The sequence below is a fragment of the Oenanthe melanoleuca genome, chromosome 26 (assembly GCF_029582105.1).
Source record: "Oenanthe melanoleuca isolate GR-GAL-2019-014 chromosome 26, OMel1.0, whole genome shotgun sequence".
Taxonomy (NCBI): Eukaryota; Metazoa; Chordata; class Aves; order Passeriformes; family Muscicapidae; genus Oenanthe; species Oenanthe melanoleuca.
In genome coordinates, this window is record NC_079359.1 from 2538689 (window position 1) to 2680093 (window position 141405).

General features: G+C 53.9%; 2 protein-coding genes across 4 annotated transcripts; both read right to left on the reverse strand.

Moving 5' to 3' along the window:
• Nucleotides 1-3388: 3388 nt before the first annotated feature.
• On the reverse strand, nucleotides 3389-24456 carry MDFI (MyoD family inhibitor). Of its 2 annotated transcripts, XR_008842363.1 has the most exons (5): nucleotides 24188-24456; nucleotides 9307-9471; nucleotides 5214-5456; nucleotides 3490-4665; nucleotides 3389-3457 (listed from the first exon to the last, which is right to left on the reverse strand). XR_008842363.1 is itself a non-coding variant. In XM_056511314.1 (4 exons), the coding sequence occupies exons 1-4, from the start codon at nucleotides 24255-24257 to the stop codon at nucleotides 4409-4411; spliced, it is 735 nt and encodes a 244-aa protein (XP_056367289.1). In that variant the 5' UTR covers nucleotides 24258-24456; the 3' UTR covers nucleotides 3467-4408. The 2 variants fall into 2 exon arrangements, 1 of the variants encoding a protein (XP_056367289.1); XM_056511314.1 differs by lacking the exon at nucleotides 3389-3457 and having other exon boundaries at nucleotides 3467-4665.
• A 12686-nt stretch (nucleotides 24457-37142) lies between these two features.
• FOXP4 (forkhead box P4) lies at nucleotides 37143-108112 on the reverse strand. 2 transcript variants are annotated; one of them, XM_056511603.1, is made up of 17 exons: nucleotides 107891-108112; nucleotides 88953-89142; nucleotides 79112-79201; nucleotides 67492-67614; nucleotides 65709-65795; nucleotides 58869-59016; nucleotides 56501-56705; nucleotides 56196-56300; nucleotides 52884-52971; nucleotides 51047-51130; nucleotides 48562-48763; nucleotides 47588-47664; nucleotides 47379-47480; nucleotides 40749-40870; nucleotides 40581-40647; nucleotides 40101-40267; nucleotides 37143-38698 (listed from the first exon to the last, which is right to left on the reverse strand). In XM_056511603.1, exons 2-17 carry the CDS (start codon nucleotides 89124-89126, stop codon nucleotides 38554-38556), a joined length of 1986 nt encoding a protein of 661 aa, XP_056367578.1. In that variant the 5' UTR covers nucleotides 89127-89142; nucleotides 107891-108112; the 3' UTR covers nucleotides 37143-38553. The 2 variants fall into 2 exon arrangements, with proteins under 2 accessions (XP_056367578.1, XP_056367577.1); XM_056511602.1 differs by having other exon boundaries at nucleotides 51041-51130.
• Between the last annotated feature and the right edge of the window lie 33293 nt (nucleotides 108113-141405).

Here is a 141405-nt window from a genome sequence, read left to right on the forward strand (position 1 = left end):
CCTTTCCTGAGTGTTTTTCCCAGTTTTTGGGGGTGACCCCACAATCAGGGAATGGAGTGGATGGGCTCACCCCAAAGTGAACAAACAAAACAAACAAGCCCTTCCCTGCCCCTTTCCTGGGTGTTTTTCCCAGTTTTTGGGGATGAGTCCCACGATCAAGCAATGGGATGGATGGGCTCACCCCAAAGTGAACAAACAAACCGTTCCCTGCCCCTTTCCTGCCCTCCCTGGCTGTTTTTCCCATTTTTTTTTTGGACAAGCCCCACAATCAGGGAATGGAGTGGATGGGCTCACCCCAAAGTGAACAAACCAACCCTTCCCTGCCCCTTTCCTGCCCTCCCTGGATGTTTTCCCCTCCCTTGCTGTCACCACAGCTCGGTCCCAGCCAGACCCAGACCCAGGCTGGTGCCAGCACAGGCGCTGGAATTTTCATTCAGGGGATGCTCACGTTTCTGGCAGGTTTGGGATGAAAGGAATCGGCTCCAGGGACACCAGGGAGTGGGAAAAAGTGACGCTGCCGAGCCTCAGGCGGGGTTTTGGGGAAGGCTGAAAGCGAGGAGAGGAGCTGGTGGACCTGAAATGTTAATTCCTTCCAGCTGTTGTCAGTCTGGCAGGTTCTCAAAGGAAGTTTAATAGACTGCAGTCGTCTCCCCTCAGCCCCCATGCTGCCAGAACCTGGGATTACATGAGCTGCTCTGCCTTCCAAAAACCCGGGTTTATTTTATATTATTTTAATTTTTTTTTTCCCCTCTTGGCTCTGGGAGTGTTTTCTTTTATGTGTGAGTGTGTGCGAGGCCCCTCGGATTGCAGGAATTGCAGGGAATTGCAGGAATTGCAGGAATTGCAGGGAATTTCGGGGTGGCACAGAGCAGGAGGGGGGGTTGTGTTGGCATGAGGAGGAGGAGGGTGAAGAGGAAGAGGAGGAAAAAGCTCCGTGGGCCTCCTTGCTGGAGCTCTCCCCAGTCCCAGCCGTGTGAACTGGGAGGAAACAGGATGGAGAAAGTATTTGGAGTGGAAAATAAAAATCCTCTCCTGCTTTATTGATCGTGATTGAGGACAGAAATAGCCTGGGCTGCTGACAGCCCTCCCCACTGAAGGAGCAGCCAAATGTGGGGCTCACCCTGAGCTGCTCCATCCGTGGAAAAATGGGGTGTCCAGAGAGCCCAGGGCAGCCAGGGCTGGATCCAGGGATGCCTTTTGAGAATTTTCCCTCTTGCTCTGCTCTGGCTGCACCCAGGACAGGCTCAGCAGCCCCTGGAACCCACCAGCAATTAAATAATGAGCTCCCATCATTAAGACCCCCAATGTCCCAGGAATAATCAATCCCCAGCAGGGATTGTAGGAGAAGGAAACCCCCGTGGCCAGCTGGGATCAGGCACTGCCCACCCCAGGGAGCACTGGGGGGACCCTGCACCAAAATACCCAACAATGCATGAAGGTGGATGGAGTTTTAATGGGTTTTAGCCAATTTCATGAATTGTTTCACTTAAAACATCAAATTCAGGCTGGGGAAGCCCAGGGTGTCCAGGAAAATCCAGCAGGGTCAACATCGACGTGGGCATGGTGCTACAACTCTCAGAAAACCATAAAACCAAGTGCTGGCAGGAGAGTAATTAGTTAAAAGCGAGCACATCTGTTGTTAATTAATTCCCAGGCAGGAGGGTTTAACCCTTGCCTTGCCCAGCGTTTCACAGCCTGGATGGTCAGTGCCAGCCTGCACCCAGAGCAAGGGTTCAAGTCGGCTTTTCAAGCGACTTTTTGCTCTGGTTCATCATTCCCTGCTCTGATCCATCGATCCCACCTCCCAGAACCACCCCTGGGATTTTCAGCATCTCCTGGGGCGTGAGCAGCACTGCTCAGGGTGCTGAATGCGCCTCAAGCTCAGGGCTGGGACTGAAATAATTCTCTTTACTCCTTCCAACCACGAGCCCTGAGGAGCCACTGGCAAAGGTGGGAACAACTCTCTGAGTAGCCCTGCACTCTTTAATTTGCATTTTCTCAAAGGCAGCTGCCACTGAAGTCCATTCACGAGCGTGAACACCACATCCACGGAGGAAAACACGCGAGGATCCCATCCCTGCTCCCCAGCTCCTGCTCTGGATGGAGGTGCGTTAAAAGGGCTGGAGGAATGAGGAGCAGGAGCGGGGCTTGGGGTGTGTGTGTGACCCCCACCCCACCCCGCAGGGGAATCTGTTCCCCATTAAGTGACAGCCCTGGCAGCTCCAGCCTCCCTAATTAGCAGCAGAAGCGAGGCCAGGCAGGGGGAGGCCGGCGCCTCCGTGCCAAGGATGCGAAGGGTTTGGAGCGGAGCCTGTGGAAAAGCTCCGAGCGACCCCGCGGGCGCCGGGCGGGGCCCCGACCCCGACCGTGCTGCGGTGGGCAGGATGTGCATCCCCTCAGCTTCAGAGAGGGGGAAACCCCCAAATCCAGCACCCCCAGCCCTCCCTGCGGTGTGGGGTGGGGGAAGGCTGCCCACACCACCCTCTGTGCACTTGCACCGGGCCGGGCTGTTGCTCGCCACTAAAAATAGGATTGTGGGCTGAGCGGGAGGGCAGCGAGCCCAGATCCCGCAGCCGCCCTGTCGCCGTGACCAACTGACCCATTTGGCCTCGGGTTTGAAGAGTTTTTCCCTCCTCGTTCAGCCTCAGCCCGGGCAGCAGCTGAGCAGCTTTACCCCGGGGTGGGGTGGTGGTCCCCGAGCCTGGGGGTCCCACCCCGGGCTGGGGGTGGCAGCAGAGTGGCCAAAGCCACCCCAATTCCAAGGGCTGCGACACCACCACCCTAAATTCACCATTTATTTTCTCCTGTGGGGGATTCGTGTCCTGGGGTTGGTGACATCGCAGGGACAGCAGAGCCAGGGCTTGTCCCAGGGACACTCCAGGACCTCAACCTGTTCCCTGCAGCCGAGGACACAGAGTCCTCTTGCGTTTTCCTTCCCAGCACATGGAGCCAACAGGAGCACCCTGGGGCTTTGACTGACCTGTCCCATGTCCCCAAAGCCAGCTGGGAGCAGGACAGGCTGCAGGGACAGGGGACACGGAGCTGTGTCCCCAGGGAGTGCCCTGCACAGCACGTGCTGGGCCAGCTGCCAGCCAGAAATGAAGAGAGACCTTTATTTACAGTAAAAAGGAACAACAACAACAAAATATAAAATACTGTGACACTTCCCGTCTCCCCAGCCCCTCAGCGGGGTGTCTGCCACCCCCACCCAGCCACCACCCCTGTCCCCAGGATGGTGGCACGGGGACAACAACTGCCGGGGGTCATTTGGCACCAACCGAGCCACCGAGCCCCGCCACGCTGGGACACAGAGAGACACACTGGGGACACACAGGAACACACTGGGGACACACAGGGACACACTGGGGACACACGGGGGACACACGGGGGACACACGGGGGACACAGAGAGACACACAGGGACACACAGGAACACACTGGGGACACACAGGGACACACTGGGGACACACAGGGACACCCTGGGACACACGGGGGACACACGGTGACAGATCAGGAAACGTTTCTCCCCGGGTATTTATTGCACTTGGCTGAGCACCGAGGGCAGGGGGGCTGGCAGGACACGACCCCCCGCACGGGGGGAGGCTCCAGCATCGCCCGGGGGTCACCCAGCCTTGGAGGTGTCCTTGGTGATGTCCCCGGAGGGGGGATGCTCTGGGCCACCCCCTGTAACCTCCCCGGAGTGCTGTCCTGGGGGGTGGCAGCGGGATGGGCTGTCCCAAATGACCTCAGTGCCAGGAGCCGGGGTGGATCTGCGGGACGGGCTGTCCCCAGTGTCCCCAACGCCAGGTTCTGAGGTGGCTCTGCAGGACGGGCTGTCCCCAACGCCAGGAGCCGGGGTGGCTCTGCAGGACGGGCTGTCCCCAATGTCCCCAAGACCAGGTTCTGAGGTGGCTCTGCGGTATGGGGCTGTCCCCAGTGTCCCCAGTGCCAGGATCCGGGATTGCTCTGCAGGACGGGCTGTCCCCAATGTCCCCAATACCAGGTTCTGAGGTGGCTCTGCAGGACGGGCTGTCCCCAGTGTCCCCAGTGCCAGGATCCAGGGTTGCTCTGCAGGACGGGCTGTCCCCAGTGTCCCCAACGCCAGGCTCTGGGGTGGTGGCTCTGCAGGACACTCCTGCTCTCGGCTCAGGTGGCAGGCGGCTCTGTCCCCCTGTGCTGGCAGAGGTAGAGCAGGACAGGACACTGCCAGAGTCAGAGCCCCTCTGGCTTCACTCCCCGGGCAGGCTCCTCTCCGAGGATGACAATTCCAGCGAGGGATTCTCTCGTGACAATTCCAGCGGGGGATTCTCTCGTGACAATTCCAGCGGGGGATTCTCTCCTCCGCCAGCTCCAAGGCACCGGCCGGAGCCTGGGGGTCCCAGCGCGGCCCCCCCGCCCAGAGCGGCCCCTCAGGAGGAGAAGCAGAGCCCGCAGCACTCCATGCAGATCTCCAGGCAGTCGGCGGACTCGCAGCAGGCGTCGATGATGCCGCAGTCCATGTCGCAGGGCAGGTCGCAGTCCGCGCACTCGCCCGAGTTGCAGCAGCAGCAGCAGATGCAGGAGTCCTCGGAGGTGCAGGAGCCGCAGGTGGCGCAGTCCAGCACGATGTTGCAGAGGGTCAGGAACTCGCAGAAGAGGCAGGAGAGGATGCAGTGGACGCAGCAGTCTGGGGAGGAACGCGCGGGTGAGACACGGGGTGGGGGGAAGCTGGGGGAGCACAAGGGTGGGAATCCTCCCTCGGGAATTCAGGGAAGGGAGGGGGAAAAGGGGTCGGGAGGCAGCCGCTGCTCCAGGGATGTCCCTCAACACCCAGCCCTCAAGGGAGACCAATTTTGGAGGAGAGGAGATGGCCCCGCTCAGCACCCACCCCACAGAGGCTGCCAGGAGGGTCCAGGGGGGTCAGGAGATGCCCAAAGAGATCCCAAGGGATGAGGGGCCTGAGGATGCCACCCAAGAGATCCCAAGGGATGAGAACCCCGAGGATGCCACCCAAGGGGTACCAGGGATGAGGGTCCCAAGGATACCACCCAAAAGATCCCAGAGGATGAGAGTCCCGAGGATTCCACCCAAAAGATCCCAGGGATGAGGGTCCCGAGGATTCCACCCAAGACATCCCAAGGAATGAGGGACCTGAGGATGCCACCCAAGAGATCCCAAGGGATGGGGACCCCGAGGAGAAGGGCTGTACAGAGACCCCCAGGGCACAGCCAGTACCTTCCTGCGCCTCAATGGGGATGTGTGAAGAGGGCGACTTGGAGCTGCCCTTGCCCTTCTTGCTGCCCTGGCTGTGGATGGAGTGGTGCGGCTGCAGCTTTCGGGGCGGTTTCTGCGCTCGGCAGCTCCCGTTCCCCGCCTCCCCGTGGGCACCGCCCGGCTCCGGCCCCCGCCCGGCGCCGTTGGGCAGCAGCAGGGTGCAGGGCCCGGGGGGCTGCGGGGGTGGCCGCACCTGGGGCTGGCCTGGGGGGAGAGCAGAGTGTGTTAACCCCCCTGCCCTCTCTGCCGGGAGAAATGGGTGCCCAGACCCCGGAGAGAAACGGAATCTGGTCCCCAGCTGGGTGTGGGTGATGCTGAGGGTCCAAGAGGATGGAGATGGAGTGGGAAGGTGGCTGGAGGGAAGGAGGAGAAGGCTCCAGAGAGAGGAAGCTGTGTTGGGTTGCTGCGGCCAGAAATGTGGATTCTGTCCCCACCTGCTGCAGCCGGGTGGGGCAGAGCCCCTGATCTCCTGGCACACATTATCTGCTCATGGGCCATCTTTAAACCAGCTGGGCAATCATCTTTATCTTCCCACAGCCCATCCTCCCTCTGTAGAGGCAGAGCAGCACTGCAGAGCCAGCCTGCTCCTCTCCCCAGCCCTGCAGCCACTTCCTTAAGGTCTCCCCAACCTCTGGCTGAACTTCTCTGCAGGAGGAGGAAAATAACTCTGAGCTGTGTCTGTGCCTCCCTCCAGCCTCTCGTGTCCTGCCAGAGCCACCGGGGGGCTCAGCCCCTTGTTCCTGCCCTGTCCCCACCCGTGGTGCTCTGGGACAGGGCTGGGAACCAGCACAGGGAACGGGGAACCAGCCCCCATCATCCTCCTCAGCCATGCCACAAATAAAATCAAATCCCTGGTCTGGTGGTGCTTCAGCCAAACTTTGCTTTTCCTCTCGCAGGGCAGTAAACAAGGGATGATTCAGGGCAGAGGCTCGAGGGCAAAGGCACCTCTTGGCACCAGGGAACAGGAGCTGCTTTCTGTGCAGGGACACGGGTGGGGCGGGCACAGGCGGCCCCTGCCCTGCATCCACCAAAACAGAGCAGATGGAAGGTGAAAATAAAGCGGGTGGAAGGTGGAAATAAAATAGGTGGAAGGTGAAAGACGCAAGTGGATGGTCCCAGTGCTTGGTTTTACCAGGCTGGGCTGGGTTAAACTGGGAGCTTGGTCTTTGACACCCGCTGGGAAGGGAGCTTAAAATAAGCAGAGCAGAGCGGGAAGAGTGGGCTGAAAGCAGGAGAGGTGGCATGCTGGGGAGACAGAAAACAGGTCTTGGACAAAACAGGAATTGTCTCCCCTCCCTAAAAACCTCCTGGAGCGAGGTTCACTCCTGTGTACCCTTGTGTGTGCACTGGGATGGCACCGAGGTGACCACAGAGCCCAGGGCTGTGACAGGAAGGGGCTGAGCCCGCGGGGAGCCAAGTCCAGAGTGACCCAGCAGCAGCTCAGCAGCCCCAGACAGCAGCTGGATTCTCTGGGATTGCAGCAGGATGCACTTGGCACTCCCCATTTCGCTGCATTCCTCAGATTAAATTGTTTGTAAATCAAAATCACGCTCTGGCTCCGGCGAGGGGCAGCCAAGGGCAGCCAGGAATCCCCCCCCTCAAAGTTAGGGAAAATAGCTTCCATTTTTTTAGGACAGACTTTAAGACGTGAGGCCAAAGCTCTTCTAAAGAGGCACCTCCAGCTCCCCAGTGTGTGGGAGTCTGGGCAGGAGTGGGGCCTGGAAAAGCAGGATTTCGGGGAAAACTGCCTCTTCAATAACCAAAAACCTCCTGGATGGTTTTCCAACGAGGTGATGTTCCTGGATCCCCTCAGGCAGCATCACCAGGTCACCCTGCTGGGACTGTCCCCAAGCCACTGCCAGGGCTTGGAATATTGTGCCCACCTGAAACTCAACACCCAGAACCCCAAATCCACAATCCCAATGTTCCAAAACGCTGGAAAACTGGACTCGAGCAGCAGTGCTGATCCTCGAGGGGCCAATCCTGGCACCCAATGTCCTGCACCCCACAGCCCCCTCTGCCCGGTCCCTCCTGAGCCTGCACGGGCACAGGAATTCCCACGGGAGAGCATAAATGTGGTCCCCAGGTCCTGCCAAAAGGGGAATAACCCCAAAAAATCCAAGGTGACCTCCCCAGGAGCAGCGCAGTGAGGAGTGGGGGACACCAGAGGTGACGCTGCTCATTCCGCGGCGAGGAGGGAGGAAGGTCCCTTCACCCAGGAGGAGGAGGAGGAGGAGGAGGAGGAAGATGCCGAAGTCCCCGCAGCCCCGGGGCCCGTGGGGGCGGCCGGGGGGCCGGGCTGGGCTGGGCAGGGGCCGTGCCGAGGCTGCGGTGTGACTCAGGCGTGCAGAATGTCTGTGGGCAGCCGGCCCAGCTCCCAGATGCTGCCGCAGGAAACGTGCGCTCTCCCCGCCTGCGCTCCCGCATTTCTCCATCCTCTCCCCTCCCCTGGCCGCTCTCTGGAGGGACAGCCCCGCTCCCACCCGCCCCTCATCCCGCTGGGAAGCTTCCATCCACTTTACACCCCTTGGAATGGGAAGCAAAAAGGGAATGGCAGCCTGGGAGAGAATCGCTGGGATGCGGGCTGGCGGCCAGGGGAGGATGGACGGGACGGCTCCAGGAGAGCCTCCCACATCTGCCAGCTCTGCTCTCGCAGCCCTGCACCGGGGAACGGAGCTGGGGCACCCCTGTGCCAGCCCAGCCCGGCCCAGCCCGGCCCAGCCCAGCCCGGCCCTTCTCACGGAACACATTTGGGGCGGTGCTGCCCGGCCCCGCCACCGCCTGCAGCAAAAGCCGCTCCGTGCGGACAGCCCGGCTCAGCCAGGCTCGGCACCAGCCTCACCCTTGCCAAGGCAGGAGCTGGCCCGGCAGGATGGGACGAGTCTCCTTTCGCTCCTGCAAGCGGCTGCTGAGCTCCTGTCGCGGGGCTGTGCCACGGAATTACCCCGGGGCTGTGCCACGGAAATATCCCGGGCTGTGCCACAGGGATATCCTGGGGCTGTGCCACTGAAATACCCCAGACCTGTGCGACTGAAATACCCAGGGCTGTGCCATGGGGACATCCTGGGGCTGTGCCCACAGAAATACCCCAGAGCTGTGCCATGGAAATACCCCAGAGCTGTGCCACAGAAATACCCAGGGCTGTGCCACAGGGATATCCTGGGGCTGTGCCACTGAAATACCCCAGAACTGTGCCACAGAAATACCCCAGAACTGTGCCACTGAAATACCCAGGGCTGTGCCACAGAAATATCCCAGAGCTGTGCTACAAAAATACCCCGGGGCTGTGCCCATGGAAATGCCCCAGGACTGTGGCACAGAAATACCCCAGAGCTGTGCCGTGGGGACATCCTGGGACTGTGCCACTGAAATACCCCGGGCTGTGCCACAGGGATATCCTGGGGCTGTGCCACAGAAATACCCCAGAGCTGTGCCATGGGGACATCCTGGAGCTGTGCCATGGAAATATCCCAGTTCTGTGCCATGGAGACATGGTGGGGCTGTGCCACAGAAATACCCCAGAGCTGTGCCACAGAAATACTCCAGAGCTGTGCCACAGAAATACCCCAGGGCTGTGCCATGGGGACATTCCAGGGCTGTGCCATGGGGACATCCTGGGGCTGTGCCACAGAAATACCCCAGAGCTGTGCCACAGAAATACTCCAGGGCTGTGCCACGGAAATACCCCACTGCTGTGCCCACTGGGCCATCCCCGGGCTGTGCCTACAAAAACGTCCTTTGTGGGTCTCCAGTCGCCCCCTGGGATTTTGGGGGAGCTCCTATCCCGGGCGGGCTCATCCCTCACCCCAGAGGACCCCAACCCTTCCCAAGGCAGCTCCAGCTGCCCCCGCTCCCCCTCCGAGCGCAGCGGGAGCCGCCCTGGATGCCGCCGCCCTTCACTTTCGCCTCTCCAGGTGACTCAGGCTCGCTTCCAGCTTTGATGTGGGGAGGAACAAAGCGAGGAGGAGCCGGTTCCCACCTCTGCCCGGCTTTTTGCTGAGGTGGCAGCAGCCCAGGGCTCGGGTCCCGGCGGTGCCACCGAGGGGACACTCACATGTCACAGCTTCGGGAGCGCCGCAGAGCTCGGCCCGGGGGGCTTTGGTCAGCGCCGCTGGGGATTTCTCATCTTCCAGGGGTTTCTCCTTCTTGGGCACCGCGGGGCGGGCGAGTGGCAGCGCTGGGATCTGCCTCGGGGGAGGCAGCGAGGGCTCAGCCACCTCTGCAAGAGAAACGGGGTTAGAGCCGAGCCCCCCGACTCACCCAGACCCCCAGACACCGCCCCGGGCTGCGGCCAGGGCTCTGATTCCCGAGGTGATTCCCGAGGTGATTCCCGAGCTCATCCCTGGGGTACACTGGGCACCGCGGGGGATTCGGGCTGCATCACTCCGCAGCTGCTCACCCCGCTGCAGCTCCATCCCAAAAACCCTCCGAGCTCTCACATTCCTTCTCCAAAAAGCCAAGGGATCTGGTTACACTCAGCAGCTCAAGCTGGGTTTTTCATCCCCCTTCCCATGAAAGGGCCACTGTCTTCCCAGCGGGAGCTGGCTGCCACCTTCCCTCTCCATCCCACAGGGAATGTGGGGTCCCTGCTCCATCCCATAGCGAATGTGGGATCCGTGCTCCATCCCATAGGGAATGTGGGGTGCCTGCTCCATCCCATGGGGAATGTGGGGTGCCTGCTCCATCCTATAAGGAATGTGGGGTGCCTGCTGCATCCCACGGGGAATGTGGGGTGCCTGCTCCATCCCATGGGGAATGTGGGGTGCCTGCTCCATCCCATAGCGAATGTGGGGTGCCTGCTCCATCCTATAAGGAATGTGGGGTGCCTGCTGCATCCCACGGGGAATGTGGGGTCCCTGCTCCATCCCATGGGAATGTGGGGTGCCTGCTCCATCCTATAAGGAATGTGGGGTGCCTGCTCCATCCCATAGGGAATGTGGGATCCGTGCTCCATCCCACAGGGAATGTGGGATCCGTGCTCCATCCCACAGGGAATGTGGGGTCCCTGCTCCATCCCACTAGGGAATGTGGAGTCCCTGCTCCATCCCATAAGGAATTTGGGGTGCCCAGGGGGGCCCGGTGTGGTGCCACACTCCCCCAGCCCCTCCCTCTGCCCATCCCCCAGAACAGCAATGTCTTGCACAACAGGGGCTGGAGAGCACTTTATATAAAACTAAATTACAGGCTGGGCAGAGGGAGGGAGAGCAGAGCCGTAATTGGCCTGGCTGCAACAGGAGTCCTGCCAGGGAGGGGAGGGGAGCTGGGAAAGGGACCTGGGACACTTCATTACCCTCGAGAAAACCAGGATCCCACACACCAGAGCCGAGGAGCAAGGAGGGCAATTAGGGATAATTAAAAGGAGTATAATCAAGGAGGTTGGGGGTTTCCAGCTGCACCCCGGGATCAGCAGGAGCCTGGAAATGCTGCAGAGGGGCTGCAGCCGGTCTGGGGTGATCCACAACACCCCCAAAGTCTCAGCGTGCCTCAGTTTCCCCTCTGTGCCCTCCCCAGGCTGCTGCAGCTCCTCAGACAGGGAGGGAAACTCATCCCAGCAGAGAGCCCTGCTCACAGTGAGGCGATTTTAGGCACAACCAAGGGAAATCCAGCAGCTCCAGCTGAATTTTGCACAAGAGCTTTGGCTCCAAATCCCGGTGCAGCGTGAGCACGTGGGCCCCAGACAGAGAAAAGCCATTCCCGTGGAGAGCCCGGGGCAAAACGGAGAGGTGAGGAGAGCAGGCTGTCATCTCCTCGTGGGTGTAGAGGTGTGGGGGTGAATAACAATCCACACACCGCTGAATCCACAGCCTCTGTCATGTCCCAACCTGGAATGGCCCAAGCCAGCCCTGATGCAGAGCCAGACGTGAAATGCTGAGGGGTGAGGAGCTCTGAGTGGAGCCAGAGGTGTCCCTGGGAAGGAATCAGAGCTCTGGTTCCTGCTGTGAGATCCCAGAGTGTGTTCAGGGCTTCAAACACCCCAGAAGAGCCACAACACCCCCAGATCCCCTTCCTGCAGGTCAGTGCTTGGGAAAAGGAGCTGGAAAATCAGGTGCAGCAGCAGGAGAAGGGCTGGCACAGCAGATCCCTGTCCCAGTCCCTGTCCCTGTCCCTGTCCCAGTCCCTGTCCCAGTCCCTGTCCCAGTCCCTGTCCCTGTCCCTCTGTGCTGCCTCCAGAGCATCCCTCGGTCCCTCTGTGCCCATTCCTGGGGACAAGGACGGGCTGGAGCTCTGTGGGACCTGGCTGGGACATCCAGGGAGCTGCTCTGACTGGGATGGAGCCCAGCCCGTCTCTGTCGCGACTGGGATTGAGCCCAGCCCGTCCCTGTCGCGACTGGGATGGAGCCCAGCCCGTCCCTGCAGTGCCCACTTCACACCTGTAATTACCCTGCCCAAGGGCTCACACACAACCACAGCCACGCAGAAAGGAAGGTGGTAATTAAATTAACTCCCCCGGGAACAAGCTGGCCAGGAGAGGGACAGAAATAGAGAGGAATGAAGTTTGGGGGGAGCTGGTCCTTCCCTGCCTCGTGGGGAACGTGGGGATGGTGCTGACCCCCAGATCCACCTGGAATGGGGTGGGAAAGGCTCTGGCTGCCCTGGGGGGTCACAGCTCCACCCCAGGGAAGGAAATGCAGAGGGAATGCTCACGGAAATGTCCAGGGAATGTTCTGGGAAATGCAGAGGGAATGCACAGGGAAAGGCAAAGGGAATGATGAGGGAATGTCCAGGGAATTTCCAGGGAAAGGAAGAGGGAATGATCAGGGCAGTGCAGAGGGAATGTTCTGGGAAATGCACAGGGAATATTCTGAGAAATGCAGAAGGAATGTCCAGGGAAATGCAGAGGGAATGATCAGGGAAGTGCAGAGGGAATGTTCTGGGAAATGCAGAGGCAATATCCAGGGAAATGCAGAAGGAATGTCCAGGGAAATGCAGAGGGAATGTCCAAGGAAATGTCCAGGGAATGTCCAGGGAAATGCAGAAGAAATGTCCAGGGAAATGCAGAGGCAATATCCAGGGAAGTGCAGAGGGAATGCCCCAGGAAACGCTCCAGCAGCAGCTCCCAAAAGCCCCAGGAAGAGGCAGCAGCTCTGCTGGCACAGGAAAGGTGAACAGCCCCTTCCATCACTGGCACAGGCTCATCCCACAGCTCCCAGCTCCCTGAAACCCCCCAGCCCTGCTCCAGGGGTGCCCTGCCAAGCTGAGCCCCCCCGGATCCTCTCTCCCAGAGGTGAGCCAGCTCTTGGGATGGGACATTTCTCACTTTTCCCCAGAACTCCTGCACCCCCAGACCCTTCCTGGCCAGGGCAAATCCTCCTCAGAGCCTGGGGTGAGTGCAAGGCTCTGCTCCCCAAGGAGCAGCACAAGGGAGATGTGGAGGTGCCAGAGGGCAGCTCAGAATTCTGGATTTTGGGAACAAAGGTAACAAGGCATTCAAAAATAATTATTTCTGCTTCAACAAAGCACAGCACTGCCCTGAGGAACCAGAGATCAGGAAAGTGATAGATGTGGAGTTACTTTCTTCTGCCAAGCCCAGCACATGCACATGGAGCAGGTTTTCTGATTATTCTCCCCAATCCCAGAGTCCAAATCCATCTGTCATGGATGGATCAGGGAGCTCCAAAGTCCATCAGGGGTAGGAAAATAGGAGAGGAGAGAGGAAAGATGCAAAGAAGCTGGAAGGTTTTATGGATCCCGAAAAATTCCTCTGGGAACGCAGGAGCTCCTGGGGCCACCCCTGATCAGTGCTGGGGGTGGGAAGCACGTGGAATTCCTGATGAGCTGAGCTCAGCGTTCCCAAAGAGCTGCACAAACAACAGGCAGGAGCACAGACAGGAGCCACAGCTCCCAAAATCCTGCGGGTTCCCTTCCCCCAGACCCAGCCAGGGCACCCCACGGCCCCTGCTCAGCTCTCCCGGGCTGGGGCTGATGATCCCCACAGATCCCGGTCTCATCTCTCTGTCCCTCTCCCTCCCGGGCTCCTCTGGATCTGGGGCTGATGATCCCCACAGATCCCGGTCTCATCTCTCTGTCCCTCTCCCTCCCGGGCTCCTCTGGATCTGGGGCTGATGATCCCCACAGATCCCGGTCTCATCTCTCTGTCCCTCTCCCTCCCGGGCTCCTCTGGATCTGGGGGATGGAATCTGGTGGCAGGAGAGGGATGGGCACATCCAGCAGCACCGCGGCTCTGCTCGGGCTGGGAGCTCTCGAATCCCTTTTTCAGGCAGATGAAACGAGCCTGAGATCTCTCCTGGTTCTCCTGAGCCAACCAAGTGCCTGCCTGGGTTATTGCAGGGATATTCCAGAGATATTCCAGGGATATTCCAGAGATATTCCAGGGATATTCCTGAGATATTCCAGGGATATTCCAGGGATACTCCAGAGATATTCCAGGGATATTCCAGAAATATTCCAGGGATATTCCAGAGATATTCCAGGGATATTCCAGAGATATTCCAGAGATATTCCAGGGATATTCCTGAGATATTCCAGGGATATTCCTGAGATATTCCAGAGATATTCCAGGGATATTCCTGAGATATTCCTGAGATATTCCAGAAATATTCCAGGGATATTCCAGAGATATTCCAGGGATATTCCAGAGATATTCCAGGGATATTCCTGAGATATTCTAGGGATATTCCTGAGATATTCCTGAGATATTCCAGGGATATTCCATGGATACTCCAGAGATATTCCAGGGATATTCCAGAGATATTCCAGGGATATTCCTGAGATATTCCAGAAATATTCCAGAGATATTCCAGGGATATTCCAGGGATATTCCAGAGATATTCCAGAGATATTCCAGGGATATTCCAGAGATATTCCAGAAATATTCCAGAGATATTCCAGGGATATTCCTGAGATATTCCAGGGATATTCCAGAGATACTCTAGGGATATTCCTGAGATATTCCAGGGATATTCCAGAGATATTCCAGGGATATTCCAGAGATATTCCAGAGATATTCCTGAGATATTCCTGAGATATTCCAGGGATATTCCAGAGATATTCCAGGGATATTCCTGAGATATTCCAGGGATACTCCAGAGATATTCCAGGGATATTCCTGGGATATTCCAGAGATATTCCAGGGATATTCCTGAGATATTCCAGGGATATTCCTGAGATATTCTAGGAATATTCCTGAGATATTCTAGGGATATTCCTGAGATATTCCAGGGATATTCCAGGGATATTCCAGAGATATTCCTGAGATATTCCTGAGATATTCTAGGGATATTCCAGAGATATTCCAGGGATATTCCAGAGATATTCCAGAGATATTCCTGAGATATTCCTGAGATATTCCAGGGATATTCCAGAGATATTCCAGGGATATTCCTGAGATATTCCAGGGATATTCCTGAGATATTCCAGGGATATTCCTGAGATATTCCTGGGATATTCCAGGAATGTTCTAGAGATATTCCAGAGATATTCTAGGGATATTCCTGAGATATTCCAGGGCTATTCCAGGGCTACTCCAGAGATATTCCAGGGATATTCCAGAAATATTCCAAAAATATTCCATTGATATTCCAGAAATATTCCAGGAATATTCCATTGATATTCCAGGGCTACTCCAAGGATATTCCAGGCCTATTTCAGGGCTATTCCAGGTCTCCAGTGCAGAAGAGACAACACTGGAGCAAATCCTTCCCATTCCCTGAGCCAGGTGGGAGCAGAGGGAAGCAAAATCCTGGTTTGAAAGTTTGAAAAATCCCAATGGTTTATTTCCAGTCAGTCTGAAATGAGTGCACCAAGGCTGCCTTGGATTCTGGGACAGGCAGGGAAAGGGAAAGAAGGGTGGGAAGGGAAGGGGAGATGCCCAAAGCATGGCCAGGACACATCCAGTTTTGCTTCCCACCTGGAAAACCTTTGGGTTCTCTGCTCACCTGGGCAAAGCTTTGGATAAACAATTCTGGGACAGTGAGGAATCCAGTAAAAAAAAATAAAAAATAAAATAAAAAAGTGGTTTCTATGAGAAGTGACTTCCTAAATGCACAAAAAGCAAAACAAAGCAAAAAGAAAACCCACAAAAACCCCAAATAGCTGAGCAGGCTGGGAGCTGTTGTTATTTGTTATTTATAGAATTTGGGTGGGAAGGGAGGGAGGAATTTTGGGGCCAGACAGGCCAGGAGCAGCGTCCATCCAGTCCATCCCTGCTGGGGTTTGACCTTGGTGACAAAACCCCACAAATCCCATCCCTCCCACCAGCTCCTGCCAAACCAAATTCATGCAGGAATTGCTCCTACAAGGGGTTTCAGGGAAGAGAAAACATAAATTCCCTGCAAGAAGCACCCCTGGCATTGCAGCAGTTTGGGAGGAATTATTCCTTAAGCAGCAAAAATGGGTTTAATGTAAATATATTTATATTTTTTGTGGGTGTTGAGGCACCATTTCAATGTGGGGAAAGGGATTTTTAAACCTGGACTGGAAAACAGGGACAACAAAACTTCTCAGGACACAAAGCTGGTTCCTTTCCTCATCTCCCAGCACCAGGACTCATCCCAAAACCAACATCAAAAATCCCAAAAATGCTGTGGGGATGGAGAATGGGGGAAAACAATGGGACAACAAGAGGGAAAAAACCCAGAAAAACTCCCCAAAAGATGGAAAATCTGGGAAATGAGGGGAGGAAGGACACAGGGGGAAATCCTGAGTGTCCTTAAGGAAAAGCAATTATCCCTGGAGGCTGGGATATCAGATCCAAGGAGATTCTGGGAATTACAGAGCTGGGAGAAAATTATGGAGGGAGTAATTAAAGCCCAAGCCAGGCTGGTAATTGGGTAACCTTGGGGGTTAAACCAGCACAGGTCCTGCCAGGGAAAATTTGTGTCTTTCCCACCTAAATCCTTAAAAAAAAAAAAAGTTAATTGAGGAGCAGATCACTGGGAGCTGTTATTAACCAGGAGAATAATTTGAATTTCTCCAGCTCCTTTCATCCCAGATTGAATCCACCTTCCCTGAGCTCCAGGGATTTTCCTAAAAAAAAAAAAAAAAAAAAAAAAATAATAAAAAAAAAAATCTGCCTGAATTCAAGGGAAACTGAGGCAGAAAAATGGGATTTTCCCAAACAAACTCCAGTGGAAACAGCACAAAATTCTCAGTGTGCTGCTCACACTCTGTGTAGGTCGGGGCTTCTCTCTCAATCCCAAATCCCAAATTTTGGGAGGTGGGAAGGGATTTTGGGGCCGTGCTGGGGGTGCTGGTGCCCATCCCACAGGCATGGAAAATTCCGGAAAATTCCAGCAAATCCCCCGAGGAGGGTTTGGGTTTCTGCAGACCCAGCAGCGCTTTCCAAGGAAATTCAATCAGGGGCAACACAGCCCCAGGGCCTGCCTTTGTTTTGTTCAAACCCAAAAACTTTGAAAAAAGTCAGAATTCTCCTTTTTTTAATTTTTTTTTTCCTTGGTTTTCTTTTCTTTCCCTTCATAAGCCAAGCGTTTTCAGGAGCTGACAAGAAAAACTCGGAAAGAAAAACAGAAATGCTGCAGAAAAATCTTGCTGTGGGGTAAAAAAAAAAAAAAAAAATACAATTTTGTTTCTTTCAGGTTTTTTTTTTTTTTTTTTTTTTTCTGGGAGGGGTTCTTTGCACTTTGCAATTTTGCATTTAAATCTGTGCTGAGACAAGAAAAAATCGGTTTATTTTGATTTTTGGTGGGGTTTTTTCTTTGTTCTTACCCCTATCCCAGAGCAGGACAGTCCCAGTAAAGAATTCCTGAGTGAGAATTCCCAGCCCCCAGGGGATATTTTGGGTTTGAATGTTTCGTGTTTGGAGCTGAGCATAAAACAGATTTTTCCTCCTCCTCCTCTTACACCTCGAGGCAAAATCCTTGAGAACAGGCAGAAAGAATTAAGGAAAAATGTGTGTCCCAAACTCGGAGCTGCCAAACTGGGACACAGGCAAGGACTGAGGGGTGTTAAAATCTTGGATTTTGGGAGTATTGAACTTTCTGTGCTGCGTGTCAAAATTTAGAATTTAAGGTTTTAAAATATAGAAATATATTTAAAGCAAAATAAAAATTTTAAAGCAAAAGTTTTGTTTTTTTCACCTTCTTCTTCATGAGCCTAAGTAATTTCATATGATTAAATAAAAATTCAGCACTGCAAATCACAAGTAATCAGTTATTAAATTAAAAGCAAAAATAATTGAAGCAACATTTCTCAGTTGAAACATTTAGCCCGAAAAATAATATAAAAAGAAAAACACGACTCCATTTTTTTTGCTTTTTAACTAAAATGCTGTAACAAAAATAAAAATTAATAAACATCTAAAGCAAAACCAAAAATTCTCTCTTGTATATTAATCCCAACCCTGGCAAAGAAGAAAAAGAAAATTAAAAAAGTCAAAGAAGAAAAAGAAAATAAAAAAGTCAAAGAAGAAAAAGAAGATAAAAAAAGTGGTAGAGGGTGGGAAATGTCCTGCTGGGAAGGGAAAAGGGAGGTGGGAAAGGGCAGAGCCAACCCCAGGGAGGTTTTGAGATGGATTTCATCTTCATCATCTTCACTTGGAGGAAGAAGAGGGATGGGAGGAGGAAAAATCCTCTCAGTGAGAGAAAAAAACTCTTGTTTTTCTCCTCCTGTTTTCTGCTAATTCCTCTGAAAAAGAATTGCCAGGGCAGGCAGAGGGTTGTTCCCTCTGCAAATACCTGTGGCTATTTCAGGAGCTTGTGCTGGGTGGGAGGAGCTGTGGTGGCACCAGGGAACAAAACTCCAGGAAAAAAAAAACTCCCTGAAACAGCAGCAAACCCCCCCTGAGCTGGGCCAACCCCCCCCAGCACCTCAAATTCCCGGATTGTTCCCATCCCAACGAGCCCCAAACCCCCCCTGGCACCTCAAATTCCCGGATTGTTCCCATCCCAACGAGCCCCAAACCCCCCTGGCACCCCAAATTCCCGGATTGTTCCCATCCCAACGAGCCCCAAACCCCCCCTGGCACCTCAAATTCCCGGATTGTTCCCATCCCAACGAGCCCCAAACCCCCCCTGGCACCTCAAATTCCCGGATTGTTCCCATCCCAACGAGTCAGTCTGGTCTGTGGAAGTGGGGAAGGGGATGGAGAGAGAATTCCCAGCTCAGTGTGTGACCCAAGATCTGCACCCAAATGTCCCAGGGACGCTCAGGGAGGGGCCTGGCTGCTCATCCCTCCCCAAAATCGCCCAGAGAGGTGGCAGAGAGGATTTGGGGTGGGATTGGGAGAGCCCCTGGTCCTCCCCACGCTGCAGAGGAGGATGAGGGAGGAAGATTTGGTGCAGCTCTGCTCTGTTCACACCGTGGGTGCCACTCTGGGGGGGCTGAGGAAGAGGAGGGGGGGTAGGGATGGTTTGGGATGGTTTGGGATGGAGGGGAGGTCTCTTCAGTGTGGGAAAATAGGAGTGGGCACTGATGGGAACACCAAACTGGGAACTCATGGGTGTCCCTCCAACAGGGAACAGGGACAGCAGGGACATTTCAAACTGGGCACTGATCAATGTCCCTCAAACATGGAAACACCAAACTGGGAATTCATGGGTGTTCCTCAAACATGGAAACACCAAACTGGGCATTGGTCAGTGTCCCTCCATGATGGGAACACCAAACTGGGAATTCATGGATGATGTCCTTCAAACATGGAAACACTGAACTGGTCAGCTCTAACCTGGGAACACCAAACTGGGCACTGCTGGATGCCCCTCCAAGATGGAAACACCAAACTGGGCATTGATCAATGTCCCTCAAACATGGGAACACCAAACTGGGCACTGATCAATGTCCCTCAGACATGGAAACACCAAACTGGGCACTGATCAATGCCCCTCCATGATGGGAACACCAAACTGGGAATCCATGGGTGTCCCTCAAACATGGAAACACTGAACTGAGCACTGATCAGCTCTAATCTGGGAACACCAAACTGGGCACTGATGGATGTCCCTGCAAGTTGGGAAAATTGAACTGGGAACCAATGGGTGTCCCTCCAACAGGGAATGGGGACAGCAGGGACATTTCAAACTGGGCATTGATGGATGTCCCTCAAACATGGAAACACCAAACTGGGCACTCATGGATGTCCTTAAACATGGGAACAGGGACAAGAGGAGGTGCCCAAACTGGGCACTGATGGACGTCCCTCAAACATGGAAACACCAAACTGGGAATTCATGGATGATGTCCTTCAAACATGGAAACACTGAACTGGTCAGCTCTAACCTGGGAACACCAAACTGGGCACTGCTGGATGCCCCTCCAAGATGGAAATACCAAACTGGGAACTCATGGAAATCCCTCAAATACGGGAGCACCAAACTGGGCACTCACAGATGCCCCTCGAATGTGGAAACACTGAACTGGGCACTGATCAATGCCTCCCTAACATGAGAACACCAAACTGGGCACTGCTGGATGTCCCTTAAATATGGGGACATCAAACTGGGCACTCAGGGGTGCCCCTCCAACAGGGAACAGGGACAGCAGGTCCCCAAAATGGACACACCAAACTGGGCACTCCCAGATTCCTCTCTAAGATGGGAAAACTGAACTGGGCACTCACAGATACCCCTTAAACATGGAAACACCAAACTGGGCACTAATGGATGTCCCTCCAAGATGAGAATACAAAATTTGGACCTCAGGGATATCCCTCAAACATGGGAACACCAAACTGGGCACTCAGGGGTGCCCCTCCAAGATGGGAACAGGGACAGCAGGTCCCCAACAGGAACAGACCAAACTGGGCACTCATAGATGTCCCTCCAAGGTGGGAACACCAAGCTGGGCACTCATGGATGTCCCTTAAATATGGGAACATGGAATTGGACACTCAGATGTCCAATGGGAACATGGAACTGGGCACTCAGGGGTGCCCATCCAAGATGGGAACTGGGACAACAGGTCCCCAGCAGGGACACACCAAACTGGGCACTCACAGATGCCCCTCAAGATGGGAAAACTGAACTGGGCACTCATGGATGTCCCTTAAACATGGAAACACAGAACTGGGCACTGGTGGGTGTCCCTCCAACAGGGAACAGGGACAGCAGGTCCCCAAACAGGGACACACCAAACTGGGCACTGATCAATGTCTCTCAAACATGGAAACACCAAACTGGGAATTCATGGGTGTTCCTCAAACATGGAAACACCAAACTGGGCACTGATCAATGTCTCTCCAAGATGGGAACACCAAACTGGGAATTCATGGATGGATGTCCTTCAAATATGGAAACACTGAACTGGGCACTGATCAATGTCCCTCAAACATGGGAACACCAAACTGGGCACTCATGGGTGTCCCTTAAACATGGGAATACTGAACTGGGCACTCATGGGTGCCCCTCCAAGGTGGGAACACCAAACTGGGCACTCATGGATGTCCCTTAAACAAGGGAACACCAAATTTGGAACTCCTGGATGTCCCTCCAGCAGGGAGCAGGGAGCAGGGACAGCAGGTCCCCAACAGGGACACACCAAACTCAGCACTCCCAGATGTCCCCAAGCACCTCAGCCAGGTCCCAGTGCTCCCTCTCAGGCCACCAGCACCCCTGGGAGCTGAACAGGGGAAGGTGCAAAAGCTCCAGAACCATTTCCCCAAAGCATTTTAAAGCTGCTTTTTTAAAACCCCCACCAGCTGCGGGTACAGGAGCAAACAAGGGGCTGGGGACAAACCCCTCGCAAAAAAATCTCTTTGCGTTTCCAGCTCAGCATTTCCCACCTGGAAAAGGAAGGAAATGCAGGGAAGGCAGCCCCCTGCAGCTGCCTGGGCCCCGGGGCTGCTCGGGGCTGGGTTTGGAGCAGAGGGAAGCGGAGCCCGCAGCATCCAGCTGGAAGAGCAGGGGGAAGAGAACAGGAGGATGTATTCTGCAAAGCCCCGAGCCCCGGCCAAAGGCAACACGGGGCCGCTCCAGCTGTGCCGGGGCCCGAGCGCCGCCGTGCCCGCCGGCGGATTTTGGGGGATTTTGGGAGCTGATCCCGCCGTGCATTTGGCCCCTTTTGTGTCAGCGCGGTGTGTGCCTCCGGCCTCCTGCTCTGCAGGATTTGGGGCTCTCATTTATTCCATTTTCAATTTTTTAATTCAGTTTATTCAATTTTTTAAATGTCAGTTTGGCGGGGATAGCACTGGGGCCACCGACCCCGAGGGGCTCCGGGGGGCTCGGCGCTGCCCCGTGGAAAAAGTGAGGATTCCCCAAACTTTTCCATCCCTGTAACCCACCCAGAGCTGCCGAGCTCACCCCATCCCTCGGGGGTTGAACTCGCACCCCCGGCTGCTCCCTGTGCTTGGCCCCGGGACAGGAACTGCTGGAGAGTTCGGGATGAGAAATCCCGGCGGGCTGCCGGCAGCTGCTGAGCTCACACACAAACACAGGCACAGGAAACACTGCTGGGGCAGCAGAGCACGCTTGGAGATTCACAGTCACACAAAAACACACCCAAACACACAACCAAACACTGCTGGGGCACCAGCACACGCTCGGGTATTCACAGTCACACACACACTCAGAGTTCAAAATTATGCACAAACATACACAAACACTGCCAGGGCCACCAACACATGCTCAGAGTTCACAATCCTGCACCAGCACACACTCAGATATTCACAAACACACCCAAACACTGCTGGGGCACGAACACACACTCAGATATTCACAATCACACAAAAGCACACCCGAACACACAACCAAACACTGCTGGGGCAGCAGTGCACGCTTGGAGATTCACAGTCACACACAAACACTGACAGGGGCATGAACACACACTCAGATATTCACAATCACACCCAAACTCTGCCAGGGGCACCAACACATGCTCAGAGTTCACAATCCTGCACCAGCACACTCAGATATTCAAAATCCTGCACAAACACACACTCAGATATTCACAAACACACTCAAACACTGCTGGGGCACCAACACACACTCAGATGTTCACAAACACACCCAAACACACACTCAGAGTTCACAACTCTGCACAAACACACCCAAACTCTGCCAGGGGCACCAAGACACTCTCAGATGTTCACAACTCTGCATAAAACACACACCCAGATGTTCACAGCCCTGCACAAACACCCAAACATACTCAAATACTGACAGGAGCACCAACACACACTCAGATATTCACAGTCACACACAAACTCTGCCAGGGGCACCAACACATGCTCAGAGTTTGCAATCCTGCACTAACACACACTCAGATGTTCAAAATCCTGCACAAACACACACTCAGAGTTCATAACTCTACACAAACTCTGCCAGGGGCACCAACACATGCTCAGAGTTTACAATCCTGCACTAACACACACTCAGATGTTCACAATCACAGCCAAACACAGGCCCAGATGTTCACACACACCCAGATGTTCACAGCCCTGCACAAACACACTCAGATATTCACAATCACACACACACCCAGATGTTCACACACACCCAGATGTTCACAGCCCTGTACTAACACACACTCAGATATTCACAATCACACACACAGAGATGTTCACACACACCCAGATGTTCACAGCCCTGCACAAACACGCTCAGATATTCACAATCACACACACACACAGATGTTCACACACCCCAGATGTTGTTCACAGCCCTGCACAAACACACACTCGGATATTCACAATCACACACACACAGATGTTCACACACACCCCAGATGTTGTTCACAGCCCTGCACAAACACACACTCGGATATTCACAATCACACACACACCCAGATGTTCACACACCCCAGATGTTCACACACACCCAGATGTTCACAGCCCTGCACAAACACACACTCGGATATTCACAATCACACACACAGAGATGTTCACACACACCCAGATGTTCACAGCCCTGCACAAACACACACTCGGATATTCACAATCACACACACCCAGATGTTCACACACCCCAGATGTTGTTCACAGCCCCGCACGAACACTCAGCCGTACATTTTCTCCCCCCCAAACCTGCTCACACCCCCTCCCCACCCCCTCCCCACCCCCAGCCGTGCTCTCATCTCCCCCTCCCCCGTTCCGAGCCCAGCAACGATCCCCGACCCCCCCAAAGTTGGAGCCCATCCCCCAGCAACGCGTTGAATACATCGATTTATTCATCCCTCGGTGCCCGGAGCTCTGCACACACCCCCCGCTCGTGCACACACCCTGCCGGGATCCCAAAACCTTCCCCGGGATCACAAAACCTTTCCCATGATCCTAAAACCTTCCCCGGGATCCTAAAACCGTCCTCATGATCCCAAACCCTTCCCCGGGATCCCAAACCCTTCCCCGGGATCCCAAAACTTTCCCTGGGGTCCCAAACCCTCCCCCGGGATCCTAAAACCTTCCCCGTGATGCCACAGCCTTCCCTGGGATCCCAAAACTTTCCCCAGGATCCTACAGCCGTCCCTGGATTCCCAAAACCTTCCCCGGGATCACAAAACCTTTCCCATGATCCTAAAACCTTCCCCGGGATCCTAAAACCGTCCCCGGGATCCCGCGGACTTCTCCAGGATCCTAAAACTTTCCCCGGGATCCCAAAACTTTCCCCAGGATCCTAAAACCTTCTCCGGGATCCCAAAGCCTTCCCTGGAATCCCAAAACCTTCTCCATGATCCCAAAACTTTCCTCGGGATCCCACAGCCTTCCCTGGGATCCCAAAATCTTCCCTGCGATCTCACAGCCTTCCCCATGATCCCAAAACCTTCCTTGGGATCCCACAGCGTTCCCTGAGATCCCAAAAGGTTCCCCATGATCCCAAAACCTTCCCTGGATTCCCAAAACCTTCCCCAGGATCCCAAAACTTTCCCGGTGAGCGCACAGCAGCCCCTACTCGTGCACACACACACACTCACCCCCCTCCAGCCGCGTCCCCCCCGTGTCCCGCCGTGTCCCCCCGTGTCCCCCCGTGTCCCCCCGTGTCCCACCCCGCTCCCCTTTGTCCCCTCCGTGTCCCCCCCGTGTCCCCCCGTACCTGGCGGCGGCACCGGCTCTGCTCGGGGCTGCTCCGGGGGGCTCGGCCGGGGGCTGCCGGGCCGGGACATGGGTGCGGGGGGCTCGGGGGGCTCGGGGGGCTCGGGGGGCGCGGGAGCTGCGGGCTCGGTGCGGGACCCGTCCCGTCCCGCTCACCTGGGGCCCCGCCGGGCTCCGCGCCCGCCCCCGCGCCCGCCCCGCATCCCCCGGGCCCCGGCGATGGGGTTGGGCTTCGGGGCTTTTTTTTTTTTTTTTCTCAATTCCTTCCAAAAATAAAAGACGAAAAATCGAATGAAGCAAAACGAAACGAAACGAAAAAAAAAAAAAAAAAAAAAAAAAAAAAAAAAAAAAAAAAAAAAGCCGGAGGTTGGGAGCGCAAACACGCGGCCAAACCCGCGCCCGCAGCGCTCCGGGAGCTTCTGCCGGAGGCTGGAGCGGCGCCGGGAGCGGGGAGAGGCGCGGGGCAGGCGGAGGTGGCTCCGGGGCCGGCCCCGCTTTTGGGATTTCACAGCCGCCGCTGCGCTCCCCGCGCTGGGCTGGGGAAAACTGCGGGGGGAGCAGCGGGGCTGAGCTGTGCTGGGACCCCCGTGGGTGTTGGAGCTCTGCGTGGGTGTTTGAACCCCCCTGGGGGGGTGTTGGAGCCCTTTGGGATGGTGTGTGGAGCCCCTTGGGTGGGTGTTGGACTCTCGGGTGGGTGTTGGACCCCTCAAGTGGGTGTTTGAGTCCCTCGGGTGGGTGTTGGACCCTCGGGTGGGTGTTGGACCCTCCAGGTGGGTGTTGGACCCTCAGGTGGGTGTTGGACCCTCAGGTGGGTGTTTGAGTCCCTCGTGTAGGTGTTTGAGCCTTTGGGGTGGTGTTTGGAACCCCGCGGGTGGGTGTTTGAACCCCCCTGGGGGGGCGTTTGGGTCCTTTGGGATGGTGTGTGGAACCCCTCGGGTGGGTGTTGGACTCTCGGGTGGGTGTTTGAGTCCCTCGGGTGGGTTTTGGAACCCTCAGGTGGGTGTTGGACCCTCCAGGTGGGTGTTGGACCCTCGGGTGGGTGTTGGACCCTTCAAGTAGATGTTTGAGTCTCTCGGGTGGGTGTTGGACCCTCCAGGTGGGTGTTGGACCCCTCGGTGGGTATTTGAGCCCCCTGAGTGGGTGTTTGGGTCCCCCGGGTGGGTGTTGGACCCTCAGGTGGGTGTTTGAGCCCCCTGAGTGGGTGTTTGGGTCCCCCGGGTGGGTGTTGGACCCCTCAAGTGGGTGTTTGAACCTCCCTGGGGGTGTTTCAGCCTTTGGGATGGTGTGTGGAACCCCTCGGGTGGGCGTTTGAGCCCCCCGGGTGCCTGCTGCAGCGTCTCCACTTTCTCCCACGCAGAAAAGCCACGAGACAACTTTATAAAGTCCCCGACTCCTGGCGTGGCCTCTGCCGGCCCCGCCCCTCCCTGCCTCAGTTTCCCCGACTGGAAAATGAGGTTCAGTGCCTGGGGCGGTGCCTGGGGTTGCTGGGCTGGGAGGTGACGGTGTCACCGTGTCACCGCGTCACCGTGTCACCGCGTCACCGTGTCACCGTGTCACCGCCACCAGAGCAGCCCTGACAGTGCAGAGAAATCCGGGTTGGAGCAGCAGCAGCAGCAGCAGCAGCAGCAGCAGCAGCAGCAGCAGCAGCAGCACACCCAGCCCGGAGTTCAGGCTTTGCCGTGTCCCCGCAGGGCCCCACGGGGATTTGTCACCGTGTCACGAGGAGCCGGTGGGATGTTTGCGGGGTTGTTTTCAATCCCACTGCGGCGTTTTCCTGTGTTTAAGAGCCCAGCGTGCAAAGCACCCCTGGGAGAGCTGGAGCCGGCCCAGCAGCAGCAGCAGCAGCGGGACAGAGTGACAGTGTGACAGTGGCACTGTCGCTTTGTCCCACTGCCCACTGTCACCCTGTCCCACTGTCACTCTGTCTCACTGCCACTCTGTCTCTTTGTCACCATGCCCTCCCCGCTGAGCGGGTCTGGGGTCAGCTCCCCCCGCTGGATTTTGCAATTTTGGAATTGCACTGGATTTTATTTGGGAATTTCGGCTCCGTGCTCGCAGAGCGGGGCTGGCGCCAGGGGATGCCACAGCCCTGCTGCCACCGCTGTCCCCAGCGCGGCCCGGCAGGGACAAGGGACAGGCTCTGAGGTCGCACGGGAAGGAAGCGCTCGGGAGGTGGGAATGAGGAGTCACGAAGCCGCCTGACCCTCGGGATTTCCCGGGAGCTCCATCCCCGAGGCAGGGCTGTCCCGGCGGCTCCGCGATGTCCCTCCTTGGGAAATCCGCCCCACCGGCAGATTTTGGGAGATTTTGAGAGCTGATCCCGGCCTGGATTTGGCCCCTTTTGTGTCAGCACGGTCCCTTTTTCTTTTTTTCCTTCTTCTCTATTTTCCCTTTTTCTCCTTCTTTCCCTTTCCCCCATTTTCCTCTATTCTACTTTTCCCCTCTTTCCTTTTTATTTTTTCCGTTTCCTTTTATCCTTTTTTCTTTTCCCCCCATTTTTTCCCCCCTTTCCTTTCCCACTTTTCCCCTCACTCTTATTTAACTCATTTTTGGAACAAGTTTACAGCTGCCAAGGGGCTTTTATCACCCATTGCTATTTGGCCCCTTTTGTGTCCCTCCAGCCTCCTGCTCTGGTGGATTTTGGGTTCTCAGGGGGATTTTTAATGCAGGGACAGCACAGACCGGGGGGCTCAGCTCTGCTGATGGATGGATGGATGGATGGATGGATGGATGGATGGATGGATGGATGGATGGATGGATGAGAAAAGGGAGCCCAGGAGGGCTGGAATTGCCTGGAGATGGTGGGAGCCATCTGGGGACTATGGAGAGTAAATCTGGGAGTATTTGGGGAGCAGATCTGGGAGTTTTGGGGTGCAGATCTGGAGATTTTGGGGTGCAGATCCAGGGGTTATGGAGTGCAGATCTGGCTCTGCCAGGGGAGAACAGAGCCAGGAGTTTGGGTGCTGGTGCTCGGCTCAGGGATGGGTGGAGATGAGCATCTCTCTTCCCCTGAAATGACAGCTTGGCTTAATAACCTAAAAAAAAAAAAAAAAAAAAAAAAAAAAAAAAAAAATCAAAGAGTAATGGGGAAGCTGAATGACAGTTTTGGGGGGTCCAGGATATGTGCAGCCCTGGGTTTGGGGCTCCCCAAGCTGGCAGCCCCCAGCACGGTGGGAGCCATCAGGGAAGTGTTTTACAGGGATTTTGGGCCTGGAGAGCAGCTCAGGTGCCACCTGTGCCACGGGCATTGGGACAGCCAGGAAAAAAAAAAAAAAAAAAATCCGTGCTGGTGCTTGGCATCAGCAGTGATGGAGCAGCAACCACTGCCCGCCCTCGCTGGGGCTGGGTGGGCTGGGTGGAAATCCGGCCCCATCCTGGCTCTGGAAAACTCCAGGGATGGAGGGGAGCAGGAAAACCCTCGCTGCGTCCAGGGGGTCACGGCTTGCTCAGCACACTGAAAAGAGTCCGCTGAAATTAAGGATTTTTTTTTCTCTCCAAAATGTAACTGTGAAGAAAGGACGATGGAAAGGAGCAGCCTGAGCAGGGGCTCAGTCCGAGTGAACCCCGCGATCCCACCCAGCCTCATCCTGCGCTGCTCCGGGGAAGGCAGCGGGATCTGGCCGGATTTGGGAAAACAAGGCGGTTCCTGTAGGTGTGGGACTGCTCTGACCCACATTCACAAACTCTGGCACCCGGCTCCGCTCCCGGCGCCGCCGCCGCCAAAGTAAACGCGGCCCGGCGCTCGCAGCTCCCGGCTCGGGGGGAGCAGGGGCTGGGCGCCAGCTGCCCTGGATCTGCACCCCAAAACTTCGGGATCTGCACCCCAAAACTCCCGGATCTGCACCCCAAAACTCCCAGATCTGCACCCCAAAACCCTCGGATCTGCACCCCAAAACTCCCGGATCTGCACCCCAAAACTCCAGGAACTGCACCCCAAAACTCCCGGATCTGCAATCCCAAAACTCCCAGATCTGCACCCCAAAACTTCCGGATCTGCACCCCAAAACTCCCAGATCTGCACCCCAAACCCTCGGATCTGCACCCCAAAACTCCCGGATCTGCACCCAAAACTCCAGGAACTGCACCCCAAAACTCCCGGATCTGCACCCTAAAACTCCCAGATCTGCACCCCAAAACTTCCGGATCTGCACCCCAAAACTCCCGGATCTGCACCCCAAACCCTCGGATCTGCACCCCAAAACTCCCGGATCTGCACCCCAAAACTCCCAGATATGCACCCAAAACCCTCGGATCTGCACCCCAAAACCCTCGGATCTGCACCCCAAACCCTCGGATCTGCACCCCAAAACTCCCGGATCTGCACCCCAAACCCTCGGATCTGCACCCCAAAATTCCCAGATTTGCACCCCAAAACTTCCAGATTTGCACCCCAAACCCTCGGATCTGCACCCCAAACCCTCGGATCTGCACCCCAAAGTTCCCAGATCTGCACCCTAAAATCCCCTGGATCTGCACCTCAAACCCCCCGGGCCTGCCTGCACCCCATCACCTCCAGATCTGCACCCCAAAACTCCCGGATCTGCACTCCATAACCCCTCGATCTGCACTCTAAACCTTCCAGATCTGCACCCCAAACCCCTCTGGATCTGCACCCCAAAAATCCCAGATCTGCACCCCAAAACTCTCAGATCTACCCCCCAAACCCCACAGATCTACACCCCAAAACCCCACAGATCTACACCCCAAAACCCCACAGACCTACACCCCAAACCCCACAGATCTACACCCCAAAACCCCACAGACCTACACCCCAAAACCCCACAGGTCTACACCCCAAAACCCTCAGGGTCTACACCCCAAAACCCCACAGACCTACACCCCAAACCCCACAGACCTACACCCCAAAACCCCACAGACCTACACCCCAAACCCCACAGACCTACACCCCAAAACCCCACAGGACCTACACCACAAACTCCACAGATCTACACCCCAAAACCCTCAGGGTCTACACCCCCAAATCCCACAGATCTACACCCAAAACCCCACAGATGTACACCCAAAACCCCACAGATGTACACCCCCAAACCCCACAGATCTACACCCCAAAACCGTCAGGGTCTACACCCAAACCCCCACAGACCTACACCCCAAAACCCACAGATCTACACCCCAAACCCCCACAGACCTACACCCCAAAACCCCACAGATCTACACCCCAAAACCCTCAGGGTCTACACCCAAATCCCACAGATCTACACCCAAAACCCCACAGATGTACACCCAAAACCCCACAGACCTACACCCCAAACCCCACAGATCTACACCCCAAAACCGTCAGGGTCTACACCCAAACCCCCACAGACCTACACCCAAAACCCCACAGACCTACACCCCAAACCCCACAGACCTACACCCCAAAACCCACAGATCTACACCCCAAACCCCCACAGACCTACACCCCAAAACCCCACAGACCTACACCCCAAAACCCCACAGGTCTACACCCCAAAACCCTCAGGGTCTACACCCCAAACCCCACAGACCTACACCCCAAAACCCCACCCATCTACACCCCAAACCCCACAGACCTACACCCCAAACCCCACAGACCTACTCCCCAAAACCCCACAGACCTACACCCCAAACCCCACAGATCTACACCCCAAACCCCACAGACCTACACGCCAAAACCCTCAGGATCTACACCCCAAAACCCACAGATCTACACCCCAAATCCCCACAGATCTACACCCCAAACCCCACAGATCTGCACCTCAAAACCCTCAGGGTCTACACCCCAAACCCCACAGACCTACACCCCAAAACCCCACAGACCTACACCCCAAACCCCCACAGATCTACACCCCAAAACCCGCAGACCTACACCCCAAAACCCGTGGTTCCCCCACATCTCCCCATCCCCCAGACTGGATCTGCTGGAAATCGAAACCTCTTTGACCTTCCCGTCTCCGGCGAGGATTTAGCGCTAAATCCCCGACTTTGGGTTCAAAGAGGGTTTTGCAACATTCCCGGCATCCATCCCTCCGCAGAAAAAAAAAGAAATAAATAAAAGAAAACTGGTGTGATCCTGGAAAACAAGGAATGAAACAGCCCCGGAGTGAGGTGGGGCCGTGCCGTGGTTTTTTTTGGGGTCTGAGCCATCACCCCATGATTTGTGGAGAATTCCCCAGTCCCAGCTCACACACAAAGTCTCTAAACAAAATAAAATAAAATAACCTCCTCTGGTGGGGGAAGGAGGCTCTGCCTGCCTGGCCGGGTCTGCAGTGAATGACCCCACTGTGCTGCTGAAAGATTTTGATGAGTCACGAGCTATTTTTGTAAATAATTTAGAAAAAAAAAAAAAAAAGGCAAAAAAAAGGCAAAAAAAAAAAAAAAAAAAGGAAATGGACGCTTAATATTAAGAAAAAGCAAAAGGAAAAGAAGGAAATGGACGTTTAATATTAAAAAAAAAGCAAAAGGAAAAGAAGGAAATGGACGTTTAATATTAAAAAAAAGCAAAAGGAAAAGAAGGAAATGGACGTTTAATATTAAAAAAAAAAGGCAAAAGAAAAAGAAGGAAATGGACGTTTAATATTAAAAAAAAAAAGATAAAGTAGGAAATGGACATTTAATATTAAAAAAAAAGGCAAAAGATAAAGAAGGAAATGCACATTTAATATAAAAAAAAATAAAAGGGGACCCTGTGAACAATCATCTTTGGAAGATTGAAAAATTAAAGACTTCCCCAAAATTTCCTGTGTTCCCTCCACTCTGTACTTTGTCCTGGGGGGCTGAGCAGAAATTCAATGGATTTGGGCGTGAAAAAAATTCCATGGATTTGGGTGTGAAAAAAAATTCCATGGATTTGGGTGTGAAAAAAATTCCATGGATTTGGGGCAAAGCTTTGGGATGTGCAAAAATTCTGTGGATTTGGGTGGGAAAAAATTCCATGGATTTAGGGCAAAGCATCAGGGTGAGCAAAATCCCCATGGATTTAGGGAAAAACATCAGGGTGTGCAAAAATTCTGTGGATTCGGGGCAAAAAATCAGGGTGTGAAAAAATCCATGGATTTGGGTGGGAAAAAATTCCATGGATTTGGGTGTGAAAAAAAATTCCATGGATTTGGGGCAAAGCTTTGGGATGTGCAAAAATTCTGTGGATTTGGGTGGGAAAAAATTCCATGGATTTGGATCAGGGTGAGCAAAATCCCCACGGATTTGGGAAAAGCATCGGCCCAGCTGGAGAGAAGGGAGGGACCCGTGTGGCTCTGGAGCACCCTGAGGGAAGAGCAGTTTTTTGGGGTGCAGGAAGTTGTGCACCAGGCTGGGGTGAGCGTTCCCAGTGTCCCCTCCGATCCACAGACTGGTTTTGCAATCAAACTGGGAGAGCTCTCACGTCCGTGCCAAGAAAAAACAGCAACAACAACAAAAAAAAGGGATAAAAAAGTTTCGAGTTGAGAAGTTAAAATATCCGAGTGTTAAATCCATCAGAGGCTGGGATGGTCCCAGGCACGAGCTGAGGGAGCTGCGGGACTGGGGGGGATGGGGACACGGGGAGGGGACAGACAGGGGACACTGGGAGGGGACAGACAGGGGACACTGGAGGGGATGGGGACACCTGGAGAATAGGAGATCCTTTTGCAGGGGCTGCTGTTGCCCCATCCCATCCCATCCCATCCCATCCCATCCCATCCCATCCCATCCCATCCCATCCCATCCCATCCCATCCCATCCCATCCCATCCCATCCCATCCCATCCCATCCCATCCCATCCCCACCAATCCTCCCAGTAAACATTTAGGGGCTGGGAAGAGCTGGGGAGGGGGAACTGGAACCCCAACACTGATGGAGCCACTTTTTTCCCCCCTTCTCCTTCCCAGGCTGGTCACTGCTCCTGGATGGATTTTCTGGGAGAATTTCCTCACTGAAAAAGGGTCAGGAATTGGGAAGGAGCTGCCCAGGGAGGTGATGGAGTTTCCAGCCCTGGAGATTTTCCAGCTGGGGGTCACAGACAGATGTGTTGGGTTGATGTGGCCAGAAATGTGGATTCTGTCCCAGTGCCCCTGATCTCCTGGCACACATTATCTGCTCATGGGCCATCTTTAAACCAGCTGGGCAATCATCTTTATCTTCCCACAGCCCATCCTCCCTCCAGGAGATATCTCCTGTTCATGGCCACTGAGTCCCAGGGCATGGCTGATAAAATTCCATCATCCCACTGGGAGATGCTCCAGCCAGGGGAGGAGCCAAGCCTTTCCTACCCAGAGAAAAACTGACATTTGGAACACCAGAGCAGCCTTTGCCACTGGATCCCAGAGGAAAGCCAGACCTTTGCACATCATCCCTGGAGCTTCAGAGGAAACTGCACCTTCTCCAGGAGCACTGCTCCAGCTGAACCACATCTGCCCCTGCAGGAGGATGCAGCCACCATTGAATGGGACTGTGCCAACACCCTGACTGACTGACGGGTGTCAGCTTGGATTCTGACTCTGGCAGGGTTTGGGATTGTTCTGTGTAATACTGCATTTCTATTTGAATTTTCCTAGTAAAGAACTGTTATTCCTAATTCCCATATCTTTGCCTGAGAGCCCCTTAATTTCCAAATGATAATAATTTGGAGGGAGGGGTTTACATTCTCCATTTCTTCTGCCTTTCTTGGCAGACACCTGCCCTTCACACCAGGACAACAGATCTCAGAGCCCAGTAATTCCATAAATTCTATAAAAACTCTTTCGAATTTTTTCCCCCCAAAAACCTTAAGCAAAGCAGGCCAGCAGCACGATAGGTAATTTCATTTATTGCATTTTATAATGCCATTGTCCATACAGATTACATGCAGCTAGACCTACTGTACAAGGGTTTACCGTCTGCCCACGCAGACACACGGAGCTCGGAGTACAAATACACAGCCAGGCGATTTCCTTTATACAGCACGAGGAGGGAGGCAGGGAGGGAGGGAAGGAGTCACTTTTTACACACCCGCCCTCCCCTCCGCCCCCTCGGACCTCACCCCACCTCGCCAGCATCACCCTCCCACCCAGCGCCGCCGGGGATGGGGATAAAACGGGGAAAAATCCCAAAAAAAACCCCCCCAAATCAAACAGGAAAAGGTGGTGGCAGCGCTGGGGATGCCCCCAATCTGTCGTGGCTCCATCCCCTGGCTCTGGATTTCCAGGACAAAAACCAAGATCCAGGGAGATGCTGCGGGGTGTGAGGTTGGCCAGGGGTGTAAACAAAGCAAAAAAAACCCTTTGGTTTGATGCAGGTTCAGCTGCTGCTCTCCCATCCCCTCTGCCCAGCAGCTCCTCCCTCCCAGCATTGGGTTCTGACCCCCTTTCCCCAGGTTTGGGGAAAAGAAATCATTGAGGAATTAAAATAACAGAACAAACAAACATGGGAAAGTGATTCCTTCAGTGGGAGATACCAGAAAAATGCCTTTAGGTCCTCACAGAAATGCCCCAAGGGTGGAGAGAAATAAGAAATAAACCACAAAAATACAGAATAACCCTCCCCCCAAAAAAAAGAACAATTTGTATGGGTAGGTTGAAAGCCAGAAAATCTCTATCTCAATATATACAGACACACAATTCTGCCACGTGTTTGGTCCTTGATCCTCCCTCCCGCAGCATTTGAGGTAAAACTCGCAGAATTCCGGAAAATTCCAACCAAAAATGAACCAGAGTGGGGTGGGGAGGGAGGAGGCAGCGAGGCAGGAGGGGACAGGCAGTACCTGGGGGTAAGAGGAATTAAATTTAAATTTAAATTTACCCCTGAGTATCAAACTGGGCACGTTTCCCTTTTTGGAATCGTGGAATTCCCGGGGGGAAAGGCATCACCTGGAGCCACTGGGATTTTCCAAACCTGTGCATTGTGTTTTAAGGGAAAAAAAACAACCCCTCCTTTATATTTATATAATTATTTATATATATATAATATATAGGGAGTGCTCTTGGGAGTTGGGATGGGGCCAAGGAATTGGGAATTCTCAGAACTGGGGGATGCTCAGGGTGGTGATGAGGATTTTGGCTGAATCCATGAGGATCATGGAATGGATTTTGGGAGTGTTTGTACCTCTGGAAAAGCTTAAAAAAAAAAAAAATAATCACACCCCGAGGAGGTGGAAAAAAAAAAAAAAAAAGAGAGAGAGAAGGAAGGTGAAGCAAAAAGGGCAGGAATGGGAAAAAAGGGGAGCAGCCACTGAACCCCCCCAAAAAATCAATGAGGGGTTGGCAAAAAGGGAAAATAATTCCCAAAATCCCAAAAGCCTGGATGGAGGCAGAGATTCCCTGTGGAGGGTGAGGGGTGGATGAGCATCCCAAAATTCCCTCCCTTCCTGCTCCTTGCTGGGAATAAAGCAGCAATAGGTGATAAAACCCGCATGGCAGCTGTAAACTTGTCCCAAAAATGAGTTAAATTAAAGAGTGAGGGGGAAAAGGGGAAAAAAATGGGGGAAAAAGAAAAATGGGTAAAATAAAGAGGAAAAAAGAAAAAGGCAAAAAGGATAGAAAAGAGGGGGAAAGTGGAATAAAGGAAAATGGGGGAAAGGGGAAAGAAGGAAAAAATAGCGGGGGGGGGGGGGAAGAAAAAAGAATGAAAAAAATAAGCAAAAAAGAAAAAAAGATTAAAAAAAAAAAGGGAAGGGAGAAAAGTGGAATAAGGAAAAATAGGGCAAAAAGAAAAAAGGAAAATAAGGGAAATAAAGCAAAAATAAAAAAGGAAGAGAGGAAAAAGGGGGCATAAGGGGAGTAAAGAAAAAGGAAGAAAAAAGAAGAGGAAAAAGGAACAAAACGGGGAAAAGGGAAAGAAAAAAATAGAAAAAAAAAAAAGAAAAAAGAAAAAAAAAAAAAAAGAAAAATAGGAAAAAATAAATCAGATGGGGAAAATCCACGGTGCCTCGCAGCTCCTTGGGCAGCACAAGGGGGGCTCGGTTGGTGCCCCCCAAGCCGGGCAGGGTCCTTGGTGCCCGGGAAGGATCCGGGAATGGGGAATGAACCGGGAAGGAGCCGGGAAGGAGCTGGGAAGGAGCCGGGAATGTGCTGGGAACGGGGAATGAAACAGGAATGAACCGGGAATGGGGAATGATCCGATAATGATCCGGGAATGAGCCAGGAATGAACCGGGAATGAACCGGGAAGGAGCCGGGAATGTGCTGGGAACGGGGAATGAAACAGGAATGAACCGGGAATGGGGAATGATCTGAGAATGATCCGGGAATGAACCGGGAATGAACCGGGAATGGGGAATGATCCGATAATGATCCGGGAATGAACCGGGAATGAACCGGGAATGATCCGATAATGATCCGGGAATGAACCGGGAATGAACCGGGAATGATCCGATAATGATCCGGGAATGGGGAATGATCCGGGAATGATCCGGGAATGATCCGGGAATGATCCGGGAAGGAGCCGGGAATGTGCCGGGAACGGGGAATGAAACAGGAAAGAACCGGGAATGGGGAATGACCCGATAATGATCCGGGAATGAACCGGGAATGATCCGGGAATGAACCGGGAAGGAGCCGGGAATGATCCGGGAATGAACCGGGAAGAAGCCGGGAATAATCCGGGAATGAGCCGGGAATGATCCGGGAATGATCCGGGAATGAACCGGGAATGATCCGGGAATGATCCGGGAATGATCCGATAATGATCCGGGAATGAACCGGGAATGAACCGGGAATGATCCGGGGATGAACCGGGAATGATCCTGGAATGATCCGATAATGATCCGGGAATGAACCGGGAATAAACCGGGAATGATCCGGGAATGAACCGGGAAGGAGCCGGGAAGGAGCCGGGAATGATCCGGGAATGAGCCGGGAATGATCCGGGAATGAACCGGGAATGATCCGGGAATGATCCGGGAAGGCGCGGCGCTGTCCCGGCGCTGTCCCGGCGCTGTCCCGGCGCTCGGCACCGCGAGCCGCGGGCACGGGTGACACCTAGAGGGGGGACGGGGGGAGCGGGGAAATCCCGGGAAATCCTGGGAAATCCTGGGATTCGGGCACGGCAGAGACACCGAGACACCGGGGGGACACGGGGGGGGACACAGAGGGGACAGAGGGGGGACAGAGGGGGGACACAGGGACCCCCGCAGCCACCCGGGCATTGGGGATGCGCTGGGCAAGGAAAAGGGCGAGGGGAGTCCGGGCTCACCCCGGGGACACCCCACAGCGCCAGGAGCCCCTCGGGTGACAAATGAGGAGAGGTGACACCCTCACCCCACCCAAAAATCCGTGTGTGGCATTGTCAGCCCACAGAGCGGCTCCTGGGATGCCAACAACGACAGACCCCCGGGAATGCCTCATCCCGGGATAACGGCGATGGAGAGGGATGGAGGCGACCTCGGGGTCACTTCTGGCATTAAAAACCAGAGCAAAGCCCCTCACAACCTGCCGGGTGGTGCCAGGACAGCCAGAGCCAGCCTGGCTGTGCCCCAGGATGAGCCCCAGGGGAGGGGAAAAATCCCAGGGAAGGGGAAAAATCCTATGGGATAAATCCCAGGGAAGGGGATAAATCCTACGGGAGGGGGATGAACCTCAGGGAAGGGGATGATTCTCAAGGGAAGGGATGATTCCCATGGAAGAAGATGAATCCCAAGGAAAGGGATGATTCCCAATGAAGGGGATAAATCCTATGGGAGGGGGATGAATCTTATGTGAGGGGGATGAACCTCAGGGAAGGGGATGATTCCCAAGGGAAGGATAAATCCTATGGGAGGGGATGATTCCCATGGAAGAGGATGAATCCCAGGGAAAAGGATGAATCCCAAGAAAAGGGATGATTCCCAGGGAAGGGGATGATTCCCAAGGAAGGGGATGCTCCTGAAGGAAGGTGATGCCCCCCAGAACCACCACAGGACACTGGCAATGCTCCAGGAGGAGCCTGGCACAGGGTACCCACATCACCACCCCAGAAAGAAAGAGCAGGGAGAAGAGGGGTGTTTGGTTGTGTTGTTCTCGTTATTATTAAATTTTTTTTGTGTGTGTGTGTGATTTTTTTTTTTTTTTTTTTTTTTTTGGCACGAATACCATCTGTTCACCTGAACTACGGACCTTCTGTCTCTAGAAATCTTTTGGTATCTTCCCATCTGGACGCAAACAAAAGGATGAGGAAAAGAAAAGATGAAAAGCAGAATTCCATCCCCCCCACCATCAGCTTGGGGGTCACAGCCAGATTTGGCCACCACAGGGATCCTCCAGGGCCAGCTCTGATGACCCCCAGGTCCCCTTTGCTCCACCACAGCCCTGCCCCAGCTCTGGGGGTGCAGTGGGAGGCACAGGGAGCTTTTCCCTGAAGGGAAATGGGAGCAGTGACCATCCCTGCTGGCTGGGAGGTGACACTGACGTCCAGCAGGAGGGAGGGAGCTGTGTCCTCACTGCCAGCACTGCTGGGGTGGGCAGAACTGCTGGGAATGGTCAGTACTGCTGGGAGAGGTCAGCACTGATGGTCAGCAATGCTGGGGGTGCTCAGCACTGATGGTCAGCAATGCTGGGAGAGGTCAGTATTGCTGGGAGAGGTCAGCACTGATGGTCAGCACTGCTGGGGGTGGTCAGAACTGGTGGTCAGCCCTGCTGGAGGTGGTCAGTAGTGCTGGGGTGGGCAGAACTGATGGGGTGGTCAGTACTGCTGGGAGAGGTCAGCACTGATGGTCAGCACTGCTGGGGATGGTCAGTACTACTGGGGATGGTCAGCACTGATGGTCAGTACTGCTGGGGATGGTCAGCACTGATGGTCAGCACTGCTGGGGTGCTCAGCACTGCTGGTCAGCCCTGCTGGGACCAGCAGCCCCCTCCAGCTGGGGCTCAGGGAGGCTGGGCCAGCCGCTCGCCAGGCAGAGGTGACCAGGGGACACCGTGTCCCCTCCGTGCTGCTCCGTGTCCATCCCAGCTCCGTGACAAACCCCTCACCCTGCAGAGCGCTCAGCCCCGCTCCTGCTGCTCCTTCCCCCACGAGCTGCACGTGGGGAGGCTCCAAGAGCCAGAGGTGACAGCAGGGGTGACACAGGGGTGACACAGGGGTGACACAGGCTCCTGCCATCGCTCCCCGGGGCTCCCTGCAGCAGGGACCATTTCGGACAGCAACAACCAACCTGCCATCCTCGTCCACCAGTCACTGACCAAGGGAGGAGGGCAGGGAATGTCCAGCTCTTGGGGGTTTGCTCCTCGTGTGGCGGCGGGGCCAGTCCGTCCCCGGGCAGTGGCAGCGTGAGGGACACGCCAGCAGCAACAGGTCGTTGTCATTGTCATTGTCCCAAGGAAAAAACCTTTTGCGTTGTGGAAGTGCCTTGAAAGAACCAGGACGACGCCCAGGTCACCTTGGGGAGGTGGGAGCGTCGCCGGGTCTCCGTCCAGGAGGGTGGGAAGGGTTTGCCCCTCGGCGGGGGCGGAGGGAGGAGTCCTTAGGACAAGTCTTCCACCGGCAGCTCCTCCTCCAGGTCCCTGTCGTCGGGGATCGTCACATTCTGGTTGGTGGTGGCCATCAGTGACACGGGCCTGCTGTCGTCCTCCGCCTCGGCTGGCTCCTCCTTCACGTGCACGGGGTGGCTGCGGGCAAGGGGAGCCTTCAGCCTGGGGTGGGTCCCACCACCCAAAACTCCCCGAATATTTTGGTCCAGAGCATCCCTCATCTTGGGAACAGGAACTAAACACCCCTTGCTATGAGAGCTGCCCACAGGGAGCTCCTGGTGGATGTGGGAAGGGGGAGCCTTCAGCCTCAGAGACCAGGTCCCACCACCCAAAACTCCCCGAATTATTTGGTCCAGAGCATCCCTCACCCTATGGATGGGAGGTAAAACCCTCACAGCTCTGAGAACAGGAGCCAAAACTCCCTCTCATGCTGGAACAGGAGCTCACAAGCAGCTCCTGGTGGATGTGGGCAAGGGGAGCCTTCAGCCTCAGAGAATGGGTCCCACCACCCAAAACTCCCCGAATATTTTGGTCCAGAGCATCCCTCATCTTGGGAACAGGAGCCAAAACCCCTCCTTGCTCTGAGAGTGCCCACAAGGAGCTCCTGGTGGATGTGGGCTAGGGGAGCCTTCAGCCTTGGAGAGTGGGTCCCACCACCCAAAATTCCCTGAAATTCTTGTTCTAGAACATCCCTCACTGTGTGGATGTGAGGTAAAACCGTCACAGCTCTGAGGACAGGAGCCAAAACTCCCTCTCATGCTGAGAATGAGATGCTACAAGCAGCTCCTGGTGGCTGTGGGGAGGGGGAGCCTTCAGCCTCAGGGAGTGGGTCCCGCCACCCAAAACGCTCTGAATTTTTTGGTTCAGAGCATCCCTCATCTTGGGAACAGGAACTAAACACCCCTTGCTCTGAGAGTGCCCACAAGGAGCTCCTGGTTGTGGGCAAGGGGAGCCTTCAGCCTCGGGGAGTTGGGTCCCACCACCCAAAACTCTTATTTATTTGGTCCAGAACATTCCCTCACCTTGTGACAGACCCCAAACCCCCCTCACCCTGTGACAGAACCCCAAAACTCCTCACCCTGAGGATAAGAGCCAAAACCCCTGCTCACCCTGTGAAAGGAGCCAAAATCCCTGCTCACCCTGTGACAGGAGCCAAAATCTCTGCTCACCCTGAGGACAGGAGCCAAAATCCCTGCTCACCCTGAGGACAGGACCCCAAAACCCCTGCTCACCCTGTGACAGACCCTAAACCTCCCTCACCCTGGGGATAGGAGTCAAAATCCCTGCTCACCCGGTCACAGGACCCCAAAATCCCTGCTCACCCTGTGACAGAACCCCAAAACTCCTCACCCTGAGGATAGGAGCCCAAACCCCTGCTCACCCTGTCACAGGAGCCAAAATCTCTGCTCACCCTGAGGACAGGAGCCACAATCCCTGTGCCCCCCTCCCTGCCCATCCCGTGCCCGTGCCAGCTGCCCCCATCTGTCCCCATCTGTCCCCAGCTGTCCCCATCTGTCCCCATCTGTCCCAGCTGTCTGACCTGTACTGCTGTGGGGACAGGCGGGGGCTGCTGCTGCCGTTGCTGTTGACCTGCTCCACGGTGCTGCTGACGTCGTCGTGGCCCACGTGCAGCATGGCGCTGGCCGAGCTGGTGTTGATCATGGTGGGGCTGTTGAGCAGGGGGAAGCTGCTCTCCGCCAGCGCAGCCTGCCACAGGGAGCACGGGGGGACGTGGGGCTGGGCTTGGAAGGGTCTGAAATCCCATCTCAGCCCACCCCTGGGACACCTTTCACTGTCCCTGTCCAGCCTGGGCTGGGACGTTTCTAGGATGGAGCAGCCAGAGGTTTTCTGGGAGTCTGTGCCACCCTCACAGGGAATTATCCATATACCCATTCCATATATCAAACTGAGATTTCCCCTCATCCCTCATTTCCTGATGAGATGCAAGACACTGATGGGGGCTGTGGAGGGTTTGGTGTCCCTGTGTCCCCATCAGAGCCTTACCTCAGTCCTCCCTTACCTGGTAACTTGCATTAAGTGCTCCGTAACCCAGTCCTGAAATCATATTTTTGACTAAGGTGGGACTCCTGCAGGAAGAGAGAGAGCAGAGGGAGGCAGGGCTGAGCACTGCCAGCTGCACGGGGCCGGTGGCAGCCCCGGGGCTGTGTCCCCCAGGGGGAGCACCCACCCTGTCATCTTTGGTGGCCTTCTCTTTTGGTACTCGTGCTCGTCCACGGTCCACACGGCGCCCTTGACGTTCTCCACGCGCACGAAGCACTTGTGCAGGCTCAGGTTGTGGCGCACGGCGTTCTGCGGGCACAGGGCGCGGGTGAGCGCGGCCCGCGGCCTCCTCATCATCCTCATCCTCATCGTCGTCATCCTCCTCATCATCATCATCCTCATCATCATCATCATCGTCGTCATCCTCATCATCATCCTCATCATCATCCTCATCGTCGTCATCCTCATCATCATCATCCTCATCATCATCATCCTCATCGTCATCATCATCATCATCATCCTCTTCGTCGTCATCCTCCTCATCATCCTCATCATCATCATCATCATCCTCATCATCATCATCCTCATCGTCATCATCATCATCATCATCCTCTTCGTCGTCATCCTCCTCATCATCCTCATCATCATCATCATCATCATCATCGGTGTCATCATCATCATCATCATCCTCATCATCATCATCGGAATCATCCTCATCATCATCCTCATCATCATCATCATCCTCATCATCCTCATCATCCTCATCATCATCATCCTCATCGTCATCCTCCTCATCCTCATCATCATCATCCTCATCGTCGTCATCATCATCATCATCATCATCCTCATCATCATCCTCATCATCATCATCATCCTCCTCATCATCATCCATCATCATCCTCATCATCATCATCCTCATCATCATCCCTCATCCTCCTCATCATCCTCCTCCTCCTCATCATCATCATCATCGGCCTCATCCTCCTCATCATCATCATCATCGGCCTCATCCTCATCATCGGCCTCATCATCATCCTCCTCCTCATCCTCATCCACCTCCTCATACTCCTCCTCATCCTCCTCCTCCTCCTCCTCATCCCCCTCCCTGCCCAGCCCCACAGCTCCCACGCGTGTCCTGCCACCCCAACGCTCCCCAGAGCTCCCTCACCCCACTGGCACTGAGGGTGTTGAGTGGGCACCACCCCAAACTGGACATGGGGCACAACCCCAAACTGGACATGGGGCACCACCCCGAACTGCTCATGGGACATGATCCCAAAAATGCATGTGAGGCACCAACCTGTACTGCACGTGGGCCATGACCCCAAAGTGCACATGGGGTACAACCCCAAAATTAATGTGGGGCATGATCCCAAACTGCACATGGGGCATGACCCCAAATTGAATGTGGGCCATGACCCCAAATGGAATGTGGGCTATGATCCCAAACTACACACGGGCTATGACCCCAAACTGCACATGGGGACATGATCCCAAAATTCACGTGGGCCAGGACCCCGCTGGGAGGAGCCTGGCCTGATGCTGAGGAAGGTGGGACAGGGTGGGTGGGACAAGGGACAGAATCCACTGCAGCTCTGGGGATGCTCAGCACAGCCAGCTCCTCTTCCCCTTTCTTTTTTTTCCCCCCAGCCCTCCCTTCCCGTTTTGGTCCTTTCCCTCCCTTTCTTCTTTGCATCGACCATCTTTACATTTCTAAATGTAAAATAAAGAGACACACACGTAGGCAGACAGCGCAGCCCCGAGAGATACCAGCTCCCTTTTCCCCTTCCAACTCCCTGCCATTTGCTACTGCCCCTATTTCATTACCAATTTTAATTTGCCTCTAATTAAATCCTGTGTATTTTTCCGACTCACTTGCTAATCCATGAGGGAGGCAGGAGGCTGGAGTGGAATCTCTCCGAGCTATAATTACAAAGGGCCTAATCACGCCGGGGCTCTGCCTTTGAATAAATTTCCTTGCATTAAGGTTCTCAGATTCTCTGCCTTGCAAATGAGAATGACCCCAATTTCAGGAAGTTGGCCTCGGAGGGTTTTTTTTTTTCCACTCCTTTTTTTTTTTTTTTATTTCGAGTCCTGATTCGTGATGAGAGACTAATTCGTTACGCTAAAACATTAACAGCAATTTAAAAGGTCGAACGGGGGCTGTATAAACAAAGGAGCCTGGCCAGCACAACAAGGCAAAAGGAGACACAAGGACTGAGCCCCCCCGGCCACCAAGTGCCAGAGAGCCCAGAAACTCAAAAATGGCACCAGCACCGCCCCTCTGGCCTGGAATTTGAGGAGAAAAACAAAGCTGGGCTCTTCGTTCGTCATCCATCCATACATATATACATGGATACATGGATTCATCCATCCATCCATCCATCCATCCATCATCCATCCATCCATCCATCCATCCATCCATCCATCATCCATCCTTCCACCCACCCACCCTTCTATCATCCATCCATCCATCCGTCCGTCCATCCATCCATCCATCCATGGATCCATCATCCATCCATCATCCATCCATCCACCCATCCACCCTTCTATCATCCATCCATCCATCCATCTGTCCATCCATCCATCCATCTATGCACAGATCCATCCATCCATCCACGGATCCATCCATCCATCCATCATCCATCCATCCATCCATCCATACATGGATCCATGGATCCATCATCCATCCATCATCCATCCATCCATCCATCCATCCCTCCATGGATCCATCCCTCCTCCATCTTTTCCTTCATTCTCCATCCATCCATCCATCATCCATCCATCCATCCATCATCCATGGATCCATCCCTCCCTCCTCCATCCTTTCCTACATTCTCCATCCATCCATCCATCCATCCATCCATCCATCCATCCATCCATCCATCCATCCATCCATCCATCCATCTCTCCATCCATCCATCCATCCATCCATCCATCCATCCATCCATCCATCCATCCCTTCCTTCATTCTCCATCCACCCATCTCTCCCTCCATCCCTCCACACCATGGTGCCATGGTGACACGGTGACACGGTGACACGCACCAGGACAGGCTCCTCTCAGCCCTGGGGACACTGTGAGCAGCTCCCAGTGTCCCTGGGGAGGGAGCTCCAGCCCAGTCAGTGCTGCTGGACGGGATTCTGGGGAACCCCTGGGTCATGGTTGAAACCAGCTCTGGGTCCCAGCCTGGTGCCACTGTCACTGTCACCCAAAGGGACACAATTGGGCCATGCCCTGGCACAGGGCCCGTGACACCCCCTGGCCCCACACTCTGCACTGGCACCATCCAAACAGGGGGTTGGGATGGAGAGAGACAGCCCAGAGACCTGGAATTCCACAGGAGCAGGACAAGCCCTTGTCCCCCACTGTGTCCTCACCCCTGTCCCTGTCCTGTCCCTGTCCTGTCCCTGTCCCTGTCCCTGTCCCCTGTGAGCACACACGGGATGTCCCTCCCTGCCCACACTCCCTCCTTCCTTTTGTCCAAACTAAGCTCTGGCTGCAGCCAGGAGCGTGGCAAAGCCAGAACCTTCCCTGCCCACAGTGTCTGTGTCCCCTCCCTGCCCTGGTGACACCTTCCTGCCAGGTGACACCTTCCTGCCAGGTGACACCTTCCTGCCCTGGTGACATCTCCCTGCCCTGGTGACACCCTCCTGCCTGGTGACACCTCCCAGCCCTGGTGACATCCCCTGCCCTGGTGACACCTTCCTGCCAGGTGACACCTTCCTGCCAGGTGACACCTTCCTGCCCTGGTGACACCCTCCTGCCAGGTGACACCTCCCTGCCAGGTGACATCCCCTGCCCTGGTGACACTTTCCTGGTGACATTCCCTGCCCTGGTGACATCCCCTGCCTGGTGACACCTCCCTGCCCTGGTGACACCCCTCTTCCCTGGTGACACCCTCCTGCCCTGGTGACACCTCCCTGCCAGGTGACACTTTCCTGGTGACACTCCCCTGCCTGGTGACATTCCCTGCCCTGGTGACACCTCCCTGCCAGGTGACACTTTCCTGGTGACACTCCCCTGCCTGGTGACATCCCCTGCCCTGGTGACACCTCCCTGCCCTGGTGCCACCTCCCTGCCCTGTGTCACTGGAGGGGACAGTCCTGGGGAGGCTCGGGGAAGGCTGAGGTGGGGATAAAATCAACCCAGCCCCTCCATCTGGGACCCCCGTGGCAGAGGGGACGTGTCCCCTGCCCCAGCCCGAGGTGCCTTTTGTGCTCCCAGTGTTTGTTCAGAGCCAGGCCCAGCTGCTCTGTTTGCTTCTCATCTCTCTCCTCTAATGATGTTTGCTCTGCACCCTCCACCCACCCCCTGCGCCCTGCTGGGGTCTCCCCGAGGTTTCCCCACCTTTCCTGTCCCATCCTGGGGGAAAGCTGCAGGAAATGAGGGAAAAACCCCAGAAAAGTGGTTTTCACGGAGAGGAAATACATTATATTTTCCTGTGCATCCCCCTCCTTCAGAAGAAGCCTGGCCTTGGAGACTGCAAGTTGTGAAGGGAATTATTCCCCTTCTCCCCAGGTTTTTTTAATCCCCTGCCATTCCTTTTTTGGTGGTAGAACAGGAAAAAAAAAAAAAAAAAAAGAATAAAAAAACCTGCAGGAAATGAGGGAAAAGCCCCAGAAAAGTGGTTTTCAGGGAGAGGAAATACATTATTTTTTCCTGTGCATCCCCCTCCTTCAGAAGAAGCCTGGCCTTGGAGACTGCAAGTTGTGAAGGGAATTATTCCCCCTCTCCCCAGCTCTTTTAAATCTCCTGCCATCCCTTTTTTGGTGATAGAAAAGGGAAAAAAAATAAAGAATAAAAAAAGGGAAGCAGGAAACTGAGGGATGCCTTTCAGCAACTCTGCCCATACTAACACAGGACATGTGGAAACTGCAAAAAAACCCCAAAATATTTATCTCTGTCAGCAACAAAAAGGCATTTTCACCTGCAATTATCTGATTGCAGAGGGGGAAACTGAGGCCCTGGGAGCCACAGAGGGCTCTGCCCCATTGCTGCCACCCTGTCCCCATCCCAGAGTTTTGCCAAAATCCCTGATTTCCACCCAAAAGTTCCCCATGGAAGCACAGCCTGGGTCTGCAGCAGCGACACACGGGGGCCCTGAGCTCCTGGAGAATGGATTCCTGCTCCTCCAGCCTCTCCAACAGCTCCTTGCTGATTTTAATTATTTTTATTTAAACTAGCAGGTTTCCCTCTGTCACTTGCTGCCCGAGCAGGAGGGAGCTGAGCTGCCTCTCGGTGAATACATACAGCAGGAAACAATAAATAAATAAATCTTCCATGGTCGAGGCAAGAAGTGAATCACAGAATCACAGAATCACAGAATCACAGAACTGCTCCCTCCACACCCCCTGCTCCTCTGAGATGGCTTTTCCCAGCTCTAATTTCTTAAAAAAAACAAAGAGGGAGCAGCCCCAGCACTCAAGTGCTGCCCCAAAATTCACTCCACCAGCCCAGGCTGGTGACAAAACCTCCTCAGTGACAAAAGATTTGCCTGTGAGAGGGGTGGGGGGGACCTGATGGGGACCATCCCCTGCTGATGGTCCCCCTGTGGATCAGGACCTGCATTCCCAGCCACCAGCAGTGCCCCCAGGTTATCATTAACCTTATTTATTATTTCCAGTCTCTCACTCCTGCCTCTGCCCTTCTTCTCCACAGGAAATCCCTGGATTTTACCACACAGCCCTTTGCTGTATCCCACTGCAGGGATGATGCACCCCCACAGCCCAGAGAGGAGGTTTGGGGGAGCAAAAAAAAAAAGGGGGTTTGGTCCTAGAATAATTTCCTGCACCATTTTAGAGCTGGGCAATGAACTGGTCCTGTAGCACAGGAGAATCTCCTGCAGCAGCCAGGCCTGGGTGGGATGGGGAGAGCCTGGGGGAAATGGGGTGAGCCCAGGGTGGGATGGAGTAAAACAGGATAGGATAGTCTGGAGTGGGTTTGGGTGAGCCTGGGGTGGGATGAGGTGAGCCCAAAGTGGGATGGAGTGAGCCTGAAGTGGGATGGGGAGCACAAAGTGGGATGGGGTAAGCCTGGAGTGGGTTGGGGTGAGCCCGAAGTGGGTTGGGATGAACTTGGGGTGGGTTGGGCTGAACCCAGGGTAGGTTGGACAGAGCCCAGGGCGGGTTAGGCTGAGCCCAGGGCGGGTTGGGCTGAGCCCAGGGCGGGTTAGGCTGAGCCCAGGGTGGGTTAGGCAAAGCCCAGGGTGGGTTGGGCAGAGCTCAGGACGGATTAGGCTGAGCCCAGGGTGGGTTAGGCTGAGCCCAGGGTGAGACAGGCTGAGCCCAGGGTGGGTTGGGCTGAGCCCAGGGTGGGTTAGGCTGAGCCAGGGTGGGACAGGCTGAGCCCAGGGTGGGACAGGCTGAGCCCAGGGTGGGTTGGGCTGAGCCAAGGGTGAGATGGGCTGAGCCCAGGGTGAGGCAGGCAGAGCCCAGGGTGAGATGGGCAGAGCCCAGGGTGAGATGGGCAGAGCTCAGGGTGGGTTGGGCAGAGCCCAGGGTGGGTTAGGCTGAGCCCAGGGTGGGTTGGGCAGAGCCCAGGGTGGGTTGGGCAGAGCCCAGGGTGGGTTAGGCTGAGCCCAGGGTGGGTTGGGCAGAGCCCAGGGTGGGCTAGGCAGAGCCCAGGGTGAGACAGGCTGAGCCCAGAGTGGGTTGGGCTGAGCCCAGGGTGGGTTGGGCTGAGCTCAGGGTGGGTTGGGCTGAGCCCAGGGCGGGTTGGGCTGAGCCCAGGGTGAGACGGGCTGAGCCCAGGGCGGGTTAGGCTGAGCCCAGGGCGGGTTGGGCTGAGCCCAGGGGGCAGGCAGGGCTGCTCTCACCTTCCAGGTGGCCGTGTTCCTCCGGAAGTAGGCGAACATCCGCGTGAACCAGTTATAGATTTCATTCAACGTTAGCTGCCTGTCGGGGGTCTCCAGGATGGCCTGGGCAGCCAGAGAGGGGACAAGGCCGTCACTCGAGGGGCTACACCCACCCCGAGGGGCAGAGAGGGGGCTCAGGGCGGGTTTTGGGGTGCAGGGATCTCTCTCACCTGCCGGATGAGCGAGGCGTACGTGAAGGGCGGCCGGACGTCGGCGTTTTTGTAAAACTCGTGATTCTGTGCAAGCTCTGCAGGGGGACAGCAAACAGGGAATGGGGCTGGAGTGAAGGAACCCACTGAGCCCCTCACTGGGAGCTGAGCCCCAGCCTGGAGATATGAGAGTCGGTGTGAAGTGTCTGATCTGCCTCAACCATCACCAGAGACTGACCCTGAACCCCATCCTCACTCTGACCTGAGCTCTGGCCTGGCCCAGGTGGATGCTTGCCCAGCACTGTCTGTGCTGTGCTGGTGCTGCCCAGCACTGTCTGTGCCTGTGCTGGTGCTGCCCAGCACTGTCTGTGCTGTGCTGGTGCTGCCCAGCACTGTCTGTGCCTGTGCTGGTGCTGCCCAGCACTGTCTGTGCCTGTGCTGGTGCTGCCCAGCACTGTCTGTGCTGTGCTGGTGCTGCCCAGCACTGTCTGTGCCTGTGCCACATCTCCACATACAACAATCCATAAATCTCCCCACCTTTGGCCCAAGGCCACTCACTTTGGAAAAGGACTATAAAAAGTGACTTTCTTAAAGAGACTCTGAGATCTCTTTCTCCTCAACGGATTCAAGAGGCGTGGGGACGACCAGGAGGGTGCATCTGGTGTGTTGGTAGCTACATCCCATCCTTTCTCTTTCTCTCTCTCCTTTTGTTTCCTTTATCTCTTTCTCTCTCTCTCTCTCCTTTTACTTGACTTCCTTTATCTCTCTCTCTCTCTCCTTTATTTCCTTTCTCTCTCTCTCTCTCTCTCTCCTTTTACTTTATTTCCTTTCTCTCTCAATCTCTCTCTCTCTCTCTCCCAAAACTGAATTTTCCCACACAACAAACTGCATTTCTGCTTTCTGCTGACCCAAACCCGACTCCTCTCACTTTTGCCTTTTCCACCCTGGGGCCGAACGAGCCACCAGGACCGCGCTGGGGTGTGACAGGAGCTCACCTGAGGAGATGGGGGTGCAGAACTTGTCCGAGTTCCTCCTGCGGACGGGCCCCACGCTGTGCAAGGTGGAGGAGCTGATGACGGAGGGGCCCTGCCGCAGGGGGGTGATGGGCGCCGTGGCCGAGGTGGGGGGATGAGGTAAACCGTCGGGAAACGTGTCAGAAGTGCTCTTGGACAGGGTGGCACTGGAGACCAGGTTCAGCTGCACGGATGGGAACGGAGGGGTGGGGTGAGGAATGGGGCTGGGAGAGCCCCGGGAGTGCTGCAGGGTCCAAAGCGGGTGGGGAGGGGCTGGCAGGGGGGAAATGGGGGGATTGGAAAGGGTGGGATGCAGCCAGGGGGTGGAGATGGAGCAGTGGGGTGGGACCATGGCAGGGGATGGTCCTGTGGGATGGGGAGGGACCTGTGGGATGGGGATGGATCCATGGGATGGATCCATAGGATGGGAATGGACCTGTGGGATGTGAAATAACCCAAGGGATGGGGATGGATCCATGGGAAGGGGATGGACCTGTGGGATGTGAATTAACCCATGGGATAGGGGTGGATCCGTGGGATGGGGATGAACCTGTGGGATGTGAACCCATGGGATAGGGGTGGATCCATGGGATGGGGATGGACCTGTGGGATGGGGATGGACCTGTGGGATGGGGATGGACCTGTGGGATGTGAAATAACCCATGGGATGGGGATGGATCCGTGGGATGGGGATGAACCTGTGGGATGTGAACCCATGGGATAGGGGTGGATCCATGGGATGGGGATGGACCTGTGGGATGGGGATGAACTTGTGGGATGTGAAATAACCCATGGGATAGGGGTGGATCTGTGGGATGGGGATGGATCCATGGGATGGGGATGGATCCATGGGATGGGGATGGACCTGTGGGATGTGAATTAACCCATGGGATGGGGATGGATCCGTGGGATGGGGATGGATCCATGGGATGGGGATGGACCTGTGGGATGGGGAAGAACCCATAAGATGGGAATTAACTCATGGGATGGGGATGCAAGATGGGATGGGAATGAACACATAGGATGAGGATGAATCTGTGCAATGGGGATGAACTTGTGGGACGTGAAATAACCCATGGGATAGGGGTGGATCCGTGGGATGGGGATGGACCTGTGGGATGGGGATGAACTTGTGGGATGTGAAATAACCCATGGGATAGGGGTGGATCTGTGGGATGGGGATGAACCTGTGGGATGTGAACCCATGGGATAGGGGTGGATCCATGGGATGGGGATGGACCTGTGGGATGGGGATGAACTTGTGGGATGTGAAATAACCCATGGGATGGGGATGGATCCATGGGATGGGGATGGACCTGTGGGATGGGGATGAACTTGTGGGATGTGAAATAACCCATGGGATAGGGGTGGATCTGTGGGATGGGGATGAACCTGTGGGATGTGAAATAACCCATGGGATGGGGATGGAGCAGTGGGGTGGGGATGGACCTGTGGGATGTGAAATAACCCATGGGATAGGGGTGGATCCGTGGGATGGGGATGGATCCATGGGATGGGGATGGACCTGTGGGATGTGAATTAACTCATGGGATAGGGGTGGATCCGTGGGATAGGGATGGATCCATGGGATGGGGAAGAACCCATAAGATGGGAATTAACCCATGGGATGGGGATGCAAGATGGGATGGGAATGAACACATAGGATGGGGATGAATCTGTGCAATGGGGATGAACTTGTGGGATGTGAATTAACCCATGGAATGCACTTGTGAGATGAGGATTAACCCAATGGGATGAACCCATGGGATGGGGATTAACCCATGGGATGGGGATGAACCCATGGGATTGGGATGAGACCATGGGATGGGGATGAACTGATGGAATGAACCCATGGAATGGAGATGAACCCATGGGATGGGGATTAACCCATGGGATGGGGATTAACCCATGGGATGGGGATTAACCCATGGGATTGGGATGAACCCATGGGATTGGGATGAGACCATGGGATGGGGATGAACTGATGGAATGAACCCATGGAAAGGAGTTGAACCCATGGGATGGGAATTAACCCATGGGATGGGGATTAACCCATGGGATGGGGATTAACCCATGGGATGGGGATGAAACCATGGGATGGGAATTAACCCATGGGATGGGGATGAACCCATGGCATGGGGATGAACCCATGGGATGGGGATGAACCCATGGGATGGGGGTCCAACAGTGGGATGGGGATGCACCCATGGGATGGGGATGAACTGATGGAATGAACCCATGGAATGGGGATGAACCCATGGGATGGGGATGAACCCATGGGATGGGGATTAACCCACGGGATGGGGATGCACCCAGTCCATGTCAGAGCTGGTGGAGCATTTCCCTCCTGCTGGTGGCACAGGGCCCATCCATCCCCCAGAGCCCTCCCAGGTGAGCGTGCCCAGGGCAGGGAGGGGACAGCAGCTGTGGGCTGGGGACACCGAGGGCAGGAAGGACTCACGCTTACAGGCTGGCTGAAAGGCTTTGGCTCTGAAGGTCTCATGTGCAGATGGGCCATCATTGCCTGGAGACGCTCGCTCTCCTTGGCCAGCTGGGGGAGGGAAGCAGGGTGAGATATTCACCACAAGGGTGACATATCCTGACATATCCTCTGTGGCACCAGGAGGGGATCTGAGCCCCACGAGTGAAATATCCTCTATAGCACCACGAGGGGATTTGAGCCCCATAAGAGTGGAATATCCTCTGTGGCACCAGGAGGGGATCTGAGCCCCACGAGTGAAATATCCTCTGTGGCACCAGGACAGGATTTGAGCCTCTTAACACTGAAATATTCTCTGTGGCACCAGCAGAAGATTTGAGCCCCATAACAGTGAAATATCCTTTGTGGCACCAGGACAGGATTTGAGCCCCGTAAGAATGAAATATCCTCTGTGGCACCAGCAGAGGATTTGAGCCCCACAAGGGTGAAATATTCTCCGTGGCACCAGGACAGGATTTGAGCCCCATAACAGTGGAATTTCCTCCGTGGCACCAGCAGAGGATTTGAGCCCCAAAAGAATGAAATATCCTCTGTGGCACCAGCAGAGGATTTGAGCCCCACAAGAGTGAAATATCCTCCGTGGCACCAGGACAGGATTTGAGCCCCATAAGAATGAAATATCCTCCGTGGCACCAGCAGAAGATCTGAGCCCCATAACAGTGAAATATCCTCTGTGGCACCAGCAGAGGATTTGAGCCCCACAAGAGTGAAATATCCTCTGTGGCACCAGGAGAGGATTTGAGCCCCATAACAGTGGAATTTCCTCCGTGGCACCAGGACGGGACCTGACCCCGCCGGGATCTGACACCGCGCTCCCTCGCCATCACCAGCACCCCTCCAGCTCGGGGGGTCCCCGCGCTCCAGCCGAGCCCCCTGGCAGAGCGAGGCGAGGAAGGGGTTAAAACCAGGAGTTAGCAGCAAGTTTGGAGCAGCTCTGCTGCTCTCTGCAGCCCGGGGCTCATTAGAGCTGACAGCTCTCCCCTCGTGATGCAGACGCTCCGCGCCGGCACAGCGGGAGCTCCGCGCTCCAAACTTTCTAATTGGTGGCTCCGTGGCAGGTTCCTCTCTGCACACACAGCTCTGCCCTCACCCTTCAGCTTTTTTTTTTTTTTTTAATTATTTTATTATATTTTTTTCCCTCCTCCCCTTTTTCCTTTCCCTCCCCTCGTTAAGCCTCAGTAATTGCTTTCAACCCCTGGCTCACCAGCGGGGTGGATGCAGCTCCACACCCAGCCCAAGGTTTGGCTGCGTCCCCCCCATCCTAAATTTGGGTGGGGAAGGGTCCTAAGGGTGCTGGACATCTCATCCTGCTGTCCCCTGTGGTGTCACTCCGAGCTCCTGCCAGCCCCACCACGGGGGTGACCCCCTGCCCCATCCCATTTTCCAACCCCCCCATTTCCTCCCCTCCTTTCTCCATTAACCGAGTTGTGCAGAGCACGCTGGGGGCTCGGAGAGGCTGGGAAAAGCTATTTCAAGAACTGCCTTGCCAAAAATAGCGCCCCAAAGTTGGGCTCCCAGGACCCAAAATAAGTGGCCTGGTTTCCAAACAGCCCCGTGGCTCCCAGAGGGGGACAAACCCTCCTGGCAGCACCTTCCACCCCTTGGCCATCTCCTTTCACCCACAGGGACACTTTGGGGTGCTTGATTTCCACCTGGATGCAGCTTTCTGCATTTAAATTCCATTTAAAACGAGTCCCCAGGTGGGTGGTTACTGTCCCCAGCCCTGTCACCCTCCCCTGAGCACAGGGTGACAGAGAAGTGGCTTTTTGTCCCCTGTCCATGGGGGCTGGGGGGAAACACCCACCTGTATCTCCAGCTGCTGTACCACTTGCATCTGGACTCGGCACTGGGCCGTGCTTCGGTCATCAAGTGCATGTTCTGTGTTGAGGTGTCTGGGGAGAGAACACAGAGGCTTGGGGAGGCCTGGCCATGCCCAAAACTCACCCCTCTGCTGGGGCCACACCTGGGATCAGCCCCGACCTGCACACTGCTCAGGGATGCTCTGGCACCGCTGCCACGAGGGAAACTGAGGCACGGAGGTGACAGAGAAAACCAGGCTGTGCCACCACCCCAAATCTGAGATGGAGAGTGGCTGAGACACTGGGATCACCTGGGATCAGCCCTGACCTGCAAATTGTTCAGGATGTTCTAGGACCACTGGCAAAGCAGGATGGGCACGAGGGAAACTGAGGCACGGAGGTGACCGAGCACACCAGGCTGTGCCACCACCCCAAATCTGAGATGGAGGGTGGCTGAGACACTGGGATCACCTGGGATCAGCCCTGACCTGCAAATTGCTCAGGGATGCTCTGGCACCGCTGCCACGAGGGAAACTGAGGCACGGAGGTGACCGAGCACACCAGGCTGTGCCACCACCCCAAATCTGACATGGAGGGTGGCTGAGACACTGGGATCACCTGGGATCAGCCCCAACCTGCAAATTGTTCAGGATGTTCTGGGACCACTGGCAAAGTGGGGTGAGAGTGAAGGAAACTGAGGCACGGAGGTGACCGAGCAAACCAGGCTGTGCCACCACCCCAAATCTGAGATGGAGGGTGGCTGAGACACTGGGATCACCTGGGATCAGCCCTGACCTGCAAATTGTTCAGGATGTTCTAGGACCACTGGCAAAGCAGGATGGGCACAAGGGAAACTGAGGCACGGAGGTGACCGAGCACACCAGGCTGTGGCACCACCCCAAATCTGGGCTGGAGGGTGGCTGAGACACTGGGATCAGCCCCAACCTGCAAATTGTTCAGGATGTTCTGGGACCACTGGCAAAGTGGGGTGAGAGTGAAGGAAACTGAGGCACGGAGGTGACCGAGCACACCAGGCTGTGCCACCACCCCAAATCTGAGATGGAGGGTGGCTGAGACACTGGGATCACCTGGGATCAGCCCTGACCTGCAAATTGTTCAGGGATGTTCTAGGATCACTGGCAAAGCAGGATGGGCACGAGGGAAACTGAGGCACGGAGGTGACCGAGCACACCAGGCTGTGGCACCACCCCAAATCTGGGCTGGAGGGTGGCTGAGACACTGGGATCAGCCCCAACCTGCAAATTGTTCGGGATGTTCTAGGACCACTGGCAAAGTGGGGTGAGAGTGAAGGAAACTGAGGCACGGAGGTGACCGAGCAAACCAGGCTGTGGCACCACCCCAAATCTGAGATGGAGGGTGGCTGAGACACTGGGATCACCTGGGATCAGCCCCGATTGCAAATTGCTCAGGGATGCTCTGGCACCGCTGCCACGAGGGAAACTGAGGCACGGAGGTGACCGAGCACACCAGGCTGTGCCACCACCCCAAACCTGGGCTGGAGAACACTCAGCCCTACCCAAGGCAGCCCCAGGGCGTTCAGGAAGGAAAGCCCTGGATTTTCCAGGAGCAGGAGGTGCCAGGAGGACCTGAGGAGCAGGTTCCAGGACAAAGGCAGCATTTGGAGGTTGCCTCACACGCGCTGAGGAAAGCCCTGGGGACAGAGGGTGGCACTGCCAGGCTGTTCCTCACCCTGCCACTTGCTCAGGAAGCACCGTGACCTTCGGCCCTTGAGGCTCTCCCTCCTCCTCAGGGAGGTGGGGACAGGGCTGCCACATCCTGGCATCACCTCGCCCCAAAGCCTGGGGACACAGCCAGCCCCAGGGTGGCACAAGGCCAGGCTGGGGTGGGCACAAAGCCAGGGGGGCCTCACTGGAGGAGCAGGAAGGTCTGGAGGGGGATTCTGGGCAGATGCCACCCTTGGAACACCCCGAAAGGTGATGCTGGGGGGTGCCAGGGCTGTGTGCCAGATGCTCCCCAGGGCTGAGGCTGAGACATCCCAGGAGCAGGCGCCTCAGGAGGACGTGAGGATGGCAGCAGCCTCTTCCAGCGTGCACAGACAAGCCAGGGAACCCGGCCCTGCTGCCAAACCCATCGGTGAGCAAAGCCCCCAGAGCCCCAGCCCTGCTCCTCCTGCCCTGCACGGCACAGCCAGGGGGGAAAAAACCACCAGAGCCATTTCCCTCTGACCCTCACCCTCACCAGCCACAGCTCCAGGGCCACGCTGCCCCTCCCAGCCCAGCCCAGCCCAGCCCAGCCCAGCCCAGCCCAGCCCAGCCCAGCCCAGCCCAGCTGGGGGCTCACACCAGGCTCCAAGCTGTGCCCAGACTCAAGGCTTGGCCTTTGGGAGCTGCAGGTTTTCTGTCTGTCTGTCCCACATCCCAGCCTCGGCAGGGAGGGGGCAGCAAGCCTTGCCCAGTGCTGCTGGAGCTGCCCTGGTGCCCAGGGGGGCAGGGAGGTGGGCACAGGGACCCTGGCCCAAAATTCCCTGGGCATTCCCTGCCGGCTCCAGCTCCCAAGCTGAGCTTGCTCATCACCCTGTGCCACTGGAACACGCCCTGCCAGGCACAGGAGATGCCTAATCGGGCTTCACCCGTGACTCAGAGGCAGAGGAAGGACACAGGAGGCTGAATCATCCTCTCACTCATCCTTCGCACCTCCTCATCCTCCCGGGCACGGCTCCTTCCCTGGGAAAGAGCGGCTTGGCACGGTCCACGGGATGTTCCCACCGTCAGAGCCAGCCCTGGGAGCGTGGCAGGGGCCAGAGGACGAGTTTGGAAAACCCCGAAAGCGGCGCTGGGCGAGCAGACAGCCAGGGAGGCGGGGGAAGGAGCCCGCCAGCCCCGTCAGCTCCTTCTGATGTCTTTGCTAAAAATCCCGGCTACAAAGAGATCTAATTGCAAATGAACTAATTAAGTAAACCTCTGACGAAGCGTGAAAACAATTTGTTTGACCCTGACGCTAGCAGAGGGCTCTGCGACAGCGGAGTTAATCAGTCAGCGCCGGAGCCCACAAGCGGTGTCAGCGGTGCCATCTGCCATCTGCCGCCTCCCCCCGCGCCCCCCCGGCCCTGCTGCCCCCTCCAGACCCTCCCTCAGCCACTGGTTTGTGGAAGTGCTCATCAGGCTCGTCCCACTCCGCTTTGCAGGGTCACCTTTGGGTCTTGGGGCAACACCAGCAGCAGCTGCTGTGTTTTCTCCTCCCTCACCCAGCTCTGGGTGCTCGTTTTGGGAGGTCTGAACCGACTGCCAGCATCTCCCCCCCTCCACAGAAACCTGCCCCAAAGGGGTGGCACTCACTTGACAAACTGCCCCAGGTCCTCGCAGAGGGTTTCGCAGCCAGGCCACTTGCACTCGCCGTGGCCGTAGAGCGGGTGGGAGCCGGGGCTCTCTTCGTGGGAAGAGCTGAAAAGACAGAAAGGAACCTTCAGATGGGGATGCTCCAGCACTCCCAGGCTGGGAGACCCCACAGCGACAGCTCCCTGTCCTCTGGGGTGCAGCCAGACAGCGCCAGGCCTCGCTTGTGGGGTGGGCAGAAACCCCCCAGTGACGGATCCCGGCCCCTTCCACCCCTCCAGGAACAAAACCAAGTGCCAGGGCTCTACCTGTCCCTTCTGGGCGTGTGCATGGTGCTCTGTCCATTGGGCAGAGGGTGGTGGGAAATGGGAGGCGAGACCTTGGCGGCCGAAAACGAGGTAGAGTTGGAGGTGTTGGTGGTGAGGTCGAGACCTTCCTGCTTAATGCTGTCCTCGACGGGCTGGGCGGCCGTGACCTCCTTCCAGAGCTGCTGGAGGTCCGAGGGACAGACAGCTGTGGCACAGGAGAGTGGCCAACGTCAGCAGGGACACCAGGCAGCACCCTGCGCCTCCTCCCCGCCCCCTGGCTCCCCAAATATCAGCCAGCACTGGGAGAGATCTCCTGAGCTGGGCACAGCAAGGGGAGGATGCACGGCCCCACTGGGAAACCCGAACTGAGGCACCTGCAGCACCCACAGAGCTGTGCCCAAAGGGGGAGAGCCTGGATTCCCAAATCCTGGAAATCCCTTCAGAGGAAGGGGTGCCCTAAATCCTGGAAATCCCTTCAGAGGAAGGGGTGCCCTAAACCCTGGAAATTCCTTCCAAGGAAGAGATGCCTCAAATCCTGACACTCCTCTGCCAAAGGAAGAGGTGCCCCAAACCCTGGAAATCCCTTCAGAGGAAGAACTGCCCCAGATCCTGGCACCCACTGGCAGAAGAAGAGGTGCCCCAAATCCTGGAAATCCCTTCCAGAGGAAAAAGTGTCCCAAATCCTGACACTCCTCTACCAAAGGAAGAGGTGCCCTAAATCCTGGAATCCCTTACCAGAGGAAGAGGTGCCCCAAACCCTGCACCCCTCTGCCAAAGGAAGTAGGTGTCCCAAATCCTGGAAATCTCTTCCAGAGGAAAAGGGGCCCCAAATCCCGGAAATCCCTTCAGAGGAAGAGGTGCCCCAAATCCTGGAAATCTCTCAGAGGAATGGGTGCCCCAAATTCTAGCAATCCCTGCCAGAGGAAAAGGTGCCCCAAATCCTGACAGTCCTCTGTCAGAATAAGAGCTGTCCCAAACCCTGGTACCCCTCTGCCAAAGGAAGAGGTGCCCCAAACCCTGGCAATCCTTTCAGAGGAAGGGGTGCCCCAAATCCTGGAAATTCCTTCCAAGGAAGAGATGCCTAAAATCCTGACACTCCTCTGCCAAAGGAAGAGCTGCCCAAACCCTGGAAATCCCTTCAGAGGAAGAGGGGCCCCAAATCCTGGAAATCCCTTCAGAGGAATGGGTGCCCCAAATTCTGGCAATCCCTGCCAGAGGAAAAGGTGCCCCAAATCCTGGAAATTCCTTCCAAGGAAGAGATGCCTAAAATCCTGACACTTCTCTGTCAGAGGAAGAGGTGCCCCAAATCCTGACATTCCCAGCCAGAGGAAAAGGTGCCCCAAATCCTGGCAACCCTCTGCCAAAGGAAGAGCTGCCCAAATCCTGCAATCCCTTCAGAGGAAGAGATGCCCCAAATCCTGACAGTTCTTTGTCAGAATAAGATGTGTCCCAAACCCTGGTACCCCTCTGCCAAAGGAAGAGGTGCCCCAAATCCTGGAAATCCCTTCAGAGGAAGAGGTGCCCCAAATCCTGGAAGTCCCTTCAGAGGAAGTGGTGCCCCAAATCCTGGAAATCTCTTGCAGAGAAGAGGGGCCCCAAATCCTGGCAATCCCTTCAGAGGAAGGGGTGCCCCAAATCCTGGAAATTCCTTCCAAGGAAGAGATGCCTCAAATCCTGACACTCCTCTGCCAAACGAAGAGCTGCCCAAATCCTGCAATCCCTTCAGAGGAAGAGGGGCCCCAAATCCTGGAAATCTCTCAGAGGAATGGGTGCCCCAAATCCTGGCAATCCCTGCCAGAGGAAAAGGTGCCCCAAATCCTGGAAATTCCTTCCAAGGAAGAGATGCCTAAAATCCTGACACTTCTCTGTCAGAGGAAGAGGGCCCCAAATCCTGACATTCCCAGCCAGAGGAAAAGGTGCCCCAAATCCTGGCAACCCTCTGCCAAAGGAAGAGCTGCCCAAATCCTGGCAATCCCTTCAGAGGAAGAGGGGCCCCAAACCCTGGAAATTCCTTCAGAGGAAGAACTGCCCCAGATCCTGGAAATCCCTTCAGAGGAAGAGCTGCCCAAACCCTGGCAATCCCTTCAGAGGAAGAGGGGCCCCAAACCCTGGAAATCCCTTTAGAGGTAGAGATGCCCCAAATCCTGCAATCCCTTCAGAGGTAGAGATGCCCCAAATCCTGGCAATCCCTTCAGAGGAAGAGCTGCCCAAACCCTGCACCCTCTGCCCACGAACCCAACCCCGCACATCCCCACCCCCAAACTTCGGGGGCGCCCCAAACCCTATGAACACCACAGCCCCTCCCCAGCCCCCCTGACCCAAAACCGGCCCCACCAGCTGGCAGGCACCCCCCAGGCCGTGTCCTCACCTTGGGGCAGGCTCTGCAGGGGCACCGTGCCCTGTCCTGGCGGGAGGCTGACCAGCCCCTGGCGCTGCAGGTTTAACAGGTGCTGCTGCTGCAGCTGCTGCATCTGCAGGAGCTGCTGCTGGAAGGCCAGCTGCTTGTTCCCCAGCGGCTGCCGAGACAAAAGGAAGGATAAATCCCCAATCCCAGCGTTATTCCCGGGCAGGAGGGGGGTGGTGAGGGGCGCTGGCAGCCGGGGGTGACAGCGCTGGGGACATCCTGCTCGGCTCCCGGCTGAGCCGGACGGAGCCTTTGATCTGTCGGAAGAGGAGGGGAAGGGAAGGGAAAAGGGGAAGGGAGGAATAAAGCGCCGGGAAGGAAGGCAGGGAGAGGAGCTGTGCTGGGAGGAACCCGCGAAGCACGGCTGGGGGTGTAAAAACGGGGGGGGTCCCGGCAGGCAGCAGGCACAGAACCCTCGTGTGAGGTGGGAATTGCCAAAAATCAGGCACAGAACCCTCTTGTGAGGTGGGAATTTGTCAAAAATCAGGCACAGAACCCTCTTGTGAGGTGGGAATTGCCAAAAATCAGGCACAGAACCCTCTTGTAAGGCAGGAATTTGTCAAAAATCAGGCACAGAACCCTCTTGTAAGGTGGGAATTTGTCAAAAATCAGGCACAGAAACCTCTAATAAGGCAGGAATTTGTCAAAAATCAGGCACAGAACCCTCTTGTAAGGCAGGAATTTGCCAAAAATCAGGCACAGAACCCTCTTGTAAGGCAGAAATTTGTCAAAAATCAGGCACAGAACCCTCTTGTAAGGCAGAAATTTGTCAAAAATCAGGCACAGAAACCTCTAATAAGGCAGGAATTTGTCAAATTTCTCATTATGAGCCCAGCCGTGATGAAGGGCTGAAACTGGTGCAGGGCAGGAGGGTCTCAGCAGGCAACAGGCACAGAACCCTGTTGTAAAGGCAGAAATTTGTCAAAAATCAGGCACAGAACCCTCTTGTAAGGCAGGAATTTGTCAAAAATCAGGCACAGAACCCTCTAATAAGGCAGGAATTTGTCAAAAATTATCATTATGAGCCCTGTTGTGGTGAGGGGCTGAAACTGGAGCAGGGCAGGGGGGTCCCAGCAGGCAACAGGCACAGAACCCTGTTGTAAGGCAGGAATTTGTCAAATATCAGGCAGGGAACCTTTCAATAAGGCAGGAATTTGTCAAAAATCAGGCACAGAATCCTCTAATAAGGCAGAAATTTGTCAAAAATTAGGCACAGAACCCTCGAATAAGGCAGGAATTTGTCAAAAATCAGGCACAGAACCGTCTAATAAGACAGGAATTTGTCAAAATTTCTCATTATGAGCCCTGCCGTGGTGAGGGGCTGAAACTGGAGCAGGGCAGGGGGTCCCAGTGCCAGTCCCAGTGTCCCCACCCGGTCACAGCCACCCCCCAAGCCGGTGACTCCCCCACCCCCCGGAGCTGGGCGGGCTCTGAGCAGCATCGCCGGCCCTAAACTAGTTAGGCAGGACAGGTCCCCGGGGAGGCGCCGAGAAATCCATGAGAATTAAGTGAAGGGGAGAGAATTCAATTAGAGCCGGGGACAGGCAGCTGCTAATCCGAGCTGGCCGGGAGAGGGGAGCTGCCCCCACTCATTAGCGGGGCAGGCGGCCCCCTGACCCCCCCAAACCCCCCTGGGTGGGCAGACTGGGGGGAGTGAGGAGCCAGGGAGGGGCACAGCCTCTCCCCAGAGCAGGATTTCCACGTTGCTGTTCCCACTGAGAGCTCTGCAGTCAGGGTGTTCCTGTTTTGGGAGAATTGGGGGGTTCAGGGCCCCCCCAGCACGGGGAATTTCAGGGGGCTGGTGATCCCTGAGGCTGCAGCAACAGGGAACTGCAGAGACCCTCAGTGGCAGTCCCAGCCCAGGACTGAGTTTGGGGCAGTCCCAGCCCAGAACTGAGTCTGGAACAATCCCAGACCTCAATTTAGTTTGGGGCAATCCCAGTCCAGGACTGAGTCTGGGGCCATCTCAATCCATTACTGAGTGAGTTTAATACAATCCCAATCCACAACTGAATGTGGGGCCATCCCATTCAATGACTGAGTTTGGTAGAATCCCAGCCCAGGACTGAGTTTAGGATCATCCCAATCCAGGACTGAGTTTGAGGCAATCCCAATCCATGACTAAATCTGGGGCAATCCCAGTCCAGGATTGAGTGAGTTTGGTACAATCCCAGTCTGTGACTGAGTTTGGGACAATTCCAATCCATGACTGGATTTGAGGCAATCCCAGCCCAGGACTGAGTTTAGGGCCATCCCAATCCATGATTTAGTTTGGTACAATCCCAGCCCAGGACTGAGTTTGGTACAATCCCAGCCCATGACTGAGTTTAGGACCATCCCAGTCCATGACTAAGTTTAGGGCCATCCCAGTCCATGATTTAGTCTGGTACAATCCCAATCCAGGACTGAGTTTGGGACAATCCAAATCCATGACTTAGTTTGGTACAATCCCAGTCCATGACTGAGTGAATTTGGTACAATCCCAGTCTGTGACTGAGTTTGGTACAATCCCAGTCCAGGACAGAGTTTAGGGCCATCCCAATCCAGGACTGAGTTTCGTACAATCCCAATCCATGATTTAGTTTGGGACAATCCCAGTCCAGGACTGAGTTTAGGACAATCCCAGTCCAGGACAGAGTTTAGGACCATCCCAATCCATGATTTAGTTTGGGACAATCCCAGCCCATGACTGAGTTTAGGACAATCCCAGTCCAGGACAGAGTTTAGGACCATCCCAGTCTATGACTAAGATCAGGATCAGCACCCAGGGTCTCACTGGATGCAGGTGGATCCCTGTGGATGCTCAGCCTTGGCTTTGTCAATCAGAGGATGAGGATGGGCTCCAAACCCCTCCCTGGAACACCAGCCCTGTCTAGGGTACAGCCAGAATTCTGCTGAATTCGGGTTCCTCAGCCTCAGAGAGCTGTGGGCACTCCCTGTGCTCTCCCCCTCTTGGCCACAGCAGAGCCACCTCCCCAGAGCCAGACCTGGATCCTCCCTGCACCTCTGAGCTTGAAGATGAAGGCACAAATCAAAGCAATTCCTGCTCAGTGAAAAGAAATCCCTGAGTGCCGAGCCCAGGGCTGCAGGCCAGGGGAGCACCAGGATGGAGGGGAAAGGGCAGCACCAGGCTGTGCCCCAGGGCTGCAACTGGGAATTCCCTGTGCCCCAGGGCTTCAACTGGGAACTCCCTGTGCCCCAGGGTGTCCCCTCCTGGTGGGGAGAGCTCTGCCACCTGTGGGATGGACACTGGGATGGGATAATGGTATAGGGTGGAATGGGATAATGGGATGGGATAATGGTATAGGATGGGATGGGATTCCCAGCCCATTCCCAGCTCATTCCCAACCCATCCCAAACCAATTCCTATTACATTCCCAACCCACTCCCAGCTCACTCCCAACCCATTCCCAGTTCATTCCATGCCCATTCCCAACCCACTCCCAATCCATTCCCAGTCCATTTCCAGCACACTCCCATTCCATTCCAATCCATTCCCAACCCATTCCCAACCCATTTCCAGTCCATTCCCAGCTCATTCTGAATCCATTCCCAGCACACTCTCAACCCATTCCCAGTCCTTTCCCATTCCATTCCAAATCCATTCCCAGCCATTCTGAGCCCATTTCCAATCCATTCCCAACCCATTCCCAACCCATTCCCAGCCATTCCCAGTCCATCCCAGCCACTCCCAGCCACTTCCAGCCATTCCCAGCACACTCCCAACCCATTCCCAGTCCATCCCAGCCACTCCCAGCCCATTCCCAGCCGGGGCTCTGCAGCATCCCCCGCCTCAGACGCAGCCGAGCGGGTGCAGCCACCGGGGCAGGAGGCGCCGTCACTTTGATTTATGAGCACATCAGGAGGAGCTGGCGCCGTGACACGCGGGACTGACAGCAGCACTTCATTAAGCTGACACCGGGGTGAGGCACCGGCAGCGCCCCCTCCCCTGCCTCAGGAGAGGGACAACCCCTCTGGGGACACACAGACATCCTCCCAGCGGGGTTTGGGGTCTCTGCGCCCCGTTGTTGTTTGGGGGAGCCAAGCATCCAGGATGGGAGGGTGAGGGGCAGCTCGTGGTTCCCCCCACAGCCAGGATGCTGCTGGAAGTTTGGGGGTGGCCCTCACACCCCAGAAAATGCTCCAGGATGGGCTGGGATGTGGCACAGCTGATTCACGGATCTGCCCCTTCCTCCTGCCCCCGGTGTGGTGCAGCAGCCATGGACAGGAGCATCCCCACAGCTCAGGATGGTGCTGACAGGCTCTTCCCACACATCTCCATCCTCCTGTCTGTCCTTCCCTTCTCTGGGGCACCCCCAGCCGTGCTGATCCCAGGGGGATCAGAGCTGCTCCCCCTGGAAATTCTGCTCCTGATCCCAGGGGGATCAGAGCTGCTCCTCCCAAAAATTCTGCTCCTGATCCCAGGGAGATCAGAGCTGCTCCTCCCAAAAATTCTACTCCTGATCCCAGGGAGATCAGAGCTGCTCCTCCCAAAAATTCTGCTCCTGATCCCAGGGGGATCAGAGCTGCTCCTCCTAAAAATTCTCCCCCTGGTCCAGGGAGATCAGAGCTGCTCCTCCCAAAAATTCTGCCCCTGCTCCTGGGGATATCAGAGCCAATCCTCCCAAAAATTCTGCTCCTGCTCCTGGGGAGGTCAGAGCTGCTCCTCCCAAAAATTCTGCCCCTGATCCCAGGGGGATCAGAGCTGCTCCTCCCAAAAATTCTGCCCCTGATCCCAGGGAGATCAGAGCCAATCCTCCCAAAAATTCTGCCCCTGATCCCAGGGGGATCAGAGCTGCTCCTCCCAAAAATTCTGCCCCTGATCCCAGGGGGATCAGAGCTGCTCCCCCTGGAAATTCTGCTCCTGATCCCAGGGGGATCAGAGCTGCTCCCCCTGGAAATTCTGCCCCTGATCCCAGGGAGATCAGAGCTGCTCCCCCTGGAAATTCTGCTCCTGATCCCAGGGAGATCAGAGCTGCTCCTCCCAAAAATTCTGCCCCTGATCCCAGGGAGATCAGAGCTGCTCCTCCAGCAGATGCTGCTCTTTTTCCCAGGGACATCAGAGCTGCTCCTCCTAAAAATTCTGCCCCTGCTCCTGGGGATATCAGAGCTGTTCCTGCTCCCAGAGATGCTGCCCCTGCTCCCAGCTCCTTCCTGGCCCCCATTCCCACCTGGAAATCCTGCTCCAAGCTGCTGACTCACAGCAGTGCCGAGAGGAGCCCTTGGAATCAGGCAGAGGGGAAGCAGAAGGAGCTGGGTTTGCAAATCCTGCAGCAGGGCCAGAATTAAATCTGGCCATGGGTTTCCATGGAAGATCCCAGGGTGGCTCTGTGGAGCCATCCCAGACACTCCAGCTCTTCCCAGCCTTTCAGGGAAGCCACAGCATCACCATTCCCAGCAGGCAAACATCAACACAGACTTTAGAAACCCCAGCTACCCAAATTTCTGGGGTGAAACCAAAGCTCATCCAAGGAGTTGGAGGAAGGGGAACACTGGGTGTTGCTGGGTCCCCCTCAGTGCTTTTCCCAGCTGGAAAGCTGGACACACACCCCTCCAGCAGCACCCAGCACCCCTTCCCCCCCTGCTACACCCTTCTCTTGTTGGATAAATTTCCTGTCTCCTCTGCACCATTTAATTAAAAGTTAACACGGGCTTTTTAAAGCAGAGCCCGCTAAGCAAGCGCTTTGTTAGAGCTTAATTATATCCCTGCTCGGTGCTGCAGGAGAACATCACCAGGGCCAGCAGCAAAGTCCTTGAGGAAGCCTCACATTTACACCTCCCCCATTCCCCAGAGCAGCAGCAGCTCCTGGAGATGGCTCTGATATCCCTGAGCCTGGAAATGCACCCACATCCCACAGGGAGAGCCATTGCAGCCACCCTGGTCCCCTGATGCCAACGTGGGTTTGACAGTGAGTCCCTCCTGTGCCACACTCTGTGCTTAAAATCCTCCCTCCCTGCCAAAAATCTCGAGTTTCAAGTGCTGGGTGTCCACCAGGGTGCTGGATTTTGGGACATGAAGAGCCCCTGCCTGCACCAGGGATGTGGAGGGAGTGGCTCCTTGTCACTGGGAGCCCGTGGAAGGACTCTCAGTGGAGGGGCAGCGATGAATTCTGCAAAAGTGCACTGCAAAAAAAACACCCACGTGAAGCATTTTGGGAAGAGAGAAGGGCAAAACTACCCGAGGAAAAGGAAGGGAGCGGTGCTGTCTGCTGTCCCCAGGCTCTGTGTGATGTCCCCAAAACACTGCCACAACCCCTGGGGGCAAAACCTGCTGTGTCAAGGGGGTTACACAGGACTGGTGCAACCACAGGGGAATAAAATGAGTCCCCACCAGCACTGCCAGTGTGATCCTGGGGGCTGAGAGCCCTGCCCAGCTCAGATCTGCCACTGGAAAAGCCCCACTGCTGTTTCCCACACTCCCTGGGCTTTGCAGAGCCCTGCTTTGGTTGCCACCTGACCAGGCCTGGCCACTCCTCAGGGCCCTGCTGTGCCAGCTCAGCCAGCACTGGGCAGAGCTGGGCTGAGCCTGGCAGGGCAGAGCTGGGCTGAGCCTGCTCTGATCCCACCACGGGGGGATTTGGGGAGCCCTCACTGGGGGCTGGGACCTGTGCTGGTGCCCCACATCCCATGGATACACCAGACCACAGAGAGGGAGGAGGAGGAGGAAAAAGAGGAAGAAGAACAATTCCCAGCATGGACTGGCCACCCTGGCACCCCCAGAGCAGGATTTCCCATTCCCAGGGGCTCCCTGGGGCTGGTCCCCCCCCTTTAATTCTCTGCCTGGCACCCCCCAGGTGACCTCACCTCTTTGGGTTGCTGCTTTCCTGCTTGCTGCTGGGTCAACAGCTGCAGGTGAAGCTGCTCCTGCTGCTTCTTGTAGTATTCCTGCAGCTGGGAAAGGGAGAGAGCAACGGGATCAGCAGGGAGAACCACCCGGGCTTTGCCACAGCCACTCCTGGCACTGTCCCCAGGGCAGCTCCCCGTGTCACCTGCAGGGCACGGACCCAGCAGGGCACTCAGGGCAGCAGAGGAACCCTGGGCACGCACTCCCAGGGGCTCTGGATCCCCCAAACCCCACCTGCTGCTGTTTATTTCAATGCCAACCCGCTGCCCTCTGAGAGAAAGGCACATCACACAGCATTTCAGGGCGGGGAACCCCCAGTTTTGGCGTGGTGGGACCCCAAAACAGCCCTGAGCAGTGCTGTGAGAGCCTCTCCCACTGGAGAGGACCAGGAGCAGCCACAACCCCTGGTCTGTGAGAGCTGCGGGCTCAGCTTAAATCAAAGAGAGGGGACGAACCCCCTGGACCCACGGGGAGCCACCAGAGAGGGGCCCAGCCTGCTGACCCCTAAATAAACCGCGGGTGATGGATTTGCTGCGTGCAGGGAGGGGGGAGAGAGGCACGGGGAGCTCAGTGAGACCCCTCAGGAATGTCCCCGGGGATGTCGGGCTGCCCTTATCAGCTCGGGGCTGGCGGCAGGCAGGGGCTGTTTGTGCCGGAGAACAGGTTTGGAGGGGCTGGGTGTTTACCCCCGAGCCAGCCCCAGCCAGGGCTGGGAGCAGGAACATTGGGTCAGGGGTGAGAGGTGTGATGTTTGGTTTGCTGCCGGTGGAGAATGTCAGCTATTCCGGCCTGGGTTGTTTAATTTGCAGTCAAACGTGTTTCTTTATCCGGCTCCAAAGAGGCTTGTGGAAGGACCCACCCAGGGTAGTGTTTACCCTTTGTTCTTTCCCTGGGGCCAACCTTGAGTCCTTATCAGCCTGTTTGGAGTAAACAGGTACTGGAGGCAGGAGGAAGGGTGTGGAAGATGCTTGTGGGGTTTCTCCCTCTCTCCCTCCTTCCCGCTGTTTACCCAAGCAGACATATTTTGTTTCAGAGTGGAAATCTGCTTTTTTTTTTTTTTTTTTTTTTTTTTTTTCCCTTCTCCTTCTTTTTCTTCCCTCCCCATCCAACCAAAATCTCTGGAAAAGCTGAGCAGGGCCATGAGAAACAAACCTCAGCTCTGGAGCTGGGTACAGACACCTGCCCAAAGCCCAGCAGTGGCCACGGGGCTCAGCCTGGGGCACATCAAACCCAGAGCATCCATCCTGACCCCGGCTTTTCCAGGAGCTGGGCAGCCCCAGAGCAGGAATTTTGTAAGTTTTGAGACCCTCTTTTCACCCCTGGACACGCTGGGAATCCCAAAGGAAATTGGTGGAAAGCAGGGGGAGGAAAAAACCCATTTTTCTCCTCTTCTTTTTCTTCCCATCCAACTAAAATCTCTGGAAAAGCTGAGCAGGGCCATGAGAAACAAGCTCTGGAGCTGGGTACAGACACCTGCCCAGAGCCCAGCAGTGGCCACGGGGTTCAGCTTAGGGCACATCATCCACCCTCAGCCTGGCTTTTCCAGGAGCTGGGCAGCCCCAGAGCAGGAATTTTGTAGGTTTTGAGACCCTCTTTTCACCCCTGGACGTGCTGGGAATCCCAAAGGAAATTGGTGGAAAGCAGGAGGAGGAAAAAACCCATTTTCCTGCCTCCAACAAACCCCAGCATTCCCAAAGCCCGGTGGGAAGTGCCTGGCTGGATGCAGCCCCCCTGCAGCATTACCTGTTGCAGCATTATCGCCTGCTGCTGCTGCAGCAGGGCCTGGAGCTGGGGCGGGGACAGGATCTGCTGCATCTGCTGCGGCGTGATCATCTGCGGGGACATCATGGCCACGGACACGGGGACCTGCGGCAGCAAGGACACGTCACCACCAGCAGCCCAAAAAGCTCTGACACGCCCCCCCGAACGCCAGCAGAGCCTCTCTGAGCATCCTCCTCGTCCCTGGACACTGGGCTGTCCTTTGGGCTGCCCCTTGTGCCAATGCCGTGGTGCTGCTGGCACCAGGGTGAAAATTCCTGGACCATTCACTCCCCCCCACAGGATCTTTGAGATCGGTTTAACTGGGGGAACTGGGCGTCAAACCACAGCTCCCTCTCCTGCTGGGAGCATGGGAAGGGTGCAGGGAAAGGCCAGGGAAGTGGGAAGATACAGATCACCCGAATAACTCAGCAGAGCAGAGCACTGAGGAAGAGGTTACGGGGCTCTCCAGGCACATCAAAGCTTTACCTCCAGCTGACACCAGTAACTCCAGTAACTGCTGTGCCAAGAGGAGGGAACCTGCCAGCCCCTGCCTCTGGTTATCAAAACACCCCCGTGAGTGAGGCAAAGCTCCTGGGAAGGTGTTGGTGATGGATCCCAGCCCTGCTGGGTCCTGCCCAGGTGGAGCCACCAGGAGCTGCTTTGTCCCAGCTTTCCCTGATTCCCACCAGCCCAAAGCCCTTCCAGAGGCTCTGGGCAGGGTCACTGCTGTAATTTAATGACCCTCCTGGATGCCTCATATTGCTGGGACAGCAATCAAGAATTGCTGGGCAGCCACCAGCAGGCACAGGCTCTTGCAGGGGATCCCAGGCAGAGGCAGCAGCTCCTTGGCACGAGGGAGGGGCAGAGCAGCCGCCAGGATCCAGCTGCACGCCAAGGACCCGGTTCTGATCCAAACCAAACAACTCCTCAACAACAGCCCAGGATCTCAGGACCTCCAAGAGCAGAGAAACCAATAAAAACCCCACTGAGAGCCTGGATCCTGCCAGGACCCCCAGTGATGCCCAGTCTGGACCCTTTCCAGCCGCTCCAGCAGGGATGGGAGCACAGGGAGCAGTTCCTCCCACCTGGGATGGGTGTCCAGCTGACCTTCAAGGGAGATTGCAAACCCTGATCTATTTACTGCAGGGAGGACACGGGGCCAGCTCTGTTTGTCACCAGCGCTTCCCCCTCCAGCCACCTCCTCAGTGGAGCTGAGATTAACCCCTGACTTCCCACCCAAGGGTTGGGTTGATGTGGCCAGAAATGTGGATTCTGTCCCAGTGCCCCTGATCTCCTGGCACACATTATCTGCTCATGGGCCATCTTTAACCCAGCTGGGCAATCATCTTTATCTTCCCACAGCCCATCCTCCCTCCAGGAGATATCTCCTGTTCATGGCCACTGAGTCCCAGGGCATGACTGATAAAATTCCATCATCCCACTGGGAGATGCTCCAGCCAGGGGAGGAGCCAAGCCTTTCCTACCCAGATAAAAACTGAGATTTGGAACAGCAGAGCAGCCTTTGCCACTGGATCCCAGAGGAAAGCCAGACCTTTCCACATCATCCCTGGAGCTTCAGAGGAAACTGCACCTTCTCCAGGAGCACTGCTCCAGCTGAACCACATCTGCCCCTGCAGGAGGATGCAGCCACCATTGAATGGGACTGTGCCAACACCCTGACTGACTGACGGGTGTCAGCTTGGATTCTGACTCTGGCAGGGTTGGGATTGTTCTGTGTAATACTGCATTTCTATTTGAATTTTCCTAGTAAAGAACTGTTATTCCTAATTCCCATCTCTTTGCCTGAGAGCCCCTTAATTTCCAATTGATAATAATTTGGAGGGAGGGGGTTTACATTCTCCATTTCTGCCTTCATTGGCAGACACCTGTCCTCCAAACCAGGACAAGGGCTGGAGCTCAGCCCCAGCTCCCTGCAAGGCTCTGAGCCCCAGTCAGGAGCTGCTGTTTGGGCACACAGGTGCTCCCAGCCAGCTGTGCCAACATCTGGCCAAGGAGAGAAGCTGGCGAGGAGAACGAGGTGCGCTGCTAATTTTCCTCTGCCAATTCATCAGCCAGCAAACGTGCTCGGAATGAGAGCCCCTAATTAATCGCTGCTCCACATCCCCCCCACCCAGCCCGGGCGGGCTCCCTGCCCCCTCCAACACGTTTGCTGGCATTTTCAAATCGGAGGCATCCTAATTACCGGAGAGTTATAACACCTTCCATTTCTCGCCCAGCGGACTGACACCCTGTCAAGAGCAAAGAGAATTGCCAGAGGTTTTGACAACACTAATTGCCCCTATAATCTAAAAACACAAAGGAGAGGCGATTAGTCGAGAGGGCCCCAGCTCTCGATCCGACACGAGGTTTTCACAATGTTACAAGAAAACAAAAGTGACGCTTTTTAGAGTTTGATGGCTGCTAACAAAAGCAGAATTATATTTTCATACAACCTTTGTCTGCATTAAATGGCTTTTTTTTTTTTTTTTTTCTCCCCCCCTCCGCTCGGATGAGGAGCTGACACGGAGAAATGGTGGCGGATCCGCGTGGGGGTGAGGTGGGAATGGGGTGAACTTGAGAGGGGCAGCCTGGCTCTGCTGCTTCCTTGGCAAGAATTCCCCCACAGCGTGGAAAACGCTCCTCTCCCACTGAAGCTTTCCAGGGAAAGCAGCAACTTTTGGTAAAAGAGGAAATTCCCACTTCCAGGTGGTTTTGCTCCCATTCCTGGTGCTGGGAATGTTCCAGCTCAGCCTTGGCCCCCATGAGGGCCAGCACAGCCCAGGGCTGGGGGCTCTCTGTCCCAAACCCTGGTGACAGTGCCAGCTCCTGGGGACAGGGAGAGCTGCTGCTCCATGGGAATGGGGCTGGAAACATCCATCCCAACCTGGCCAAAAGCCCCACAGGGACACACCCCAGGGTGGCCCTGGGACACCTCACCTGCAGCCACGGCCCTCAGGGACAGAGATTCCCCAGGGCAGGGAATGAGGCCAGCCTGGCATCCCGGGTAACAGCTGGACCTGGGCAGCAACTGCCTGAAAACTGGGATGGAGGAGAGAGCTGGAGGGTGCCAGCTGTGAGGGGTGAGTGTCACCAACTGCCACCACCCCTGGGCACCAGAGCAGCACAGGGTGCCAGCTGTGAGGGGTGAGTGTCACCAACTGCCACCACCCCTGGGCACCAGGGCAGCACAGGGTGCCAGCTGTGAGCAGTGTCACCAACTGCCACCACCCCTGGGCACCAGAGCAGCATCGGGGATGTGAGGGGTGAGTGTCACCCAGCAGAGGGCTAAGTGTCACCCAGGTGCCACCACCCCTGGGCACCAGGGCAGCACAGGGGCTGAGTGGGGTGAATGTCACCCAGTAGAGGGCTAAGTGTCACCAGCTGCCACCATCCCTGGACACCAGAGCAGCACAGGGGTGCCAGCTGTGAGGGGTGAGTGTCACCCAGCTGAGGGTTGAGTGTCACCAGCTGCCACCACTCCTGGACACCAAAGCAGCACAGGGGCTCCAAGGGGTGAGTGCCACCAGCTGCCACCACCCCAGGCCCCGCAGTGTTGGGATGTCCCCGCAGTGCCGGGATGTCCCCGCAGCGCCGGGATGTCCCCGCAGCGCCGGGATGTCCCTGCAGTGTTGGGATGTCCCTGCAGTGTTGGGATGTCCCTGCAGTGTTGGGATGTCCCCGCAGTGCTGGGATGTCCCCTCAGTGCCGGGATGTCCCCGCAGCGCCGGGATGTCCCCGCAGTGCTGGGATGTCCCCGCAGTGCCGGGATGTCCCCGCAGCGCCGGGATGTCCCCGCAGTGCCGGGATGTCCCCGCAGTGCCGGGATGTCCCCGCAGCGCTGGGATGTCCCCGCAGCGCCGGGATGTCCCCCAGCCAGCACACCCCCGGGAGCAGGTCCCGGCAGCAGCAGCAGCAGTGGCTGGGGACCAGCCCGGCGCGTCACTCGCTGGCATCTGCCAGACTCGGAGGCAGGAAGGGTCTGACTCACGCCTTGGCCGGCTGCCACCCGCAGAAAGTGCTTACTGACAGCTCGGGCTGCTCCCGGAGCAGCGCTGGCCCCGCTGCATCCCGGGGCAGAGGATGGGGCAGGCGGCGGGTGGAAACGCAGGCAGGTATTCCAGGGAATATTCCCTCCCTGAGCCAAAGCCAGCTGAGGGAAACAGGATTTGTGTGGAATGCAGGATGGGGAGTGAGGCTCTTGAGAAATTTTTCCTGGATTTTTTTTTTTTTTTTTTTTTTTTTTGGGTTGTTTTTACGGGAACGGATTGAACTCCCCGGCCTTGGCTCGCAGCACCACGGGGCTGCTGTCATCAGAGGGACGGTGCCCTCCTGACCCCGGGCACAGCTGGCTTGGCACAGCCCGGGGACAGCCTCTGTCAGCCTCCAAACAGCCCTGCTCTGGCTGTCACCCGGCCACCAGGTCACCACGGGAGCCACCATGTCCCCAAGGGCCACACGTCACCGCCACTACGGGAAGGGGCAGCTCCTGGTCCACGCCTCAACCACCCCAGACCCCGTGTCCCCGCCCCAGACCCCGTGTCCCCGCCCCAGACCCCCTGTCCCCCACCCCAGACCCCGTATCCCCCACCCCAGACCCCGTGTCCCCACTCCAGACCCCGTGTCCCCCATCCTAAACCCCCTGTCCCCCCATCCTAAACCCCGTGTCCCCCATCCTAGACCCCGTGTCCCCCATCCTAGACCCCGTGTCCCCCACTCCAGACCCCCTGTCCCCCATCCTAGACCCCCTGTCCCTCACTCCAGACCCCCTGTCCCCCACCCTAAACCCCGTGTCCCCACCGCAGACCTCAGTCCCCCACTCCAGACCCCGTGTCCCCCATCCTAAACCCCCTGTCCCCCATCCTAAACCCCCTGTCCCCATCCCAGACCCCCTGTCCCCATCCCAGACCCCGTGTCCCCATCCCAGACCCCGTGTCCCCCACCCTAAACCCCCTGTCCCCCACCCTAAACCCCCTGTCCCCACCGCAGACCTCAGTCCCCCATCCCAGACCCCCTGTCCCTCACTCCAGACCCCGTGTCCCCCACCCTAAACCCCGTACCCCCATCCCAGACCCCGTGTCCCCATCCCAGACCCCGTGTCCCCACCCCTGCTGGCTCTGGGATCACTGGGAGGACCATCCCCTCCTCTCTCTCTCTCTCTGCTCCTGGATTCCTGCACAGCTCAGGGCTGCACATCCCCGCTCTGACCCAATCTCGGGGTTTAACTCCGTCAGGAACAGCAGAAAACACGTTTGTGCTGTTTTTCCTGACTGTAACTGCTCTTTTCCAATCCAAACACAAACTGAAGAGGTTGGGAGCAGAAGGGAGGGAACAACCACCGAGAGCAGCTTTGATTTGTGCCTTTCAGGGGCCCAGAACACCCAATTTTCCCAGGGGAAGAACAAGCCAACCCTGCTGGCACATCCCAGCCTCCCTCCCTGCACTCACATCCCTGGGCGAGCTCCAAGACCAGCTGGCTCAGCCTGGGAGTGCTCCCAGTGCCCGGGATGCCACTGACACTGAGGTGACCCCAGCCACGGCTCACAAACCCTGAGGGGTGACCAGGGGCCCCCCAAAAGCTGCTGTGCCACCCCTGGAGCTCGCCAGGCTGGGGTGAGACTCAACAGAAAAACCTCAGTGTGAGCCCAGACGGACTAACTGGATTTTTTTTTTTTATTTTTATTTTTTTTTCCCAGAGAGGGACCGCAGAAGGGCTGGTATTGATCTGTCTTCATTACCCATTTCACTCAAGTTTCAAATCAACAAAATACACTTTTCCGCTCTGCTGCCCTCCCTGCTGCAGCAGACAAAAGAAAAGCAATTTCCTGCAGTTTGCTCCAAACTCTCCTCCCTGCCCTGGGTGCCCTCCAGCCCCTCGATCCCACAGAGGCTGGGAGACCCCCAGGACTGAGGGCACCCAAAAACGGCACCCAAAAAAAGGGCACCCAAAAAAAGAACCCAAAAAGGGAACCCAAAAAGGGAACCCAAAAAAAGCACCCAAAAAAAGGGAACCCAAAAAGGACACGCAAAAAGGGCACCCAAAAAAAGGGCATCCAAAAAAAGGGAACCCAAAAAAAAGGGCACCCAAAAAAAGGGAACTCAAAAAAAGGGAACTCGAAAAAAGGGAACTCGAAAAAAGGGAACTCAAAAAAAGGGCACCCGAAAAAAGCACCCAAAAAGGGAACCCAAAAAGGGCACCCAAAAAGGGCACCCAAAAAGGGAACCCAAAAAAAAGGCACCCAAAAAAAGGGCAACCAAAAAGGGAACCCAAAAAAAGGGCACCCAAAAAAAGCACCCAAAAAAGGGAACCCAAAAAAAGGGCACCCAAAAAGGGAACCCAAAAAAAGGGCACCTGAAAAAAGCACCCAAAAAGGGAACCCATAAAGGGCACCCAAAAAAAGGGCAACCAAAAAGGGAACCCAAAAAAGGGAACCCAAAAAGGGAACCCAAAAAGGGAACCCAAAAAAAGGGCACCTGAAAAAAGGGCACTCAAAAAAAGGGCACCCAAAAAAAGGGCACCCAAAAAAGGGAACCCAAAAAGGGAACCCAAAAAGGGAACCCAAAAAGGGAACCCATAAAGGGAACCCAAAAAAAGGGCAACAAAAAAGGGAACCCAAAAAGGGAACCCAAAAAAAGGGCACCCGAAAAAAGGGAACTCAAAAAAAGGGAACCCGAAAAAAGGGAACCCGAAAAAAGGGAACTCAAAAAAAGGGCACCCGAAAAAAGCACCCAAAAAGGGCACCCAAAAAAAGGGAATTCAAAAAGGGCATCCAAAAAAAGCACCCAAAAAGGGAACCCAAAAAAAAGGCACCCAAAAAAAGCACCCAAAAAAAAGGGCACCCCAAAAAAAGCACCCAAAAAAAGAGCACCACAAAAAGGGCACCCCAAAAAAACCACACCCCATTATTCCCAGGTGCCTCCAAGCCAGCACTGACAATTTTTGGTGCTGCTTTTCCACTTCAGGATCCCACACAACAACACCAAAAATCCCCCAAAACCAACGTTTTCCTAGTGGCCACCAAGTTCCCAAGAGTTTTGAAGTTGGAAAGAAATAAATTTATTTTAAAATATTTTAGAGCACTCAAAGATGGGGAGGGGTTTGGGGTTGTTTTTTTTTTTCCTTTCCTGCAGCTGTAAGTGACAACATCACTCTCCACACACACCTCCAGGCATCTGTGGGAAGAGGGTCCCTACTCCAAAAAAAAAAAAAAAAAAAAACCCAAACCAAACCAAAACAAACAAACAAAAAAAACCCCTAAAACAAGACAAAAAAAAAAAAAAAAAAAAAAAAAACAAAAAAAAAAAAAAAACCAACAACAACAAAAAAACAAAAAACAAAAAAACCCAATCCAAGATGCTGCTGAGCCCGGCAGCCCCGTGGTTGTTTTTAAGCACAGGCCTGTCAGGAATGCCATTAATCAGGAATGTCATTAATCAGGAATGTCATTAATATTCCTGCTGGCTCGGTGCCCCAAAAACGCCCCATCCCCATCATTTGGGGTGACAAGGGGGGGTCTCCTGCTCTCCCTCTCATTCCACCAGCAGTGAGAGGAGCCAAAATTCCCCATGGATGTGGAATATCCCGAATATTCCCACCCTGCTGCCCCCAAGCCGAGCAGGGCAGGGACCAGCCCTTCCTCCTCCTCCTCCTCCTCCTCTCGCAGCGCTCCTGGCCAGTCTCACCCACACCACAGCTTTAGATAAACTTCCTTTGGAGCAGCTCTGCCTAATCCCCCATCTCCCGTCCGCCCGACCCCGCTCCAGCTGCCCGTGAGCGATGAGCTATTTCTGACTCACGTCTGCAACTTTCTTTTTTTTTTTTCTTTTTTTTTTTTTTTTTCTTTTTTTTTTTCTTTTTTTTTTTTTTTTTCTTTTTCTGCAGCGCGCAGGGAGGGAAAAGGGAGGAAGGAGATCCAGCTCTCTCCAGATGGGATGTTGGGCTGGGAATAGCAGGGAGAGAAAAAAGGGATGAGGAGGAGGAGGAGGAGGAGGAGAGGGACGCACACCCACGGCGGGGAGAGAGGCGCCGGTTACCGGAATCTGACCTCACCCCTTTGTCCTCCGCAGACATTTTCCATGCACTGGCTGCGTTTCCTTCCTGCTGGAAGGAGCCTGTTTGTGCTGCTCGTTCCCACCGCTCCCAGCCGTGCCCCACAAACCCTGAAGGGCTTCCCCAAAAACTGCCGTGCCACCCCGGGCTGGGATGAGACACTAAAACCCGCCCAGGCTCGCAGCAAAACGAAGCTCCAGGCTGGGTTTGGAGGCTGTGAGGGGTTTAGGGACAATTTTAGGGACGCTCGGTGGCAGCAGGGTCAGGGCTCTCCTGGCACCCCAATGCCAGGATTGCCCATCCCAGCCTGGCACAGGCAGGACCTCCAGCTCCGAGAGCGCCCGTGCTAATTACTTCCCTTTGTTAATTAAACCCACGTGGCTCTAATAAGGTAACCTGCTGTTCTCCGATAAATTTAATTAGCCCGAAGGGAGAGCCCCTCTCACAGCTATTTAAATTGTCACTTCCCATCGCCTGGGCTCTGCTTCTCCCTGCCTCCCCCCCTCTGCAGGTTTCATCCCTCTCCTGCCCGTTTTCTGCCCTGTTCTTTGGGCAGAGAAGGGGAGCAGAGGGGAGGTTCCCCATCCCACAGGAGCAGGATGTGCCCACCCAAAGCCCATTTTGCTGCCAGTGCCACAAATCCATCCCAGCTGGGCCTCTGTCCCATCCTGGCTCCAGCACAAAGGATTGTTCCCTTTTCCAGCCCTGTGCCACCCTCACATCAATCCTGAGATGCTCCAACCTTGGGAAATGCTGTATCCAAAACCCTGTCCCAGACAGTGACACACACTGATCTCCCCTCCCCAACCAGAAAAAAAAAACCTTGGGGAACCCTGTATCCAAAACCTTGCCCCAAAAAGTGACACGGTGACCATCCCTCCCCAATCACGAAAAAAAAACCTTGGGAAATCCTGTATGCAAAACCCTGTCCCAAAAAGTGACACACAGCAAACTTCCCTCCCCAACCATTAGGAAAAAAACCTTGGAAAACCCTGTACCAAAACACTTTCCCAAAAAGTGACACACAGCAACCTCCCCTCCCCAGCCACGAAAAGAAACCTTGGGAAACCCTGTATGCAAAATCCTGTCCCAAAAAATGATAACACACAGTGACCATCCCCAACCATGACAAAAAAACCTTGGGAAACCCTGTATCAAAAATTCTGTCCCAAAAAGTGACACACAGCGATCTCCCCTTCCCAACCAGGAAAAAAAAACGTTGGAAAATCCTGTATCCAAAATTCTGTCCCAAATAATGATAACACACAGTGACCTCCCCTCCCCAACCACGAAAAAAAATCTTGGGGAACCCTGTATCCAAAACCCTGTCCCAAAAAGTGACACAGCGACCTCCCCTCCCCAACCATGAGAAAAAAAAACTTGGGAAAGCCTGGATGCAAAATCTTGTCCCAAAAAGTGACACAGTGAACATCCCTCCCCAACCACGAAAAAAAACCATTGGAAAACCCTGTCCCAAAAAGTGACACACAGTGACCTTCTCTCCCCAACCATGAAAAAAAAAAACAAACCCTTGGAAAACCCTGTATCCAAAACCCTGCCCCAAAAAATGATAACACACAGTGACCATCCCTCCCCAACCACGAGAAAAAAAACCTTGGGAAACCCCTGTCCCAAAAAGTGACACAATGACCATCCCTCCCCAACCATGAAAAAAAAATGTTGGGAATCGCTGGGTCCAAAACACTGTCCCAAAAACGGTGACACACAGTGACCTCCCCTCCCCAACCATGAAAAAAAACCTTGGGAAACGCTGGGTCCAAAATCCTTTCCCAAAAAATGGTGACACGCAGCGATCTCCCCTCCCCAACCATGAAAAGAAACTTTGGAAAACCCTGTCCCAAAACCCTGTCCCAAAAAGTGACACACAGCGACCATCCCTCCCCAACCACAAAAAACAACGTTGGGAAATCCTGTATCCAAAACCCTGTCCCAAAAATTAACACAGCGATCTCCCCTCCCCAACCATGAGAAAAAAAACCTTGGGAAACCCTGTATCCAAAATTCTGTCCCAAAAAGTGACACACAGCGATCTCCCCTCCCCAACCATGAAAAAAAAAGTTGGAAAACCCTGTGTCCAAAATCCTGCCCCAAAAAGTGACACACAGTGACCATCCCTCCTCAACCACGAGAAAAAACTTTGGGAAATCCTGTATCCAAAACCCTGTCCCAAAAAGTGACACACAGCGACCATCCCTCCCCAGTCACGAGAAAAAACGTCGGGAAACCCTGTATCTAAAACACTGCCCCAAAAAATGATGACACACAGTGACCATCCCTCCTCAGGCACGAAAAGAAATGTTGGGAACCCTGTAGCCAAAACCCTGTCCCAAAAAGTGACACAGTGACCATCCCTCCCCAACCACGAAAAAAAATCTTGGGGAACCCTGTATTCAAAACCCTGTCCCAAAAATTAACACAGCGATCTCCCCTCCCCAACCATGAGAAAAAAAAACTTGGGAAACCCTAGATACAAAATCTTGTCCCAAAAAGTGACACAGTGAACATCCCTCCCCAACCACGAAAAAAAAACATTGGAAAACCCTGTCCCAAAAAGTGACACACAGTGACCTCCCCTCCCCAACCAGGAAAGAAAAACCTTAGGAAACCCTGTATGCAAAACCCTGTCCCAAAAAATGACACAGTGACCATCCCTCCCCAACCACAAAAAAAAAAAAAAACCCTTGGAAAACCCTGTATCCAAAACCCTGCCCCAAAAAATGATAACACACAGTGACCATCCCTCCCCAACCACGAGAAAAAAAACCTTGGGAAACCCTGTATCCAAAATTCTGTCCCAAAAAGTGACACACAGCGACCTCCCCTCCCCAACCATGAAAAAAAACCTTGGGAAATGCTGGGTCCAAAATCGTTTCCCAAAAAATGGTGACACGCAGCGATCTCCCCTCCCCAACCATGAAAAGAAACTTTGGAAAACCCTGTCCCAAAAAGTGACACACAGCGACCATCCCTCCCCAACCACAAAAAACAACGTTGGGAAATCCTGTATCCAAAATTCTGTCCCAAAAAGTGACACACAGCGATCTCCCCTCCCCAACCATGAGAAAAAAAAACTTGGGAAACCCTGTATCCAAAATTCTGTCCCAAAAAGTGACACACAGCAATCTCCCCTTCCCAACCAGGAAAAAAAAAACTTGGGAAACCCTGTATCCAAAACCCTGTCCCAAATAATGATAACACACGGTGACCATCCCTCCCCAACCACGAAAAAAAATCTTGGGGAATCCTGTATCCAAAATCCTGTCCCAAAAATTAACACAGCGATCTCCCCTCCCCAACCATGAGAAAAAAAAACTTGGGAAACCCTGGATGCAAAATCTTGTCCCAAAAAGTGACACAGTGAACATCCCTCCCCAACCACAAGAAAAAACCTTGGAAAACTCTATATCCAAAACACTGTCCCAAAAAGTGACACAGCGACCCCCTCCCACAGAAAACCCCTCCCACGAAACTCTGGAGCTTTCCAGAGGATTGAACTCGCGGAGGTGCCAGGTCTGTGCTGTCCCCGTGGCTCACCTGCACCGCTGGCTGCTTGCCCTCGTTGCTGCCGGGGGAGCTGAGCCCCGTGGCTTGCTGCAGCAGGAACTGCCGAGCCACCTGCAGGGCCTGCAAGAGAGACACAGGGTGGGCAGGAGGAAGGCTCAGCATCCTCATCCTCCTCCCCCGTGATGCCCAGCAAGGGCAGCGTCCCCCTCCTGCCACACCAGTTTGACCAGTACGTCCCATTAGAGACTCACCCGTGAGGAAACCATCCTGTCCTCTTCCAAAAATCCCCACATCGTTCCCAAAAACACAATCCTGATTTATTCCAGAGCCACCACCACCTTCCTGCTGCTCAGAGACACTCTGGGTATTTAATTTTATTAAATGGATGAAAGTTCCAGTCACCAGGTTTGGGTGAAGCCAAGTGGAGAATCCCAGCCTGGATCAATCCAGGAGTGGATCTGATGGTGATCCAGGTGCTCAGCAACCCACACAAGTGACCACCACGAAATCTGATTGTTTTTAGCAGGTTTGCCTAGAAAAGGTGATGAGTTTCTGCAAGTTTTTTACAGGGATGGAGGTGTTTCAGTGGGAATCCCACAAAAACAGGGAAAAAATTGTAGAAATGGATAAAATGCACTTGTGAAAACACCAGGTACAAGAGAGCCATGCCCAGCACTGTGGGAAACTGGAGAAAATGGGAAATTAAGGAAAATCCTGTGATGAGGAGAGGGGACTCAGTGTGAGCTGAGAAAAAGAGTTTGGGAGGCAGGAAAAGGAGTAAAGCTCTCAGGAAAACAGCCCAGTGCTCCCTGCCTGATCCTTATTTCTGCTTTACAAGGGCTCTTTTCCTTCCTTCTGAGGTTTTTGGGGCACATTTCTAAAAAATCTCCACCCTCCTTCCCAAATCCACTCACAGCCTCAATCCAAACCAAGGGGCACCCACAGGACCCCAAGCCAGAGCCCCTCCTCAAATGGAGCATCCATGAAAAGTCATTCCCTGGATTTCAGATCCCATTTCAGGTCCTCCCTGTGCTCCTCTGAGCTCTTGGGAACAGCACATGAAGAGCAAACGATGCCAGGATGGTTTGGGTTTGTTTTGGTGGGAAATCCACCTGAGCCACGTGGAAAATGAGAGGGAATTTGGAGGCTGAGAGCAAAGGGTTTAACAGATCCAGCTTTACTTTATTAAAAAAAATTATAATTTTATAGCAGGAGGCCTGAACCAAACACAGCACTGAGCATCCTTGGCTGTGTTTGTCACCATCACATGAACCAGACAGCCCCAGGAAAATCAAAACCTGAGGAATTTGATAAGTGAATGGATCCTAATTTCCTATTCCTGCAGTGATTTACCCAGGATTGTGCACCCAGAGCTGCCCCAACCAATAACTTCCCAAACTTCCTTTATCCAAACAATTAAAAACTCAGATCCTTGAGGACAAACACAACAATTCACTGATGGAAAAATCCCCTGGTCCAGATCCTGGAGCTGCCTCAGCCCTGCTGTTTCTCCAGGGGCATTTTTATTTTCCCTGTTATTATCAGGGATAGATGTGCATGGGTAATGTGAGCACAAAAACCCTGTGACAGTTATGACAGCTCGAGGTCTGATATTTTAATTACTTTTGGAGATGAAAACAGTAATTCCAGTTAAAAGCCAAGGTGGAGGAATCCACTCAGTGGCAGCAGCAGGATGGGTGATGGAGCTCTGGGCTGCATCCCACATCCCCACAGCAAATCCCTGAGTTTGAGCTGCTTTTCCAAGTGTTTTTTTAGCAGAGTTTTGCAGGGATTTGGCTTCTCCACGTGCAATTCCTGCTGTATTTACAAACATCATCTCACAGAGCAGACCCAGCCAGGGCAGAGCCTGCCCACCCTGGCAAAAATCAGCACGTGGAAAAAACAGGGGGGGAAAAGCCTCAGAGTGTTGGGTTGGAATTCAGAAATGTGGATCCTGTCCCAGTGCCCCTGATCTCCTGGCACACATTATCTGCTCATGGGCCATCTTTAAACCAGCTGGGCAATCATCTTTATCTTCCCACAGCCCATCCTCCCTCCAGGAGATATCTCCTGTTCATGGCCACTGAGTCCCAGGGCATGACTGATAAAATTCCATCATCCCACTGGGAGATGCTCCAGCCAGGGGAGGAGCCAAGCCTTTCCTACCCAGATAAAAACTGAGATTTGGAACACCAGAGCAGCCTTTGCCACTGGATCCCAGAGGAAAGCCAGACCTTTCCACATCATCCCTGGAGCTTCAGAGGAAACTGCACCTTCTCCAGGAGCACTGCTCCAGCTGAACCACATCTGCCCCTGCAGGAGGATGCAGCCACCATTGAATGGGACTGTGCCAACACCCTGACTGACTGACGGGTGTCAGCTTGGATTCTGACTCTGGCAGGGTTGGGATTGTTCTGTGTAATACTGCATTTCTATTTGAATTTTCCTAGTAAAGAACTGTTCTTCCTATTTCCCATATCTTTGCCTGAGAGCCCCTTAATTTCCAAATTGTAATAATTTGTAGAGAGTGGTTTACATTCTCCATTTCAAAGAGAGTATTTTGCCTTTATTGGCAGACACCTGTCCTGCACACCAGGACACTCAGGGACACAATTCCAGCACACAAAAATGCTGCACAGAACTTTTTTTCCAGAATTTCTCTCCCCAAAACCCAAAGCTTGGCTGGCCCAAGCTGCCCACCCAGCTCGGCCTCTCAGGGGGGAATTTAATTCACTCCCCGCTGGCTCCCTCACTTTGCTGTGCTCTGAAGCACGAAATTACAAAGATTTCCAGGAAAAAAAAATATAAAAAAAACAACAAAAAAAGGAAAAAAAACCCAACATGACCTCACAATCACACACTGAGCAGCCAGCGATGGAAACCTGGAAATTTTCTGATGGAATTTTAGGAAGTTTTAAAAACAACGGAAGCACCAACATCTTAAAAATCTTTTAGAAATAATATTTACAGAGCTTATAAAAATTGAGAAGTGACTTTTTTTTGCATGAGCAGAATTTTGGGAGAGGTGAGGGAGACACCTGTCAGCTGCATAAAGGAAAAAAGTTTTTCCAAAGTGTCACTCAGAGCCTTTCCTTGGAATTGAGGTGGGAAGCAAAAAAAAAACTAAAAAATATCCCTGTGAATTTTAGCTCTGTGAAGCAGAGGAAAAATTATTTAGAACTGAAAAATATTATTATTTAGAAATAAAAATAATTCTTCCACTTATAATAATAATTTTAATATAATTATTATTTAGAAATATAAACCATTATGATTTAGAAATAAAAACCATTATTATTTAGAAATAAAACTAATTCTTCTTCTTATAATAATTTCAATTATTATTTAGAAATAAAAATCATTATTATTTAGAAATAAAACTAATTCTTCTTCTTATAATAATTTTAATATAATTATTATTTAGAACTAAAAGCAATTATTATTTAGAAATAAAAACCATTATTATTCAGAAATAAAACCCATTATTATTTAGAAATAAAAATAATTCTTCTAATAAAAATTATAATACAATCATTATTTAGAAATAAAAATTATTTAGAAATAATCCCACTGCCTGTCATGCAGGAGTCATCAGCACAATTATTTACTTTTTTTTTTTTTTTTTAAACAATATATTCATTTACAATATATGATTTACAATTATTTTTCTGTAATTATAAAAATTATTCTGATTTTTCTCCCACTCCAGCCTGTGGGGCTGCACACATGGATGTGCTGGACACTTCTCCAGACCCCAAAAAGGGAAAATTTTGGCTGTTTTTTCCAAAAATTCCCATTTCCAGGTTCCAACCTCACATCACACCTTGAATTAATGTGGATTAATTTTCATCCCTCCTTTTTCTTCCTCAAATTCTGCCTCTCTGAACCCTCCTGATTGGGAAGAAAAGGATCAAGAACTCCAAAAAAAAAAAGTTTGGAGAGTATGAAAACATCTATGGACATAAAAAAGGAGGAGCCACAGCTTCACCCAAAAAAAAAAAATAAAAATAATCCCAGGACAAAGCAAAAACTTGGGATATTTGAAAGTGCTGCTCATTTATCAGATATTTCACTTTATGAGATGGAATTTTTAATTTCAGCCTGGTTGCTGCCCAAAATCAGCTGAGGGATTTTTCCACCTGGATCAGAGCTTTAAATGGGGTTTTACCTTCCAAAAAAAAAAAAAAAAGAAAAAAACACCTGAAAAAAAATCCATTAAACAAGAACTTTGCATAGAAAGAGGGAAGAAGGAAATTCTTATTTTCTTATTTTCCCTCTGATCCTTTTGGAGGGTGGAAAGAGGTTGGGAAGGGCTGTAAAAAATGGAAAAAAAAATAAAAAAAAAATAAAAAAGGAAGATTTTTTACACTAACCTCATAAAAATGACATCGTCCCATTCCAGAATTAGAGCCATTAAAACAACACTCAGGGATATTTTTAGCTGGATATTAACAGTAAATGATGCCCAGCCCTGCCCTCGTTTAACCAGAACCAAATGAACTCAAAAATGACACAATTCCTCACAGGAAATAAAAAAAAAATTCATTTTTACACCCAGCTCCGTGGCTGTGGCTGTTCCCAGTGCTCCTGGATTTTATTTCTCTGCTCCTGACTCGATTTTCACAAGTTAAACCCAACCCCGGTGATTGAGGGGAACGTGATCCTGAAAATTCCATCCCATGGAATAAAATAAAATGGGGGGAAAAGGGAGAAAAGTAGGGGGAAAAGGGGGGAGAGAGGAAAAAAAGGGGGAAAAAGGGAAAAAGGGGGGGGAAAAAAGAAGAAAAAGGGGAGAAAAAGGGGAGAAAAAGGGGAGAGGGAAAAGGAGGAAAGGGGAGAAAAATAAAGGGGGAGGAAAAAAAAGAGGGAGAGAAAAAAAAAGGGGGAGGGGAAAAAAAAGGGGAAGGGAAAAAGAGGGAAAAAAAAGGGGGAGAAAAAAAAGGGGGAGAAAAAAAAAAAAAAAAGGGGGAGAAAAAATAAAGGGGGAGGGAAAAAATAAAGGGGAAGAGAGAAAAAAAAAGGGGGAGAAAAAAATAAAGGGGGAGGGAGAGAAAAAAAGGGGAGAGGGAAAAGGAGGAAAGGGGAGGAAAAGGGGGAGAAAAGAAGGGGAGAAAAAAAAGGGAGAGAAAAATAAAGGGGGAGAAAAATAAAGGGGAAGGAAAATAAAGGGGAGAAAAAAAGGGGGAGAAAAATAAAGGGGGAGGAAAAAAAAGGGGGAGAAAAAAAAAGGGGGAGGAAAAAAAAGGGGGAGGAAAAAATGATGGGGGAGAAAAATGAAGGGGGAGAAAAATGAAGGGGGAGAAAAATGAAGGGGGAGGGGAAAAAAGGGGGAGGGGAAAAAAGGGGGAGGAAAAAAAGGGAGAGAAAAAAAGGGGGAGGGAAAAAAGGTGGAGAGAAAAAAAAGGGGGAGGGAAAAAAAGGGGAGGAAAAAAGAGGAGGAAAAAAGGGGGGAGGGAGGAAAAAAGGGGGAAAAAGGGGGAAAAAAGGAGGGAAGGGGGGAGAATGGGGAGGAAAAGGGGAGAAAGAGTAAAAAGGAGGGAGAAAAAGAGGAAAAGTGAGGGGAAGGGGGAAAAAAGGGAATAAAAGGAAGGGAAAAAAAAAAAAGGAAAAATTGCTCCTGCACTTGTCCTCAGCGAAATATTAAATATGAATCAGGGGAGTGAAGGGAGAGATGAGTTTCACTGAAGTGCCCTGGCCTCGTTTTTATCTTAAATACCCTAAGAATAGAGGATTACACAATATCTGTGAGATGTGATCACATGTTTTACCGAATGGGATCTCTCCCAGGGCAGCACAGCCTCTCCTCCCCCTCCCAAAAAAGTCCCGTTCGCTCCTTCTCCAAAACAAATCTTATTTGTGTTTATTCCTCCCTGTTTGACGTCTGTCTGCAGAGCACTGTGATTTTTTTTTTTTTTTTTTTTTTTTTTTTTTTTTTTTTACCATGAAACAATCCCAGAGCAGAAGGATTTTCTGGATTGTTCCTTTTTCTGGAGCTGTGGGGTGTCAGATTTGGGGATTGTTCTCCCAGGACATCCCTGCTCCTTGTTTTGGATTTGGGTTCTCCACGTGCTGTATCTGCAAAGATTCTTCCCATTCTATTTTTTTTTTTTTTTTTTTCATTCCCTGCACCCCAAAGCTGCAGTGACCCCATCTCTCAACACCAAAGTTGGAAATTCTTTGCAGCAATTCAGCAAAAAACCCCAAAATGAAAACCCTAAATCTGCAGTGACCCCATGGCTTTAATCACCAAAGCTGGAATTTTTTTTTGCAGCAATTCAGGAAAAACAAAAAAAAAAAGGAAAATCCCAAATTGAAAACCCCAAAGCTGCAGTGACAGGAAGGAAGGAAGGAAGGAAGGAAGGAAGGAAGGAAGGAAGGAAGGAAGGAAGGAAGGAAGGAAGGAAGGAAGGAAGGAAGGAAAAGGAAAGAGGAGGAAAGGAAAAGGAAGGAAAAGGAAGAAAAAGGAAAAGGAAAGAAGGAAAAGGAAGGAGAAGGAAGGAAAAGGAAGGAAAAGGAAGGAAAAGAAAAAGGAAAGAAGGAACAGGAAGGAATAGGAAGGAAAAGGAAGGAAAAGGAAGGAAGAGGAAGGAAGAGGAAGGAAGAGGAAGGAAAAGGAAGGAAAAGGAAGGAAGAGGAAGGAAGAGGAAGGAAAAGGAAGGAAGAGGAAGGAAAAGGAAAAGGAAAGAAGGAACAGGAAGGAACAGGAAGGAGAAGGAAGGAAAAGGAAGGAAAAGGAAGGAAGAGGAAAAGGAAAGAAGGAACAGGAAGGAAGAGGAAGGAAGAGGAAGGAAAAGGAAGGAAGAGGAAGGAAAAGGAAGGAAGAGGAAGGAAAAGGAAGGAAAAGGAAGGAAAAGGAAGGAAGAGGAAGGAAAAGGAAGGAAAAGGAAGGAAGAGGAAAGAATGTTGTGCTCCAGAGTGCAGGGTGACCCTGTCTCAGCAATCCAGGCTGCAGCTCCCACTCACCCACATCCCCTTGCTCTGGGGACACCCCAAAACAAAGTCCCTGAGCACCCACAAGACCCCCATGGCCTCAATACCCCAGACAGACCCCTGGAGAGGAGTTTAACCCAAAAATTCCCTGCAAAGACCTGTCTGGCTCCACAGTGAGGTCACAGGCGCTGGGAAAGGGCAAACCCAGCCTAAAATTTGGATCACGAGCTCACAAACCCCCACGGACACGGAGCTTTAGGATGGGCTCCCACCCCTGCGGGCTTGCCAATAATTCTTGGGAGAATTTCAGAAAGTTCAACGAGAATCAGGATTGAGTGGTGACATTCCAGGATGAGCCTGAAAAACCTGGGAGAAGGCTGGATGCTCCCAGGATGGAGCAAAGCCTCCATCAGGCACCTAATTGTCCAAAACTCCTGCTGTGGGGACATTTATTCCTGACCCCAGCTGGGGCTCAGCCTGCTCCCTGAAGCAGGAAGATGGATAATCCTTGGGGTGAGTCCTCCCCCCTTCCCCAGTTTTTTTTTTTTTTTTTTTGGAAGTTCACCAAACCCTCTGCTTTAATAATCCCAGCTTGCCACCAAGGAGTGAAACAAAACATCAGCACCCAGGAGGGTGAAAAAACCCGATTTTCTGCGGGAGATCCCCTGTTTCACAGCCACAATTTGAATTTTTTTTTTGGCTGTGGGGGGGACACACAGATCTGTGGAATTGCAGGAGGGAGAGAACAGCAGCATTTCACACATGATTACCCTCTGGATGTGGGGTTTAGCAGCGTGCCTGTTATCCAGGTAATGGATTTACAGCACTCCTTACTAAAGTATCAGCCACAGCGATTTTTTTACAGCTTTCACGCTGGAATTTATGGCTCAGGCACGACGAGAGGGATCATTGCCTTATTTAGTAGCCGAGCAGGGAAATTTGATATTTTTTTTTGCCGAAGTTTGTTTGGAAAGGTAACTGCAGGGCGGGGAGGGGACACCCCGGTGTCACACATGTGGATGTCACACGTGTCCTGGGCCATGTGGGTGAGGGAATGGGAAAGCAGCTCCTGGACACTCAGTGCCATGTTATAGTCTAGACTCTGAGTCGAGGTGTTAGCACATAGGTTGGACTCTTCCAACCTCATTATTCTGTGATTCTGTGTGGTTCTGTGTGATCCTGTGTCATTCTGTGTGATTCTGTGGTTCTGTGTGGTTCTGTGTGAGTCTGTGTGATTCTGTGTGATTCTGTGTGATTCTGTGTCATTCTGTGTGATTCTGTGTGGTTCTGTGTGATTCTGTGTCATTCTGTGTGTCATTCTGTGCGGTTCTGTGTGATTCTGTGTCATTCTGTGTGATTCTGTGTGACTCTGTGTGATTCTGTGTCGTTCTCTGTGATTCTGTGTCATTCTGTGTCATTCTGTGCGATTCTGTGTCATTCTGTGATTCTGTGTGGTTCTGTGTGATTCTGTGTGTTTCTGTGTGATTCTGTGTCATTCTGTGCTATTCTGTGTCATTCTGTGCTATTCTGTGTCATTCTGTGTCATTCTGTGATTCTGTGTGGTTCTGTGTGGTTCTGTGTGATTCTGTGCGATTCTGTGTCATTCTGTGTCATTCTGTGTGACTCTGTGTGGTTCTGTGTGATTTTGTGTCATTCTGTGTGATTCTGTGTCATTCTGTGATTCTGTGTCATTCTGTGCGATTCTGTACGGTTCTGTACGGTGCTGTGTGTTTCTGTGTCATTCTGTGCGATTCTGTGTCATTCTGTGTGGTTCTGTGTGATTCTGTGTGATTCTGTGTGATTCTGTGACAAACCATCCCTCTCGGGGAGCTGCAGGTGTCACAGATTTTGGTGTCCAGATGGATGTGGGCAGAGCAGGCAGGACATCATCCCAAAACCTCCATCCAGCCCAAAACTTCCCGAAGGGATGCGAGACAAGGACCAACCCTGGTTTTTACAGCAGCGCCAACACCCACCTCCCGCAGGAATAACCCAGCCCCAAACGGGGCAAAACCACCTCAGCACAGGTGAGAGGGATCCTCCTGCCCTACCTGCTGCTGCTGGAGGTGCAGGAGCTCCACGGGGCTCATCTCCCGCAGGAATAACCCAAAAACAAACCCCAGCACAGGTGAGAAGGATGCTCCCGCCCTACCTGCTGCTGCTGGAGGTGCAGGAGCTCCACGGGGCTCATCTCCCCCAGGAATAACCCAAAAACAAACCCCAGCACAGGTGAGAAGGATCCTCCCGCCCTACCTGCTGCTGCTGGAGGTGCAGGAGCTCCACGGGGCTCATCTCCCGCAGGAATAACCCAAAAACAAACCCCAGCACAGGTGAGAGGGATCCTCCCGCCCTACCTGCTGCTGCTGGAGGTGCAGGAGCTCCACGGGGCTCATCTCCCCCAGGAATAACCCAAAAACAAACCCCAGCACAGGTGAGAGGGATCCTCCCGCCCTACCTGCTGCTGCTGGAGGTGCAGGAGCTCCACGGGGCTCATCTCCCGCAGGAATAACCCAAAAACAAACCCCAGCACAGGTGAGAGGGATCCTCCTGCCCTACCTGCTGCTGCTGGAGGTGCAGGAGCTCCACGGGGCTCATCTCCCCCAGGAATAACCCAACCCAAACCCCAGCACAGGTGAGAGGGATCCTCCTGCTGCTGCTGGAGGTGCAGGAGCTCCACGGGGCTCATCTCCCGCAGGAATAACCCAAAAACAAACCCCAGAACAGGTGAGAGGGATGCTCCTGCTGCTGCTGGAGGTGCAGGAGCTCCACGGGGCTCATCTCCCGCAGGAATAACCCAAAAACAAACCCCAGCACAGGTGAGAAGGATCCTCCCGCCCTACCTGCTGCTGCTGGAGGTGCAGGAGCTCCACGGGGCTCATCTCCCGCAGGAATAACCCAAAAACAAACCCCAGCACAGGTGAGAGGGATCCTCCCGCCCTACCTGCTGCTGCTGGAGGTGCAGGAGCTCCACGGGGCTCATCTCCCCGTTGGCCTCGGGCGCCGCAGCCCCGTCCCGGCCGGGCCCGGGGCCATCGGGCTGGTTGCTCAGGCTGCTCACCCCGTTCTGCGCCGAGGGCGTGGAGCGGATCGTCTCCGAGGCCGATTCAACCATCATGACTCGCTAGCGGGACCTGCAGAGCACAGGGGAGAGCGAGGAAATTCAATCTGAGATCCGTCCCAGCGGGATGGGAGGGTAAAGCTTGTGTGGGTTTTAGCTGCGCTCAATCACCCCCCAAAAAAAAACTAATGAGAAGTTGCTGCAATGCTGCATGTCCAGTCCTTAGGAGAACCCACAATTCCAGCTTTGCCTGAGCCTGGTGCAAGGCACAGAGCTCCAGGAATCCGTCTTTTTTTTTTTTTTTTTTCCCAAATCCCCAAGTATTTCACAGCGAGAGCACAACCAAAACCCCAGCGAGCTGCACACGGAGCAGAGGGAACCTGCACCTCGGATCCCACCCTGAAAATCCTAATAAAGTCAAAATATTCATACCAAGGGCTTCATCTCCCAGCAAACCACCACTTCCCAGCAGGGAAAAAAAAAAAAAAACCAAAAAAAAACCACCTGGCAGGAAAAAAAAACCTAAAAGATGGTGCCAGGCTGAGGAAACCCAAAGGAACAGCAGAGCTGGGATGTGGAAATGGGGGCTCATGGATTGGAAAATCCCTCCCTTCTCCCAGTTTTTGCTCAGTGGGCTCGGATGAGCAGCAGGTTGGTGAAGCTCAAGGTGGCTTTTTCTGGGAGAAACTCCTGGATTTGGGCTGGCACTGGAGGGAACAGGACCAGCACACCCAGCTCTGGTCTCTGCCTCTTGCAGAGAAGTGGCAGCAGGGAATCCACCAGGAGTGAGGGAAACACACGTTTCCCTCCATGGAAAAGCAGTTTTATTTCCACACCCCTCCACCCCACCAGCGCTCGCCGAGTTTGTAACAAGATGGGAACAAAACCAGTGGGATGGGATGAAAAAAACACCTTTTTTTTTTTTTTTTATTTTTTTTTTATTTCCCCCCTCCACACCCCAAAAGGCAGCGAGACAAACCAGGAACAACATAATTGCTGAAATGTGGCGTGTAATAATCGCTATTCAGGGGCTGATCATTCATATTAAACAGGGAGCAGCGAGCTGCTCATTTGCATGTTGGAGATTATCTGCATTTCAAAAGTCATTTCCGCAGGGGATATGAGTGACATCCATTCCCGAGGGGAGCTCCTGGCTCCCTGCCACTGTCCCAGGGCTCTGGGGGTGACACTCTGGTGGCTGTGGGACAGCTCAAGGTTAAGGGGATTATTGGGATTTGGGTTTGGTTGGAGCATGGCGTGCTTGGAGCAGCTTCCCAAGGATGGGATGCAAAAATCTGGAATAAACCCCTCACCTTTTGCCTTAAAACTACGTTTTTTCCTCCCTCACTTTGCATTCCAATGATTTCAAGGTCAGGAATATGAAATTATTGCTGCTCCCATTCCCGTTTTCCCTCTGAAACCCACGAGGCCCCACGAGAACGTTCCATGTCCAACACTCAAACGGCACCACCAGGGCTAGAAACTCATCAGGATTCGAGCAGGGATTTGACTTTTACACAGGAATATCCAGAGTTACAACAGGAAGTATTAAAAAAGAGCCCAAAAAAAAAAAAATTAAAAAAAAAAAAAAAAAGGTTTTGGAAAGGATGTAAAACTTTCCTGGCTTCGGGCACAAACTGGAGTTTAACTGTTGGGAATTAGGAGGAAATCTCTGCTGGTGGAGGAGCTCTGGTGGTTCCAGCCCTGCCAGAGGCGGGATGCTGGAGCAGATTCCTGCAGCCCGGGTGATTCCCGGAGCTGGGGACACCGGGCCAGCTGAGCTCCCTCTCCAAGTCCTGTAAAACTCCACTTCCCGTTCCCAAACCCCTCGGGGATGCTGGAGTGTCTGGGATCCCGACAACGCTGCGAGGGAAGTCATAAAAGAAAGTCATCATCATAATAATGGAAATATTTCCATCCCTATAAAAAAGTTTTACAAAACCTTAAAGAAAAAAAAAAAAAAAAAAAAAAAAAAAAAGAGGAGGGGGGAGGAAATAAAAACGCAGCCGGTGTCTGCGAGGTTATAAAGTGGATTTAAATTAGGAACAAGCACTTTTCCAGCCAGGGAGGACTGGGAAGAGCAGAGCTGGGCTGAACGATGCTGGGAGGGATGTGTAGCTCTGTCTGCGCATCCCTGGCAGCTCCAACAGCGCCAACATTCCCGGGATTCTCCGCAGAGGGCAGGATCAGACCCTCCCCGGGCAGGGATGGGGTCCGGAGCTCCAACAACACCCAGCAGGGAAGGGTGGGCTGGGCTAAGAGGGGAACGAGGAGCCCCCTCCAACAGGAGCCGCACAAATGGATCGTTAATTACCATTAATTACCATTTCTTGGAGCTCCGAACCGCCGCTCTGCCTTTTTTATTCCCCCCTCTCATCCAACCACGCACCTTCCGCAGGACAAAGGGAAAGGGAACGGAGAGTCACAAACGGAGCAGCGAATCCCCCTGCCTTGGGCAGGACCATATGGCAACGAGGGTGTATTAATTACCGCGGCTTTTAATTAACAATTGCCTCATCTGAGCAGTAACATCTCCTCGACATCCCCCGACTCGCCGTCCCAGCCATCAATCCCGGTTTATTGACATCCATCCCTCCCGCAAACAGGCACGATCCCTGGGTTTTCCAATTAACACCTCCGCACTCTCTAATTAGCGCAATTAACAGGCTGATGGACGCCCGGAGCAGGGGTTGGGGTCCCACCGCGTGTGCCACGATTCCCGTGGGAACACCACGAGTGCGCCTGGCACTGCCAGGAGCCTTCCAGAAGGGAAGGATCAGCACGGAGGTGTCCAAAATCACTCACTCAAAGATGGATGTGGGGTTTTGGCAGCAGCAAGAGCAGATGGAGCAGCGATTTCCCCCCACAAAAAGCTCCCAAGGAATTTTGGGCCGTGCAGAAGGATCCAAAGCGATACCACTGCTCCACCTCAATCCACGGACACAGAAATCATTTCAGCCTCCAGGAGCTGCTGGAACAGCCACAGCCACGCCACGAGCTCCTCAGAAACCTCTGCCCCAGCACCCATTTCAGCAGCTTTCCCTATTTTTCATTATCCTCAGCACCGCAGCCCTCGGCAGCTCCGTCATTTTGGGCTGCCCTTCATGGGCCAGACCCAGTGTCACCTCCCCTCTGCTGTCCCTGTCCTCGATTCCCCATCCCTGACCGCTGTGGGTGACCCTGCCCTGCGTTTCCCCAGCCACGAACTCCAAGAAAACCATCACCCAGGAGGGAGGGAGGAGGAAAAACAGCGGGAAACACAACTGGGAAAACTTCCCCATCACATCTCCACGAGCTGGGACAGCACAGGTGACACGACACAAACCGACACTGAGACATTCCAGAGGCTGTTTCCCCCCTTCCCAGCACATCCCAGTCCCAAAGCAGAATTCCAGAGCCTTCCTCCCAGCTCCAGCCTCGCCAGGATGCAGAGGGAGCAGACGGATCCCGAAGGAGCACGGAGCCAGCAAATCCCCCAAATCCCTCAGAAATCCGCAGGATGCTCCTCTGCACAGCTGGAAGGAGAAGAAGATTTGGGAAAGTTGGATCCCAGGCACTGGATCTGCTCCCAGCTACAGAAAGTTGAGCAGCCTGCCCGTCCTGCTCCAGGCTTTGGGAAGCGGCTGCTAATCCTGAAAGGCTTCGGCTGGAAAAGCAGCAGCAGCACGGGATTGCTCCGAGAGTGGCTTTTTACCCTTTAATTAACACATAAACACATGGAAATGTGGAAAGGGGATTAAAATAAAAGTCTGGGGGAGCTGAGAGGAATCGGGAGCATTACTGTAAATTAGAAGATATTTAAGGAACCAGGGACCGGCTAAGCCCAGGCACTGCTTTAATGGGATCTCACCTCTGGGCACTTTCATCTCCCACTTTCATCTCTCTCCCAGCAACTTCTTTGGGAAGAGCCAACCTCCAGCTCTCCACCTTCACCACCGGGCTCTCTCACCTGCCTCGGTGCCAGCCCAGCCCAGCCACGCTCGTGGGCACCAGCAGCCAGTGAGGAGCATCTGCTGCTCCACGGAAACCAGGCAGGGATGGCCCCGATCCCAAAAATCGGGGATCCTTGGATCAGCTGGCTCAGGGGAGCACCTGGGAATGTGAGGACTCCAACATGGCAATTGGGATTGTTCCCGTGCTCCTGGCGAGCCACACCTGCCTTTCCAAAACCCTCAGAGCATCCTTTGCTCTCCAGAGCTGCCCCAACGCAGCCAACCCCACACAAGCCGTTCCCAGAGCCACCAGCGCCCACCTGGCACCTCACCCACTCCCTGCCAAGATCCAGGAACACAAAACCCACCCCAGAGCGGGCCGGGCTGATGTTGGGACAGCAGAGCTGCTGCTCCATCCCGGAGCACGTGCCGGGCACCGGGGCTGCTGCTCCATCCTGCTCCGTCCCGGCTTCCCTCGCTGTGCTCTTGAAAAGATTAAAAAAAAAAAAAAAGGAACCCCACTCCATCTCATTAAGAAAGTAAACACAAGAGCCGTCTAAGTGTCTAATTAAGCTTCTAATTAGTCCCTGCTTGTTACTAATGCAAATTAGATTACGCCGCTTAACTACAGCATGTCCACAACACCCTTGTTAATTGCGGCCTTTTGAAATTAAATTACTCCCTAATTAGCATATCAAAGCCATTGATTCGGAGCCAGGAAAGATGAGGGCAGGAGGAAGCCGAACGCCAAGTTTTGTTAATCAGGGGCGTCTAATTAAATAGTGACGTGGAGCACGGGGCTCCCACCTCGCTGCTCCGGAGCCACCACACGCGGGGACCCTGAGCAGGGGGTGCTGCTCGAGGGGTGTCCGATCCACCGGGGATCACTCTGGGGTGATGGAGCACGGGCTGGGATGGAGATCCATCATCTGTGTCCCACCAGGTGGGATGGAGATCCATCATCTGTGTCCCACCAGGTGGGATGGAGATCCATCATCTGTGTCCCACCAGGTGGGATGGAGATCCAGCACCTGTGTGCCAGCAGGTGGGATGGAGATCCATCATCTGTGTGCCACCAGGTGGGATGGAGATCCATCATCTGTGTGCCATTAGATGGGATGGAGATCCATCATCTGTGTGCCACCGGGTGGGATGGAGATCCATCATCTGTGTGCCACCGGGTGGGATGGAGATCCATCATCTGTGTGCCACCAGGTGTGATGGAGATCCATCATCTGTGTGCCACCAGGTGGGGTGGAGATCCAGCACCTGTGTCCCACCAGGTGGGATGGAGATCCATCATCTGTGTCCCACCAGGTGGGATGGAGATCCATCATCTGTGTGCCACCGGGTGGGATGGAGATCCATCATCTGTGTGCCACCGGGTGGGATGGAGATCCATCATCTGTGTGCCATTAGATGGGATGGAGATCCATCATCTGTGTGCCATTAGATGGGATGGAGATCCAGCACCTGTGTGCCACCAGGTGGGATGGAGATCCATCATCTGTGTCCCATTAGATGGGATGGAGATCCATCATCTGTGTGCCATGGGATTGGGATGGAGATCCAGCACCTGTGTCCCACCAGGTGGGATGGAGATCCATCATCTGTGTCCCACCAGGTGGGATGGAGATCCAGCACCTGTGTACCATGGGATTGGGATGGAGATCCAGCACCTGTGTACCATGGGATTGGGATGGAGATCCATCATCTGTGTCCCACCACATCAAGATGCAGGTCTGGTACCCGTGTCCCACTGACCCAGGATGCAGGTTTGGTACCTGTATCCTGCTAGACTGGGATGCAGATCTGGTGTCCATATCCCATCAGGGCAGGATGCAGATCCAGCACCTGTGTCCCACCAGGCTGGGATGCAGGAGCAGTACCTGGTGTCCCACTAGGGCACCATTAGAGATGCAGATCTGGAATCCATGTCCCAGTGGGTTGGGATGCAGGTTTGGTACCCAAGCCCCATCAGGTCAGGATGCAGGTTCAGCACCTGTGTCCCACCAGGCTGGGATGCAGGTTTGGTACCTGTGTCCCATTAGGTGGGGCTGAAGGTCCAATACCTGTGTCCCACGAGGTTGGGATGCAAGACCAGTACCTGGTATCCCATTAGGGCAGGATGCAGATCTGGTACCCACATCCCAGTGGGTCAGGATGAAGGTTTGGTACCAGTTAGACTGGTACTGAGATTAGCAGACTGGGATGTAAGAGCAGTAGTTGCTGTCCCATCAGTTTGGGATGCAGATCTGGTACCCGTGTCCCCACTGACCCAGGATGCAGGTTTAGTACCTGTATCCTACTAGACTGGGATGCAGGTCCAGTTCCTGTGTCCCACTGGCCCAGGATGCAGGTTTGGTACCCAAGCCCCATCATTTTGGGATGCAGATCTGGTACCCACATCCCACGAGGTTGGGATGTAAGACCAGTACCTGGTATCCCATTAGGGCAGGATGCAGATCTGGTACCCACATCCCAGTGGGTCAGGATGAAGGTTTGGTACCAGTTAGACTGGTACTGGGATTAGTAGACTGGGATGCAGGTTCAGCACCTGTGTCCCATCAGATCAGGATGCAGGTTTGGTACCCATATCCTACTAGACTGGGATGCAGGTCCAGTTCCTGTGTCCCACTGGCCCAGGATGCAGGTTTGGTACCCAAGCCCCATCATTTTGGGATGCAAATCTGGTACCCACATCCCAGTGGGTCAGGATGAAGGTTTGGTACCAGTTAGACTGGTACTGAGATTAGTAGACTGGGATGTAAAAGCAGTACCTGCTGTCCCATCAGGTCAGGATGCAGTTCTGGCACCTCTGTCCCACCAGTTTGGGATGAAAATCCTGCAGGATGCCCACTGGGCACACCCCAAAATCCAGGCAGCCCCCATGGAGCTGCATCAGCCACTGCAGTGCCAGTTCCAGCCCTGCACCCCCTCATTTCTCATCCCCCTAAAAACTTGCTGTCCTTCTGCCCAGCACAATCCAAACGGGAATTTAAACACCCCCTCTGTGCACATGGATCAGGGTCACCCTCTCCCCAGCCCCCAAAATCCTTAGTGACCCCAAGGGGAGCAGGAGAGGCCCCTCAGAGAGGACAGGTGGGGCTGGAAGAGCCTCTCACCTGTCAGATGCCACAAGTGAGGGGACAGTGGGATGTGACACCGGGGTTCTGACACCAAATCCCCCTCAGGGCACCAGACTGGGGGGACACATCCCCTGATCAAGGAGTCCTTAGATCCCCACCTCAGATCCTCCCCTCAAAGAAAAACAAAACTCTGCTCTCCCCAACCCCAAATTACCCCAAATTCCCAACTGGACATCAACAGAGCCACCAGGGAGGAGACAGGATCCAAAGGCACAACCACTCCAAGGAGAGTGAAAGTGAAGCCTCATTTTAAAGTTATTCCAATAACTTCCTGAATGACCCAGTTCTTCCCATTTTATAACTTTTCCTCTCTTTTTTTTTTCTTTTTTTTTTGTTTAAAGAGGTGGGAAGGGAAAAAAAAAATAAAGGGACGAAGATTGGAAAAGTTTAATAGAGGGAGAAAAAGTCTATTAAAAAAAAAAAAAAAATAAGGCAGGCAGCCTGTCTCAGGGGAAGAGCTGAAATATTAAAGAAAGGAAAATCGCTTCTCTGCCGAGCCAGAGCAGGAGAATGGAGAGGCTGGAAGAGAAGGAATGGGGAACTTTTAATTGAAAAAAGGGAGATTCAAATGAAATATCCAATATCCCCTGTTAAAGAAAAGAAGAAAGACGGACCTTGGCCGCTGAGAAATTGTGAAAAGCCCCAAGTTTTCTCTCTCTGAAGTTATAGGAAAGAGGGATGAGAGAAAGGAAAGGAAAAAAAAGGTTTTTCATCCGAGAAGAACTCAGGAATGGAGGAGGAGGGCGGGGAGAGAGAGACAGAGCAAGTTTGATTCATTTATTTTATTTTATGAGTAAAAATAATATATTTAAAATAAAAAAAAAAGAAAAGAGAAAGGGCTGAGTTTTATAATGTCCCAGTGTTTGGAAGGGAAAGCAACTAAGAACAGAAGGGCCGGCTCCAACCACCCGCCGCACCAGCCTCTCTCCCAACGAGATTCAATTAATTGATAACAAGAGGCATCAAATTAATTTTTCAAGGATGTTAGATTTTGATGAAGGGAAAAAAAAAAAAAAAAAAAATCTCTCTGATTTTAATCGGGGCGGCGTTTAAAAGGCATAAATGAATATCCCTTTCTAATCATCTGAGGCGCCGGGGAAGCGCCGAGCGGTTAACGTGGAAATTCAAATCGTTTAATTGGGGAGGGGGAAACAAAAAAAAAAGAGGTCCTGGTGGGGGAAGGGGGCCCGGGTTTTTTCTTTTTAAAGAGGTTTATGAAGAAATTATTTAAAAAAAAAAAATTGTATTTCTTTCAAGCGTTTTCGCTCTCTCCCCCCTCCCCGCCCTGTCCTCGCAGCTGCACTTGGAAAAAAAAAAAAAGATTTTTTTTGCTTTTGAATAGAGACAGTTCCCCAGCACAATCTAATTAACAAAAATGATAATGAAGATGGTGGGGAATAAAAAAAACAACTCTCCAAACTCCTGGAAAAAAAAAAAAAAAAATCAAAGCCACGGGATGAGGTGAGATTCACACACAACTCCCGTCCATCGGGAGTTTCCACACGGGATCAGGGTTTTAGGATTTGGGATGAGGTTTTCAGCACAATCCCCCCAAAATCCCATTAAAATAATTACCAGCAGTTCCCATCACTGGTGTGGGATAGAGCTGCAATCAGCACAGCATCACCCACTGCAGTTTTCCAAAGGTTTTTCCAGCATCTCTCCGAAAATCCCGGCTCGGTTCAAGCCTCTCCCACATTCCCAGTGCTGGTTTTGACACTCAGGGATCGGGGACAAATCCCCTGGTGCAAATCCCACCTGGAATTCCTGCTGCAGCAACCCAGATCCCTCAAACCACCTGGAGCACACGGAAAAAAACTCCAGCCAAAATCTCCTCTGTGCATCCAGAGCCATCATCCCACCCGGAGCACACAGAATTCTCCAGCCAAAATCTCCTCTGTGCATCCAGAGCCATCATCCCACACGGAATTCTCCAGCCAAAATTTCCTCTGGGCCTCCTGTTCACAGCCAGGATGGTGCCACTTTCCAGAGGCTGGGACAGCTGAGGAAGAGGAGGGATCTTCCTCTTGGATGGAGGAATGAAGGACACAAGTGGGGAGTGAGGAAGAGCAGGGACGCAGGAAAACATCCAGACTCGATCCCTGGGAAGGGTGAAACTCCAAAAAAAGAGGAACAAAATCAAAATAAACCCCAAACTCCAGGAGCTTCCCCTGGCCCATCCCCTCAGGAGAGGCTGCAAAGGGCAAGGATGGAGGCAGGGAGGAGGAAATTCCCTGGAGCAGGTGAGGGATGCTCTGGGATGGGATGAGGAGCGATGCCAGGGCTGGGATTCAGCCTCCCCGTCCCACCCCCAGCAAAATTTTCCAGCTGAGTTCGTGAGAAATCAGGCTGGAAGTTGCTAAAAGTCTCTTCTGGCCTTCAGATAATCCAGAGGGGAGGAAAAATCAGGCATGGTACCTATGGAGCAGGAGGATGCCACAGGTTTTCCCAAACTCCGTCACGTCTGTGCACAAATCGATCTGGAAAAGGCTCCCCGGTGCAAATCCCATCTCTGTGCAGGAACAGGCCTGGTTTCCATCCAGAAATGATGCTGCTCACGAGGAGGGAGAAGAAAAAAAGGCACTGGGGGGGGAGAACTGTCCTTGGGAGTTTTCAAACTCTTGGTCTGACGTTGTTTTTCTCCGGAGGCCGGTCTGTCTCTCAGCCCAGCTCCACGCTCCCAAACAGCTGCTCTGGTTTCATTCCTGCACAGCTTGGCTTCTGCACAGCCACCCTCAGCATCTCCTGGCTTCTCTGGGCAAACCCAGCTCCTGATCAGCTGGGAATAACCCGAATTCCTCCACTAAACCTGGGCAGCAGCGTGTTCAGCAGGGCTGTGCTGGGATGCTGCATTTGATATCTGAGTGCTGGGGAGAGCAGCAGAGGCAGGAGCAGCTCAGCTGCTGCAAGTGCTTCCCACCAGGAGCTGTGCTGGAGTCCAGAGGTCACCAGGGTCCCCTTGCTGGTGTCACCACATCCAGAGAATGTCCCCACCGTGGCTCTCCCAGTGGATGGATCCTGCAGGAATGGCAGCAGAGCTCTTCCAGGTCCCCCTGGATGCCAGCCTGGCACTCAGGGAAGGGATCAGGTCCCACAGGTCACACTCAGCTCGGGAACATCCCCACACTCAGCACAGCAGGCACAGGGAATCCACCTCCTGAATCCCTGCTGGTCCCAGCTGAGCTTCCTCCTGGGAATGGTGACATCCCAAAACTTCAGGGTGTCCTGGCCCCCAAGTGGCTCCTGCTGCTCCAAGGAAGCCCTGGGCACTTTCTCACTGCTGTGGGACGCACAGCACTGTGCAAATCACAGGGATCATTCCCAGGATTGGGCTCCCTCCACTGCTCCTAAAAATAACCCTCATCCTTTAAAAATATTAATTAATGATTCACCAGCTGCTGCCACCCTCCTGCAGTGCTGGGGTCCTGTGAGCACCTCTGGGTGCTCGAGGTCCCTGCTGCCCACCTGGCCCCCAACCCGTCCCCTGCCTGAAACTGCTTTTTTTAGGGGAGATCCCAAAAATCCTCACACCATCCTGAGGGAAGGCAACAACACCGGGACACAGAATCAGACAAGATGTGAAGCTGGGGACACCAAATCCCTCAGGGACATGAGCCACACCCCTGGCCCCGTGTCCCCCATGTCCCCTCCAGCCCCAGCACAGTCCTGCCCACTCCAGGAGTTTCCAACCCCCAGTTGTTATTCTAAACCTCCCAGCAAACCCAGAATTTGTGCTCACTCCCAGAGCGTTTGTGTCTGTAACAGTGACTGGAAAGGACCCAGGCTGCCTGGCAGGAGCTGTGTGTCCCCTCTGAGGGGACAGGGGTCTGTCCCTCCACCCTTTTCCCAGAGGGATGGGCACAGCCCTGTCTCCTGCTGCAGCTCCATCCCAAATTTTCAGCTGGAAATTCGGCAGCAGCGACGCTCCCGACGGGGAAGGGACACGAGGGACAGCCCTGCCCAGAGCCAGCAGCAGCCCCAGCTCCCTCCCACTGCACTCCCAAACACAGCAGACTCTTCCTCCAGGGATTATTTTAAAGCCCCACAGAGCAGCATTCCTCCTTCCCAGCCGGGGGAAAACCTGAGGATGAGGGATGAGGAAGGGTTTGATCCGTGGGGCTGCTCTGACAGCTCCAAAGCCTGACCCAGACTCGAAGCCACCTCTCCACTTCCCAGGGAAAATGGAATTAATTCAGAATCAAGGAAGGACTTCAAGGGATTTGGGAACAGGCCCTGCCACGTATCATTTTATAAATAAATCCTGGGTTAAAAGGAGTGGGAATAACCCAGACAGGGCAGTGCTGTTGCACCCAGAGGGTCTCGAGCATCCCTGAGGATGCAGAGCCCAGCCCTGAGATCAGCAAGAGCTGAGCTGGGCCTGCAGCCCCCAGCACCTCGGGGTTTGACTTTGGGAAAATCAAATCCCCATCCCAGCCTGTCTCACTCCTGTCACTCTGGAAGAAGGGATGAAGTGAAGGTTGTGCTGTGCCACGGGAGAGGAGCTCAGCCAGAAATCCCTTCCCAGGGTTTCTCTGCCACTCCCACACTCCCACCTCTCACAGGATGGATTTTTGGACATTTCCCTCCACCTGTTTCTCTCGAGGGAATCCCCTTCCCCAATGTGCACAAAAAGCCAAAATTATGGAGATCTGCTCCAATTTTTCCTCTCCCTCACCTCATGGGGGAACAAGGGCTCTGCTGCCAAACCCAGACTCCCTACACAGCTGAGTGCTCTGGGGTCAGAGGGACAGGATTGGATCCTGCTGGAGAGACAGAATTGAGGATGAGAACCCCAGACCATGAGCTCCAACAGGCTGAGACAAACTGGGAGCAATGGGATGAGCAGGAGCACCCCCTTCTCCTCTTCCTCACCCCCCAGCCCCAGCTTTACCCACCCAGAAGGTGACAAGGGCCCCCTTTATTTCCCAAATGAGGGGTTCCTGTCCATTTTGAGGGCTGGTTTTATTAATGGAGAAGATTTGTGACAGCCTGGCTCCCCAAACCCAAAGCTGAGGCTGAGAACAGGGCAGGGCAGCAGGGAATGGAGAGACCCATAAAAAATGGATACCATGGATAAAAATCCATCCAGAAAGCTGCAGGGAAAGCAGGCTGGGGTATAAAGGAGAAATGTAAATTCTCAAGAAATAATCCCAGAGAAAAGCAGAGCTGGAGACTTTATAATCCCACCTGAATCCAGCTCGGTAAAAATCCCGAGGTTTGCAGCTCTGCCTGGCCCAGCACATTTCCAAAATCAACATTTCCTGCCTCAAAACTCACAGGACACTTTTCCCCATGCCTTTATTTGCTCTTTTTCTGTTTCTAACAGGGCTGGTGATGCTATTTCTCCTCCTGATCCAGGGAATTTCCCTGGCCCTGCCAGGTCTGGCAGCATCCTGGAGGAAGGAGCGACCTGCTGGGAGCACAGAGCTGCACAAGGGGCACAGCCTGGCAGGTGGCACCAGAGGGGACACAGGAGAGCTCCCCTCCCTCCCCAGCACGAGGTCTCTGCCCAAAATTCCTGCTGCAAAAAAACTCTGGATCCTCAACAAGGAAGTTCAGCTCTGGCAGGTATTTCCTGGCACAAGCTGTGCCCTCGCCCTGGGTGGCTCCTCCATCCCTGCTGTGACCACCCTGAGCCCCAAAAGCTTTTCCCAAAGCTGGAGTGGGTCTGTCCCCTGCCATCCCTGCCAGGCATTCCCTGGGAGCTGGAGGTGAAAATCCAGGAGCTGAGGAAGCCCCAGGTGCCTGCAGGCTGTGGGGACATTCCTGCTCCAGGAACATCCCCCAGCAGCTCCAGGATCCCCCGTGCTGAGCCCCCATCCCAATGGATGTGCCCCGAGCCTGGTGCCAGCTCCAGACCTGTCCCTGGGCTGTGGGACACTGCAGAAGGACACTGGGGACACATCCTCACCCCTGGGCACGGCAGGAATCCGAATCCAAGGGGCTCCAGGCGGAGGGAACTGCTGGGAATCGGGATCCTGGCTCATCCCTCGCACTGAGCCTCCAGCCTTCCTCCACTGTTCCACTTTCCCAAGGAATCTTTTCCCAGCTTCTCCCAGCTCCCATCCACATCCTGCTGCAGCCAGGCCCCGGCTCCCAGACTCACAACAAGCAGCAGAAAGAAAATCACTCACCTAAAATCTACGGGGTGTGGAATAAAGCAAGGGAAGGGTCGGAGGGTTTGGGATCAGAGCTGACACACCCCGAGGGAAGCTGGCAGAGGGATGCTCAGCCAGGAACCGGGAATGGCACCGTTTCTGTGCCTTTTCCAGCCCTGAAATCCCTGTGGATAAGCCCAGCTCTGCTCAAGGAGTCGCTCTGTGAGCACCTGCTCCGGGCGAGCGCCTCATCCCAGCCACGGATCCACGAGGAAAACGGGAGCAGCATCTCCCCGAGCTCCAGGGCTGCCAGACACAACCTGCACAGCACCCAGAGCACAAACCCATCCCCCTGGGCCTTCCTCCTCTTCCTTCTCCTCCTCCTGCTGGGTCCTGGTGCTCCCCAGCCCCACCTGCCCATTCCAGCTCCGGTAACACCAGAAGTTTTCCCAATGAGAGATAAAAAAAAAAAACCAAACCACTTCCAAATCACCTCCAAATCATCCCCCTCATGGGATTCTTTTCCTCCTCTACCACCTTAAAAATTTTTGTGCACTTTGCCACAGTTTTGAAAGGAATCTTCCACCAAACCATTTTATCACCCCGACTTCTACCTCGAACAAACCCAGAGCGGAGCAAGGTGAGATTTCCTCCACATCCACCTTCTGCTCCTTATTCTCCCGGGGAAAAAAAAAAAAAAAAAATCCTGTTTTTGCTGCCAACCTGGCTCTGCTTCCCAAGAGGAGGGACAGCTTCCACCAGAACACGCTGCCAGCAGCTGCTGCCAACCTGCCAGGGCACGGGAGCCGCCGGGAAGTGTCACCCAGGGCTGGAGCACTGGCACTGGGTTGCTCCACCCAGCACAACAGGCTGCAAACACAGCCTGGCTTTGCCTTAAAAAAACAAATAAACCCCGGGAGAAAGGCTCCAGACTCACGCCAGGCTCCTGCTGCCAGCCCCGTGCCCGTGGCACAGGAATCCCTTAATGGTTTCCCTCCAGCTCATCCCTGCTCTAGCAGGATCCTTATGAAATAAATCATGGGTTTGAACCTCTCCTGCCTCTCTTTTCTCTCTTTTCCCTGATGCCATTCCACTTCCAAACACGTTTTTGTCACGGGCAGCCGGATCACCACAACACGTCTCACGCTGGAGCCCGAGCCGTGCCAAGAGCCGTTTAAATTAGGAAAAGTTTGTAAAAAACAAAAACAAACCCTCGAGCAGCGTCTTGGCTGGATTTCATCTCCCAAACACTTGGAGAGGGGGGAGAAAAAAAAAAAAAAAAAGAAAGATTAGGAAGTTTTTCAAGCTGTGCCCGGCCCCATCTTGATCTACAAGTTCTGTTTGACTTGAAAAGGTGCAGCACAAGGAGGTTTTGTAAGAGATAAAATGGGTGCAAGTCCTGCTGGTCACGGCCCCATGGCCACTCAGGGGGCTCTGGAGCCACCCCAAGGGTTATTGAAAACTCCCCTTGAGTTTCAATCAGGTGCATCCAGGAGGATTTTAACACCTTCCGAGGCAAACACATGGAAATTCCAAGCTCGGAGTGGTTTTATTTTCTCCCTTTTTCCTTCCCTCTGCTGCTAGCAGAGCTCATCCCTCTGTGGGGAACTGGCCACGGAGCAGGACTGAGCTCCCCACCCCGCAGAATTCCCCAGGCTGTGCTGCAGGAGCTGCAAACCAAGGAGGAAGGGACAGGAAATTTCAAGTTCTCACTCCCAGATGTGGCAGGTGACGCCGAGGGAGCAGCGGGGTCATTTTGGGAGCGGAGGAAAAACCCAGGGTGGCCCTGGAGGAGGAGATGGGAAACGGGGAACAAGCCCTGGACACCCCAAACCCACCTGCCAGCCCCATCCCAGCGCTCTGCTGGGGAGATGAAGGGGGAAAAAAAAAAAAAAAACTTTCCCGAAAGAAGAGAATTTCCCCAAACTGAGGGGAAAGGCAAGGAGCCGTAAATGTGTATGAGTTATAAACCCAGGGACCTCCGGGCTTCTCCTCCCGCCTTTCCCCGGTGGGAAGAATGAGCCTGTTCCCCTTGCCCCCCACCTTGCTGCCACAAAGGCAATCCCAGCCCCAAACTCTCCCGCCGGACCGGCAAGAAAAGAGAAAAAAAAAAAAAAAAAAAAAAAAGGGTTGGGGGGGGGGGGAGGTGAGGAAAAAAAAAAAAAAAAATAAAATCAAAGGAGAGAGAGAGAAAACCCTGAAAGGCAAAGCCCCCCGGCCCCTCCCCAGCCCCACAGCGAGACACAAACATCAGCAGACTCAAAGCATCCCCCGAGCCAGCGGCGGAAAAGAAAAGCTCCCGGGCTCTCCGGGCAGCAACTTCACAACTGAGTGCACTCGCATTCCTGCCGGGTTATTAGGAGAGAAAGGCCGAGCGCCTGAGGAGATATTTTAGTGTCACTTGATTTTATACATTGCACTGATTTTCTTTTTTATATTTTTTTTTGTTGTTGGTTTTTTTTTTTCCGAATGCTCCCTGCTCTTTCCTTTCCGAAGGGGATGTAAAACCCACCTGGTTTCCAGGCAGGACAGCGGGGCTGGACACGGTTTTCACAGATATTTGGGATATTATCTGTTCTCCAGCCTCTTCCCCACCTCCCCCAGCAGCAACTTTAATCCGTTTTATTCCACCTCGCTCCGTTTGCTCAGCCTTTCCCCCCTCGCCTCCTCCTTCCCTGACCCCGCATCCCGGGGTGCAGGGGTTGGGGAGGGAGGATTTTCCACACCGATCCCCTTCTCCTGTCCTTTTCCCCCCCCAATCAAATCCAACTTTTTGCTGCTCGGCGCTGCCACTTTGTATTTTATAATTTTTACCTCCGGAGGGATGCTCGATCCGGCCGGGAACTGTCGCACCCCCATCCCCACACTGAGAATCCCGTTAAAAAGGGGGTTTGGGATGGGGGGAGACCCACAAAAAACACAGCTCAAACAAATAATAAATTAAAATTACACATCAGAATAACCGGGGGGCAGCTCAAAGCAGCAGCTCCCAGCGTTATTTGGGAGCAGAGGGCTCCGGGATCTTCCCCACGATCCCACACCACAAATGCAGGAGAAGCCCCAACAAAGCTCCCTGGCTTGGCACAGAGAATTCTGCCCCTTCTCCCCCACATTTTCCCCTTTTCCAGTTCGATTTAAGCGACCTGAAGAAGAAAAAAAATTAAATAAATATAGTGAGAGCAGAGTAATTTTCCCAAACCTGATTATTTCCTCCACTCACCCGCTCGTGGAGCTTGTACATTTATTTTTGCTGGATTTTAAGGTGGGGTGGCAATTAAAAAAAAAAACTAAAAATCCCTAATTTAGAGTTAAGATTTTGGAAAACCCTGAGACTTTGCTGTGTTTTAATCACAGATATGGGGAGGCATGAAAGGGAACACATCCCTGCCGACACCCGGGACCGGGTCAGACACATGTTGGGTTGATTTAACATCAAATCCCTGCTTTCCACGGAACGTATTCCCCGTGTAAATTTTTAACACACCAGCAGAAATTTGTAAAAGTAAATCCTCCTTCTGGTTTGGGTTAAAAACAAGCCAACCTTTTAATACAGAAACTAATAACAATTTTATTGTCTGCCCCACAGCTTTACGACGCTCGTGGAGAAGTGAGGTCTTAATCCCGATAGAAGTTGGGGTGGAGGGTGGGAAAAGGAAAATCTTGGGGTGTCAACTGATGGGGAGGGAAGAGCTGCCTGAAGCTGAGGAGCGATCCCAGGCAGGAATTCGGACACGAATTCCTCCAGCACTATATTAAGAGCAGCAGAGAAAAAAAAAAAAAAAAAAAATAATCTCAGCACAAGTTTTCCGAGCGGGCACTTCCCAACCACGACTCCCGGGAAAGTGGGGTCTGTGAATTACTCCCGCTTTCCCCTCCACACATTTTTCATTTGTATTAAAAAGTGCACAGGAGGGAGAGAGGGGGAGACACACACAGCCTTCGGCTTGTTTGCGTTTTCAACGGGGAATGAGAAACCAGCATCGCTCCCAAATGGAAAAAAAGAAAACCCAATTACGCTCCACTTGTTCTCTCCCATCCACACCTCCGAACGCGCCTGCCAACTCAAACCAGATTTCCTACACCCAAAGAAATATCCAGAGCCATCCGCGGCACTTTTCCCCCGGAGAGGGGAGAGGGGAGAGCAGACAGAGGCGCGTTTGTTTATCCCACGGAGCGGGGAGAGGGAAGAATAGAAATCCCTGAACTTTGGCAGCGCCGGGAGAGCATCGCAAGGACGGCGGACACCGGGAGGGACGGGGATGGTGCTGGAGGCTGATCCGGGGTGAGCCAGCACGCGCTGCCTGCCCGCGAATTTCGGAACTCCCAGAAGACGATGCTCCGTAATAAAAACTCTTCCCAAACGCATCATCGCTGCCGGTACCATCCGCGTCCCCGCCGAGAGCTCCCGCAGCACCGGGAATCGTGTCCGGGTTAGAGACACCCCCCAAAAAAATCGTCGGAAAAGCCCCCCCCAACCTCTCTCCCCGTCCAAACAAAGGCGCACGGCACCCCCGCAAACTTTACAAGCGGGGGAAAAACCCAGGAGCGGGCGAGCCGCTGCCGCCAGCCCCTCCGGAATCCAAACCTGCGGGGCTTGCTCGGGAATATTCTCCAGCTCCATCCGAAGCCGTGCCTCGTCCTCCTCTCCCTCACCTTGCAGTCTGGGTTTAGGGGTTTGGATTTTCCCAGGGCGCTGCGGGAGCGACGGCCGGGCTTGGCTGCAGGTTGTCGGGGACGGCGGCGGCTGCTCCTCGCAGGAATTGCAAAACTTGGGGCAGACTTACGGATTTCTCTCCGAGGAGGGAATCACACCCCCGGGCCCAAGCAGCGGCGGGTCGAGGCTGAGTTAAAATGTGAGGGAGGAGGGAAAAAAAAAAAAAAAAAGGAGGGGGGGGAAACCCACCCAAGCCCTCCAGCAGCCGGAATTAAACCAAAACTGCCGGAGAGAGAAAGGAAAAGATGGGGAGGAAATGGGAAGCACCAACAAAGGGAGCGCTGGGGCGGCTGCAGGGCAGGGGCGGCCGGGCCCCCCCCGCCCCGCTGCGCTGCCCCCTCGGGGGGTGCGGGACCCCCGAAGCGGAGGCGGGTCCGGATCCGGCACCGGCAGCGCGGCTGTGCCGCCGGCAGCGCAACTTTCCCGGGGCTCGAACCCCCCCTAACCGAGGGGGCTGCGACCCCCTCCCCTCCCCGCTCCCAAACGCCTCGGGAGCGGCGGCGACCCCCGCACACGCACCGGGAAACCCGCACGTACCGGGACCCCCGAACACGCACCGGGACCCCCGAACACGCACCGGGACCCCCGCGCTGCTCGGGGCGCAGAGAGAGCGGGGACCCCCCGCACCGCCCAGGGGAACCCCCCCCGATCCCCGCAGCCCTCGGTGCCCCCCTTGTCCCGCCCGCACCCCCGGCTCCCCCAGCGCCGGCCCCGCTCCCTTTGTCCGGGCGCCGTAACAAAACTTCCGAGCGCGGCGCGGCGCGGCCGAGCGCGGGGCACGGCCAGGCCGGGGGCACCGAGACGGGGACACACACACACAGTGTGGGGGGGGACACAACGCGAACCCCCAGCACCTGCCGGGGGGGGGGTCCCACTCCCTTATGAAAGCCGCGACACCCACAAACCCTCCCGCGCCGCTCTCACCCACCTGATCGCTCCGAGCGCCGCGCTCCGGGACGGGCATGAGCCGCTCCTTCCCCCCCCCCGCACCCCTGCACAGCCCTCCCCGCACCGGCACCTTCCCCAAACTTGGACGGGGCGGGCGCGGCGGGGCCGCGGGGCTCAGGGGCGGCGCGGCATGGCTGCGGGCAGGGGGGTGCGGGGGCTCGGAGCGGGGCGGGGGGCGCGGGCAGCCGGGGCCGCCGGGCCGTGGCCGCGCTCAGGTCCGGCTCGGCGCGGCGGCGGCGGCGGCGCGGGCGCGGCGGCGCGGGGCGGGCGCCGGCCGCCCTACCATAGTTCCTCTAAAGCAGGTGCAGCCGCTTTCCCCGCCCGAGCATCCCCCCCGCGCTCCCCTTTTCCTCTCTTTCTCTCTCTCTTTTTCTCTCTTTTTTTTTTTTTTTTTTTTTTTTTTGGGGTGTCCCCCCTCCTCACCGCGCTGGATGGAGTCTCTCCTCCCCCCGCCCCCCTTACCTCGCTGTTCTTTGCTCTCTTCCCCCCCGCCCCTTTCCCTGCGTTTTGCTCATTAGTGCTCGCGCTAATTGGTTTCTGCCGCGTTCGGTCCCCGGCGCGCAGCGGAGATGTGGGTTTGGGAAAACTGAGGCACGGGGGGGGGTTTTGGGGGACACGGATCCAGGGGATGGGGCGGGTGGGGAAAGAGCGCTCGGGACATCGAGTTCAGAGCCAGGACAGGGCGATTTACAGACGGGAACAGCGAGAGCTGAGCTGGTGACCCCAACACCCCCTGTGACACCCCCTGTGACACCCCCTGTGCTACCCCGACATCCCACCCCAGAGCCCCTGGGGGAGCAGAGCTGTGTCGGGGTGCTGCACCCAGATATGGCACCCAAACATCTGCTGAGAGACCCCAAAACTCTGTGAGGAGACTGGACCCAAATCTGCACCCAAATATTGCACCCAAACATCTCCAGAGAGACCCCAAAACCCCATGAGGGGGCTGGACCCAAACTTGTACCCAAATATTGCACCCAAACATCTTCAGAGAAGCCCCAAAACCTTGTGAGGAGGCTGGAGCCAAACCTGCACCCAAATATTGCACCCAAGAATCTCCAGAGAGGCCCCAAAACTCTGTGAGGAGGCTGGATCCAATCCAGCACCCAAATATTGCACCCAAACATCTGCAGAGAGACCCCAAAACTCTGTGAGGAGACTGGACCCAAATATTCCACTCAAATATCTCCAGAGAGACCCCAAAACCCCTGTGAGGAGGCTGGATCCAAATATTGCACCCAAACATCATCAGAGAGACCCCAAAATCCTGTGAGGAGGCTGGCCCCAAACTTGTACCCAAATATTGCACCCAAACATCTGCAGGGAGACCCCAAAACCCCATGAGGAGGCTGGACCCAAACTTGTATCCAAATATTGCACCCAAACATCATCAGAGAGACCCCAAACCTTGTGAGGAGGCTGGAGCCAAACCTGCACCCAAATATTGCACCCAAACATCATCAGAGAGACCCCAAACCCTGTGAGGAGGCTGGAGCCAAATCTGCACCCAAATATTGCACCCAAACATCTCCAGAGAGGCCCCAAAACTCCATGAGGCGGCTGGACCCAAATATTCCACTCAAACATCTCCAGAGAGACCCTAAAACCCTGTGAGGAGGCTGGATCCAATCCAGCACCCAAATATTGCACCCAAACATCTGCAGAGAGACCCCAAAACTCCTTGAGGAGTCTGGACCCAAATATTCCACTCAAATATCTCCAGAGAGACCCCAAAACCCCTGTGAGGAGGCTGGATCCAAATATTGCACCCAAACATCATCAGAGAGACCCCAAAACCCCATGAGGAGGCTGGACCCAAACCTGCTCCCAGGTGCTGCTCCCAAATCTTCACCCAGCCCTGGGGACTCGGGTCAGGGTGACACAGGAGGGACCAGCAGCGTTCCAGCCTTGCCACTGGGTGTTGATTTGGGGAGTTCTTTTGAATTTCCATTTTACAGGCAGCTAAAGCAGCTTTAAGAGGTGAAATTGGAATTAAAAGTATTTCGACCCACCTGGATTTTTTTTTTCCTCCCTATAATTTAACTTTTTACAGGGGCACTCTAATGTAATGTCCTCCTGTAATGTACAGGAGGACTGTTGATGGTTGGTTTGGTTTTTTTTTAATAATCTGTTATTGAATGAAAAGTTAGGGAATTTCTGTGAGATGGGAAAGCTGCTTTTCTACAACTACATTCTGATGGCCCTGGGAAATATCCCATTGGTTTTGTCCCCAAAAATCTTCCTTCAAGGGGACAAACAGGATGAGGGCTGTGCCCAGCCTGGAACCGAGGTTTTAACCCACCCCTGTTGGAGTCCTGGGATTTTCCAGAGGGCTTGGCTTGGTTTCAGCCCCCTCTGGAGCTCCATCAGCTGCACCCATTTCTGCAGAAGCTGCTCCTGCTGGAAGGAAGTTCGTGGAAGAGGCTCCCAGGCCCCGTTTCTGGGAAGGGCAGTGGCTCTGCTTCCTGCCACCTCCTCCTTCCACGGGAGGACAGCAATCCCCTCCCCTGCCATGAGCCACCAGGGAGAGCCTCTCCAGCCAGCCCCAAATTCGGGGTGACCCCTCGGATCCCCAGCAGGGCTGGCTCTGCTGTCCAAGGCTGCTCCAGTGCATCCAGCCTGGCCTGGGGCACTTCCAGGGATGGGGCAGCCACTTCTTCTGCTCCAGACCCTGGTCCAAATCCCTTTCCAGCCATCCTGGAGCACCTTTAGGTGTGAGGGGCTCTGAGGTGTCCCTGGAGCCTTCACTTCTCCAGGCTGAACATTCCCAGCTGTCCCAGGAGGGCAGGGGAGATGCAGCCCTTGGATCAATTAATTCAGCGCATTTTGTGCTCTGGACTCAGAGTTATGGGACACCCCATTCCATTTTAGGGGGTCTCCACATGGGAAGTGCAGCAGCTTTGATGCCCCCAGCTCAGCCTAACCCCTCCAGACACATCCCAAACTTCAGGAAGTGCTGGAAGCTCCGAGACCTTTGTGAGTTACCCACCCACCAGTCCATGACAAACACAATATTCACTTTTATTCCATCCCAAACTGGCACTTTCCTGAACGAAAAAATAGCTTTGAGTGAAGAGCTTCATCCAACCCGTGCTTCCCTCTTTTCCCTACATCAGAGCCCCTCTGAAGGCACCAAATCCCATCAGAGCAGGAAGGAGCTGCAGGAAAAGTCGTGGGGAGGGTGAGAATCCAGCCTGGCCCCAGGATCCCTCTTTGTTCAGCCTGGAAATGAGGCAGAGCAGGGAGGAGGGATCTGATGGATCAGGGTCAGACAGGGCTGGTTTGTTTTCTGAGGAACCACTTTGCTCCTGGGAAACCAGTGGGGACGTCAGGGATGAGGAAATTCCCAGCTCAGCAGTGCTGAGCTCTCAAAAGAGGCACAGGGAAGAAGGGAAGGGAAAAAAACTTCCTTTTGTTCTGCACCAGGTAAAACCTCGAGTGTGGATCACCCCCAAAGGATCCAGCAGAGACAGGAGGATTTGGAGCTCTGGGATTAAATATTTTGTGTTGATATAAAGCCCTGAGTCACAGTGGGGTGAGGGATCAGCCCCAAACCCTGAGTCCTTCAGCTTTTCCAGGGAAACTCCACCTTCCACCTCTTCCCAGCTCATCCTCACCCTCAGCATCTGCGTTCCACCCCCAAACTCCCAGCTGTGCAAATTTGGTTTTCCTATCAAAGTTGCGGGTTTTTTTTCCTCCAGGGACTGTCTGATCTCGCAACCAGGATTTTGAAAACCTTAAAAACACGAAAAATTTCAGGGAAAGGACGGTGATCCCGTATTTGACTGGAATAGGAACAATCCCAGTTTGTTGTAGGGATGACAAAAAGCTGAAATCTTCCATGGAAAAGGTCAATTTGGGTTTGTCCCAAGGAAAAGCAGCTCTGAATCACCTCATCTGAAACATCCTCATCCTTCCAGGAAAGTCCTCTCCAAGATGAATCCAAATGTTTGCCACAGGTTCTGAACTGGATTTCTGGCAAATAGTGGAGAACATCTCCTTTGGTTTGTCTTTTTCCTTCTATGGGAAGAGCAACTCCAGAAACAAAATCCGAGTTTTGTGAATGTGCTGACTTGAAAAATCGATGTTTGGTGATGGGAACAAATCCCCCTGAACTGCTCTGCTTCCTGCCTGGTCTTGGGTTCTCTCCCTTCTGCTTCCAAGGTGAAAGAAAGAAAAAAAGCACATGGAAATATGAGAAAGAAGAGAATTGGGGATGGGAAAACAGAGAGAATGAGGGAGGAAAGTTCAGAGCAGCGTTTTGGGGACGGTGCTGTGCACTGACACAGCTGAACTCCAAACTCCCATCCCTTCCAAGGAGGAAATTTCAACTGACGAGCAGCAAATCTGCTTTTCCCCCCAAATTCCACCGCCAGCTTTCACCGCAGCGCCCTGTGACGCCTAGCAGTGCCCAGATCCCTCTGCCTGCTCCCTCTCCTTCCTGAGCATCCCGGACCGAACCCGCGGGGCTCATCCCATCCCCGAACACCCTGCAGGGCATCACTGGAGCAGGACCAGCCCTTCCCGGGGCAACCCCACAGCTCTGGGCGCCGCATCCTCATCCAGCACAGGGCTGGGGAGTCTGGGGGTGCCGCAGAGCCCCCCCGAGGGTCAGCGCTGCCATCCCAGCCCGGGCCGGGAGCGCACGGAGCAATCCGGCTCTGCCCGGACGCTGCAGCTCTTGGAGCGCGCTCGCCTCTTGCGTAAGGATGATGCACCGAGTTCCTGGAAGTGATGAGAGGCTCCTGGCTCCCCGGGAAAGCCGCAGGCTGCTGCCTGTGCAGGGGCTGGATCCGGCCAGCAGGGTCCCAGCGCTCTGGGACTGAAGGGTCCGAGTGATTTTCCCCGTGATTCCCCAGGCAGGGGGATCCCGACATCCCCAGAGCTGCACAGAGAGGGGGTATCAAGGGAACAATCAGGAATTTGGGCTCAGGCGGGTTTTGAGGGGGTTTTCACCCCGTCAGATCCCTGGCTGGTGGTGGCTGTGCCTCAGTTTCCCCCGTGGCTCAGCCGGGTTTTGGGGAGCTGCAGGTGCTGGATAAAGGAGGGAAACCCCCAGGGCGTGGGAGTGCTGCTCCCAGCAGAACACACGAGGATGTTTGGGGTGTCTGGGGGGTCCCCAAAGTGCCCAAAGTCCCTGCAGAGCCCCATCCCAGCAGAGGAACGGGCGATCACCCAGCCCGGAGGGAACTCCCAGAGCTCTGCCAAGCCCAGCTGTGCCACCAGCAGCTGGCACCGAGCACACGGGGCTCCCCTGTCCCCACCAGCACTTTGCCTGCGGGATTTTCCTCCTCTCCTATTTTTTTTTAATCATTTCCCAGCTTTTCCAGGAGCGTTACTCATCCGGAGAGCGCTCAGCCCTGGCTGCTGCCGTGCTGTGTGCCTGTTCCCGGCCGCTCCTTCAGGAGATGCTCACCCGCACGTGGTGCCTGTGCCGGAGCCGTCACGGTGCCGGCCGGGAATTACTCACGGTGGAAGGTTGGAGGAAGGAGGGGGGAGGCCACATTCGCTGCTTTGTCTGCAGTTGTTCATTTCTCACCCTTTGATATATATATATTTTTTTTTTTTACCCCCCCTCCTCTCTTTCTTCTCCTGCCAATGTTCTCTGTCCTGGCTCCTGCTCGCTCTTACTTGGGTTGGAGGCTCTGGCTTCATCCCTGAGGGGTGTAAAATGTTCTTTGCTGTCCCATGGTCACGGAGGGGTCCCCTCACACCTGGCTGGGACAACCAGCCCCTCCCTTTGGGAACACTCTTTTCCCACTCTGCCACTTCCACATTTGCCCATTTCTGCTCATTCTTAGCCCAGCTTTCCCCCCATCTCTGTCACAATGTCCCCACATGTCACCAAACCCACCCCACACCCCTCCTCAGACCCGGAGTGTGACACATCAGGTGGGTTAGAGGAGGGGAAAAAAACCCCCAAAAAACCCCAAATCCTTGCTCCAGGCTCTGCAGAGGGAAGGGTCGCTGTGGGAATTGCTGTCCTAGGGCACATCCACTGCTCCCAGCACGAGCTGGGGAGGACTCAGCAGAAAAGCATTCGGGACACACGGTCCTTCCCCTTCTCCACACACACCCGCGGCAGATCAATGAATATTTTAACAAAGAAATATTTCATTAAAAGAGTTGATTGCTTAATGAACTGTCCCTGTGAGCCATCAAAATGCAATGGGTTTTCTTCTTTTCTTTTTTTTTTTTTTTTTTCTTTTTTTCCTGCCTTTAACGAAGGCGAAGATTCATATCACGAAGAAGTGCCTTATCAAATTACCGTAATAGCCTGAGTAGAGCCAGCCTGGGCAGCGGGCATTTGAGTCCCTCAATGGGACTCCACAGCCCCCAGGCATGTCACCGAGCAAGGTGGGACCAGGACAGGTCCCTGTGTCCCTAAAAGTAATGTTTGGGATGGTGGGAAGCAGGTTTGCTTCCCTCTGGGTTTGAAGGGAAAGGCAATTCTCCATCCTTTTCTTCCCCCAAGCCAACATTGTGACATTCAAAGGCATTTCTGACATCGGAAGCCACGAATTGCAGCCGGGCTCCAACCTCCTCAGCCTGGCTCTTGGAATCACAGACTCAGGGAATGGTTTGGCTTTGAAGGGACCTCAAAGTTCCTCCAGCTCCAAACCCCTCGGGTGATTAAAACAGAAAGGCATCCAAAAAATATAATCGCTGTCTCTTATCGAGCCTGGGTGCTGTTTGTGAGCTCTGAGGAACCATCGCTGCTGCTGCTGCTGCTGCTGCTGCTTCCCCAGACCTGCCAGGCAGCTCAGGGGCTCGTCCTGCTCTCTCCTTTTGGAAGCTCGCACTGCTTTGCCTCTGCAAGTTTAATGAAAATATCGCTGCTCATCCCAGGTTCCCTCTGTGCCGCTCTCCAGGCTCCGGGCTGGGCACGGCTGGAGGGATCCGGCCATTAACAGGCGGGAAATGAACAATAACCTGACAAGAAACGACCAATTTTCCATCAATTAGAGCGAAGCCTCTTTTTGTCTTTTTAGTAAAATTAAGTTTTGCTGACTGGTGATTACTTTGGTCTGATGACAATTCATTAACATTTACACGGGGAGGATGCTAATGGCGAGGAGGAGGAGGAGAGGGAAGGTGCTGAAGGAGCTGCAGTGTGGCTCTGGAGGAGCTCTGGAGGTCAGGACAGGCCGGGGAAGGAGGGGAGCAGGGCAGCAGGAAGCTCTCCCGCCCCTCACTGCACAAAAGTGCTTTGTTTGGGGCTGGAATTCTGCTCCTTGTGCTGCTTCCCCCACCAAGGCTCTGGGGTTAAGGATGCTGCAGCATCCCTGGGGCCAGCACCAGCTCAGGGTCCCTCAGAGCCACTCCTGGGAGCGTGGGGACAGCGCTGGCTGTGCCCTCGGGGGAGCTCCTGGCCCTGCAGAGGCGCCACGGGTGGGCTCTGAGCTTGGCATGGGCAGGACCAAGGGTGAGCAGCCAGGGAAGTGACCACCAGCACCTCAAGCCACCCAAACTAGGCACAATCAGCCCAAATTTCTGTTAGAGAGTGAAGGGGGAGTTGGTGCTGAGTGTGAATATTTGTGTGTTTATGGACATGTGTGTTAAAAAATCAAAATTCAAGTTATTCCTTGGATCAGAGCCGCCTCTGCTGCTGGATCAGGCCTCTCCTCATCCAAGAATCCATCCCTAAATGCCAAGGAGTTTCCCAGGCTGCTGCACTCTGGGAGTTGGATCCATCCACACCTGAGCAGGTTTGGGGGAAGAAACAGAAAAACACCTCAACCATCTTTTTCCTTTAAAAAAAACTTCCTGGGGTGTTAAAAAAAAAAAACTTCCTGGGGTGTTCCCAACCCCAAAACTTCCACTTTTACTGATTTATTTGCACAAGGTCCCCGGTGGCTCCAAGTCTGGCACAGGAAGGAGCTGCCTGTGGAGGGGGGCAGGGATTAGCTCATCCCCAGGGCGGTTGGGAAAGCTCAGGCAGCATTTACTGTAAGAGATGGGGAATGTTGAATCAGAGCACAGCAGAGCCCTCCCTGCCCACAATCCGAGCTCCTGGGACACTTCCCCAAATCCCCATCCTGGATGGCCAGGCTTGAAGGATGCAAGGATTTAGTAGGAAAAAAAAAAAAAAAAAAAAAGTGGGGGGGTGGTCAGGTTCTCATCAGGTTTTCTGTTTCTACCCCTGAGTTCAGGAAGAAATTGCAGTGGATTTTTTTACCAGGATGGGCAACACGGGGATGGTTGGCTCCCTGTGCTGTTTTGTCACCCTATTTATAACTTTATTTGGGAGGGGATTTCCACAAAACCCCCATAAAAACTGGGGTTTCCCATCAAAAAGCTTTTCAAGTTCTTTCATGACCTTTGTTCAACAATGACCTAATTTCACTCAAACTCTGGCACAGCCTATTCCTGAGGCGGGAGGAGAAGTGGCATTCAAAATTGGGTCAGTTTTCATTAAAAACGCTTCCGTTTACTAATAGTTTTTCACATGTCACAAGGACTGGGATGGGCTCCAGACGCCGGCTGCCCTTCTTCACTGGAGAAATGGGTTAATCTTCCTGGGAAATCACTGCTCAAGGACTTTCTGGATCTCGCTGAAGACTTTTCTCCTCCCAAAATTTGGGGTGAACGCGGTGTTTTTCCGTGGTGCCCCTTCCCGAGGCTCCTGGCAGGGTGGTGGGTGTGAGAATTCAGGTGGGATGGGGCTGGGTGGCTGTTCCCGTGTCACCTGTGTCGCTCGCCCAGGGAATCCCAACTCCATCCAAGTGAAAAATGTGGGATGGAAAGAATGGAGCAACGGGGAGGGTGGAAGATCCCAGAGCCTGACCTAATTCAGAGCCTAATCCAAAGCCTGTCCTAATCAGGGGGATCTGAACCCTCGAGTCTGATCCCCCCTAGCCCAGGGAAGCCGATGGGAAACGCGCTGGGATTCGGGAGCAGCTCCCGGGGATGGAGCAGCAGTGGGAAAGGATCGTGGCCTCGGGTCTGGGAGCTGCCAAAATTCCCTTTCTGGAGGATGGGTGCCCTCGGACCCTGAGATGAACCCCCTGAGAGCCGCGGGATGGGCGAAAACCGGCGGCGAACCCGGCAGGAACCGGGCGAGGCGGGGAGGGAAGCAAAGCGCAGCCAAGAACCGGCGCTCGGAGCCGCTCCCGCTTCTCAAACGTGCAAATTATGCAGCCATTTCACGGGACACTTAGGAGTCAATTTGCAACGCGGCTCAGGGGGGAAATTGGGCACATAATTCCCCTGAACAATAACCGGAGCGGCCGCTTAATTTAACTCCGCGCCTGGACCTCGTTAGCGAGTGCCGAGGGGAGGATGCTGCGGGCGCCGGCGCCACGTGCGCGCATCCCCCCGCATCCCCCCGCGTTTTTCGGGATCTTCCCGCATTTCCCCCCGGTCCCGGGGTCCCTCCGGGGCTCACGGCCGTGCCCCAGGGCAGCAGGGGCTGGCTCGGGGGCTCGCAGGTCCCAGCCCGGCTCGCACACGCTCCGGCAGCACAGTGGCAGCAGGCTGTTCTCATTACAGCCCGATGAGGCTGTTTACTCACCCAGCTGGAGACAGTTAGAGAGTGATAAATAATGAAAGAGAAAACATGATTTTCCCCTCTGTGGTTTCTATTTGTGTAACCATATGTCACAGCTCAATACGGCCGCGGGTTTTTTTTTTCTGCTTTATTCAGGAAAGAGTTGATTTTTTTCCACAGTGCTGCGATTTTTTCCCCGACTTCTCTTTTTTTCTTTTCTTTCTTTTTTTTTTTTTTTTTTTTTTTTTTTTCTCTGCAGCGACTGAAGTATTTCTGTTTGTTTTCTTGTGAAACTCGCTCGGACTCCGACTCCTTAAAGTCTGGCTTGTCCCAGGAACCGCGGAGGTTTGATAGGATTGTGCTCAGCTTCTTTTCAAATACCTGTCACGGGGCTGCGGGGAGAAGAACCAGCTGAGAGCAGCGTGGGGAGGGCTGAGCCGAGCTGGAGCAATTCCTCCGGGAGGATAAAACCCTCTGGAGCTCGGGAAGGGAGGGTGGGATGAGGGATGATGGGCTCTGAGTGTTTTGTGAGGGTGACAGAGCATCGCTGCTGGGCTTGGCAGGAGGGGAAACTGAGGCACTGTGTGCTCCAGGGGGCTCTCCAGGGAACCCGCAGCCCCCAGGAACCTCCGTGATCCATCCCAGAACTGGGGAGAGCAGGATCTGAGGCAGCCTGAGAAGGAGATGAGCGAGGAGAGGCCCTGGCAGCGCCGTGCGCCGGATGGAAGAGCTCCGGGAGCGCTCCGGGAGCGCATCCCGCCCGTGCCCTGGGGAGGGCAGGTCCCTGCACGGCCCCTCTCCCTCCCCGCCAGGTACCGCACACCTTCCTGCAGCAATTACCGGGCTCCGCATCCCGCCCGCCGCCGTCTCTTCTCCTGCCATGCCCCCGCAGCTCCCGGGAGCTCCTGGCACACTCCAGGGATGAGTTTCCCCTCGCAGCACACCCGGCCAGGGGCGTGCGAGGTGGTTTTTTTTAATTTTTTTTTTTTTTTTTTTTTTTTTTTTTTTCGCCCCGGCAAGTTCACAACATCCTCTTCCCGCAAGACACATCGTTCTGGGAGGGCAATTATCGCAGTGACCTCATCCGTGTCTGCGGCATGAGGTCACCAACGTTCGGGGAGCTGCGCCAGCCCGGTCCGAGCGGGTGCGCCCGGAGCTCGGCTCATCCCGATCCGGCGCTTGGCTCGCAGCTCCGAGGAAACTCGCAATTATCCGTGGCAAAAACTCCCGGGGGCCAAACCAGGTGTGGATGCGGCAGGGAAGAGCCCGAGCGGCGCCGAGCCCCGACATCGGCGCCCTGCTGTGGGTTTGCTGCGTGGAATTCATGGAAATCACCTCCCAACGATCCCACCCTGCCCTTGAGAGCGTTTTCCAAACGCTCCTGGAGTTCTGGCGGCCTCGGGCTGTGCTCATCCCCTGGGGGAAGAAACTTTCCCTGATCTCCATCCTCAGTCCTCCTGATGCAGCTCCAGCCTTTCCCTGGGTGCTGTCCCTTTGTCCTGAAATTGCACCGAGTGTCTCCATCTCACACAATTCCTGCAGTGACCCAACCTTGGTGGCTCCAGGCGCTGTCACCCTGCGTGGAAGCAATGTCTGATCCCCACAGCATCCCAACGCCTTGGCTGTGTGTGAATTACCTCAATTAAACTCGGCAAACACACCTCCTCCTCCCGGGGCTGATCCCTTTTCCAAATGTAGGGAAACCATTTCTCCGGAGGTTTTGTGTGCAGGAATCGCAGCCTGCGCGCACAGAGCCGTTCCCACCCCGCTCTGGTGCCCGCAGCTGCTCTCTGACGCTCTGCAGCGACAGCTTTGGGGACAGAATGGCTTTTCTGCACCCTCCAGGTCTCACTGAGCTCCCACCAATGAGGTTGTTGTCCAAAATGTGCCCAAATGCTGGAAATGCAGCTCACTGCAGCCACCCCAGCTCAGAGCTGTGTGCTGGGTGTTGAACACTTCGGTGTTGATGGATTTGTCCTTTTTTAAAGCAATTAACTGAGTGAAATCAGGATCTTCTTGCTTCAGGTCACAACAAGCTCTCACTGCAGGGCTTGAGCTGCAGATTGGGGGGAGATGGACCCTGCTGGTTCCCTGACCCCATTCCTGGCCCAGCACTTCCACAGCCCAAACCCTCTCCTGTCCTTCTGTTCCTGCTCCTCTCCCTGCCAGCACCACCAAATGAGGGCTGGGAATTGCTCACAGGTTAATTGGGGTTATTTCATATTAAAGCCCCTTTGCCTCTGGGTCCAAACCTGCTGGGTCTGACGTGTCCTTCCTGCCCCTCTCCCTGCCTGGGGGGGTTTGTGCCCTGGAAAGGAGCTGGGGATGTCCCCCCATCCCCCAGCTCACTGTCCTGATGTGGGACACAAACCCCAAACCCTCCTGCCATGGGGTGAATCCTGGAGACCAGGCTGGTGGCACTGGGGGAATCCAAACCCTCTGGAGAGGATGGATCCTTTGGTTTTGATTAAAAGCCCTTTGGAAATGCCTTTCCAAGCTCACTCCCCTGCCTGCAGCAGCTCATTAACGTGCCCACCTTTCCTGCCATAAACCCACAGACACAAGCTCGTAAAATCCAAATTTTAGCTGATCCCAGATCAGCTGGGAGCTGGATCTGACACAACTGCAGGGAATATCAAACCAGCTCCATCCTGGCAGCTCTTCTACCTGCAGACCCCTCCTCTCCAGGCCTCCAGCCACGGCTGTGCCAGGAAGCATCCAGGTTTTCCATGGCTTTTTCCACTCCTGGCTGTGCAAACACTCAGCCCTGCTGCTCCCCAGCCCCTCCACTCCCCCCTCAGCATTGCCTGGGTTAACAGGAGGCACTTGGATAGAAAAAACCTTTTTATTTTTTATTTATTTATTTTTTTTTTTTACTGTAGCAGCAGATAGGGAGAAGGAAAAGCGTTGGGCTCATTTATCTGGCTCAGAGTGTCGCTAATGCCCTCGGCTCGAGGCCAGCGTGAGAGATTGGGAGGTAAATCGGCCAAGTCATGCTGTACAAACATTTCAAAAAAGAAAGATATTTCCAGGCTCTCTCGCAGGAATCCAGCCCTCCTCCTGCTGGGGGACTGCAGGATCTGGAGCCCACTTTACCTCTGTCTGTGGGTGTTCAAAAAGCAGAAGTTCACCCAAAAACGGTGCTGGAATTTGGCTGGGGATGCTCAGGAGCATCCCCAGGGATATTCTTGTCTGGGCACAGTTGGATTTTTAAGTAATAATGGTTTTAAACTTCCCAGGGACTATGTTGTATTTTCAACAACACACACTGAGATTTTTTTTTTATTGCTTACAACATTTTAATGGATGGGTCCTTTGTTATTTATTAAAGGCCCATTGAAAATGTCTTTCCACTCTTGTTCCTGTTTCTGGAGCAGTTCATTAACATCTCCACCTTTCCTGCCATAAACCCACGGACTCAGGCTCGTAAAATCCAAATATCTGCCAGTAAAGAGAATAAAACCCCACTCACTGCCCACATAAACCACGGGCCAAGGTTTGTGCCCTACCTGTGGCTGCAGTGGGGAGGGGGTGGCACTGCTGGGGTGTCCTGGGTGGGTGAAGGAGGGGGGACAGACCCTCCTGGGACCTCACAACCTTTTATTCCCACCTTGAAGCTCCCAAAGATTCTCTGTGGGTTGAGTTTGGGGTGTCTGGGGAGGGGTACAACACCAGGATCTCACTGTTGGTTTTCCAGCAGGCAGGGGTGGGAATGAGGAGCTTTGTCCCTCCCAGGGAACTGAGAGCTGCAGTTGGGCTTGGCTGGGTTTTATGGGGGAAACCTGCCCGAACACGGAGCCTGTGCCTCGCTTTTCCAGGCGCCCCGGGGCGGAGGTGTTTGGATCCGGGATTTGGGGCCACCCGGCTCTGGAGGTGCAGAAACCCCGCAGCGTTTGTGACGGATGTGAGAGAGGAGAATTCAGCCTTTGGATCCTTTCCCTTTCCTTCCCCAGGGCAGGGTGAGCTCAGCCAGGAGCTCTGCTCCATCACCGGGGTGTCTGCTGGTGTCACACGGACAGGGGACAGGGACCAGGAGCTGGCCCGGCAGCCTGGGTGTGTCACGGAGCGTTCCCAGCCTCAGTCCATCGATGCTGGGCTGGGAAGAGGCTCCGGCGCCTCATTATCACAAGGACCTGACAGCGAATTTGGCAACACAGAGCCCTGGGGGGCGGTTTAATTCCCTGGGCACCAGTGCCAGCACAAGCAGCAGCGCCCTTTCCCTTTTCTGCTTTCCCTTTCCCTTATGCTTTTCCCTCATCCCTTTTCTTTTTCTCCTTTCCCTTTTACCTTTCCTCTTTCTCCTTTTCTCTTTCCCCTTTCTCTTATCCCCTTAGCTTTCCCCTTCCTCTTGCACCTTTCCCTTTTTCCCTTTCCCTTTTTCCCTTTCCCTTTTTCCCTTTCCCTTTCCCTTTCCCCTTTCCCTTTCCCTTTTTCCCTTTCCCTTTCCCCCTTTCCCTTTTCCCTTATCCCCTTCCCCTTTTCCTTTTTCCCTTCCCTTTCCCATTTCCCCTTTCCCTGCCCATCCCGTGCTTTTCCTGCCCCCTGGGATGGCCGGACCCCGCATCCCCCACCTCCCCTGCCCGATCCCCGAGCATCCCCGGCCCCACAGCCCCGTCCCCCCCGGGACCCCCTCGCTTTGCTGGAGGGCACGGACTGAATCACCGAGCACGGCAGAAATCTCCGAGTCCTCTTTAGCTGTCCCAGGAGGAGGCAGATCTGAGGGAAGGCAGCGCGGAAGATGCCTGCAGCAATGTCAGTGCTAGAACAGCCGGGCTGACAGGATTCAGAGCGGGGATTAAGGTTGGGATCAGGGATGCAGGGAAATGAAAAAAGGCTCTGCCTTGCAGCCGTGGCTCCGCTGTGTTTGTGCTCGTGTTTGCCGGGCAGGGACGAGCTCCAGCCTTTCAAAGGGCCCTGAAGGGGCTGGGGTTCACCTCGGAGCTCCCTTTCCCCTTTCTCCTTTCCCATTTCTCCTTTCCCTTTTCCCCTTTCCCATTCTCCTTTCCCTTTTCCCCATTTCCCTTTCCCTTAACCTTTCCCTTTCCCATTCCCTGTTTCTCGTTTCCCCTTTCTCATTCCCCATTTCCCCTTTCCCATTCCCTGTTTCCCACTTCCCCTTTCCCCTTTCCCATTTCCCTTCCCCTTTCCCTTCTCCCTTCTCCCTTTCCCCTTCTCCCTTCTCCCTTCTCCCTTCTCCCTTTCCCCTCTCCCATTTCCCCTTTAAATTTGCTTTATTCGGGGGCAGGCACTGGGACATTCTGCTGTCCCTGGAGCAGCTGGATCACAGGGAGAGCCGGGGCAGCCCCAGCCCTGCCCCGTGGGAGGATGCAGGAGCATCCCTGGCTCTTCCCTGACCATCTCTGCCATTCCAAAATGTCGATATTTCACTTCCTCACCAAACTATTCCCACTTTTGGCCCAGGGCACCCCTGCCTCCCTCCAGGCTGAGGCTGCAGACTCCAGCTGCAAATCCCTTTGCTCCAGGGTGGTTTCATTGCCCGAGGAAAAGCAGAGCAGCCGCCTCTCCCCGAGCTGCAGAACTGCCGAAAACCGGGATCATGGGAGCCCCGAGGAGGGTGAGAAGGGAGCAGGAAAAGCCAGTTCAGAGCAGGACACCGGGAGCTGCGGCGGGCAGGGAGCACCTCAGCCCCCGTGGCTGCTGCCACCGTGCCACCAAGGCCACTTGTCACCCTGTCACAACCTTCCCCTGCTCGCCCCGTCCCCAGAAATGTTTGTATTTGCACTCCAGCAATCCCAAACCCTGCTCTGGGTCCTCCCCGCTCAGCTGCAGCCCCCAAAGGGTCGCTGCTCCTGCGTCTCTCCTGGGGAAGCACCAGCCAGCCCCAGTGCGATGCTGGGGATGGCCCAACCTACCGAAAATCGCTTTTCCAGGGAGAAAAAGTCCCACCCTCTTCGGAGCAGGCTGGGCTGGGGGTCCCAGCCCCTCCTCCCACTCTGATCTGCGGTCTTTGGGGTCTCTGTGGGGCAGAGGCGCTGCCCAACCCCAAACTCTGCCGAGCCCGGCGGGGCAGCTTCAATCCCCGGCTCTGCAGCCTTCAGGCAACGCTTGCAGTCAAAGCAAAGCTGCTGTCTCTTCCCTCCAGCCCATTTCTCTGCCTTCCCGGCCTTTTCCCCCTCTCTTATCTCCACACAGCCCGTGAACTTTCTCCCAGCGCTGCCCACCCGGCTCGGGGCTCTCTGCTCGCTCCGCTCCCTGTTTCCATCCCTTCCTCACTCGGCCTCTCCAGGAGGCAAAGCCCCAAAACCCCTGGAGCTGCTGGAGCCATCCTGATGGATTCCACACTCCAGCCTCCTTCTCCTCTCCACCACTCCACCTCTCTCATTCCAGAGCTCCCTCTTTTTCCTGGTGGAGATACAAAGGCACCAAGTTCTCCTCCCCATCCCTCTTCCCCCTTTTCCCCTCCCCTCAATTCATCCAACCCTCTCTTTTCCATGTGGGTTTTTTTTTTTTTCCCTTCCTTCCTACCCCTCTCACCATTTATTATTATTTTTTTTATTTAAGTTTTTCTTTTAACTTTCAAGGTCACCACGGACAGACAATGCCACCAGTGCCTGTTTGATATGTGAGCGCTATTGGCGTCCATTGCCACGGTTTCCGTGGTAACACAGTAACCATTAATTTTCAATTAAAGTAGACAAAAAGCCCGATGACAGCTCCAGGTCTGCTGAAGATGTCAAGAATCCGTATTAATATACAGCAAGAGAGCATAATTGTGTGTCCATCTTCCCGAGCAACGAAAATGGAGGGATAATTACCAGCTAGAAAGCCACTCTGTAATTTTGTTCTTACTGTCACCACAACCCTACATATTAGCATAAATTAAAAGCAGGGTTTATTGTTACCAAAGTGCATTGATATTTCCAGCCTATTTTCTTCCTTTTAACTGTTTGTTGTTGATGGGTGGCTCTTGGCCACTCTGTGGGTGAGCCCAGGGGAGCACCCAGGAAGGAAGGGACGACGCTTTAGCAGTGCCACCCAGGTGGAAAAAGGGAAGGGAGAAATCTCAGCTCTGTGAGAGGCACTTTTCCATCCTCCACATCCAGCAGGGGCTCTGTGGATCCCAACTTCTCCAGGGTGGGGGCTCTGTCCCATCCCTCATGGTTCCACCAGGGAGCTGGATGTGCTGCGAGTCCCCGGCTGCTCCACGCTCGCTGACAGCCCAGCTGAATTCATGAATTTGAGTGAATGGGGAAAAGTGGGTTCTTGTATCATATCCAGGGAAAGCTGTCCTTCAAACGGGAATTTAGTGTAATTACCCTTGAGGGAGCGATCCTCAGGCAGTCAGTCACAACAGTGACCTGCTGCTGGGAGCTGACAGGGAAATTACAGCCTGTGTGCTCAACAAAAGGGCCTTCCTTCCTTCCTTCCTTCCTTCCTTCCTTCCTTCCTTCCTTCCTTCCTTCCTTCCTTCCTTCCTTCCTTCCTTCCTTCCTTCCTTCCTTCCTTCCTTCCTTCCTTCCTTCCTTCCTTCCTTCCTTCCTTCCTCCCTTCCTCCCTTCCTCCCTCCCTTCCTCCCTTCCTTCCTTCCTTCCTTGAATTCCCACTGGAAAACCAATCCCAACGTCCACAATTAAAGGGGGAGGGAAGGTCAGTCAGGATAAATTAATAGAAAAACACAAAAACAAATCATCAAACATTCTGTTTGCAATGATGATGGTGAGGAGATGGATTTGCTGCATCCAAGGAATTCCCTCCTGCATGGAGCAGCTGGCACAGGGACAGTGGTGGCACAGGGACACTGGTGGCACAGGGACAGTGGATCCCTGCCTGTCACCCGTCCAAGGGACACCAGGGAGTTCAAAGCTGAGCAGGAAATCAAGGCTGAGAGGTTGGAGATCCCCAGGAGGGGCTGGAGGAGCTGGGGGTGTCCCAACAGCTCTGCTGTATGAAAGGTGAGCGCAGGGATCAGCTGCTCCCACATTCCCAGCCTGGGAGGAGCAGGGAGGGGCTTCACCTGCAGTTTTGGGATGGGAAAAACTTGGTTTGGAGTGGCCGAGAGCGATCACAGCCTTTTACGAGGTGTTGGACTGAGTGTCAATGCCACCCGAGCCCCTGAGCATCCCCAAACTGGTCTGAAATGGGAACATTCCCATTAAAATGGGAATTTCCATAATTTTAGGGTGCTGAAGGGGAAGCTCAGGGAGTCATGAGGGTAAATACAACAAAAACTTCTGGGTTTGGCCAAACTGACCCGTTCCTAAAGCAGGTCAGCTTGGGAATCTTTACAGTGGGAATGAGGGAACAGGAGCAGGCTGGGAGCATCTCACTGCTCAGAAACTGGGGGGCAGCTCTCCAGGGTCTGTTTGGGGAATATTTAAAACATGAGGCTGTGGGGCTCAGGGACTCAGGGATTTGGGAATGTGGGGCTCAGGGACTCAGGGATTTGGGAATGTGGGGCTCAGGGGATAAGGGATTTGGGAATGTGGGGCTCAGGAGTGTGGGGCTCAGGGACACTGCCTTCAGCTACACAAGATTTTGGGGCTCAGGGACTCAGGGATTTGGGAATGTGGGGCCCAGGAGAGCAGGGATTCATGGACATTTGGATCAGGGACACAGGGTTTTGGGGGTGAGGGACACTAGGATCAGGGACACAGGGATCAGTGACATTGGGGTTGGGGACACAGGGTTTTGGGGCTCAGGGGCATTGGGTTCACTGACTCGGGATTTCGGGGCTCAGGGACACTGGGGTCAGTGACAGAATTTTGGGGCTCAGGGACATTGGGATAAGGGACAGAGGATTTTGGGGCTCAGGGACACTGGGGTCAGTGACAGAATTTTGGGGCTCAGGACATTGGGATCAGTGACACAGAATTTCGGGGCTCAGGGATGTGGGACTCAGCGACACTGGGATCAGGGACATTGGGATCAATGACACAGAATTTTGGGGCTCAGGGCCTCGGGGCTGCGGGGCTCAGGTGTTGCCTTTGACGCCCAGGTAACTGCACGGCCAAGGGCGCTCTGAGCCGAGTTTCTCCTTCCTTTTTCCGGGATGTTCATCCCACCGCAGCCTGTCCGAGACGGGGATCCCTCAGAGCCATTTATCTCCCATTTATCTCCCATTTATCTCCCATTTATCTCCCATTCATCCCCCATTTAGTGCCTGGCACGGCCATCCCACCTCCCCACCCTCCCCTCCAGCGCTGCTCCCCCAAACCAACCAGCGGCGCCCCAGGGACCCTGTGACACCCAAACCCCCCAAAATCACCCCAGCCCACGCAGGCAGAGCCAGCAAAGGGTCAAAAAGCTCCCAGCCCTCCTTTCCCCCCTGGATATAAATACCAGCCTACCAGTCGACACAGAGTACATACATCTTAAACAAACACTTGGCCGGGCTGTTTATCTCCACAGCCTTTAAACAAACTCTTTCAAAGGTTTCTGCTGATATGAGAGATTTACTGAAAACCATTCGCCCTTCTTAAAAGCCTCTCAGTTTATGCTGCTCTGGGTGAAACGAACGGTGTTTGAGCCTGGAGTTTTCTGTCTTCTGACCGCATGTTTATCCGAGGGGCCACTGCTGGCTTTGATACGAGAGCAGCACGGACACAAATCTTTACGAGGGAAAATATAAAATAAACTCGCAAAGTCGGGGTGTGCGTGTGCGTGCGTGTGGCGCGGGTGGAGGGGAGCAGGCAGGGAGGAGGGGAAGGAGGGGTTTTGTCCTTGGCAGGGTCACAGAATCCCAGAATCACTGAGGTTGGAAAATCCTCCAGGATCACAGAGGCTCGATCCCCTCCTTGTCACCCCACAGCATGTCCTGTCATTCCTTGGACACCTCCAAACCTCCCTGGGCAGCGTTTTCCAAAGTCTCAGCACCATTTCCATGGAGAAATTCTCTCTGGAACTCCACACTCAGCACATCAGCTCTGTGGCTCCAGCATTCCCAGTTCTTATCCCACCACATACCGAATTCCCACGGGTTTTTTCATCCCAGTGTCTGGTGTGGGGCCACCTGAAATTCTGTGTTTTTATCAGCCCTGATTGAGAGCCAGCTCAGCATTGCATGGATGTGTCATTGACCATGGAGTGTCATTGTCTGTGGATTGTCACTGTTGTGTCACTGTCCATGGATTGTCACTGTCCATGGATTGTCACTGTCCATAGATGTGTCATTGTTGTGTCACTGTCCATGGATTGTCATTGACCATGGAGTGTCACTGTCCATAGATGTGTCATTGTTGTGTCACTGTCCATGGATTGTCACTGTCCACGGATGTGTCACTGTCCATGGATGTGTCACTGTCCATGGATGTGTCATTGACCATGGAGTGTCACTGTCCATGGATTGTCACTGTTGTGTCACTGTCCATAGATTGTCATTGTTGTGTCACTGTCCATGGATATGTCACTGTCCATGGATTGTCATTGTTGTGTCACTGTCCATGGATGTGTCATTGACCATGGATGTGTCACTGTCCATGGATTGTCACTGTCCATGGATTGTCATTGACCATGGATGTGTCACTGTCCATGGACTTGACTGTCCATGGATTGTCATTGCTGTGTCACTGTCCATGGATTGTCACTGTCCATGGATGTGTCTTTGTTGTGTCACTGTCCATGGATTGTCACTGTCCACAGATGTGTCACTGTCCATGGATGTGTCACTGTCCATGGATTGTCATTGCTGTGTCACTGTCCATGGATTGTCACTGTCCATGGATGTGTCTTTGTTGTGTCACTGTCCATGGATTGTCATTGTCCACGGATGTGTCACTGTCCATGGATGTGCCATTGCTGTGTCACTGTCCGTGGATATGTCATTGACCATGGATATGTCACTATTGTGTCACTGTCCATGGATTGTCACTGTCCATGGATGTGTCACTGTCCATGGATGTGTCATTGACCATGGATGTGTCATTGTTGTGTCACTCTCCATGGATTGTCACTGTCCATGGATGTACCATTGTCACTCAGCTGGGTCACAGAGCAGGTGCCACTAAACACTGAGAAAACTGAGGGACATCAGAGCTACTGCCAGAGCAGAGAGGAGGAGGGTGAGGTGAGGATGATGAGGATGAGGGTGAGGATGAGGGTGAGGATGAGGCTGAGGCTGAGGATGAAATGAGGATGAGGATGAAGATGAGGATGAGGATGAGGACACACAGCCCAGGCACTTTTCCCTGTCTTGGTGCATTTCCAGCCCCATTTCACAGGTGGGAGCCTGAGGCAGAGGAAATGATGAGCTCAGGGTCCTTTTGGGAAGCGAATGGGAGGAACTGGACCAGAGCTGAAGTGCAAGATGATCCTGCTTTGAGGAAACGATTTCTGTCTCCAATATCAGCTGGAGAAACGGGAGAACAGACTGGAAGTGCTTGTGGAGGAGCTGAGCCATGCAGGGGGAGAACATTTACACTCAGTGCTTGGAAATCACCCCTGGGCTGCCTGGGGCTCAGGTTGTGCACACACAGAGCTCTCTTGGCTGCCACAACTGCCAGGAACACTTGGAATAAAGGCAATCCCCACCCCAAAACCCTGAATCTAGAGACAGGGTAAAATATAAAATATTTTCTGTTTTTTCCAGGCTGTTTACCCCCCTTGCCCAGTGTTTTCCCAGGCACCTTGAGGTGCTCCTGTGCCGAGCAGGAATGTGCTCCCTGCTGCAGCATTACGTGTCATTCCTTGTTTACTGTCCTCCCTCGCTGATGACACACTCAGGCAGGGACCTGTTTGTTGTCACCGTGACACCCACGTCGGTAAACAAGGCGAGTTTACCCAGCCCTCAATCAGGAGCTGTCGATGGCCCCGCTTCCAGCAGCACCACAGCCTCGGGGTGCCAAGCTCTGACTCCCAAATCCAATCCAGAGGACGAGGAGCTGCTCCTGCATCACCAAAAAATCAGCAAGCTGCGCTTCAGCCCCTGCAGGAGAAGTTTGCAATCAAGCCTGGGCTCCTGGAGGTTTTGTTTCCTTTTCCTGCCATGTGAATATTTTTCTCCTTGGGGCTCCCTGGCTGCCTGATCTCCCAGGGTTTTAGCAGGAACAAAGCCACGGGACAGGTTTCAGAGTAAACAGCAGCCACCACGAGACTCGTGACACCGTTGCAAAAGCCACCCTGCCACGCTCGGAGATGTGACCTTGCTGCCCCGTGAGGAAAACCCCAACAGATTTATCCTGGAGAGCCACTGCAGCATCGTGGCCTGGCTGTCCAGAGGTTTGGAACGAGCTGGAGGCCCCACATGGGATTTGTGAATGCTGGCATTGATGGCACAGCTCTTCCATCCCTTCCCCGGCCCCTCCAGCTCAGAAACTTCTGGGTCTCTGCTGATCCCGAGGTCTGGGCTTGTGGGGAGGAGGAAGAGGATGGGGAGGAGAGTTCCCACATATCTCTGCACGTGGAAGCTGTTCAGGCTTCTCTGGAGTTTTTTTTTGTGTGCTCTGCATTTAGGAGAAACCCGGCCAGGGAGCAAAGGTCGGGGCAGAAATGCCGGTATTTATTTATCCAGGAGAACTCTGCCGAGAACAACACGTATTTGGGAGCCTTTCGAAACGACAGAACTCGCCCCACGGAGCTGCTAAACCAGTTTGGTGGCGACACCCCTGCACACACACACCGGGCAGGAGCAGGGACGGCGGGAGAGGCAGCTGGAACCACAGCAGCACATCCCAGCAGGGCACAGCATCCCAGCTCCCAAACTGCCAGGAATCCCCCCCAGCACAGGGAGGGGTCCCATTCCCAGAGTCTGGGCTGAGCACAGGCCAAGCAAAGCTCTGACACTGGGGAGAGGGGCAGGATAAGCTCAGTTCCGGGTGTAAACCAAGGGAAAAAAGCAAAATATTGCTTTCCCAGAGGGAAAACCTTGGAGTGTTGCCCCCAGGCTTTTCAGAGCTTGGATTTATGCTGTTTGCTCTAATGGGGTGCTTGATGTTTCCCCACTGGGATCCCGTGGGATCTCTGTGCCAAACCCTGCCCCAAATCAGTGGCCACTTTTGAGAGCTCATGGCCATGATGTGCAGCAGCCTCTGAGGGTCTGAGAGCAGAGCCCAGAGCGGGTCCAGGTGGCACCAGCCTGAAACTGTCCCTGATGTTATTTCATATTTGATATTTTAGTGCCAATGGCCACAGCAGGAGGCACAAAGCAGGAGCCAGGCACACCTCGGGCTCCCAGAAGTTTCTGGCAGCTGGAGGGAAGCTGATTGTGGCTGAAGGGTTTTTCTGAAGCTCTGTCTGCTGGCTGGGTCCTGCAGGAGGATGGGATTTGCACCCACCCCGCTGCTTTCCTGGCAGTGATTTAGTGAGCAGGGCTCACCTGTGCTGCCTGGCCCACGTGGGAATCATCCTGGGTGCTGCTTCCCCTGGCTCCTGGGACAGCAAAATGCCCACGGTGGGCGATTTTTGGGCACTGAGTGAAGCTGGGCACAGCAGCATGGCCAACGGCCCTGCCTGAGCTGCGCCTATAAAAGCTCAGCTCAACCTTCTCTGTCATTTTTGGGAGGGTGGATCTTGCCTAAGAAATGAGTGACCAACCCCCTGAATGAATGACCAACACCTCAACACCTCCACTTGGGAGGAAAAAAAGAAATCCAGGCAAAATCTTTGACCCAAGCAGGGCGCAGCCGCCTCTTCTCCCGCATCCATCCGTTTTTTTTGGATGCCCCCACCCTCCCCTTCGGGCTGCAGCCTCTGTGGGGGCTCAGCCCAGCCCCGGGGCAGGCTGTCCCCTGTCCCCTGTCCCCGGGGGTGGTGGCAGCCCCGCTGCCGGCGGAGCGGGGGCAGCGCCGCCGGGGCCCCGAGCGCCGAGCGAAGAGAAGCCTTTTTGTTCACATGTGTTGGCTCAGCTCAAATAACTCATCGGGGACCCGGGCTGCAGGCTGGAACGGGAAGAAACTCTCTCCAGATGAAAGGATGTCAGAAAATTGTATTTAGTCAACTGCGTGTGTGTGTTAGAAAGGGGCGGAGGGAGGAAGGGGCCGCCGAGGCTGTTACTGTGACTGACTTTCTGACTTCTTAACTTGTCAGCATATCCTAAAGTTAAAAATGCACATGCACACAGGCCTGCAGCCAAAGAGGCTGTCTAGCCGCAAATCCAGATGTGGGGGCCACTGCGCTCCCGCCAGCCCCGCTCTCCCTGAACCGACTTTCAGACTAAACAATTGTGACTTGGCTGTGAGAGCAGCGCAATTCCAGATGCCGCTTTCCTTGCACGTTGTTTTAATTGGGCTGGCAGGCGCGGGGGCTCTTTCAGTGAGAGCAAAGCTTCCCCACGGGACCGCAGCGTTTTGGCAGAGCTCCCACGCTGCTACCTTAAGAGAGAGAGAGAGGAGGGGGAAGGAGAGGGAGAGGAGGGAGGCAGGGAGGGGATGGTGGGGAGGAGAATTGCGAGCGGCTTTCCGAGGTGTTTACGGCCGGCAGCGGCCGCCGCTTTATCTGCTGGAATTCTCACCTGGTTTTCTGCCGGGGCTCTTCGGGGTTCCGTTTGCTTTGTGTCCCCGTGGAGAAAACAAAGTGCTCAGGATGCAGGGGTGTGTCAGGGTGGGGCCAGGGCAGCTCAGTGGGGTGTGGGGGCACCCGGGCTCTGCTGCTCAACCAGGGGCAGCTCCACGGAGGGTTTCCATTCCCACGGCATTCCCACAGGGACATTCCCCGTCCATGCTGGACATTCCATAGGGACGTTCCCCATCCATGCTGGACATTCCATAGGGATGTTCCCCATCCATGCTGGACATTCCACAGGGACATTCCCTATCCATGCTGGACATTCCCACAGGGACATTCCCCATCCATGCTGGACATTCCATAGGGATGTTCCCTATCCCTGCTGGCCATTCCATAGGGATGTTCCCCATCCATGCTGGACATTCCATAGGGATGTTCCCCATCCATGCTGGACATTCCCACAGGGACATTCCCCATCCATGCTGGACATTCCATAGGGACATTCCCTATCCCTGCTGGCCATTCCATAGGGATGTTCCCTATCCCTGCTGGCCATTCCATAGGGACATTCCCTATCCCTGCTGGACATTCCATAGGGACATTCCCCATCCATGCTGGCCATTCCATGGCACTCCTATATGGATATTCCCCATCCACGTTGGCCATTCCCATAGCATTTCCATAGGGATATTCCTCATCCATGTTGGCCATTCTCATGGCATTCCCACAGGGATGTTCCCTATCCATGCTGACCATTCCCATGGCATTTCCATACGAATACTCCCCATCCATACTGACCATTCCCATGGCATTTCCATAGGGACATTCCCCATCCATGTGGCCATTTCCATAGGAATACTCCCCATCTATGCTGGCCATTCCCATGGCATTCCCATATGGATTCCCCATCCATACTGGCCATTCCATTCTGTTCCCTATCCATGCTGGCCATTCCCACAGGGATATTCCCAATCCATACTGACCATTCCCATGGCATTCCCACAGGGACATTCCCCATCCATACTGACCATTCCCATGCCATTCCCACAGGAATTTTCCCCCATCCCTTCCCAGATGTTCACAGCCACCACATCCACACTGATTAGGGATCCACAGGTTCACCTTCACCCCAAAAGTTAAAATCCCTGCAAATCCCATCCTAAGGAATGTTGGTGCTGAGGGAAAACCCCAAATCTGGGTGGGAACCCCCTCGTTTTGTACCCACCCCAAAAGGGTTAAATTTGCCTTTTTGGGATCCCTTATCACCATCCCCGCTGCTCCTCCCCTTCTCCCACAGCACACCCGAGGAGAGGCCCCCCCACTGTGCCCCTGATCCCAGGGGTCTCTGTGCCACGGGGTGGGACCCCAAATTCTCCTCTCCCCACCCTGCAGGGGGGTGGGACCCCAAATTCTCCTCTCCCCACCCTGCAGGGAGTTAGACCCCAAATTTTCCTTTCCTCACTCTGCTGTAGGGTGAGACCCCAAACTTTCCTTTCCTCTCTCTGCTTGGGGGGGGGTGAGACCCTAAATTCTCTTTTCCTCACCCAGCTGTGGGGTAAGACCCCAAATGTTCCTTTCCTCACCCAGCTGTGGGTAAGAACCCAAATCCTGCTTTCCTCACTCTGCCATAGGGCAAGACCCCAAATTCTCCTCTACCCACCCTGACAAGGGTTGATACCCCAAATTTTCCTTTTCTCACCCAGCTGTGGGGTGAGACCCCAAATTCTCTTCTCTCCACCCTGCAGGGGTGTGAGACCCCAAATCCTCCTCTCCCCACCCTTCCAGAGGTTGACACCCCAAATTCTCCTTTACTCACTTTGCCATAGGGTGAGACCCCAAATTCTCCTTTCCTCACTCTGCCATAGGGTGAGACCCCAAATTCTTCTCTACACACCCTGCCAAGTGTTGATACCCCAAATGTTTCTTTCCTCACCCAGCTGTGGGTGAGACCCCAAATTCTCTTCTCCCCACCCTGCAGGGGTGTGAGACCCCAAATTCTCTTCTCCCCACCCTTCCAGAGGTTGACACCCCAAATTCTCCTTTCCTCACTTTGCCATAGGGTGAGACCCCAAATTCTCCTTTCCTCCCTCTGCTGTAGGGTGATAACCCAAATTCTTCTCTACACACCCTGCCAAGAGTTGATACCCAAATGTTTCTTTCCTCACCCAGCTGTGGGTGAGACCCCAAATCGTCCTCTCCCCACTCTGCAGGTGGGTGAGACCCCAAATTCTCCTTTCCTCTCTCTGCTGTAGGGTGAGACCCCAAATTCTCCTCTCCCCACCCTTCCAGAGGTTGACACCCCAAATTCTCCTTTCCTCTCTCTGCTGTAGGGTGATTTCCCAAATTCTCCTCTCCCCACCCTGCAGGGGGGTGAGACCCCAAATTCTCCAGCCCAGCCCAGTGTGCCAGCCCTCAGTGACTCAACAGCTCAATTTTAGCCTGGGCTGGGCTCCTCTCCCGGAGGCTCCCGAGCCAAGGGAGGCACAGCCACTGCTGGGATGGGATTTTAAGGTAGACTCTGGAAAAAAAAACCTCAGGAGTTCCAGAGGGAGCACGGGAGGGATGAGGGAAGCTCAGAGCTGGAGCACCAAACCTGCTCCTGGCAGCCCCAGGCAATTTCCAAAACATTTGGGATGCTAAAAAGAAAAAAGAAAAAAAAAAAAAAAAAGTTTTTCTATTTTTGGAAAGGGTGATAAAATCCCAGGGAATTTAAAAAGAAATCCTGCCTGGATGTGGGGAAGGGGTTGGGCACCTCGTCCCCTCCAATGGGATCTGCCCTCTGTCCCCAAAACTGGGATCTGGAAAAATTCCAGCAATTTCCTTCCAGGAAAGGCCAGTCCAGCACTTCCAGGAGCGACAGGTACTTCCAATCCATGGAAAAGACAGAAAAAAAAAATAATAAAATTGTGCTTTTGGGGTCCAACAACACAAACAGAGCAAGGAACTGAAATTCTGCCCCAAACCCAGCCCAGCTCCTGGGCTGAGTGCACTGGGAATGTTAAAAAATAATCAGGAAGGTTTTCTAGACAGAGAAAAAAAAAATAAAGTCCCAAACACATCCTTGGCCTGCACCCTTACAAGTCCCTTAACTCTTTTTCCTTCCCTAAATGGAGAGGGGAAATAGTGGGGTTTGGTTTTTTTTATTTTTATTTTTATTTTTGGGGGGGTTGTTTGTTTGGTTTGTTTTCAAACCTTGGCCTCATTAATCCCCAAGCAAAATTTCCCCCCAATAAAAGGCAAACATGGAAAGAAAAACAAACTATTAGAAAAAGAGAGGAGGGAGGAAATGTTATTTAAAAGGTTACCAGACCACATCATTTTCCAATGATATTATATACTCCCTGCAGTATCCAAAATATATATGGGACCGGGGCCAAGAATGTAGAAAAAAAATGAAAAAAAAAAAAAGGAGAAGAAGGAAAAAAAAAAAAAAAAGGAAGAAAAAACACCCAGAGTAGACACAACATCTGGACAGAGGCTGAACAAAACCTCCATTTATCACACTTAATCCTGCAATGAAGCAGTCAACAGTTTACTTCTGTTTTGCTAATTTAGCTCCTTTCATGCTTCCGAGGTGGAAAAGCCAAAGGAAAAGCTTGGAATTAAGTGTCACTTTGTGAAGCTCCTTCTCCTTTTGCTCTGTTTCAGGAAAGTTTCTTCTCCTTTTTTTTTTTTTTTTTTTTTTTTTTTTTTCTTTTAATCCTGTTATTTTATTAATTTCACTTCCCCTCCTCCTCTGATTTCCCCCCTTTTTTTCCTTATTTCTTATTTCTCATTTCTTATTTATTTCTTATTATTTCTTATTTCTTATTTTTCTTATTTCTCTTATTTCTCTTATTATTTCTTATTTCTTTTCTCTCTTTTCTTTTTTCTCTCTTTTTTCTTTTCTCTTTTTTCTCTTTTCTCTTTTCCCTTTTGGAAAATCTGGTGGCCCAGCACTGTTGGGTGCCCAACTGGGGGAACCCACCGAATTCTTTCCAAATTTTCACCCAAACTTTCCCAAATCCCAGAAAAGATCCAGTGCTGGTGGGATTTACATCCCTTCCTTTCCTCCCCTCACATTCCCATAACTTTTTCTCCAGGAATAACTCAATTTATTCATGGAAAACCAAACAGCACTCGGGTTGGGGACACCCTTCACTTCCCAAAAAACGGGAAATACAAGGATGACCCAAACTCACCCCTCGCTCTGCGCATTTTGGAGGATCCCTGGGGCTGATCCCTCATTTTCCCTGCAGAAAAAAAAAAAACAAAACCCCATTTCCTGCCCTATTGCGGTGCAAATGTGCAGATTCCGCTGTCCTCGGGCGAGGCTTTTCCTCCCGACGAGCTCCGAAGCACCCGCGGGTTTGTTTGGGGGGCTGGTGATGATAAAACCCCAAACACATCCCCCAGGAGCTCCAGGATTCCTATGGATTCATCAGCCCAAACTGGAAAATTTTGCCCAAAAAAAAAAAGACAAATGAAAAGACTGGGTTGTTCCAGCTTGATTTTATTTAAAATTGAGGTGCAACCGCCGTTTTTTTGTAGAAATTTCCACTGCTGTGATAGAAGAGGGAAAATCCCAGAAAATTCAGCTGGAGCAGGGAATTTGCCCATATTTAGCCAACACAATTCTCTGCTGCTCTTGGAGTTTCTTCAGCTTATTTTTGTTGTGTCAAGAGCAAAAGAGACAACAAACATCCCTCCTCGGAGGTTTAATTAATATTTGTTAAAACCAGAATAAGCAACATCTCCGGAACTGCCTGGACGTGGAAGCAGCCCTGGGAATTTGGGTTATTTTTGGGGCTGTCTGGTTCCCTGCACTTGATGTGCTTTGTGTGTGTGTGTGTCCAAGGCTCGTCTCAGGATTTAAAACCGGTTTTTAAAACAGAATTAATTAAATAATGAGCTGAGAGCTTTGAGATCAGCAGAGGAAAAAAAAGTCCTTGGGGGTGTGAAGTGTGCAGAGGATTCCTGGTTTCTCCTGGAATGTTCCAAGTGACCACATTCCTTGTCTAGCACATACATCCATCCCAGATTAGATAGGGAGCTGCTTATCTAATTTTATCCAATTTTATGTAATCTTATCTAATCTAATCCAGGCTGGTTGAGCAGAAGAAAGAGAATGGATGGAGCTTGGAAAAACGGGAGTGGGAAGTTTCCAGGATGGGTGGCGGCTCCATTCCAAAGTGAATTCCGTGAAAATGACACCAAGGAACAAATCCCCCTTCCCTGTCTGACCTGAAACCCTTCTGGGGTGGAAGGGCTGAATGCAGGGTCAGGTGTGCAGGTATTTAGGATTGCCATTGACATCCCCCTTCCCATTCCCATTCCTGTTCCTGTTCCCAACCCCATTCCCATCCCCATTCCCATTCCTGTTCCCATTCCCATTCCCATTTTCATTCCCCTTTTCATTCCCATTCCCATCCCCATCCCCATTCCAGTTCCCATTCCCATTCCCGTTCCATTTCCATTTCCACTTCCATTATTTCCATTTCCATCCCCATTCCCACTCCCATTCCCATCCCCATCCCCATTCCAGTTCCCATCCCCACTCCCATCCCCACTCCCATTCCCCTTGGATGGATCCTGACCACAGCAGCCCCTTCCTGGGTTTCTCCAGAGGGGAGTTTGACCCCAACCCTTTTATGGCCTCACACGGCACCACCAGAGGGTTGTACCCCACAACTCCCCACCCAGATAATCAGTCAGTCCCTCTCTGGGGGGCATTTCCTCCTCAATCCCTCAATCTCCTTTTCCCCCTCAATCCCTCAGTCCCTTTTCCCCCCTCAATCCCTTTTCCCTCTCAATCCCCTTTTCTCCCTCAATTCCTCAATCCCTTTTCCCCCTTCAATCCCCTTTTGCCCCTCAATCTCTTTTCCCCTCTCAATCCCTTTTCCCCTCTCAAACCCTCAATTTCTTTTCCCTTCTCAATCCCTCAATCCCTTTTCCCCTCTCAATCCCTCAATCCCTTTCCCCCCTCAATCCCCTTTCCCCCCTCAATCCCCTTTTCCCCCTCAATCCCTTTTCCCCCTCAATCCCCTTTTCCCCCTCAATCCCCTTTTCCCCCTTCAATCCCTTTTTCCCCCTTCAATCCCCTTTCCCCCTCAATCCCTTTTCCCCCCTCAATCCCCTTTTCCCCCTCAATCCCCTTTCCCCCCTCAATCCCCTTTTCCCCCTCAATCCCCTTTCCCCCCTCAATCCCCTTTCCCCCCTCAATCCCCTTTCCCCCTCAATCCCCTTTTCCCCCTCAATCCCCTTTCCCCCTCAATCCCTGCTGCCCCACCGTGGTTAATAAAGCCCCAGCAGCACCAAGAGCCGAGCGCTGCTGCTGCCCAGCCTCATCTTCCCTTCCCGGGGGGCAGCTGGGGCCCCCTGAACCTTTCCAGCAGGGAAAGCCCCACACATCTGGCTGGGGCCGAGGAGGAGCAGCGGGGAGGGCAGGAGGTGGCCGGGGAGGTCAGAGGGAGAGCAAACATCCCAGCCCTGCCAGCACAAAGAGCCCCTTGGAAGTGGGGCTGAGCCCTTGGGGAAGGAATTTGGCACAGCCTGAGAGCAGCTCAGTGCCTGAGGAAGTTTGGGAGCATCACTGCATGGGGCACAAGGGATGCTCAGCTCTCAGGAAACCCAAATCCCAAATCCAGCCCTTTCCCTGCATGGACAAGAAGCGTCAGAAACGGGATGTGTGAGACTCCAGCAGAGCCTGTGCTCAGCTGGAAGCCGCTGTCTCGGTGCCGGGAAGGGAATTTGTTGCCGTGCTCTCACCCAGCAGTGCTGCGGGGAGCGGGGCTCGCTGCTATTTACCGAGGCCGAGGGGCTGCTGGGGCGAGCGCTGAGCAAACAGCTCCGAGCATCCCCGCCCGGAGAGCTCCCGGAACAAAGGAAACCTTCACAGACAGGCAGAGGGGACAAAGAGCCACCCCAGAGCTTCCCCCAAGGCCACCTGTGGCAGGGACAGAGCGGGGGGACGCTCAGAGACTGAGCCCAGGCGATCCACGGCGGGCTGGGGGTCACCGTGCCATGGACACGACGGGGACTGGGCAGCCCTCGGTGAGAGCAGGGAAAGGAGTGAGTGTTTCCAGCTTCTCCCTGCACCCCCTTTCCCTCCTGAGCAGGGCTGTACACACTCTGAACTTGCCCACAACCCCCAGTTTTGCTGCTCTCTGCTCAAAAACAGCGAGAAGAGGCTCTGGCTCTGCCACTTTTGCCCTGTGGCCCGAAGGGACGGTGACAAACAGAGCAGGCTGGAGCATCCCTGAGGATCCCAGACCTCCCCTCCCGAGCCTGCCTGCGGGTCTGGCCACTGCCTCAAAGCTGCTCTTTGGGGTTGTTGTCTGGTGCAGTTTTCTTTTTTTTTTTTTTTTCATATTTAATATTAATGGTAATGACTGTGGCAGGGAGATAATAAGCTCCCAGCCAGATTAGAAGGGGGTCGGCTCTTATCTGGGCCTGTTGAAGACTCATGTCTTTCACCTGCTCCTTTAATATCCCCCATCTTTCATTCCTACCGCCGAGCCCCCTCCCACTGTCCTAGAACAAAAGGGGTATTATTGTCCGGGGTCTTTTCAGGCTGGAGCCAGGAAGACCTCCTCCCTCCCTCCCCCAGCCGCTCCCCGAACGCGCAGCAGTTTGAAATGAGCCTTTTTCCTTCCCCGGCAGGAGATTAGCTCGGTTTGACAAGGCGCTGAACTTTAGGCAGGGTGAAATAGGGTCTCCTTGGGGAGCGCGGGCAGTTCAGCCCTGACTAATTCTGACAAAGAGAGGCACCGAAAAAGAAAAAAAAAAAAAAAATTAAAATAAGAAAAACAAGCGGAGAGCTGCAGAGGCAGGAGAGGAGGGGAGGTTTGGGGGAAGGAGGAAGCAGGGATGGGAGGCCAGAGGGCACGTTCCCGAGCGGGGCTGGGCTGCAGCTCCGGGCTGTGCTCCCTGGGGCTGGAGGGAATCACCTCCCTGGGCAGCCCCCGGGAGAGCACACCGGGATTGACAGGATCCTGCTGCTCCACGTCCACTTTCTCCCCAAATCCCCTTTCCTTCTCCCCAAATCCCCTTTCCTTCTCCCCAAATTCCCTTTCCTTCTCCCCAAATTCCCTTTCTCTCTCCCCAAATTCCCCTTTCTTTCTCCCCAAATTCTCTTTCTCCCCAAATTCCCTTTCTTTCTTCCAAATTCTCCTTTCCTTCTTCCAAAATCCCCTTTCCTTCTTCCAAAATCCCTTTTCCTTCTCCCCAAATCCCCTTTCTCTCTCCCCCAAAATTCCCTGTCTCCCCAAATTCCCTTTCTGTCTCCTCAAAATCCTTTTTTTTCTCCCCAAATTTCCCTTTCTCCCCAAGTTATCTTTCTCCTCAAATTCCCTTCCTTCTAAAATCCCTTTCTTTCTCCCCAAAATCCCCTTTCTCCCAAATTCCCTTTCTCCTCAAAATCCCCTTTCTGTCTCCCCAATTTCCCTTTCTTTCTCCCTAAAATCTCCTTTCTCTCTCCCAAAATTCCCTTTCTTTCTCCCCAAATCCCCTTCCTTTCTCATTTTAAAGCCATCAGGGAACCCTTCACCCCAATCCCTGTAGCAGCAACACCCCAGCCTTGCTTTTAAAACACAAACCCACAACCTCGAGCTGGCCTGACCGAGTCAGAACGTTTAAAGAAACAACAACCCCAAACCCCATAAGGTGAAAAATCAGGATTTGAAGGTGGAGAAACCCAAGTGCTCCCATCTGAACGTGCGTCAGAGGAGTTGGTGCAGGGACCGGCGGTGACGCGCCCGGGGTGGAGGGTGTGGATGGAGCTGGAGTGACGTAGGTGAGGGATTAGAGGAGAGATTGGCAGAGGGAAAGGCAAATTGTTTCCTGTGGCTCATCCAGGGGTGTCTTCCATCACAAAAGGGCTTTGAAGTGAGGCAGGGAAGGCTCTGGATGTGGGACCTGCAGGGCTGGGAGGAACCAGGTGCTGCCTGTTCCCAGCGCTCGGGGCTGAGGAAAGGGAACATTTCCTGCCTTTCCCTTCACCTGGGCCCTTCCCACGCAGCTCTGATGGAGATCCCACCTGGGAATATCCTGTTTTACTTTCCTCAAAGGGAAAGTTCTTCTTCTGCAACCCAAAATCTTTTCTGTTTCACCAGCATTCAACGTTGCAAATATTTGGTGAAAAGTTGTGTGCCAGCCTGCCCCAGTCTGCCACAGACGAGCACAAGTATCAGATATATTTATGATTATTTTTATATTATTATAAGTATTATATTTAGGAATATATATACCATAGCAGTCTTGGCATCCTGAAATTCCTTGTCCAAGAGGAAAATGGGAAGAAAATGCTGCACAGGAGAGGCCAGGACAGAGCCAGGGCTGTCTGTCCAGAACCTTTGGTCCCCCAGAAAGGGATGTCACACTTGTCCCTGCTCTGTGACTCAGGATGTTCCCAGCAGAGCTCTGAGCCTGGTGCAGGCTGCAGACAGCACACCCAGCCTGCTGACACCCCTTCCTGCCAAAATCCTGCACACAGCCGTGCCCCCAGCCACACCAACCTCCTGGCTGTCCCCCCTGTGCCAGGGCGAGGTGACACCGCCAGCCCTGGTGTCCCTGCCCCTGTCCTGCTGCACATTTCCTGCCAGTGGCTCAGCAAACCCCTGAAATCTGCC

Bases quoted from the DNA above. Each gene is read 5' to 3' on its own strand.
- MDFI (XM_056511314.1), bottom strand. From the start codon at position 24,257: ATGTCCCGGCCCGGCAGCCCCCGGCCGAGCCCCCCGGAGCAGCCCCGA. The intron at 9,472-24,187 runs GTACGGGGGGAC...TTTCTCTTGCAG, and splicing joins AGAGCCGGTGCCGCCGCCAG to AGGTGGCTGAGCCCTCGCTG. The intron at 5,457-9,306 runs GTGAGTGTCCCC...CTCTCCCCCCAG, and splicing joins CGCTCCCGAAGCTGTGACAT to GCCAGCCCCAGGTGCGGCCA.
- FOXP4 (XM_056511602.1), bottom strand. From the start codon at position 89,126: ATGATGGTTGAATCGGCCTCGGAGACGATCCGCTCCACGCCCTCGGCG. The intron at 79,202-88,952 runs GTAGGGCGGGAG...TCTCTCTTGCAG, and splicing joins TGCACCTCCAGCAGCAGCAG to GCCCTGCAGGTGGCTCGGCA. The intron at 40,268-40,580 runs GTAAGGGAGGAC...TCCCTGTGGCAG, and splicing joins CACTTAATGCAAGTTACCAG to GCTGCGCTGGCGGAGAGCAG.